The 140,551-nt window shown below is 42.8% G+C and overlaps 7 protein-coding genes across 9 annotated transcripts; 2 read left to right on the forward strand and 5 right to left on the reverse strand.

Annotated features, from left to right (window-relative positions):
- Positions 1–6,138: 6,138 nt before the first annotated feature.
- Positions 6,139–7,446, reverse strand: insm1a (insulinoma-associated 1a; the record flags this gene model as incomplete). Its single annotated transcript, XM_079215560.1, has 1 exon — positions 6,139–7,446. One exon carries the CDS (start codon positions 7,444–7,446, stop codon positions 6,139–6,141), a length of 1,308 nt encoding a protein of 435 aa, XP_079071686.1.
- A 3,286-nt stretch (positions 7,447–10,732) lies between these two features.
- cfap61 (cilia and flagella associated protein 61) lies at positions 10,733–43,031 on the reverse strand (the record flags this gene model as incomplete). The annotated part of the gene is given in 25 exon segments (XM_079215694.1): positions 10,733–10,825; positions 10,872–10,916; positions 10,920–11,034; positions 13,607–13,827; positions 14,359–14,435; positions 17,767–18,094; positions 19,095–19,393; positions 21,586–21,748; positions 22,493–22,661; positions 23,934–24,020; positions 29,833–29,960; positions 32,853–32,981; positions 33,593–33,799; positions 35,631–35,708; positions 36,470–36,596; positions 36,774–36,910; positions 37,559–37,598; positions 38,846–38,931; positions 39,077–39,220; positions 40,210–40,342; positions 41,306–41,426; positions 41,511–41,578; positions 41,915–41,991; positions 42,206–42,356; positions 42,889–43,031. Coding segments are annotated over 25 exon segments (3,366 nt in total).
- A 1,090-nt stretch (positions 43,032–44,121) lies between these two features.
- crnkl1 (crooked neck pre-mRNA splicing factor 1) lies at positions 44,122–52,294 on the forward strand. The gene is made up of 14 exons (XM_079215018.1): positions 44,122–44,213; positions 45,613–45,765; positions 46,237–46,328; positions 46,415–46,573; positions 47,399–47,565; positions 47,833–48,011; positions 48,106–48,276; positions 48,609–48,800; positions 49,227–49,286; positions 49,369–49,449; positions 49,722–49,961; positions 50,384–50,485; positions 50,887–51,135; positions 51,823–52,294. The coding sequence occupies exons 1-14, from the start codon at positions 44,166–44,168 to the stop codon at positions 52,222–52,224; spliced, it is 2,295 nt and encodes a 764-aa protein (XP_079071144.1). The 5' UTR covers positions 44,122–44,165; the 3' UTR covers positions 52,225–52,294.
- Positions 52,295–57,263: 4,969 nt separating this feature from the next.
- Positions 57,264–60,641, reverse strand: naa20 (N-alpha-acetyltransferase 20, NatB catalytic subunit). The gene is made up of 6 exons (XM_079215024.1): positions 60,539–60,641; positions 60,148–60,172; positions 59,943–60,033; positions 58,871–59,006; positions 58,545–58,690; positions 57,264–57,497 (listed from the first exon to the last, which is right to left on the reverse strand). Exons 1-6 carry the CDS (start codon positions 60,589–60,591, stop codon positions 57,412–57,414), a joined length of 537 nt encoding a protein of 178 aa, XP_079071150.1. The 5' UTR covers positions 60,592–60,641; the 3' UTR covers positions 57,264–57,411.
- An 11,994-nt stretch (positions 60,642–72,635) lies between these two features.
- LOC306733731 (connector enhancer of kinase suppressor of ras 3-like) lies at positions 72,636–104,740 on the reverse strand. Of its 2 annotated transcripts, XM_079215020.1 has the most exons (13): positions 104,627–104,740; positions 92,294–92,457; positions 84,619–84,821; positions 83,697–83,784; positions 81,983–82,024; positions 78,630–78,749; positions 78,491–78,550; positions 78,330–78,398; positions 77,905–78,054; positions 76,030–76,154; positions 75,741–75,925; positions 75,404–75,484; positions 72,636–74,622 (listed from the first exon to the last, which is right to left on the reverse strand). In XM_079215020.1, the coding sequence occupies exons 1-13, from the start codon at positions 104,676–104,678 to the stop codon at positions 74,312–74,314; spliced, it is 1,650 nt and encodes a 549-aa protein (XP_079071146.1). In that variant the 5' UTR covers positions 104,679–104,740; the 3' UTR covers positions 72,636–74,311. The 2 variants fall into 2 exon arrangements, with proteins under 2 accessions (XP_079071146.1, XP_079071145.1); XM_079215019.1 differs by lacking the exons at positions 92,294–92,457; positions 104,627–104,740 and adding an exon at positions 85,445–85,565.
- A 943-nt stretch (positions 104,741–105,683) lies between these two features.
- Positions 105,684–111,706, reverse strand: rps7 (ribosomal protein S7). Its single transcript, XM_079215025.1, has 7 exons — positions 111,673–111,706; positions 111,110–111,195; positions 110,275–110,346; positions 109,664–109,807; positions 108,679–108,743; positions 107,031–107,181; positions 105,684–105,793 (listed from the first exon to the last, which is right to left on the reverse strand). The coding sequence occupies exons 2-7, from the start codon at positions 111,182–111,184 to the stop codon at positions 105,716–105,718; spliced, it is 585 nt and encodes a 194-aa protein (XP_079071151.1). The 5' UTR covers positions 111,185–111,195; positions 111,673–111,706; the 3' UTR covers positions 105,684–105,715.
- Positions 111,707–111,952: 246 nt separating this feature from the next.
- Positions 111,953–115,899, forward strand: rnaseh1 (ribonuclease H1). 2 transcript variants are annotated; one of them, XM_079215023.1, is made up of 9 exons: positions 111,953–112,109; positions 112,233–112,337; positions 112,812–112,936; positions 113,158–113,346; positions 113,556–113,655; positions 113,767–113,821; positions 113,924–114,008; positions 114,477–114,601; positions 115,645–115,899. In XM_079215023.1, the coding sequence occupies exons 2-9, from the start codon at positions 112,273–112,275 to the stop codon at positions 115,738–115,740; spliced, it is 840 nt and encodes a 279-aa protein (XP_079071149.1). In that variant the 5' UTR covers positions 111,953–112,109; positions 112,233–112,272; the 3' UTR covers positions 115,741–115,899. The 2 variants fall into 2 exon arrangements, with proteins under 2 accessions (XP_079071149.1, XP_079071148.1); XM_079215022.1 differs by having other exon boundaries at positions 111,969–112,337.
- Positions 115,900–140,551: the final 24,652 nt, after the last annotated feature.

The following is a 140,551-nucleotide window of genomic DNA, read 5'->3' on the forward strand; positions in this document are numbered from 1 at the left end:
ATGATGGGGTCACGGCCATAGACTCCTCTACAGTCCACAAACAAAAAAAAACATGGCGACGGCGAAATCGTGAAACTCAAAGCTTCAAAACATTGGTCCACAAACCAACGGGTGACGTCACCATGAATACGTCCACTTCCTATACAGTCTACACTCCCAACATGGCAACATCAAGCAGCTAGTGACTAGCAGCTAACCACTAGAAACTAACAGTGCTATCAGAGCTAACAGTGTTTACCTGGCGTATTAAAGCCGCGCACTGCGTCAACAAGAAACTCCGACATCAACAAACTCAGAGAGAGAGACTTCATTCTCTGCTCATGTTTGATGTGATATGAATGCTCTGAATGTCATATCTAAGCTTTTTCTCAAGAGTACTAAAATACAAAGATAGAGGCTTCAAAGTTGAACAGATGCTGCTGCAGGTAAACACACACACACACACACACACACACAGAGGGTGTAACATGACTCTCCTGCACTAACAGCATTACAAAGCAGTGATGTCTGATTAAACCGGACAAATTGAATCACATCGTGTGGCTTTCATGTCTGATAACAAGTGAAGAGAAACACACGGCGGCAGAAACAGAGTGAACACTCGTTGTTTCTTCTTCTCATGAGCTCGTCGCCTTGTTTGAAGGACAAGTCCTGGACCTGGACCAGGGCCCTATTTCTCGTACCTGGCTCAACAAAGTCGAGCAAATGTCCTATTATCCAGCTTAAATTAGTGAGATGATCAGGCTAACTCTCCACGGAAGATCCGTGCTGAACCAGACTAACCAGACGTCAGTCATCTGGATAAAACACGTGCCCATTCCTCTTCAGAAGGGATAATAATCGAGCACTGACACTACAATGTTCTAATAAACTCAGAGGAACCTTCTTTTATTTCTCTGCTGAAAAGTAGGAGATAATCATGAATGCATATGAGGAATTCAAGACCTTAATCATTCACAGCAAACGGGTTGCGAATATTCGCAAGGGTTTTGCAACGTTTTTGGTATGAACGCAGTTTAACACCGCCCCCGGTGCGAGACGTAAGCATCTCAAATATATCAGACCAGTTCAGTGCATCAGTGTTGGGAAAATGTATCAGCTAATTTTAAGTGCTTCATCACTCAAATCAATCCGATTAAATATATTTATTTAAATGTGTGTGCTGGCAGTAGTATACTGAATTTCAGTAAGCCTACGCGGAAGCAGGTTTGCATTTTTGGTTGTGTTGCTATGGTGATTTTTCTAAACTTGCTTTGGGGAACCGAAAAGCCTGACCTACGTCATCTTATCCTGAAAATTAGCTATGGAGAATAGGGCCCAGGTCTGACCAGTTCCTCCAGAAGCTGCAGGATGGGGGTAAATGTCAGGACTCTGTGCAGACCAGGTTCTTCCACACAAGTGGACTAACGTTAGCTTATTACTTTACACTTCAAACATCATTAAAGTCCATGAGTGAAGATTCTCTTGATGAACTAAACCTGGAAGAATCATACACGTTTCACACAGCTTATTTTCTGTAATAATCCAAAAGCCAATAGAGGAATCTCATTGGCTGTTTGTGGAGCGATGACTTCCTGTTGGACTATTTGATCATGAATCAAAGTATTGAGCAAAATAAACATTTTTACTTCATGTTGGCACGAGAGAAAAAGTCAGAGGATCATCGAAGTCTTTGAAATTCATCCTCTGGGGATCATGAATGTGTGCACCAAACTTCACGACATTTCATCCACCAGTTGCTGAGATATTTCATAAAAACAATAGAATGCAGACGAAAAGCCAGAGTGACCTGGGTTCATCCTCCGGGGATCATGAATGTCAATGTTTCATTCCAACCCGTATGTAAAAGACAAAAAAGTATAAATATTTATTGTTTTATCTCGGCTGTGCAGCTCCAACAGCTGCTCTTCTGTTCAGACACTTTATTTCAGTGGAGTGTGTGTGTGTGTGTGTGTGTGTGTGTGTGTGTGTGTGTGTGTTATCTGTCGCTCTTATCTGCAGTCTGCTCCCCAGCTGGCTTACACCTGCCAGAGCCACACAGGGAGGCACAGACTGATGGCCGGCCTCTGTTTGTGTGTGTGTGTGTGTGTGTGTGTGTGTGTGTGTGTGTGTGTGTGTGTGTGTGTGTGTGTGTGTGTGCGCGTGTGTGTGTGTGTGTGTGTGTGTGTGCGTGTGTGTGTGTGTGTGTGTGTGTGTGTGTGTAGTGAAAGTGTGTGTGTGGTAAAAGCTAACAGGGAGAAAGTGTGAGAAAGGTGAGACAAAAAGGTTTCTATCCATGTTGTCAAAATTCTCGGAAACGTTCTCTCCATAAATATAAAAATATGAGTTTTCTTCTTTTTTTTTTTATCCTCGTTTACATTATCTTTACATCTGAATCAATTTTTGTCTAAATATGTTCATAAATAGCCTTGGATGGCCCGGCCCACAAAAGGCTCTGATTGGTTGATTGTTATTTCTAAACCCAGCATGGGTCTCAAACTCGCGGCCTGCGGGCCAATTGCGGCCCGCGAGCCGATATTTTGTGGCCCCCTACTTGACATCAAAGTTTAGTGTTAGTGCGGCCCGCGCGTCTTTCTCACACACCTAACCCTCTGAGGTCCCCCCCCCCAAGAAAACATTTACTGGACGATTCTATTAATAGCTCCGTGAAAAAACGGAGTAGAAAAAAGATTCAGATGCTGCTTGATGCACCAAAGTCTGGAGGTTCCGCCCCACTTTTCTGTGTGATCATACTGCCTCTCATAGGAGCACACAGCCAGAGGCGTCTGTGTCGAGCTCCACCTTTCACTGTGATTTGTTGATTCAGGTGTCCGTCGACATTTTGTGTGAAACTACCCAATGAACACTCAGGAAATCACTAAGGACCTACATACCACATACGCTGCAAAGATACACTGATTTTTATTCAGACAGACAACACACTTGCAGTGTACTAACAAAATCAACACTGGCCACAGAGAGATGGCAGCTCTGCTGCGCTCAGCTGTTCAGTTTTGCTCTGCGCTACTCGACACACGACCATGCGCTGGTAAAGAGTACACAGTACACATATAAACACATACAGAGTACATAGTACACACATAGATACAGAGTACATATGTTGTTCTTGTTCTGAAAACTGTTCTTGAAAAAACGAAACTGAAACATGCACATTGTGTAAACATTGTAAATAGTTTGTTTTTCTATAGAACATATTTTGACTCAAATATATAGTACATATTTTGTTTGAAAACACAAACTGTTGTAATATTAATGTTTCATGTGCACACACCCCATGAAGCTTGATCTGTAGTATGAAGTCATTTCTCAGTCCTGAGTATGTTGCAAATGGAACTTATTGACTTGCAGTGCAACAGTGATCTAAAAGCTAAATTCAGAGGCACAAGGAAAACCAGACATGACTGGACCATTTCTGAGAGAATTGCCTCCATCCTTCCCTGAGCAGACAAAAATGATCAGTCGGGTAATGTACCTTTATGGAAGCATATATCTGTGAGAAACCTTTCTCGACGATGAACTTTAATAAATGCAAGTACAGGTCCAGGCTTAGTGATGCCCACCGTGAAGCTGTACTCAGGGTTTCCACTGTGACCTGGATCAGGGCCAATGTGGCTCAGCTGTGTGTGCAAAAGCACTGCCAGGTGTCTGGCAAGAAATAGAATGAAGTACAAATGTATTCAGGGATTGCATTTGTTGGTTTGGTGCAGTTATAATAAGTTATTTAAAAAAATAAAATATATTTGCACTGTTAAAAAATATTATAAAAATGTATAGAAACTGCTGGTTGCCTTTTTTATGACGATTGTATGCGCTTTCTGTGTGGCCCTCCGATGAGATCACAATACCAGCGGTGGCCCCAAGCCAAATTGAGTTTGAGACCCCTGCTTTTACGTTTCCGCTCGGCAGGCGAACGTCATGACGACGACAGATACGTGTCTTGTTTTAGGAAAAGAAGAACTACAGGGTCATGTTCCTCGTACCTGGCTTACTGAGTTAGCAGGATAATTTTCAGGATAAGATGACGCAGGTCAGGTTTTTCAATTCCACGAAGCAAGTTTGGAAAAATCACCATAGCAACACATCCAAATCCTTTAACCTGCTCCAGCGCAGGCTTAGTGAAATTCACTGGATAAGCTAGCCACTCCCACCAGATAAAAATGCCAGCTCCCTTCCTTCAGAGATGAAGGAGCGATATTTGTTATATTAGTTTTAGCATATATTCGCAACGCTTTTGGTGTGAACGCAGCTTTAGACTTTGCCATGATTATACTCTTGACTTCCTCATCTCCTCAGGATCATCTCCTGCTCGTCAGCGGAAAAAAAAGAAGTATCTTGTCCTTTGAGTTTATTTGCCATTGTAGCGTTTGAAGATCATGGATTTGACTCTTTCCCCTTTTGAAGAGGAGTGTGCACGCGCAATTATCCAGATGACTGACGTCTGGTTTGAATTGACGAGACAGTTTGAGCACGTATCAGCTATTGAGAAACCAAATTAGCCTGACGCCAATCATCGGGGTAATTTAAGATGGATAATAGGACATTTGATCGACTTAGTTGAACCATGTACGAGGAACGGGGCCCTGGAATGTCTTTCAGAGGATTTGTGAGTGTTGACCTTTGACCTCTGGTGACCCCACCGCTCACTCTCACAGCGTGGAGGAATCAAGCGCTTCTCTCCACAAACACAACATGATAAAACATATGTATAAATATATACAAAATGTAAAAAAAAATGTAAATATATATATATATATAAATGTATCTCAAATGTGCATTTGAGTACTTGAGTTACATTCCACACTTGTTGGTTTTAAAGTCTTATTCTGATATTTATCTTACATGTTGTATGTTTTTTATTGTATCATCGTGTATGAAAATCTGTTTGAACTATATTTAAGTAAATAAATCCAGCTGCAAAGATACATTCATGTTATAATAAAAGCAACACAAACACACACACACACACACACACACACACACACACACACACACACACACACACACACACACACACACACACACACACAAGACGGATCAGAAACAGTTTCTCAGTTTGGTTTTTATTATTTTTGGACATTTAGCAAAAATACTGCAGAAACACCCAAAGCAGTAGAAGAGCCAAATTGTTACAAAGAAACCAACATAAAACATAAATAAATAAAAATCAATGATTGCATTCAGTTATTGATGTATTTCAGGAGATATAACTCATTGATTGCTTTTAACGTCACTCGAACACACCGTTCCTCCAATTAAATAAAACACGACAGATCACAGAACACACGGAGCAATAACTTACACAAATAATGTAATACATACATAAATAAATACAGGGAGAAATAGGGGAGTTAGATATACTGTATAGTGGTAATACAGAAGGCTTTGTAAAAAACAAAACAATGATCGTATATCGTGATAAATAATTGATCCAGAGACAATTGGATCAGTTTAAGGCAGTTTTACAGCAGTTTCTAATCCAGAAGGCATCAAAGCGGCTATGCTAGTTCCTCTTGTTGCTGATCCAGGATCAGGCACACCGCTACTGATCCAGGATCCACAAAGTAAAGCTACTTTAGTAAAGCCCTCCTCTCTCTTAGGTCTAGAAGCTAAAAGCACATGTGCAGAGATTCTAGAAAAATAAATTAACAGTCTAACGCTAAAGTGTTTGGAAAAGCTTGAGTGCGTGTGTGTGTGTGTGTGTGTGTGTGTGTGTGTGTGTGTGTGTGTGTGTGTGTGTGTGAGTTGGGGGTTACAGGCCGGGGTTCAAACACACACCCAGAACCTGCTGACATGTCATGAGCAAGGCACAGACTCCCTGCAGGTGAGCGGCTGACCTCTGACCTCTACGAGTCGAGTTACGAGTTACACTGAGAACAAAAACAAAATCCTTTAATTTCTTCTTTTCCCTCAATGATTTGGTCAAAAATAATTCTTTAAAAAAGACAAAAAGGGAGACAAATTGTTCTGCAGGTGTTGAAGACATTTAGGAGATAAATCCTTCCAGTAGTGACGTCATAGAGTTTGAGCTTCTCGACAAAGTGCCATGTTTCATTTTTTTTAAATAGTTGTTATTGTTGCAGCGTAACTCTCAGAAACGAGGCTGTTTTGTTTGTCGTGACACCCCCATAAAGTCCCGGATCAGCACGCTGGCCGGAGCGGCACCTGCAGCAGGATTACCTGCCGGTTCTCGGACGGGTGGCACTTGTTGATGTGCCGGGTGAGTCCCGGGGAGCTGTAGAACACGGCGGGGCAGTACTTGCACGGGTACACCTGCGAGGAGTGCAGCAGGCGGATGTGCCGCTCCAGGCCGCCGCGGCCGGAGAAGCTCTCCCCGCAGACCGGGCACAGGTGCAGCGCGCCGCCGCCGCTTAGGTTCAGCGGGGCCGCGCTGCGCTCAGGCGCGTCCTCGTCCTCCGCCAGCTTCGGGGAGCCGTGCTGGGACGCCAAGTGCTTCCGCAGGTACGCCGGGCGTTTAAACTTTTTCCCGCAGTGGTGGCAATCGTACAGCCCCTCCTCAGAGCCGGACTCGGACGGTCCGGGACTGGGCGTGTCCCTGTCGCTTGAGTCCTTGGCTTCGGACCCGGAAGGCTTGTCGCCCTCCGGAGCTGAGCTCTGCGGCTTCGGCTTGTGCCACCGCCGGTGCGAGGCGAGGTTCGCCGGGCAGCTGAACACCTTGTCGCACTCGGGACACCGGTACTCGACCCGGACTATCCGGGAGCATTTGTGCTGCGCGAGCGCGAAGGGGTCCGCGTACGCCTCGCGGCACAGCTGGCACACGAACTCTCCCAGCGGGACGTTGTCCCCGCCGGGCAGCTGCGGCCTGAGAGGCTTCTGGTCCACCGGCGCCTCTTTGATCTTGAGCCCCAGAACCGGAGACGTGGTGACGTCATCCTCAAAGTGCAGTCTCCGGATGGCTTTGGTTCTCTTGGACGGCAGCTTGCCTTTGCGCTCCGCGTCGCCTGCGGGCCGCTTAGTCGCGGCGGCGGGGAGCGCCGTGGCGGACGTGGCGCTGGTCTCGGGGCGGCTGCTGTTGCTGGAGCCAATGTTCAGGTCCACCGGGCCGTAGAGGTGGTCCAGAGCGGGGAGCGCGGCTGGTGCGGGGAAGGACTCGGCGGAGACCGGCGAGCCGAGGTTGAAGCGCCTCTCGAAGGAGGAGCGGCCGTGGTCCCGGCTGACGGGGCGGGTCGGGCTGTAGAGCGCCTGGTACACCAGCTCCGGGTTCCCGAACTGCACCGGTCTGGCGTCCTGCTCCGGAGCCGCCGCCCCGCAGGTGGGCGTCGGCGTCTGTGCGCGCACCGGGAGGGAGGCGGCGAGGGGCGCGCGGGAGAGCGGCGGCCGCGGCGGCGCATCGCCCGCCGGGTGCTCTGCGTCCTCCTCGTCGGGGCGGACCCGGTACGAGACAGGGTTGGTCTTCCGGTTCCTTTTCACCAGAAATCCTCTCGGCATGTTCGCGCTCGGACGGGAGACCCCGAAGGCGCCTCTGCTGCTGCGGGGAGAAGAGATCCACTTTCAGCCGCGCGCGGACACGAGCATCTGACGCGCCTTTTGGTTGTCGCTTCCTGCCGCTACTGATCCTGTGTTCTCCTCCTGATGTGTGTTCACACACAACATTGCTCCACTCTTTTTAAGGCGACATGAGGACATTGTTCCCGTCCCCCCCAACGCGTTGACTCATCCCCGACCAATCAGGAGCAGCCGAAGTCCCCGGTGGATTTGGGGAGTGGGTGTTGGAGGATGGAGAGGCTGAGGAGGAGGAGGGTTTGCAGATTGTAAAGCAGATGTACCTGAGGGGTTTCATTGTATCCCTCCCTCCCTCCCCACACACTCTCGCTCTCTCTCCTCCTCGTCTCGACCCGGGCACACGCCAGCCGCTCCTGCTTTTACGGTCTGATGAGTTTGTATAGAGATCTACACGTGCCTCGGCTTTATCGTTCTTCGTTGGGTGGAAGGTGGAAACATAACGGTTTCAAGAATACGTGTTATAAGGGGTGTGTGTGTGTGTGTGTGTGTGTGTGTGTGTGTGTGTGTGTGTGTGTGTGTGTGTGTGTGTGTGTGTGTGTGTGGTGGTGTGTGTGTGTGTGTGTGGGGGGGGGGGGGGTCATGTAAAAACAAGCAGCTTTAAACCTGAATAATATTATCAATAATAATAATGATAATAAAACAGCTCCTCGGGTTTAGATTTCGGAATTCAAAGACTTTCCAGGACAAATAAAAACCCAAAGAGCAGAAATCAAAACGTGCCTTTTGCGCACTAAACGGCCAAATAAGCATGTGTGTGTATCTAAGTGTGTATATGTGTGTATATGTGTGTGTGTGTGTGTGTGTGTGTGTGTGTGTGTGTGTGTGTGTGTGTGTGTGTGTGTGTGTGTGTGTGTGTGTATACGCACGCCGCTGCTGCTGGCGTGACAGTTAACTCCGGACATATGAACCCGTCACTTTGCGCATACATAATTAATAGCGAGAGGCGGGGCTTCCTGCTTTGCATCACAATGGCGGCGCTTGTGCAAGCTGGAGACCCGCCGTGATTGAAAAGGAAATTGCGCAGTTTGAAAAAAAGAAAAGAAAAGAGAAAAATGAGGAGAAGAAGTGGTGGGGGCCCCCAGAAGAAGCAATCTGGCCCCCAGATACCGTCGGCGCGTGCTGTGCGTAATCAGCGCGCGCGTTTCTGTGTGGGGCAAACCAAATGGGGCAAATAGAGATTATCTGGAGCTATAGAACACAGAAGACACCCCAATTCCTGCAGGTCAGATCGGGCACGGTCAGCCAGCACCGCGGGGCATGCTGGGAGGCCACATGGGACCCGAATGAAGGAAAGACTCATTCCAGTTGCGTTCAGGGTCCGTTTGGGTGGATTTGGTCACTAGTCCAAACATGGAGCTGTAATCAGAGTTAGCACCAAACGCTGCCGTTATCTCATTATAACATATAGTATTCTTATTTTCCTTCTTTTTACACGTGTTTTTAATGTTGTTTTCCTACCAGATAAATCTGTCATGTTGAGTCCTGAAGTCAATAATTAGCCGATGACATCGTTTCAACTTGTTATGAATCATTCCGTTTTCTGGATTCCAGCGTTCTGCTTCGTTCTCTGTTGTTCTTCAAGATCATCGTTTACACAACTCAGTTTATTCTGAGTGGAAACAGGTTGAAATAACCTCAATGTTTTTAAGAAAACAAGACTTTAAGTGGTTAAAAAACAAGATTGTTTTTATTTAGTAAACATTTAGCTGTTTTGAGCTAAATCTATAATAATATTTGATGCTGCTGAACCCGTGATGACTGTTTTTGAACCCAAATATGAGTCAGCTTGAACCGATAAAGAAAATATACTATATCATATATACTGTAAATAAAATGTCATATTACTAATAACTGAAAACTAAATGCCACTAATGATAAAAGTCCCTTATAGTATATTAAATCAACATTAATATCAATAAATACCACTAAATAAACAATATACACTATTTATTACCAGACTCTCTTAGAATAAAAGAACAGTATAGCAACACTAAAGTTATTCTAAAATATTATAGGAGGGAGATTTGTAGCTTGTTATCTGTTACATTGCATTTTAATTTGAGGAGATAATATAAATAAATGAATAACATGAATATGTCCCTCTCCGTGAGGTGTTCACGGGGATCTGGACATTTGCATGATGTAACGTGTGGAACATGTCTGGGTCCTGAAGTATTCGCCACCAGCAGCCGGAGGACATGTGTTGTTGTGCGGTTATGTTGCTGAAGGCTTCAGCTCATTACCATACAGCTGGAAAGGGACCCTCCTCCTCCTCCTCCTCCTCCTCCTCCTCCTCCTCCTCCTCTTCACAGCCTTCATCTCCAGCCGTGTGATTGGTCACGTTGCTTCAGAGTAATATACTCACAGTTACAGTTGGAACAAAACAAAAACACAGAAGTGATCATTTAGTTTGCAGTGAACTGTTTACTGCGCGTCATGTTTCAGGGAGAGGAAAAATACAATTGAGTAAATTTTTTACATGAGAAAAAAAAAGTTTCCTCAAATTAAGGAACACATCAAAAGACCTTCACATGTCAAAGAACCCTTAAACATATATATCTGACGTCGGAGTTAAAATAGGAACCCGTGTTCGTCTGTAGTTTCTCACTATGACGTAAAAGGAAGTCAATTATTGCGAAACCGAAACAGGAAGCGGACATCGCTGTTGTTTTGTTAACGATCAAGTTAATAAAGAGAAACTACAAAAGCAACGATGGAAATTTAAGTTTTCTGTTTCCACCTAAAATATCAGACTAATGATGGACAGAGAAATAATAATAATAATTATAATAATAATCAGAACCGCTGCAGCAGAACCAGAGAGATTTGTTTTTGTATTCCATACTTGTAAGAAAACCTGGTGCCTACATTACCCACAATGCACCAAGCAGGCTAAAGAAGCTCTGCTAACATTTCACACACGCATTTCACACTCATCCAGGTGCTCGTCCACGGAGAAGAAGACGTCTTGGTGTGACGTCATGGTGTGATGTCATGCTGTGATGTCACGGCATGGTGTGATGTCATGGTGTGATGGTATGGTGTGATGTTATGCTGTGATGTCATGGTGTCATTTGTGTTGTGATGACATGGTGTGATATCATGGTGTGATGTAATGCTGTGATGTCATGATGTGATGGCATGGTGGCATTTGTGTTGGGATGGCATGGTGTGATGGTGTGATGTCATGACGTGATGTCATGCTGTGATGTCACAGCTGTCCCGGGGAGGCAAACATGGGCAGCAGGTTCCGGTTGTAGGTCAGATATCTCACAGCACTGCTCCTCAGAGACGAGAGGTCGACCTGCAAGGACACATGTTGTTGTTGTTGTTATTGTTGTTGTACACACTTGTTTACAGGTTGTATTCAGCCCGGTCATCGTTGTATTTTTAAATCAATAAGAATAGAAGTAAAAAGCACTGACTGTGTTTGAGTTGATCTGCTGAAGCTCCTCCTCAAAGTCTGAGAATCTGTCGTGATAGACGGCCAAACACCAACTCTGTCTGAAGAAACTGTAGGAGACACACACACACACGTTTTATTTTCACGTTTTCAAAGCTGATGGAGAACATTTGATACGTTTGCAAAATAAAGAAACTTATTATGAAAATGAGTTGAAACACTTTAGTCCAGCAGTGTAAATATATATATATATATATATATATATATATATATATATATATATATATATATATATATATATATATATATATATATATATATATATCTTTATTTTACAACTAGAGTTACTTTTCACATTACAAACCCTCATAATAATGTAATAAATTAACATTAAACCAGTGATTCCAAAGCTTTGTAGCTTGTGACCCAAAATTAAAACAAACCGATGTTTCAGAACTCTTCTTCTTGTTCTTCTTCATCATCTTCTTCTTCATCTTCTTCTCGTTTTCTTCTTCTTCCTCTTCTTCTTCTCATCCTTCTTCTTCTTCTTCTTCTCTCCCAGTCATCATCTGTCGACCCCTGACCTTTATGTGGTGGCCCTCTGGAGGGCCCCGACCTCTACGTTGTGACCCACTGGACTAAAGTATTTGACTGTACATAAAGAAGGTAAAAGTATTTCCACCTGGAGCAGCTACATGAAAAACAAGTCAGCTGTCTTTTACTTTAAATACTTTAAGTACTTTTACTTTTTGACTTCTTTTATTGTTTTTACATTATACATACAACAGTACTGGCTGAATGAGTCTCCGCCTCCATGCGTCAATCAATGATTTTAACGGCTCTTGATGCTCTGTCAGCCTCACAATGACTTTACGAGTCAGCTGAGTGAGGAGTCGTCCTCTGCAGGGGGAGAAGGGGGGCTTTTGTCTCTCACCACAAAGACAGATTGGGGAGCTGCATAAACAGATTAGGAGGCGGGACAATAGACGTCCATATCTGGGGGTCATTTGTGTTGGAGCCTCAGAAGCAGGTCACCCGCTGTTTGACTATCACACACCACACACACACACACACACATGCGCATGCACGCGCACACACACACACACACACACACACAGCGTTTGTGTTGTTTTGACGTGTGTGTGTGTGTGTGGGGGGGGGGGGGGGGGGGGGGGGGGGGTCATCAGTCGTTGTGAAAACAAAATGAATCTTGAGCAGCGTGTTCTTGTACCGTGAATAAATAACACCGCACCACCAAAAAATAAACAACACAATAAGTGTGCAGGAAATATGAATCTGGTTTGTTGTTTGTTGACAACTAAACGTACCGATCCTTCCTGCAGGCCGGTTCTTGAGGCTGATATCAAAGATGCTTTAAAGTTACAGGTTGTAAACAAACCAGAGGAATGTCAAACACTTTCATTCATATATCCACATTAAAGTGTTTGAGATCATCTGGAAAAAACAGCCGGTTCGTTTTAACGACTATTTTTTGTTATTGCCAGATATTTTACAGGGAAATGTGACAGGGTTCATTCACATTTTGACCAATCAATTTCCATGACATTTTTTTTTTTTTTCAAGGACTTTTCCAGGCCTGGAAATAACCATTTTAAAATTCCATGACTTGTCCAGGTTTTCCATGACCGTAAGAACCCTGTGTGAGTGAAGTGTGTGTCAATATATATAAAATATAAACTGATCAGCTATTTCTACTAACTCCTCAGACGGACAGAGCTTTATGTTTCCTTCTTATATCTCAACACAACCTATTATGACTAGGGATGGGTATCGTTTGGGTTTTTTCCGATACCGGTGCTAAACCGCTACTTTTAAAACGATACCGGTGCCTAAACGGTGCCTGAACCGATACTTTTTTATTGCCAAGGCAATTTTTTTTCTTCAAATTAAACAATATATTAACCTTTTAAAAAATTTTAAAAAAGGAAAGACAGAAGCATCAGGTGGCCTGATTGGGACCGTGTGCAACAGAACTCAGAAACCGTTGGATTCTACAAACTGCTGCTTTACTGGACTACACGTCATCATTCAAATCAACTGGAGAGATTTGTTCCATCAAGCCGAGGACGGACGTTCAAAAGCTCGTGCTCGTGTCTGCAGCGATCTCTGTGTGCGCGCGCTGTGTGTGGTGCCCCGCTCTGCATGCAGACGGACAACAGAGAGTGGAGGAGTGCGCTCTGATCCGCGTTATTTTAATAGTATCATACATCAAAATCTTATCGTTTTTAACATGCGGGTACCGCGCTACCTTTTTACTATCTATATACCGTGCAACATTACAGAGCAGTGTAAACAAAAATATTTAAATCGGCTAAGGCACTGGAAGAAAGCACCGAAATATGCGTTGCTTTTCGGTCCGGTAGGTACCGGACGTGTTGGAACCGGTGCCATATTGGCACCGGTTCTCGGTACCCAACCCTAATTATGAGCCATATTTCCCTCTTTTAAGACGAGTCTAAAATATGACCGCTCAGCGATTACAGTGATATTATGAACAGGTTGAAACCAGAAGAGCATCCTCAGAGGTTCTAGACTCTAGAGGTTCATTAACATCTGGCCGGTAGTTTGGAGGAAGTGAAGGAACCCACATTTTAATAAACCGAGTTCAGTTTCTGAAGTTTAACCAGCTGGATTTTAAAGTTCAGGACCCACCCCGCCTACCTGTGCAGGTCATGGATCTGGCCCTGTTGGTAGCGGCTGCTCAGCTGGCCCAGCAGCTGCTGGTGCCTCCCGAACAGACTCAGGTAATTGTGCACAGGGAGGGGGAGGGGCTTCGGGGACAAGCAGGTGAGCGTCTCCACCAGCTCGCAGCCGTCCAGGCGCAGGAAGAAGTAGTTCCCCGTCTCCGCCCGGCCCGTCACCATGCCGCCGCCATCCTGCACCTTCACACGGACCAAGATTTATCAACGAGGCTGCGGCGGTCCATGAAAAAAACAACAACCAGGGTTCATTCACATTTTTGATTTCCATGACTTGACAATGACTTTAAACCAAATTTCCATGACCAACCATTTTGTGAAATCTCGATGTAAATATGAAAAAGTGAGAACATGTAGTATTTAAACTAACAATTCCAAAGCATACAGTAAACCTTAAATGACACAAATGAATGAGAGACACTAGTTTGATTAAAAGAATAAACATTTATATAGATGCCTGTTTGTATGCCTGCTTATATTTTGAGCGTCTTTCTTTTAAAAGCATATTAATTATTTCAAACTCGGCGGAAATGAATGTCATGAACATATGAATATAACACATTTCCATAACTTTCCCAAAACCTTTGGGGTTTTATTTTTTTCAAGGACTTTTCCAGGCCTGGAAATAACCAGTTTAAAGCTCCAGGACTTTTCAGGTTTTCCATGACCGTAAGAACCCTGAACAATAGTCTATTGATGCCCTGACAGCCTTACCTGCTGAAGGCCTGCCGGGTCGCTGGACGACGGTTTGGTAACGTGCAGGTAGTGAAACCCTCCAGGCAGCGTCCCGCCTGAGGAGACACATTGTGAGGGTCAGAGATCATCCATCAGGTGATCAGGGGATCCATCAATAAGTGAAGGAGGTGTGTAGCATCAGGGCTTATAGATACTAATACTCTTATCAATACTCTTATTGGTTCTGTTTGATTATTATGAGAGAAAAATATACAATTAATGAAGAAAAAGAGCCACATTTCTTTATTATTCTTGTATGTAAACAAAGCAGCAACACAAGAAGTTCCTAACTACATTCTCAGCTCATTGATCATGGAGGACTTGATGCCAACAGGTTTCAGTGTTTCCGCTATCGTTATATGATAACCCCCTGAAAAAACCCGCCGCCCCCCTGTAATTGTTCCTATTGTGCCAGATAACAGAAGTAATGTAAGGTTCTCTTTCCTTTTGAACCTTCCTAGAGATTTTAAATGTTTACCGTATGCCGTTAATAGGCTACGTTTGCGCATGTGCGACTCGCCGATTCTTGGCATTTTGCTAAAAGTCAATTTATGAGATTTTCAACAACACCGACACAAACGCTTAAAACAGTGGTTCTCAAACTTTTTATGTAAATAACATAATTTTGTGACTCCATCTGTGCTGTTTATAAGTAACAGAATAAAGAAAATTGCAATCACTTTCAAGTAAATCAGATTGCTAAATCAGACTTTTTTTTTTTTTTTATTGCAATCACTTAGAACAATGAAAATAAATCAGTATTAGTGGCTACAGTGAGCTGCTTTCCCTCTACACATCTTTTTAAAACAGGGTTGTAGATTTGGTACAATTCATGCTCAACGTTGAGCTGAGATCTGTTTTCTGTTTTGAGACACGCAGCAGCAGATAAGACGATCTCACAGAGACTTCTGGCAAAACGGCAAAAATCAGCGAGTCGCACCTGCGCAAGCGTAAACCTGTTAAAGGCGTACCATAACCATTTACCTGAAAGTACAGGCATTTCTCCATGTATTTATTAATGACTTAGTTTTATGTCCGTGTACCTTGTACTTTTGTAATATGTGAAGCCAGCAGGCTCATTGTTGGTACAAGACACAATCACTTTGGCTCGCTTCACTTGGAGCAGGAGAGCTGCTCTGGCTCTGCTCTGCTCTGCTCTCTAGCTGCTCTTTTCACGCAACATATTTTTCGACGCTCTCTGTCCGAGAAGTGTTAACGCGACCATGTAGAGACAGAAATGACATGCTGTCGTGTGGATAAGATCAATAAAATACGGCCGTTTACTTTGTTTAATAACAGAACAAGGTGTAGACCTGTTCTATAGGAAAGAGAACCTTTAATGACGACTTGTGATCTGGCGCTATAGAGAAAATTGCAGGGGGGCACCCGTCCCCCTGCAATTTTCTGTTATTTTCTGTTATTTTTTCTGTTATTTTTCGGTAGGGGAAACACTGCAGATACAACGTGATGCTCACACATCTGCACTCATTCTGTTTTGTTTGCAAAAAAATAGCTAATTGTCTTCCACAATAAGATATTTAGTAGTAACTCAATACTAGCTATATTTATAACTTAATTTTCATTTTTATAACACAGTGATAGCACTTTTCTTTTTGTCTGATGGAGCAATCTGGTTTACTTTAAAGGAATTTCAATGTTCTTTATTCTATTATTTATAAAAGCACAGATGGAGTCACTAGTACTGTAAGGTATTACTTTGTAGTACTATGATGTAGTATGTCCGTCCATGCATGTGTGTCCCGCCCCCACCCCTCCCTGAAGCTGTAAACCTAGGGGAAACACTGGGTTTAGATACCAACATATATCTCAACGCCGCCCTTTTATAGAAGCTCGTTATAGGAGGAGAACAACACATGTTGTGGCTCCCGATGTTCCGTTTTTTTACATATTTTGACGTGATAAGTGATATTTTCGGGCATCAACCGTAAGGAGAGACGGTGTCGACGTGGGATTCCCTGGGGATGAGGATGAGAGATGAGGTCGTCTGAAGATGCACGGCTGCATGTAAACAGGAATATTAATGTTCATCAACCACGTAAACAGATTATTGAGAATATTGTCTTTCTTTGAATATTTGGTGCATTTAAAAGTGATCATTGTAAATAAATGTCACTGACACTGTGTCCTGTGACATTTTGTAGAGTAAATGTATAAAAAAAATTAAATAAAAACACACATTATACTTTAAAAAAGTGCAATCATGGTGTCAATGTCGAGGGAAAGGTGCTTTTATCAGAAGAAAACCGGGACAACGGCAGAATCGTCATTTCATGGCAATGAACTAATGAACCCCCCCTTTAACCTCCATCCATCCACCCCGAACACGGAGATCTCTCTGAAAAAGTTCACGCATGCTTCATTCCAGAGCGAGGGCGCAGCAGAGTGGCGGCTGTGTGCGAGCGGCCTTGGTGGCTCTGTGAATACATGGCGGCACAATGTGCCATTGTTAGGAGCTGCCGGGGGTTTGAGTGCCCGCCACAATAACACGGCCGCTGGGTGGGCGGGTGAAAGATTGGAAAATGTTCCACAAAAGCCTCATGAAAAAAAAATATATATATTGGCAGTGTGAATTCTGGTAGATTAAAAGCGGGGGGGGGGGGGACAAGGAAGGACGAGCGGCGAGGAGAACTCACAGACCCCAAACACGGAAGTGGACCTGAGATCTGGGTTGTGAAGGAATTTTGTGTTTATGAAGAACCTTCTAAATATCTCAGAAGGATCATCAACGTTCTCTCCAGGTAAAACAGTACAGACCAGTCAGTTGGTATAAATAAGGTAGAGCGTAGATTGAACATTCGTGTCGCTTGTGGGGGGGAAACCACCCACTACCACTGCGCTGTGTATCAAACGTCCAGTACCAGTGGGTTTTGATCTGGCTTCTGGACACACAGTGGCAGTAGTGAGCACATCGTGGATTAAGCTTTGTTTAAACTCGCCGTAGTGAGGTGGAAGTGCCAAAAAATGAGTAATCATGGCGGCAACCTCCAGTTCTGTAAAATTAAGTCTATACTTCATGTGTTAAAGCTGCATTCTCTCTTCTGACTCCCAGGGGGTGACTCCCCTGGATGTATAGAAGTCTATACTTCATGTGTTTAAGCTGCATTCTCTCTCCTGACCACCTTGGGGTGACTCCTCAGGTTGTATAGAAGTGTATGCTTCATGTGTTAAAGCCGCATCATCTCTACTGACCACCAGGGGGAGACTCCTCTGGTTGTATAGAAATATATGCTTTACATGTTTGATAAACAGAAAGGTACAAAACTGTGGAGATAAACCTGAAGTCTGTTGGTTCTGGACATTGCTGCAGAACCCCATCAAACCCTCAACATCTAATCTGCTGCGCACGTTCCACACCTGACCTCTGACCTTGAATCTTGGGCCGTTTGTACAGCGGCACGAGGCGATCCGGCTCGGGCGGCGGCTCCACCGCGACCTCCAGCGTCGGGTCGAAGAGGGGCAGCAACTTGGCCGCCAGGTCCCGGCCCACTTCCTTTGAGTTGAAGTTGGCGTGTGACCACTCATCTGCGTAGTAGCAGCGGGACAGCTTGGTGAGCGGTCCGGCGCCGGAAACGGACGAATCGCTGGTGTGGAACGTGGCGTTGACCACGAGCCGGCCGTCAAAGACCAGGAAGGAGCTGCTGATGCTCTGGAAGGCATCGCAGTCGACTCCTCTGTTGGAGAGATTGATGAACACCTGGAAGGAGGAAACCAAGGACAGATCATTATTATATTTTTAAGGCATACTATGACTTTATCAATTGCATTTTTGTATGATATACTATACTATGACTTTTAAATGATATATTTGATCATATAATGATAATGCTTTTTGTCACATAATTATGACTTTTTTTTTAATTTTCTTGTGATTTCGTGATCTGGTTCAGTCTGATCACATTTCCCACTAACCCACTTCTTCCTGTTGCAAACTTTGTTGCCGAGAGTCAGAGAAGAAGATCAATACAAAAGTGAATACAAATTCACTGATTATCAAGTTACATATTGTTTGTGAAGAGTGAAGAGGCTAAACTGTGGTTATACGGTGGGGAATGTTCTGGAGAATTACAGATTAAACAAAAGATTAGTATTCACTTTGTATTAATCAGCGTCATCTTTAGTTGTAATTGCTGGTGATGGAAGACCAGATCATACCTGAGTTGATCCAATCATGAAAATGCACCTTCTTTCTGCTGATGTCTTCTCTAAAAATGGCGGAAAAAATAACCTTCAGAACTCTCTGTGAGTAAACTGAAACTCTGTGATTAGACAACGGGAGCTGGACTAACGTTGTACATTATTGTACATTAATCTTATTATTGTTTATGGCTTTAAAAAAAGTTTCCATATATATTTCATTGCTCTAGAAAAGTGTTTGAATGCTTTGGACCCTTTGTGGTTCGACAGCACTTAAATGTAGAATAATAAAAGACAATGAGGCCTCTATTTCACCCTAAAATGAGAAAAGAGCCCACAACCAGACAATAAAACAATGAGAATGGGAAACACACCAAAAATACATTTTGAGCTCTACAAACACAGCCGGCTTCCAGGAGGGAAATTAACATCCAGGAACAGCCACGAGCTGCTGAAGTCCAGCCGGCATGGCGTCGATGTTTGGAGAACGTCTTCTTCCTTTTGTAAAAACTAACAGCTGACTGGAAGAGCACTGAAACCCAGTCAAAACGTGGACTCACTCCGCACGGCAGCCGGAGGAGGGGCTCTGCTGCGTCGGAGGTGAAGGTCACGGACGCTAGCGGCTCCGGATGCTCCCCGTCGTTCATCAGGGCCAGCAGGCGGCCGCGGTGGACGCGCACCTCGGCCTCCCCCAGGGCCGCTGCCACGGCTTTCTCCACGACGGGGTCGCCAAGGCCGGACACGCCCGGCTCGGGCGGCGTGAGGACCAGATGGATGCGGCCGCCCCGGACACCGAGGCCCAGCAAAGCCTCCGCGGCCATGAAGACGTCGACGCCGCTTCCGTAGACGACGCCGTTGTCTGGAGACACGAGGAAGGAACCCGTGAAGACTTAGTGCTGGAAAAGCTCATTTTATTTATTAAATTATGACAAAGGCACATTTTAAAGGCGGAGTCAGTCATTTTAAAGTTCAGCAAATATCTCCTGACAGAAGTCCACACTCACTGTACTGTTTGTGTGTTTTTTATTGATTTTATATTTGTGTGTCCAAATTTGAACTTCTCGTATGAAGGCTGAGCCGGGGCTCATTTCCTCAGTTGGAGTCCTGCAGCGAGTGCTCCTTCTGCACCACCGCGGTAAGTCACAGTCATTACAAAAAATAAAAAACTGGGCTTTCTCCTGAGTGAATCCCTCCTTTGATGTTTGCTCTTCAGAGAAGCCTCTTGACATTTCACAGAAGTCTCTCAGTGAGTCGATCACATTGAAAGCACAAAGCCTGCAGAGGGCACAGCGTAAAGACAACAACAACTATCAGATTGAATGTGCGCACACGTTCATACGAACAGAAACATCCGCGATGGAGCTCATTTAACGTTGGATCATTTCATCCTGTTAAAAGTAGTTGAAAAATCTAAATTTCTAGCCACAATATATTCTATTCTAACTACCTAGAGGGGGGGGGGGGCAGACTGAGCGAAAAAAGAAAAAAGAGCCCAAAACTGCTGTATGTGGATGTATTGAACTCCATAAGTAATATACAAGTGAAATACATGGTTTGGTACATGAGAAAATAAAAATGTCACAAATGTGCACAAATGTGCCCCAATGCAAATCTTGGAGTCCTTGCCTGAATGTTCTCTGTACTTTGTTCTGCTTCACTTTATTAAATTCAACCTTTGCAGAGAGAATGTTCACATATTGTGCTATGATTTGGGTTAGAGTTGGACTGTACAGCTGCATCATTTCAAATAAATAATTATCCTGAAAATGCTTTTTTTCTAGTTGGACCTGAAACCTTTTCAGGTCCACATTTTCGAAGAAAGGGCCTAAAAATAGTTTGGTGTTCTATTGGTTAAAAACACATGTTCGCTTACATCAATAACCATCTGGTCCTGAATTAAATTTACCGCAGACGGATATTTACAGAAGAAAGAAAAGATATCTTGCCGGCTCTGACTGGCTGCTCCTCGTCACATGACGGTGAACTATTTTTCATCTCAGGGTTGCGGCCCTGAAAGATGAATGTTGACGGCGTCGCGCTCACATAACATTGATAACTATGGATTTGAGGGCGCGAAAAAATGCAACATTTGAAGGAACCCTTATGCAGCAATTTCTGAAATAAAAATATGAAATTATACAACTGCAGTGTAGTATATTTCCCCTCTAAACTCTGCAGAGTCTTCATTTCATTGAGAACTTTGAATGCAGGACTTTTATGTGTAAAGTAGTTTTGTTTCTTAAATAAAAACCAGCGCGTTTCTTTTCCCGGCTGTGTTTCCGGTGTCTCTGTCCGTGGTGCTGAATCAGTGCTGAACCATCCAGCCTGACAGTTTAGCGAGACCTTTTCTTTATTTTTCAGCATTCACTGCCTTTTTTTTTGTGGACATAAAAAAGCATTAATCTTTTGTCAGGGTCTTGAGCTAGACTGATGAGTGATCAATACAAACGGGTCTGGTTTCTAATCATGTCGCCGCTATATTAAAAGACTTGTACCTCAAGAAAATAGTGACATTTTGGGGGATTTATTCCTCTGATTTATCATGGACTGCCTCCTCAAACCTCTTTAAAGAAGCGCTTCCTCGTGAGGTTCTTTATGATATGATTTGTTTTCCCTTTAAAGAGCTGAGACAGAAGCGATTGAGTCTAATATTTACATTCGCTCTCTGCTATTATTATTAAAATATGGATATAAACATGGTATCTCTCTGCTGGAGTCTGCTGTGATTTGCATGTATTAATGGTTTTCCTTCATGACTGGATAAACTAATTAGTACGTATAAAACCCACTTTGGATCGCTCCACAATTCCTTCAGAGAGCAGATTAATTTTGCTTAATGACACTGTGTTTTCTTCCCGCTCTGAAAAGCCCCGGCTCTTAGAAAGCGATGCGATAATGGAAACTGGATGAAAGAGGCCGACCTGATTGGCGGAGATGAACAATTTCTCTAGCTGCTAATTACACAGGGGCACTTCAGCGCTGACTGTCTGAGTAATGACACACGATCACGCATTCATTTTAGGTTATCTGTGTGTGTGGGTGTTTCATTACCCTCCAGCTCCACAAAGTTGGCACGCAGCCAGCAGCGAGCAGCCGCACAGTCGTGGAGGTCGTTGAGGGTGAAGAGGTTGGAGGGGACGGTCCCAGTGTATCTGGATTTGGGCCGGACGTTTGAGCCGGACGGGTTCAAATCCACACCAGTAGGACAGGGAACCTGCAGCGTCACATTGGGTCCAACGTCCCAGTTAAAAGTGGCAGAAAGTGGCAGTTAAGATAGGATAAGATAAGCCTCATTAGTCCCGCAGCAAGAGACACATAGTAAAATAAAATAAAAAACAATTAATATAATTATAAGTAAACAGTAATAAAAACAGTAAAATAATTCACATAGCAGTATTATATATACAGACAGAATACAAACTATTTCAAATATATTTATATTGCACCAGTTAAAGTGATTAAAGTGACCAAAAGTGATGAAGTGTTTTTGGGGTCTACTGTAAGGTCAGTTGGTTGTGCAGTCTGACAGTAGCAGGAAGGAAGCACTTGTGCTACCTCTCCTTCACACACCGGGGGTGAATCATTAAAACCATTAAAACAAAGATAATTAATCAGAAAAGATAAGAGGCCCGGGAAAGCAGAGATCAACGGGGATCCGTCGTATTTCAGCAATGTCGCTTTGGCAGAAAAATAAAGCGAAAGTCCAAAATATTTTGAACAATACGTGACATTTTGGCGTCATGATAAAGAGCGACGTGTCATATGAATACTGATACAACCAGCTGCTCTTTGCTGTTGTATTATATCTCACACAGAGGTATACGTATATGTGCGTTACTGTATATGATTTACCTCTGAGGTGTCAGGGAGTAGAAGTATAGAGTAGTATAGAGCAGCAAAAAAGTATTAATATTGGCAGTTCGTCTGATCTAAAAGTCGTAGAGTCTCCTCGTCTCACCTGGTACTGGAGGCCCGTGCAGAGGACCAGGTGATCGTAGGGTACCTTCACGCCGCTGGACACCCGGACGCGTTTGGACTTCCTGTCGATGCCCACCATCTTCCCAGTCACCACGGTGACGCAGGAGTGCAGAGGGAGCTGGGCCAGGTCTGTGCTGCTGTACGCGTGACTGCAGGACGCGAAGAAAGCTCTCAAAAGGGACAGTTTGAAGACCTTTTAGGGACACAATGATTAAATCCTTTGGAGTCCCAATACCCAACACCTGGTCTGGTACCCGAGTCCTGATCCGAGAGCAGAGTTTAATCACTAAGCTGTACTGTACATTCTTTTACGTGTCAGGAAACGGCAGGTCGACTTAAACATTGCTTTTAATTGTACTGCATTACAATTTAGTAAATTAATGGTATCCGAAACCATCGTCACCGATATCCGATACCAGTATCAGTGCATCTTGAGTACTTATCCATGGTCAGCGTATCACCCCCCCTAGCTCCTGAGTCCTGAGAGCTTAAATCACTATTTTTGTGAATGGAGTATGGTGTGTGTGTAGAGAGAATAAAGATAACGACTTCATTTCATCGTCAGAAAGGTAAAGAAGTGAAAATATTCTTAATATAACGTTCACTTAAACTGATATTGATTTTAGGAGTCTAAATGCGTCCACAGCGGAACTTTACTTTGCTCCGTCTACTGCAGTAAAACTCAGAATCTGAGAAGAAGCTCTAAACACACCTGAACCTCTTTAATGTCTTACGTTAACGTAGTTGTGAAGACTCAAGTTTAATTACACGTGAAATAAAGGTTCAGCGTTTGTGAAACGTTCTCACGGCGTTTTGGAGCTTCATTCAATGAGTTTAACGTAATGCTGCGTTCACAACAAAAGCGTTGGATTTTTTTTTTAACGCTTTTTCGCCTGAGTTTATTGCTCGAGTTTATGTGGTTAATTCGCTTAATTCGCTTTTTCGTGGAGGAATGGGGGCGTGGCTTTTCCGTGGCTTAACTCTGTGAAAACAGTTACTATTTCCGCCATCCACAATTTAAATAACCACTGGTTCTGCTTTATACTTGTTGTGGAAGTCCCACAAACGTCGAAACATCAAACGCCATCGTGTCTGGGTTCATAATATTATCTGTAGGCACACAGCTCCGACCTGTGTCTGAATGACGGCCGCTTCCAGCGCTAATTCAGGCGGACCTGCAGCCAGATGAATTCAGTAACGGCAAGACGGCAGTGGCGACGGGCGGGGCATCTCAACAATTCGATTGGCATTCGCAACTCAGCATCAGGCGAAATTTAGAATTTTTTTTTTAACTGAAAAAACTGATTTTTCGCAACCATTCACGTCTGTGCATTGACTTTGCATGTAATCTACTCGCGCAAATAATTAGCAACGCTTTTGGTGTGAACGCAGCATAAGACGCTCAAACATATTTCACTCACCTTGTGGACAGGAATCCGAAGTCCTCGTGGTCGCCGGGGAAACCGTGCGTCGAGACGAGCGTCAGGTGGTTGAACCTCAGGTGTGGGCTGCGAGAGAACAGATGCTGAAGAGCTTTTCCCACAGAACACAAGGGGAAAACACAAATGGCACGACTACCTGCTCCATGCCGTGTGACCGCATGCAGACAGCTGGACTAATGCTCAGAGGCAAATTTGTAATTTGTGATTTTGGGCAATACAAAATAAACTGAATTGAAGTCAGCACTTCAAGGAGGGAATGAGAAACAGGAAGATCTGAGTACATGAACACAGAGAGAGACGTCTATGGTTGGCTGATTACATTACATTTCATTTAGCTGACGCTTTTATCCAAAGAGACTTACATTTATACACCAGAGACTCAGCAACGGGGAGCAATTTGGGGTTAAGTGTCTTGCTCAAGGACACATCGACGTGGACTAGCGGAGCCGGGGCTCGAACCGTCGATCCTCTGATTGAAGGACGGACCTGTCGCCCTCATTCTTCTGATTCTGTGACGTCGTTTGAAAGTCAACTAAAGATGTACCTGTTTACACTGGCGTCCAAGGCCTACTTTTAATCAGTTTTAGGGTTTTTATTGTGTATCTTACTATGTGGTGTTATCACTGAACTATTGGTCACAGCCACGGGATCACGAGTCTAACCTAAGCTTCAGCGTTTCTCCAGAAAGCCAAATGTTCGGACCTCCTCCTGAGCTCACTGCCCTCCTCGTCCTCCTCCTCCTCCTCCTCCTCCTCCTCCTCCTCCTCCTCCTGAATTTACTGCCCACGGTACACGACGCGTCCCTTGTGATGCAAATGGATTCTCTGGTGAAGTTACAGGGCAGATAACGGAGACCAGCGAGTCTCTCGGCCTTATCGCGCCTCCTGCTCCCCTCTTATCTCAGCTCAGATTAATAACAACATAGAATGTGTTGCGTAAGTCGTTATAAAGGATTGTATCCATACGTTCTCTCTCGTAGAGAAACAATGTTGCAATAGACTATACCAGGCCTGGACAACCTGTGGCTCCCGAGCCGCATGTGGCTCTTTCCCTGGTTTCATGCGGCTCTTACGTTCATATCGAAGTTTGTGTTTGTTTGTTTTTAAATCTTTTTATTGATTTTGCAAATACTTTAGACCACTGGTGTCAAACTCAAGGCGCGACGGCTTGAAAGCCATGTAATCGCGGAGCCGTTTTCAGTTATTCGCATTGCCGTTTTATTTTGAAGGGATTTTTTAATGCGACAGAGTGCAGTTTATTCAATTTCAGTCATATTGATGTAATGTGTTGTAACTCTGTTACGTTGTTCATTCTGTTCACATGACATCTATTGCTTCTGTCCATCCGGGGAGAGGGATCCTCCTCTGTTGCTCTCCTGAAGGCTTCTTCCTTTTTTCCCTGTGAAATGGTTTTTACTATCTTTATTTGGGGAGTTTTTCCTGATTATATTAACCTGTTGTTTAGAAGTTTTTATTGATGGATTAATTGTATAAAATGTCAGAAAGCCCTTAAACTCGTTTCCTCCGACCAACGGTCTGAAATCTAAAGATGTTCAATTTACAAAGAACATCCTCACGTTTGAGAAGCTTTAACCAGATATGTTTTGCTTGATAAATAACTTAAATGATAAAAATGTAAGGCTCAAGTGAAGGATCCTGGACCGTCAAGTAAGAGCTTTGTGTCGTCAGTTTGACCTTCTGAGCAACAACAACAACAATCAGCCGCCAGACGACCAGCGCGGTCAAACTTTCCTCGCTAATCTTTGCCAGAAGGTGGATTTATTCTGTGGCAGTGAGGCATTAAGGCCCATTATTGGTGGATCTGGACGAGGGGGGGTCCAGAAGCCCTGGATTTGCTCCGTTATCAGGCGGGGCCAGGCGGGGCCACCCCGTAACCCGGCAGCCCGACCGAGGGCCGAGCTCTTTATCTGTCTGACCCCGTCAGGCTCTGTAATGAAGCTGGTGCGCTGCATTCAGCGAGCACACGGAGAGCTGTGTCTGGGCGGGGGAGGGATGGGGGGTGGAGGTTTGGGCAGGGCCGATAAGAAGGGCCCCAGCAGGCCCCCAAACTGACCCATCATTCACCCTCTCATTCACCGTCAGTCCAGCGGACACTAACGGCCTCATTAGTCGACTTGTTAGTGATGGCCAAATCACATCGCTGCCGCAGAGCCCGGCGGTGGCTAATTAAAGGGGTGGGGGGGTTCTGCTGAAGGCCAGGACCTCGCCACAGCTGCATGACCGGCCCCCCGCCAGCCGCTGCTGGCAGCTATCGCCCGGTTCTGAATCGGCAGCCACCGCCGCCTCCGATTAGCTTCCCGAGCAAGTTGATCTCACAAAGCCGGGACGGAGGAGGAGACAGCCGACCTAGAGCCAAGTGACATTTTGTAGAGATTGGATTCCTGGAAATAAAAGACGATAAAGAAATGAGACATCCTGAACCCCAGAACCGAAGGTGGAGCGGCTGCTCCACCTTCGGTTCTGGGGTTCAGGGGTTCTGGGTGTTTTCTCAGGATCTGTGATGACATGAAGTGAATACTTTACCATAGCGGCCGCCTGTCGCCTGTCACCAAGTGCCTGCCGTTTGCTGGCACTTGGACGTGAAAGAGAAGTTTCCTGTGAACGTTTCTTGCTTATTGAAGTTGTGGTTTGGTTCAAGTTTAGGTTTTGGTCCTTTTGTTTTTGTTTCTCCTGCTGGTTGTAGCATACAGCGATTCCTAGAAATGTCATCATGAGCACTTCTTTTCTTAATATTATGAAGATACAGATAAACTGAAGTCAAAACTCCAGTTGTAAGACTTATCTATTATATAATCTACTCGTATGGTGTTTACTACTAAATAAAGATGTCTATTTTCTTATCGTACACATCCAGACCAACGGTGTCTCTCAGTACCTTCTGACTTCCTGTGAGCTCATTGGTTTCGGCTGTAGATCAAAATCTTTAAAAACACTTCACCAATATATAGTTTAATTCATAAAAAACAGCTGGTTACTATGTTTACTAGTTTTTAATCGAACAAACAGGAAGAAATAGAGCATACAGATTAATCCATGTTTGATGCTCAAGTGAATATTTATTTATTTTTTATGGGATTCCTTGACATAAGAAGAAAACACAGAATATTACCAAACTCTTCCTTTGAAGTAGTTACAAAGAAACCAGTCAGAAACCTTTGGGATCAGTTTGCTTCATCCCAGTGAATTAGGCGGTCGGTTCTGGTGGAAATAATGAAGCTGCTGTTCAGACTGCTGTGTGCACAGCTCTTGATGGGAACTGGGAGACGACAGGGTTAATACAGAAGGCACAGATGGTCAGAGGTGTGTGTGTGTGTGTGTGTGTGTGTGTGTGTGTGTGTGTGTGTGTGTGTGTGTGTGTGTGTGTGTGTGTGAGGGGGGTGGGGTGGGGGGGGAGAGCCCTCAGGGCCCCTTGAAAGGTTAATCCGGTGTGGTTAGGGAGGAAGAATTGTGACTGTATTTGTCACTGCTGCTACTAACTCAGAAAAGGTCAGTACATATAGAAAGTTTATTCAATTGTATATATATATATATATTTATAAATATGTATATATATATACATATTTATAATAAATAAATACATTTATATAAGTAAATATATATAAATATATGACACAGTTTAACGTTAACTATCACGCTCTAAATAAAGTTTTCTCCTCCAGTATCCAGTTGATCATGTGATCAGTAGAACATGTGATCAGGGCCGTTTCTCAATAAAAAAGACTCGGAACGGCAGCTTACTTGATGACGTCACCACGTTGGCCGCTCTTTCTTCACGCACGAATATTTAAAGAGCCAGTGGCGGGAAAAGGTATAGAAGAATTCTGTGGATACAACGTTATATTAGATATAATATATATTAATATATTAGATATAATACCGTTATAATAAAGCTGTTTCTGATTATTATTGTATATCATTGCACTGTTGTTGTCGTTGATTGTTGTCTGTCTCGTCTAACGTCTCGTGTCTAATGTATGCACCTTCCGACTAGAAAAATTCCTCGTTTGTGTAAACAGTCCTGGCAAATAAACGGTTTCTGATTCTGATTTCTGATTCTGATATAGATATATCATATATAATAATAATGGATCGGACCCGGAGGATTGCGGTTGCGATCGCAGTCGGCCATCTCTATCAAGAAGCCGAAGAGGAGGCGGCCAAACTCGGGAGGCGAATTCTTAATAGCATATCTTTATTGCTTTGTAAGTCTTTCTTAACATTACACTTTTTGTTAACCAGGCTACCCATTGTTGAAGGACTGCCTGCATGTCAGGGTCAACATGACTACTTGTAGATACTAAACCTCCCCAGATGAAGTTATGTCCACTGAAAGAAAATAGTTAATTAAGTTGTGTATATATGTCTTATGCAATGTTCTTCTTCTTCTTGTTCTGTCTAATTTAAATGTAACTGCCTGACTGTAAATAACTATCTGTAAACAATAGGACTTTGTAATTGTTTGTTGTTGTAAATATACACAATTGCTTTAAAAAATTAATATCCTGGGTTGAAATTCAAACATTACATTTATTTACAGTTTATATACAACCTTCTTATTCTATATGGGCCAGGGTTTCCTCAGATGTCCCTTAATTTAAATTGTAGGTTATAATGCACAATGATAGACAGCATAATCAGTCTGTATAATATGGATAGAGAAGAGCTAAAAAGTCGGTCAAAAGTTAAAAGACAGCGCTCTAGGTCAACGTTAAAGTTAAATTAAAATGTAATTGTAATAATAAAACAGATTTAACGTTACCTGTAAACAAACAATAGACTATTGAGACCAAAAGATTGTTCGTTAGATTGAACCGAATTATAGCTCATGTTTAACCGTACAACAAAGACGTCAATACCACTGGCAAATTTAAAAAAGACTTGCCGAGATCAGGCTGTTCTAGCCGGGCACCGTGAGCGCTGAGCCCTCGGTGCTGGTTTACTGACGGTCCCGCTAGCGACTCCAAAATCGTCGGAGCTAATTTTTAAATCGGTTGAATCTCGACAAACCGAAGACCAATTTGATTCTTAAACAACTAACTTATCGCCTAAAACATCCTAAAATTACTTCCCGTGACTTAACAGAAGCAGTATTTAGAAAGTTTCAACTTACAGTTGTGTTGTCTGTTCTGCCATTTCTTCTGTTTGCTGGAGTGAAATGCATCCTGGGATATTTGGCCATCCAATGTACACACAAGTCACCTTAGATGCATACCCGGTAAAATGGGAGGAGCGAGCCACATCCGGGCATTTGGACCATGCTTGGCTTGATGCGAACTTTTAATTGGAACAGTACGTTTATCCAGTGGCGGGCCGTGGATTTTATCTCTGCGCATTCAGTGGATCTGCTGTTTAACAGCTGGGCACGGCGCATGTAGTGTATTTGTGAAAAACAATTAAATTATAAAATAGATACAACTTTGTGATTCTGTTTAGGCCAGCAAAGAAGGCTTAGCAGGCTCTGACCCACCACTGCGTTTCACAAGCACGTATATTGAGAAACGGCCCAGGACATCATGGCTGTTGCTCTAGTCTCTGATCATGTGACACAACCAATCAGAGTTTAGACCAACAGGAGGAGAGCTAGTAACGTTAGCAGCACCGCTAACGTAGAACCAACAGGAGGAGAGCTAGTAACATTAGCAGCACCGCTAACGGAGAACTAACAGGAAGAGAGCTAGTAACATTAGCAGCACTGCTAACGGAGAACCAACAGGAGAGCTAGTAACGTTAGCAGCACCGCTAACATTTATATATAGATAAGATCTATAAGATATATATATATATATACACATGTATTATTATTATTATAATTATATACAGGCGCATCTGGGAGACAAATGACATTGAGGCGGACTCACCAGAGACAAAGGACCTCGAGGAAAGACAAACCCGTGTCTGACGCACCAACCACCACGATCCTGGCGTTGACGGTGACCTTGGGCTCCAATGTCAACTTCCTGCTGATGAGGCTGAGAGCAAACGGAGCCTGAGAGCAGCAAAGGGGGCGAGACATACGGTCACAATCAAAGGGAAATATTCCACCAAATGCATGTAAGCATAACCACGAACCAGCTGAAAGCATTGCATGATAATGTGCCCAAATAGTTATACATTCATACATTAATTTGGCATTCATAGAGTGCCACAATTTGTGAGGTTTTTCATGAGGTGTAAAGAAGACGATAAACAAGGACAGAGGTGTCCCTTGTCTGCAACAAGTACTGGAGGAGCTGCAGTTGAGGGTCGGCGCTTTAACTCTTCGGCCTCCAGAGCGCCTCTAAAACAGGGTTTCCTCCCCTTATTGTGTCGTTTTGTAGGTCAGAAATTCAACAATAATCTATATATATATATATATGTACTTTTCTTTGGTGTGCAGCTCTGCTTCCGATTAGCCAACAGACTTGTTTGGTAAAGTTTGTTTTTCATCACTTATTTTATTGTGTTGAAGTCACCTTTTGTCCAATGAAATAAACTTGTATTGTTGTCATCTGCAGACTGACTCCACTGGAAAAGATGTGTTGAGCAATGTGCGCCGCGCGCCCCCCAGCTGATATAGCAGGCATAGGTACACATACCACGGCCTGCTTACTGGTGTTGAGGTTCTCTTTTTTTAAATGTGTTTATTCGTACTTTGCACTTGGTTGAAACCAGACGTTTGCGCTTTGTTAAAAAAATACAAAAGAATTTGAAAAATAAGAAAATTGCCGCTTCAGGTGGTAATGAGACGGAACCTCGGGGATCGAACTTGTGACCTGACAGTTAAGGGACACTTCTCCGTAATCACCACAAAAGAGTCCCACAGGAATTAGTCCTAATTCCTCCACCAGCAAGTGTCTCTGGTCCTCACGCTAATGGCTCCTTCATCATCTGTAATTAGGCAGATTGGCCCCACAATGCACCTTGTTGGATGAAAACAGCATCGAGCGAAAAAGAGAAGAGAAAAAAGGGGAGGGGAACCGAGGGTGAAATTAACCTTTGTGTAATATTCAAATAATTTCAGGAGGGCGGGTGTGCTCGACATCTGTCGCACTCCGAGATGTCGTTGGGTTTGATTAGCAGGAAAATCAAAGTGTTGAAATGTTTACGCGACAGACACACAAGGCATATTTTTAATATTTTTAATCGTAGCAATAAAACAAAAGCGGCAACTACTTTAAAAGGTTTACAATCTTTATTTTTTTTAATTATTATTTCTAATACTTTTGATCACTTGTTTTCAGGTCAAAAGGTCGGCGGTCAAAAGTTGCAATGGCAAGTTGTTTTTATTGTGTATTTCAGAAACACTGGAACATGAAACCAGGGTTCACTCTTTTTAAAGATCATTTTTAGTGGTGATTTGTCGCAGTAACACGTGTCTCTGTGTGGAAGTCTGATTTAAAAGGAGAAACCAGCTTTGTTTCCACAGTGCTACCACAACATTTCCACAACGTTTCAACAACCTTTCCACGCTCAAGTGAACCTGAACGAATCGCAGCTCATCCAGGTGACGACGTCGGGACGCATTTTAATTTGTCTTTTCAAAGACTTGTAAATGTGTAATCACTGTCTCACTGTGTCTCACTTCAGGTGAGATTCTCGGTGTCGGACGAATTCAGCAACTGCGGCTGGTTACAAATGAAGGAAAACATTGTGAATTATAATTGCAGCCGTCAGTAAAGAAGCTGCACTGAAACAGATGGAGATATTACTATTATTATTATCATCTGTCATCCAGTAAAACATCATGTAGACGCCGTATTTTGACATTCATTGAGAGTTACTATTACTTCATGAGTAAAAACAACCCTGAATCCATCTGAATACTGCAGGAATGAAGCAGATGAGGTCATCAGGTGAACAAAGCCGCCGCCTCATCTGCATGCGGTGGAGCAGGTGCAGCCGCTCTTACCGCGCCAATGTATGATGTAATATGATCCTGTGTCGGCGGAGAGGGAACTGGTGCTTTAGATTGGATTAATCATCCCGAGGCTCGGAGGCGAGGCTCTTATCTGAGCGGTAGCCTGGAGATCATGATGGAGTGAAACCAACATGTGAGTGTACACGCTGGAGCCTCGGGTCTGAAGAGCGCTGCTGGACAAGTGGTAAACATTTGAAGTGCAGGACATTAAAATAAATCACAGCCGCATTAAGATCAGCCGGAACACAGAAGAAGAGCTGCGATTATCGTTATTCATCTTTTAGAGGCTTGTTTCTTCATGTTTTACGCCTCCTCTCCTTTTAGTGCTGCATGTCCTTTGACGACATCTATTCTATCATATTCATCATTTGTAAAGCTCCAAAGATGCTTAATATTTTAGGAACACAACGTTTTTTCAGCAGAAGTAAGCACTTCTTCTTTCTTTTCTTCTTTTCTACCTCAACGTTCTTTGCTTTGTTCCAACCAACTCAACCTTATTTCAAATTCCAGTTGAGATTCATATATATTAAATATATATGTGAAACTGAACTCTAGGACTTGTGTAAAAAAACACATCTCTGGACAAACACATGCAGCCACATGTAAAGAAATACAGACGTATGTTAAATAAAATGAGCAAACTAAACAATTTCCCAAAGCATAGTTTGCTGTTGAACACAGATGTTGGACATATAATGTCTCTGTTAATATGTGTGTGTGTGTGTGTGTGTGTGTGTGTGTGTGTGTGTGTGTGTGTGTGTGTGTGTGTGTGTGTGTGTGTGTGTGTGTGTGTGTGTGGAAAGGTCATTCCATCATTCTGTGTTTTACACCCTTCTGACCTGGAGTTTCCCCTCCGTGGCTCAAGGTGAATCACTTTGTTGAAACAGCACCCTCTAGTGGTCACACTAACCCCCTGCCGGGCTCCGTGTGGCAGTAGCCTGCAGCTAACCTACGTTCCCAGCCAGCTGCTGCCTTGCCCACCTGCTCCTCCGTGATCTGCCGGGCCGGCGCGTTGATGCCGAGCTCCTCCAGCGGGAAGACGATCTGGCGTCGCGGCCGGACGGGGACGGAGCAGTCGAGGACGAAGTCCAGATGGTGGACGCAGGAACTCTGAGTGCAAGGAGAAGAGAGGGCACCATGTCAGCATCATGTGTGAGTGAGTGAGTGAGTGAGTGAGTGAGTGTGTGTGCGTGTGTGTCTGTGTGTAAAGAGGTAATGAGCTCAGGTGAGAAGGCTGGATGACACCACTGGTATGAGCTGACTGCAAAACGTCTCCCAGTGCTTCACCCCACTGCCCGAGCTGAGCTAATTCCTCTGCCATTATTCTATTTGCTCACCATCACCTTCCTCATCTTCCTCATCATCTCCAGATCTGGTGCTTGTTTGTTGGGAGGTAATTAGCAGGACTCTCTACATGGCAAGCAAATGTCTCATTATGCGTGTGGAGAGGTGGAGCTGGCAGCACCGCCGGCACCTGCTGCCCCGGACCCCCTGGGGGCCCGCCGCTTGCCGAGGGGCCGAGGGGTCGCACACTGCAAGAAGTGAGCCGCCGGAAACTGTTTTCACGTTAAAAAAGATCCAATAACTGTGATCGTCAGATTGCACAGCTGCAGACACATCTGTTTATTTATGTGTGTGTGTGTGTGTGTGTGTCTGTGTGTGTGTGTGTGTGTGTGTGTGTGTGAGTCTGTGTACGATGGGCCCCGCTGTGTGGAACCCACCTCCTGGCCTTGGACAGAGGGGTAGAGCCGGAGGAACATGGAGGACCGGCGGGCCAGCCGGAGCGCCTCCTTGAACAAGTGGCGGCTGAAATGGCGGCAGCGGCGCTGGAGTACGAGGTGGCGGATCTGAGCGTACTCCTCGGCGCTGTGGTGGCTGAAGTAGATGAAGCTCTCGATGTTGTAGCGGGCTCGGATGTACCCGATGTCCTGACGGAGACGGAGGGAATGACAAGGTCACATGACCAATGTGTGGATTTCATATTTTATACCAGTGATTCTCAACCCGTTTTCAGTGGGTCTCAACCCACGCCTTTTGCCCAAAAATAATAATATATATATATATATATATATATATATATATATATATATATATATATATTTTTTTTTTATCCTGTAGTTTTATTTTGAAGGGACTTTTTAATGGAGCTGAGTGTCGTTTTTTTGCCGGCTCTGGTTTCAACTTGTTTTGCACTTTTCCCTCCATGTTTTCAGCAGCGTGTGGTTGGGTCAAACCATACTGATATGGGGGAGACAGCCTACTGAATATAAAATTCACAACTGATGGAGCTGCCTGCATGACAGGAAAAAACTTGGGGGTCGTGAGGAGAATTGAGTGCTGCTTAGTTTTCTGTAAAGCACAATGCTTTTCAGTATTTACTGATGAGGTAATCACAAGAAAAGTTACATTTTGTATATATGAATCCTTTTAAATTGCACTCCTCAAGACAGTGACTTTGTCCATAGTAAAGTGTTTGTCATAGATTCAGTGAGTGTGTATTCTCAGTTAAAGTTAAGTCATTTGAGTCGTTTTGAAACTACTTCTTAGTTGTTGGACTTTTTTGTTTGTGCATGAAAGCTGTTGAGTCTGTTTAAAAATGGCTGAAGATTCTGAATGGTTATGTATGTTATAATACCTCGTGTCCTGAAGATGCCCTTTTTGTTTTTTAATTCAAATGCAGCTAATTGAGTGTAAACGGGCATAGTTCCCTCTCTAGCATCGCCACCAGCTGCTCGTTTTGGTTTATCATTAAACTTCTCTTTATGTTGGCGTACATATTCTGTACTATCTCAGGTTCAAACTGCACCATCTTTTCACTAAAAAAATTGCGAAGTTGAGAATGTCCCTCGATTTGGGTCGGGGCTTGTCATTCAGGGGGGATGGGTCCCGGAGCCAGACCAGTTGAGAACCACTGCTTTATACGTTCCTTTCGTTTGATACAGAATCTGACAGCAGACTTGAACAAACTCCTTTCAGTTATGAGTTTTCTCATCCGCCATTGTTCCCCATTTGCTGGTCCGAAATGCATTCTGGGATATTGGCTCTCTCAAGTACGCTCAAGTCTGCTCTGATGCGTCCCCAGTAAAATGGGAGGATCAAGTCACATCCGGGCATTTTCACCGTGCTTGGTGAGAAGCGGACTTTTGAATTGGAACAGTACTTGGGCCGCGACTGATGACGTTTCACGAGTCCACGAGAACACAAGTACAGAGAAGAACGCTGATTGAGAAACGGCCAATGTGAAGAAATGCAGAGTTTTCTAATGCCGTTCAGGACGTATTGATCCTGACAGACAGATGCACACTGTAAAGGTTCACAGTACTCAAAATGTTTGACAAAACTTATATATAATATTAATATATCTATTGGATTAATATATCTATAATATTTATATATATATATTATATAACATATTATATATTATATAATATATATATATTATATGTATTTAGAATATTTGAGTAATGGTAATTTTTTGGGAGTAAATACGATAATACAAATTATGTATTAACTTAACTTATTTTTACATATACTTTTTTTTCCAAGTTCTCTGAACTTAAATCAAATATTTCTATGTTCTAATATTTGTAATTGCCGCATTTTCAGTTGAATTAAATCATTGATACGTATTAATATTATGTCGCCTCATGAGATCCGTGTGTGCAAAGCTCACAAACAGATGGGAACCAACTCCATAGAACTAATCAACTTGTAAAAATGTACAAATTGCACCTGGAGGACAAAGAACTCTGAACCCACCTGTTCGTCTCTGAGGATCAGGACCCCCACGACCCGCCCGAGCAGCTGGGCCACGAAGGCCTGCAGCGGCACGCCGTCCTGCGAGAGGAGGGAGCGCAACACAGATATGGCATGAAGACACATGGAGGATGCACAAGTCATTATCAGCTTCTTTTGGGGAGCTGTGGCGGTGGCAGCTGGGGTGTCAGTCAGAGAGGAGAATCCGTTCAGCTGAATTCTCACCAATCTGTTCGCTGGCAAGCGCGCCGCCATATTCCCGCTTATTCCAAAAACAATCATTGTGTCATTTTAAAACGTTCAAGGGGAGCCAGCTTAAAACCTGAGTGTTTTTCTCGATTTACTGTTCACGGTTTCCAAACACTGACCATGTCACAGGCCAGCTGGTTTAATATTGGGACAATTATTTTTGCTGAATGAGTTTGAGAGTTTTAACTGTGAATGGCAGACATTTTAAAAACATTTTAATAAAAAGTAAATACGTAGATATATTCAAAGAGAAGTCATGTGGCAACAAGGCAATTTAGGGACATTAATGATGTGCAAATTACAGCTGAAATAACATAAATAATATTGTTTTAATAAACTACCACAAAAAAATACCTCATTTTAGTAGCCGGACAGTGAATGAAACTGTAAAAGTGGAAGAGACAAAAATAGAATTTGGAAATGACTACGTTTAGCAGGGGGAAATAAAAAAGATGGAGGGAACTTTTTTAAGTTGGACACGCGATAAATAAATAAAACTATAAAATGATGTGCTTTCTTATTGATCTCTGTAGGAAACACAAACGGAGCGCCAAGTGGCTGAAGATGAAACCCTTCGTGTGTTTACATCTCACCGGGTCTCTGCGGGTCTCGTAGAAGCGGTCCAGGTCCTGCAGCAGGGACCCGCTGAGTCTCAGACCCGTTACCAGATTGGAGATGGCCGGTCGGTCTGCAGCTGCGGCCGGCCTCACCTCCACACCGCTGTGAGAGCAACCGCACCGCGGGGAACATTAACAGGAGTACATTGTTAGTTTAATAACGACACATAAAGAGGTTCATGCCCAAGATCAAGTCCTTTAATGTTGGTGATCTCGTGATACAGAGGCCGGTCCAATGTCACGTCTTGTCAAGTCATACCTACGTCACGGGTCGACCCACCTGAGTCCGGAGCGGTGGAGGACGTAGAGGTCGCGGGGCGACGAGCTGGAGGCGCGAGACGGCACTCTGATGAAGCTCTGCAGCAGCGGGAACTCAGGGGACGTCGTCGGTACGGAGACGATGCAGAAGTCCAGATCCTGACAGAGGGGCACAAGGACCACTGGTACAGACGACACAAAGGACCACTGGTACAGATGACACAAAGGACCACTGGTACAGACGACACAAAGGACCACTGGTACAGATGACACAAAGGACCACTGGTACAGACGACACAAAGGACCACTGGTACAGATGACACAAAGGACCACTGGTACAGACGACACAAAGGACCACTGGTACAGATGACACAAAGGACCACTGGTACAGACAACACAAAGGACCACTGGTACAGACGACACAAAGGACCACTGGTACAGATGACACAAAGGACCACTGGTACAGATGACACAAAGGACCACTGGTACAGATGACACAAAGGACCACTGGTACAGAAGGACACAAGGACCACTGGTACAGACTCTTCACGGAGCACACATGTTCGGTTTCAACACTAGTTGAATTCTTAAACTTCGTGAACATAAAAACCTTTTAAAACCCTGTATGTGTAAAGGAATTCACTATTCACCTATATCTTACATGATGAGACTTATTGCACACATCATGAGTATTTGTTTTAATTTCACCTCTTGCACAGATGCAGCGATCTTTAACTTATTCTCTGGTGTCTTATCTGTCAAACTCATTAAACGTATTTACTGTCGTGCAAAGAGAGAGATACTCACGGGGAAATAGTTGAATATATATGGAATAAAGTCCACTGATCTAGAAGAAGAGGAGGAGGAGGAGGAGAAGAAGAAGAAGAAGAAGAAGAAGAAGAAGAAGAAGAAGAAGAAGAAGAAGAAGAAGAAGAAGAAGAAGAAGAAGAAGAAGATTTAGTGATTATATGTGTGGATGCCAAACTCGGAAGCCAAAGCTGGCGAGTCACTGCGGAGGAACAACTGGCCGAGCAACCGGCCCGCTGCTCCGGCTCAACTCCTTGACTCTGGCTCTGTGGCGCTGTCACTTGGAGCGCGGTGGTCATTAATAATATGCTCACTCTCGGCAGGAAGCGACTCGCCTCCATATTTAGTAACAGCTGGGAGGTGAGAGGAGCTCAGCGGGAGCCAACTAACAGTCGCTCTCCTCCTGCTGCAAGGCAACACATGACTGATGTAACGCTGGACGGGAGCCATGGAAATCTATTAAAGTGGGAAAATATGCAAGTTTAAAAATATTTAAACTTAGTAGTTTTTCTTTTTTACAGACTTGTAGTATCTGACTTTTGGTGTCTGCGAATCAAAGTAATATAATTCTGTAAAAGTGTTTTATAGAATTGTATTGTCTTTCTTCATATTCTTTCACCTTTATGTTGTATTTCTTTTGTTTTTAAACACGATAAAGTAGCTATTCGTTTCCAACATATAGCAGTATTTTGTTTCACTTCGTACTTTTACTCGGTTTACTCGTTAAAAGATTTTATTCTACCTGAATTTAAATTGAAGGTTTAATTTCCAAAGTGTGTTTCTTGAGCTCAAGACAATATATATACATACACATTATATATATATATATATATATATATATATTAGTATTTTTGCAATTAAAGGATAAATTAGCCATTATTCTTTATTTTTCTTGCAGCCAACAAATCCCCCAAAAAGACCAAAACCATGTTCGTCTCTCAGAGCTTTCTGGCTTCCTGTCTGTGGCTCTCAGCTCCCATTGGTTCCTACTGAAGACGTAAAAAAATCTCACATATGTAGTGTAATGTATAATAAAGTATCTGTAATCTCCTAAAACAGCTGGTCGCTGTAGTTTTTATCAAACAAACAAACCGGAGCATTTGAAATGGAGCATATTTGTTGGGAACTATTTTCAGCGGCTCTATGAGACATCAGGAAATATGTTACTGGATATAAAGTGTCGGTTCGGTCTATTTATTGTTGACAAAACTAAAAACATAGATTATTGCCAACTTTGTCCTTTTTAATTTGAGAAAATATCTAATAAATAAATACTCCTGACTTTACCTCGTTTCATAATTCTTGTCAATAATGAAGGACTGAATGCTGACGGTGTTGTTCTCAGAAAAATGTCCAGTCGCCTGTGTTTCGTCCTGAAGAAACAAACACTGAAGATTACACAATTTAAGACGGATGAACTTGTTTTTAATACTTCTATCACCATCATGTCTCTACCACAACTTGTTGTCTTTATTTAACATAAAAAGCAGCTGCAGGAGGAGTGAGTTGCGTTCCTACCGGTTGTGGGTCGGAGGTTTGGGTCTCCCCCGTGTCGCTCGGAGCAGCGGGTTGATTCAAACCGCTCAACTCAAAGAGCTCGTTCAGCCGCTTCAAATCCACGTTGCATGTGACACTGATGAGGCCGACGGTGACTCCGTCGCTCTGTGAAAGCAAACACGTCTTCACATTTAGTCTCGTCCACGGTTCCCTCTTCCTGGAATATTATTATAGACTTTATTTGATATGGACATCACATTGGCATTAGAATTATAACATACATCTATGCACAATACAAATACAAGCCAACAACACAGCAGCCTTCTGCTAGTTAATGGAGGAGTTTCCTTAATGTTCTCCTGTTTCCTCATGAGATGATTCACAAGAAACAGCAGAAGAAGAAGTCGGTTGTACTGATAAAGAAAAGTGCAATATTGTCAAATTCACGACCTACAAGTTTCTTTTGGTTTAGTTGAGGCAAAACATATTTAAATTCTCAGATTCACCGTTAAAAAAAAGGGTCATTGACAGAACAATCTCTGTTCTAGAGCTTTCAATCATATTTAATGGTCTTCAAAAGCTCCCGATGCCCTATAAAGATCATGTGATCTTATGAAGAGCATCAGAACAGCTGTTACATGGACCTTGAGGTTTTTAATTATTTACAAACATTGTCTTCAAATGTGGTCATTAATTTATATTTTCGGTATTTTAATGCTGGTTTTGCATTTGGACTGAAGTCATGTTGTCCCAGATTAATATTTAAATGACATATTCTGTGGCTTCACAAAAAGGTTGCGGCTTCCAGTCCCCAGTGGCCCTCAGGGACCATGTTTGTTTGTCCACTGACCGCCGAACACATTCAGACAAAAAGCCCCAAAATGCTTCAGATGTCTGGACACAATATGTTCAGTGAGAGCATGTCTTGGCCAAGTATCAGCTCGTATCTGCCATATGCTGCATGAACACATGTCAGCCCGACTGGCGGGGAGGGGAGAGAAGATCTGTCGCCTCCCAGGTCCCTGGGGTGGGGGGTATCCCAGCAGGGGGTTCCTGACAATCAGTCAAAGCATCATCAGCATAACTCACATAATACATCAGACGAGCAGGCGTGTTGAGCCACGGGAAATCTTTTTTTGAAAGTTTGGACAAACCTCACAAACCGCGGCGTGATTCTTTTCGTTCTGAGCCTCGAGGAGTTCTGCCAGGAAGTACGGCTGGTTGAAGGCCGGCAGGAGTTTCGCCTGCTCTTCAAATATGTGCATGATGTCATCGTGATCCTCAACCCTGAAACAAAAGAGAGGAGTGGCCTACGTCTTAAAGCACCACCAATCAATAAAATGTATATCACACTGTATCAAATTACTCTCTGTATCATGACAACCCACTAATATTTAAGATTTTACAGAGTTTCTCAGCTTGTTGGGGAGTTCTTCTGGCCTGAGCGATAAGGGGAGGAGCTAAGGGATCAGCTGATCAGGACGCCTCCCTTTAGGAGTCTAGAGAAAATGACTCTACTTCTCTCTTGACTTATTACCTCAGTAAACATTGTAAACATGAGTTTATGTCTCAATCTCTAGTTTCAAGTCTTACAGGGTTCATACACATTTTGACCAATGGATTTCCATGACTTTTCCATGACTTTAAACCAAATTTCATGAAAAAGTGAAGAAATGTAGTATTTTAAACTACTCGCAGCGCGAATAATTTGCGCCGCGAGTATGAGAGCGTATGACTGCGTATATTTTGAGAGTCTTTCTTTTCAAAGCATATCCATTATTTCAAACTCAGCGTAAATAAACGACCTAAACATATGAATATAACAAATTTCCATGGATTTTCCAAAACTTTGGGGATTTTATTTTAGGACTTTTCCAGCCTGGAAATAAGCATTTTAAAATTCTATGACTTTTCCAGGTTTTCCATGACCGTACAAACCCTGAATCATGATGTTCATTTAGTAAATGATGTTCATTTAGAGTCAAACAGACCATAAAGCAGGGGATGCTTTAGGGCGGGGCTACAAAGTGATTGACAGGTCGACATTAGAGACGTTTACGGCGTTTCTACGTCACTCCTCAGTCCAGATATGGTCACATGCATTCCAAAAAACCAAGATGCCGACGACCAAATTGCCAAACTCAAGCTTCAAATTACTACATTATGCGCCATGTAAAAAGCACGTGGAGGTCAAAGTGCTGGACGTATATGAACATTATAGTGTTAGTGGGAGGAGTCAGCTGACGTCACCTGGCCGGGCGCACGTGGAGCTTCGGGCAGTGCCCATGTCTGTGGCAGATGAGTGCTGAGCAGAGAGGCCCAGCATCCGTCAGGCGCTGCAGCGGCTCGAACACCTCCTCCAGCGCCGGCTCTGCTTCAGCAGCAATCACAAGACCTGGAAGTTAACGTCTGAATAACTGACGAGCACAACAATTAATGTTAAGCAGCTCTTTACCCAAAGCAGCGACGTTCGGGCCGACCAGGCAGACGTGTTCCAGCTCTGCGGTGGCGTTAAAGACGGCCCTGCACAAAGAAGCAGAGCAAAGAGGGGCAGTGCATTGACCTCTATGAATCTGCATTCTGTGATTGCTTATAACCAAAGCACCTTAGAATCACGTTTTTATTAATATGCATGAGATTTGTGAGTTGAACCCTTGACAGTGTCACGTTCATAACTTTACAGTCCTGCTGTCTATATGGCTTTATTTCATTCCTTAGATTACTTATTATGGAATGACACCAGAACAGACACACACACTTTATGGAAGTGGAAAGTAAATATTCTGGAAAAAAATATTTATATTAGAAATTAGAGGAGGGGTTGACGACAAAACTCCACGTATCCTTATTTTTTCATACCTCATTATTTCCTTTGCACTTGCTGCGGCAAAATCTGGCTGTGCCACAAAGAGGTGGAGGAAGAGTGTGTTCAAAGGCTTCAGGGGGAAGAAGAGTTAGACAGTTTACTTTCATTTCACTTAAGCCGAAAAGCTGCCTTCAAACTAAAAGTCTTAGTGCGAGATATCAGATTGGTTCTCATGTGATCCCGCTCAATAAAAACTAAGAGCGCACATAAACAGGATTAATCACAACAACTCTGCTCCAGCAGCTCTCAATGCCGTATCATATGAGTTCACGGATGATACCGACTGTGCATGCTTCAGCGCCGATGTGTCTCTGCAGGAAAGGTTCCCAGCGAGTCTGATCCACCAAGTCTCCAATGGGGTGATCCAAGAAGGAAGCGTGGGCTAGAATCTCCTCCTTCTCATTAGCCAGAGTCACGGCCAGATTGGCTTTCTCTCTGGAGGGTCCAGGAGAGCAAGGTGGAGAGATGAGCGGTGGAGAATTATTATTTTGTTTATTTTATTCTCAATATTATACAATTTATAGAGTAAGGAGATTTCATCAGAGTCCACTTTACATACACTGCAGAGTAATACCACTACAACAAAATGGAGATTGGAATCTAACCAGGAAGTGCAAAGTAGAAACAGGCATATACTGTAAATACATAAATATAATGTGTGAAACTGTGAAATTATGTATATGCAGAATAAATAATAAGCCAATATGAATGGATAATTTAGTATAAATAAATGAATGTAACTATGACATGTACGCCATCAAACAGAGTGAATAATAAGCTAGTACGTCATATTTATAGTGCAAAGTAAATAAATAATCGAATAAAACTAGGTCGTTAGTGATAGTTTCTTTTTCTTTTCATGGACTTGGCAGATTAAATGATCAAAGCCCTAGTGTGACTCTATAGAGAACGCCTGTTTTAGAGCCTCTTTACTTCAGACAATAAATGAAGAAACGATTTGTCTTACAGGAGATGGATGACATTGACCCTTCCGAAAACCGCCAGAACCGAGGGGCCGATGAGGCGGCCGATTCCCTGAGAGTCCGCCGACTCGCTCCTTCTGACGCTCACAGCTTCCTCTTGGCCACGGGCGGAAGTCAATGTCCTCATGTTCACTTCTTCACTTCTTAAGAGAACGACACAGAGGAAGTATACAGATCCTTAGCTGTAGAGAAAGCACTAATACCACACTGTAAAAAATACTCCGTAAAAGTGTGTAAGTATAGTCAGGAAAATGTATGTAAACAGGCTCATTTTGAACTAATGATTATCATCATAATGGATTAATCTGCTGATTTCTTTTCTCAGTTAATCGATTGATTGGTGGTTTGGAAATAATGAGAAATGCTGTCCCAACTAAGCAGAGCCTAAAGTTTGTTTTGTCCAACCAATTACACAAAATACAAAATTATTGAGGACCAGTTGCTTGATGAAACATCTTATTTATGAGCTCCTCCTGTGTTTTGTAATCAGAAATCTTATTTTATAATGTAACCAAAGCTGTCAGATAAATAAAACAGTAGTTAGCATAAACTGGAAATAATAAAGTAAAGTACCTTGCATTTGAGTAAATGTTACATTCCACAACAACAACAACAACAACAATCTGGTCAAATGTTGGTTAAACATTAGATAGCTAGCTTAGCTAAGTTAGTTAAAAGTTCATGTTAGCTAAATTACTCACCTGTCACAAGTAAGTTACTCCTGTAATAGTGCCTTGAGTACATTTTAAAGCGCTAATAAAATGTATTATCAGTATTATTAATTATAACGTCAGTTTTAGTTAATAACTTATTATTGCTCGTTGTTAGAAAAAATAAACCTAGCATAGTTGTTAAATGACACATAAAACCTGTAAATTAACGTTAACTATTCCCCTATAACGCCGTTACACTGTTGTTTGGTTTGCTTCGTTGGTTAAGTTAATTGAATATGATTCTATCCTATTTGTTGCATATATTGTGCATGTCTTATATATTATTGTATTGCTTACCTGTATGTATAGTTAGCTAAATGCTGCTTTCTATTCGGTGTCAACCGTCTCTGAGCTCAAACTAACTCTGTCACCACAGTAACGGAGCGGAATCTCGCAATGCACTCTGGGTACTGTCATGGCGGCTCGTGCTTGAAAAACGTTTCGTCAACTGTTTCTAGCTTGTGTTGTTGTGTTTTTTAAAGTACGTTTATGTGACATACTTTATTTATTTGTATTCATTTCTTCCCGGGTTAAACCTGCCAACAAACATGGCGTCCACCGCAGCGGGTAAACAGCGGATCCCGAAGGTGGCGAAGGTAAGAAAAGAGAGAGTATAAGAAGAAGAAGAGCCATGAGCTAAGCTAAGCTACACGCTAACAGATGGTTTAAAAAGAGCAAAAGCACCATATTGTGATCACGTTCGCATTTCAGATCGATTATATCTATAATGTCGGATACGAATGCGTGTTATATTACTGTTTTTAGAGATGTGACGTTAAGTCTGACGGGGACCACGTGAGGTCGACACCAGCTAGCTGTCGTTAGCTAGCTGTTAGATGCCTGTTAGATGCCTGTGCTACTGTAAGTTAGCTGAGGGGCCAACATGCTGCACTTTGTCATGAGTCTGTTGGTTGGTTTTTCTTCTCTCCGGAGACATGTTGCCAAAGGCTTTCTGAAGCACAACCCAACATATGTCTTATGAGTATGTAAAACAAGGTGGCACCAACTACATAAAACACCAGGAGGAAGAGGAGTGATACTGGTTTGGTTGTGCCAGGAGGAAGATGAATGATACTGGGTGGTTTGTGTTAAGATGAGGAAGAGGAGTGATGTTTGTTTTTGTTAAGAGGAAGATGAGTGATGCTTATTTGTGTTAAGAGGAAGATGAGTGATACTGGTTTGTTTGTGTTAAGAGGAAGATGAGTAATACTGGTTTGTTTGTGCCAGGAGGAAGAGGAGTGATACTGGTTTGGTTGTGCCAGGAGGAAGATGAATGATACTGGGTGGTTTGTGTTAAGATGAGGAAGAGGAGTGATACTGGTTTGTTTGTTAAGAGGAAGAGGAGTGATACTGGTTTGTTTGTGCCAGGAGAAAGAGGAGTGATACTTGTTTGTGTTAAGAGGAAGAGGAGTGATACTGGTTTGTTTGTGCCAGGAGGAAGAGGAGTGATACTGGTTTGGTTGTGCCAGGAGGCAGATGAATTATACTGGTTGATTTGTGTTAAGATGAGGAAGAGGAGTGATGTTTGTTTGTGTTAAGAGGAAGAGGAGTGATACTTGTTTGTGTTAAGAGGAAGAGGAGTGATACTGGTTTGGTTGTGCCAGGAGGAAGAGGAGTTATACTGGTTTTGTTGTGCCAGTAGGAATAGGAGTGATACTGGTTGGTTTTTTCTTCGATACCTCCCATAATTGATTACATAAAATATTGAGTTTCCGTGTATCACTTTTTTTTTTCAACCCCTGCTGTCAGGTGGGTGGATTATTTCTTTATACCTTGGCAGAAGTAAAACAACTTGTGTAAACAGAGATTGTACATTTAACATGAAAATGCAAACAGAAAAGCTATAATAATTCTGCATAGTCATGTTTTGCTCACAGTCACCTCTAAAATAATAATTCCTGTTTAGACTTAAAGTGAGATCATTATGTTCTGGGTCGTCTGCATTAAGACGTTAAAGAACTCCCGGTTGTTAAAGTTCTTCCTCTCGTGTTGCAGGTGAAGAATAAAGCTCCTGCAGAGGTTCAGATCACAGCTGAGCAGCTGCTGAGGGAAGCCAAGGAGCGCGAGCTCGAGCTGCTGCCGCCGCCGCCCAAGCAGAAGATCACAGACGAGGAGGAGCTGAACGATTACAAACTCAAGAAGAGGAAGGTGAGTGCCTGCCAGTGTTTTACATCTATATGTGCAGTATTCAAGTGTGAAACCTGATCCAAAACAGTTGCGACAATGTTCATATTTGACATTTTAACAGCATTACTTGTCAAATGCCACATGTGATTAATTTAATATATAAAGATGTATAGATGGGGCTGAATCATTTAGAAAAAAACATCTAATTGGGATTAGTTTTTGGATGATATTGCAATTGCAAGTATATTTTCATTGAAAAACACAGAAAAAGTATTCTCTGTATTAAACAATTTGTTTTTCTTAAGTCTGTAGGATATGATGTGTAGATCCAGACATCTCTGCATCACCACAATATTTAGTATAAAATGTTATTTGACAAATATTCAAAAATGGCAGTTGCCGATATTGTGAGAGAGACTATATTTATAGTTTTATTTATTTTTGTCAAACCATTTTTCCCACTTTTTCTTCTTTTTTCTTTCTTTCTTTCAGGGGTTTGAAGACAACATCAGAAAGAACCGAACTGTCATCAGCAACTGGATCAAATACGCACAATGGGAGGAAAGCCTGAAGGAGATATTGAGGTATAGACCCAGGAAACGATGCGAAACGGCCCCACGCGGTCCCCGCCACACACCTTTCCCCTCACCGCTGCCTCCTCCGCTTTCAGGGCCCGCTCCATCTACGAGCGAGCGCTGGACGTCGATCACCGCAACATCACGCTGTGGCTGAAGTACGCCGAGATGGAGATGAAGAGCCGGCAGGTGAACCACGCCCGCAACATCTGGGACCGAGCCATCACCATCCTCCCACGGGTCAACCAGTTCTGGTACGAAGGAAGTTTGTGCCTCATTTCACTTTTACAGCAATTAGCTGCTTTCAGTGTTGCATCTGTTTTAGAGAAGCGTGCTACGTTACATTTACTTAACCCATAAGAACCCGGATCTATTTGGGGGATTACGGGGGATATAATACAGACTAAATAGACCACATAGAACACATTTCTGACATTGTTTTCAAAATAGTGTCACATTTTTTTAAATGTTACATCATGTCACATTGGGCGTTAATGGTCAAATAAATTGTATTAATAATTACATACTTTTGCATATTTGTTTTAATATGCTTTGGATTGAACAAAATAAAATATGTTGGCTAAATATCATTGAATCAGCCAAATTAACTGATCAGATCATATTGTGCATATGTCACACCGCTTTATTATTATTATTTATTTTATTTTTAGGTTAAATTCTTGATGTGATGTGTCAACGTTTTTTATCTAATTTGTTTTATATCAGTTTCTTTAAGAAATGGGCTCACAGCAAGTCCAATACATTAAATGACATGTTAATTAAGCATTAGAATTCTTAAACAGGTCAATCTTACCTTTAACAATGAAAAACAAGCGCATTAAATTTAGCATTTCCTTCAGATCTGTCACAACCTGGATCAGCCATCTTGGAAAGGTTGTTATGGCAACACAAAATCACTTGACCAACCAAGATGTTCAGTAGGTGTCAGTTGGGGACTTCATGAGTTATAATCAAGGATAAAGCTGTATATGGAACTTTCCAGAACATTTAAGGACGTGTCACCGTGGGTCCTTATGGGTCAATTAAAAAAAACATGGCCACCTGTGCTCCGGTTAAAGGTACAAGTACACCTACATGGAGGAGATGCTGGGGAACGTGGCCGGCTGCCGGCAGGCGTTCGAGCGCTGGATGGAGTGGGAGCCCGATGAGCAGGCCTGGCACTCGTACATCAATTTTGAGCTGCGCTACAAGGAAGTGGACAAAGGCCGCGCCATTTATGAGCGATATATCCTTTTAGCTGTGTGTTTTACGCGTTGTGTTCTGAGCATCTAAGGAAAGGCTCCTCACTGTTTTCCCAGAACCTAAGCGGCTATCTTTAAACATCTTGTTTTGTCCGACCAATAGTCCAAAACCCAAATGTATTTAATTAACAATGACGTACGTCCTCTGAAGCAGCAAATCACACTACATCACATTAAATAAACTGGAACCAGATAATATGTATTCTGTGATATTAGTTTGTAGTGCAAAAACTCCCTTAACTCTGCCGCACTCGTCATCGTTCACCCCGAAGTGAAGAACTGGATCAAGTACGCTCGCTTCGAAGAGAAGCACGGCTACATCGCTCACAGCAGGAAGGTGTTCGAGAGGTCGGTGGAGTTCTTCGGAGAGGACTACGTGGACGAAAACCTCTTCGTGGCCTTTGCCAAGTTTGAGGAGACGCAGAAAGAGGTTCGCGAAAACAAAAACACTTAATGAATTCAGGTCTTCTCGGCTGTTTATCTTCGTCTTCTACCTGTTGAATATACGCAATGTGTCTTTTCAGTTTGAACGCGTTCGGGTGATCTACAAGTACGCTTTGGACCGGATCCCCAAACAGCAGGCGCAGGAGCTCTTCAAGTTCTACACCATGTTCGAGAAGAAGTTCGGAGACCGGAGGGGGATCGAGGACGTCATCGTCAGCAAGCGACGGTTCCAGTATGAGGAGGAGGTCAAGGTACTTACTGCGGAAGATCAAGCACCTTTTTTACCAAACATATCGGGAGCTTTCAAGTTCTTCATGTTTGATTCACAGGAATATTCAGATTCTTTCCATTATCGAGTCATTTTATTTTCAATTTAAAAATCAGACAAAAAGATGAAACGTCGAGAATCTGGTTTTATTTTCTTGATTGTGCTCACCCTTTTTAAAATATACCAAGTCGGCCTGAATGTGAGATACTTTTCTTTTCAGTCCCTTTTGACCAGCGGGGAAGGAAAATGTTACTTCCTGTTCACGGAAAACGCTACTTCCTGTCCTCCCCACTGACGTTGTCCCGTCCTTCTCAGGCCAACCCTCACAACTATGACGCGTGGTTCGATTACCTCCGTCTGGTGGAGAACGACGCCGACTCCGACACGGTCCGGGAGGTTTACGAACGAGCCATCGCCAACATCCCGCCCATCCAGGAGAAGAGGCACTGGAAGCGGTACATCTACCTGTGGATCAACTACGCTCTGTACGAAGAGCTGGAGGTCAAGGTGGGTTCCCTGGTCGCTCCCTGTCCTCAGAGACAAAGAAATCAGAAAAGTCAAGGAAACAAGGATTTCAATATTATTATTTTTGCACATATACACGTAAATAAAAAGACGGGAAAAACTATTTTCTTAAAGTTTGAACATGGTGCCGGAGGTTAGATGCCAAATTCTCTTTTTCTCTTTTTAGATTTCTCTTTTTAGATGTTTATAGTCGTACTTAAAAAAAAAAATAAATAAATAAAAAGTTAAGGAAACAAAAAAGACTTTGATGTAATCCAAACATTGACAATTTGAAAGTTTGTAAATTAAAGGCCTTTTCATATGTTTGTTTAATAATGATTGTAGGGATGGAAAGAGAATTAAGATGTTATCTCAATGCAAACGTGCAAAAGTGCTGCTATTTTAACTAATAATTATTATTGTCTTCAGGATCCGGAGAGAACGAGGCAGGTGTACCAGGCCTCTCTGGACCTAATCCCACATAAAAAGGTAAGCTCTCTTGATTCTCCATTTGCCTTACAATAAATTAAGTTCTTCACCTGATCGTGATCAACTTGTGTTTTCCTTTCAGTTCACGTTCGCTAAGATTTGGCTGCTCTATGCTCAGTTTGAGATCCGGCAGAAGAACCTGCAGGGAGCCAGAAGGATCATGGTGAGATTTTAACCCCATTTATACGATTAAGCTCAGAGGTGTGGTCATGAAATCCAAACATCTAAATCATCCGGACGTCCAACAGACTAAACTCTGACAAGTGCGTGACTAGGCGCTCGTTGTCTGAGGAATTCCAAAACAAGTATTTCTTGCGATCTGCATGTGTGAAAGGAAACTCAGACCCTGAGTCTCTAAAGATAGTCCAGAGTTCAAGTGAGAAAATGGCTTTAAAAACGACATAAATGAAACCGCTTGCTGTTTGTCCTCTTCAGGGCACGGCCATCGGTAAATGCCCGAAGAACAAGCTGCTGAAGGGATACATCGAGCTGGAGCTGCAGCTGCGGGAGTTCGACCGCTGCAGGAAGCTGTACGAGAAATACCTGGAGTTCAGCCCGGAGAACTGCACCACCTGGATCAAATTCTCTGAGCTGGAGACCATCCTGGGAGACGTGGAGCGGGCCCGTGCCATCTTCGAACTCGCCATCGGACAGCCGCGGCTGGACATGCCGGAGGTATCATCTCACCTTTTTTTATTTTACGGGATTCAGACCAAATGAATCTCAAATATTCCCTTTTTTAGCATTCAACTTGTAATTTATTGCATTTGAGTTTTTGTCATTATCGCATCCCTTTTTTCTTTCGTTGAAGGAAGTTCGTAAACTTCAAGGCGTCAACTGCAACAATTAAATGTATTATTATTTAACGTTTTGCATCGTCTCGCACACATTTTAGTCACCATGCAGAAGTCAACACTCAAATCAAACAGATTCATCTCAAAGTCATATATATATATGTATGTATGTATGTATGTATATGTGTGTGTGTGTGTGTGTGTGTGTGTGTGTGTGTGTACGTATGACTTTGAGATTAATCTGTTTGATTATAGTGTTAGACCGCAAGGCCAAACACCAATAAAGTGTGTGTGTGTGTTCAGGTGCTGTGGAAGTCCTACATTGACTTTGAGATCGAGCAGGAGGACTTTGAAAACACCAGGACTCTTTACAAAAGGCTGCTGCAGCGCACCCAACATGTCAAGGTGAGAACTGCACTTTGGCTTTGACACACAAAAATAGTCACGACGTCTCTCGTTGGTTTGTGGACGTTTTGAAGCCTCGGGTTGTGCGATTTGACCGTCGCCATCTTGGATTTTTATAACGTAAGGGACCGTATCTGGACTGATGAGGGACGGACGTAGAGACGCCGTGTACGTCTCTGGTGTCCTGTCAATCACCTTGTAGCTCTAAATGACCATAATTTACTAAATGAACATCATGCTGTATTGAAGAAGACTTGAAACTAGAGATTGAGACAAACTCATGTTTACAATGTTTACTGAGGGAATAAATCAAGAGAGAAGTAGAGTCATTTTCGCGTAGACTTCATGAATGAACTCTGACTTCTTATCATCATCATCATCATCATCATCATCCTCCTCAGGTCTGGATCAGCTACGCAAAGTACGAGCTGTCCATCGACTGCCCCGACCGGCTGCAGAAGTGCCGGCAGATCTTCGAGGAGGCCAACAAGGGCATGAGGAACTGCGAGGAGAAGGAGGAGCGGCTGATGCTGCTGGAGTCCTGGAGGGACTTCGAGAGGGAGTTTGGCTCCGAGAGCTCGATGGAGCGAGTGAGGAAGCTGCTGCCGGACAAGGTGAAGAAGAGGAGGAAGCTGACGGCCGAGGACGGGGTAAGAACTGCTTCATATGTTATTATAACTGTGTTTTTTATGCTGCTGCCTGACTTGGCCAGGTCTCTCTCGAAAGAGATTTTTAATCTCAATGGGACTTCCTGGTTAAATAAAGGTAAAATAAAATATATTCTATATTGGTGACGGAAACTCTGCAAACCTCTTGATACATTTGACCTGCTCACAAAAGACGATCTGCTTTTGTTTTAAACTAAAATGTAATTTTTGTGATGTTGAAACTCTTTGATTCATTGATGATTTGGTGGATTTATTTTATTCTTACGCATCCCAGTTTGTTTTATAATATTAATTAAAAAATATATATTGTTGCCAATTGATTGAAATATGGGAATTTACATATTCATCTCAAATGTACATGTACTTGCTTTACTATACAGAGTTGAATCTGCAAATATTTAGAAATCCTTTTTTTCTGCATCACTCAGGACCTCTAAAGATAAATAAAATAATGTTTGTATAAAGTCTTCGTCTTCCTTTGATCTGATGGGGAACAAAGAGATTTTAGAGTTTCATCCACATCAATAAAGAAAACTAAAATAAACAAAAGTACTTTATTGGGTTAAACTATCAAACTGAGCACAAGCTCAATGAAAATCAATGAATATTTTCAGTTATGGATTAACATCGCTTGGTAATAACCTCGGTGTCTTGTCCCGCTTCTTTCAGTCGGACGCCGGCTGGGAGGAGTACTACGACTACATCTTCCCCGAGGACGCCGCCAACCAGCCCAACCTCAAACTGCTGGCCATGGCGAAGATGTGGAAGAGGCAGCAGATGGTGGAGGAGGACAACGAGGAGGGCGACGGAAACGAGGAGGGCGACGGAAACGAGGAGGGCGAGACAAGTCCAGAAAAAAGTCCAGAGGCGGCCAAAGAGACGCCGACGCCGTCGCCGTCCTCAGACGAACCCGCCGCTCCTGAGAACCAGCCGGAGAAAACCGCTGAGACTGAAATAGAAAAGACGACGACGACAGGCGCTGATCGAGACGATGAAGGCAGCAGCAGTGACAGTGATGATGGAAGAAAGGAGGAGAAAGAGAGCAAGAGCGGAGAGGAAGATAAAGAGTAGCTCTCCGCTCTGGATCCATTTTTCTACCAATCTGTTCCTTTTGTTTCTTTTTTTTTTTTACAATAGCAACAAAAGCAGCTGATGCGTCTTTATTGTTCGACTGTTTTCTGCATTATAAAAACATAAATTCAAACTCTCTGGTGGTTTTCTTTTTTCTTGAAACGTCAGAATTTACAGGAAATGAAACCGAATGATTGAGCCTCTTTTGGGAAATAGTTTGTACAGCGTGGCTCTCTGACTAATAATTGGTGTGTCACAGTTTGACTATGTACAAAGTAAAAACAGCCTGTCATATTTTACTTAACAATACGAGGATGCAGGGAGCCACTGCTGCTGTTATTAGATGGCGGGACGATAGACTTCTTCTTCGTGTCTCGGGACAAAGCTTTCCTCATGCCTGCAACCAATTCAATTCAGTTTATTTTATATAGCCCAACATCACAAATACAAGTTTGCCTCGGAGGGCTTTACAATCTGTACACATGACATCCCTGTCCTGGGACCTCACATCGGATCAGGAAAAACTCCCCTAATTAAAATAGTAAAAACCCTTTCAAGGGAAAAAAGAGGAAGAAACCTGAGTGAGAGCAACAGAGCAGGATCCCTCTCCCCGGATGGACAGAAGCAATAGATGTCATGTGGCCAGAATGAATAATGTAACGGAGTTACAGCACATTCAATGAATATGACAGAAATGATTCATATAATGAGTAGTAGGCATGGTCCATGATCCAGATAGCCACGACCCATTAAGCAGAAGAAGGTAGAGAGGAGGGGCATCAGCAGGGCCATGGCAGCAGGCAGGACCGGTTCCAGGCAGCCACGAATCCATCGAAAAAGAAAGTAGAGTTAGTAATGTGCATTGAAGAGACAATCATTTATCCAGAAGGAGAGAAAGAAGAGGTGAAGAGGAGCGAAAGAGGAAGAGAAGGAGAGAAGGAGCTCAGTGTATCCTAAGATGTCCCCCCAGTAGTCTAGGCCTATAGCAGCATATATAGGGGCTGGACCAGGGCAAACCTGAGCCAGCCCTAACTATAAGCGCTATCAAAGAGGAAAGTCTTACGTCTACTCTTAAATGAGGTGACCGTGCCTGCACCCGGACTGAAAGTGGAAGCTGATTCCACAGGAGAGGAGCCCGAAAATTTAAAGCTCTAGCCCCCAACCTACTTGTTAACACTCTGGGAACCACAGGTAACCCTGCATTCAGTGAGCGTAATGCTCCTCGTGGGGTAATATGGCACTATAAGGTCCTTAAAATATGATGTTGCATCACCAGTTAAGGCTTTGTAGGTTAGGAGAAGGATTTTAAATATGATTCTCGATCTTACAGGCAGCCAGTGGAGAGCAGCTAGCACAGGACAGAAGGACAGGTCCTGGTCAAAAATAACTCTGAGATTCCTTACGGTGGTGGTAGATGCCAGAGCGATGCCATCCAGAGAAACCATATCATCAGATATTTGATTTCTGAGGTGTTCTGGGCCGAGTAAAATAACTTCAGTCTCGTCCGAGTTCAGCAGCAGGAAGTTGCAGGTCATCCAGGTTTTGACGTCTTTAAGACACGCTTGAAGTTTGGCGACCTGGTGGATTTCATCTGGCTTGATCGACAGATATAGTTGAGTATCATCGGCATAACAGTGAAAGTTTATGGAGTGTTTTCTGATAATATTGCCTAAAGGAAGCATATATAAGGTGAATAAAATTGGTCCAAGCACAGAACCCTGTGGAACCCAATGGCGAACGGCAGTGGTCATCGAGGCCTCATCGTTTACAAATACAAACTGAGATCGATCTGATAAATACGACTAAAACCAGCTTAGTGCTGTACCTTTAATACCAATCGACTGGTCTAGTCTCTGTAATAAGATGTCATGGTCAATGGTGTTGAATGCAGTACTACGGTCTAACAAGACCAGTACAGAGACAAGTCCCCTATCTGATGCAACTAGAAAGTCATTAGTAATTGTCACTAGTGCTGTCTCTGTGCTATGATGCTTTCTAAATCCTGACTGAAACTTCTCAAATAAACTATTGTTATGTAAAAAGTCACACAACTGATTTGCGACTACCTTCTCCAGTATCTTAGAGAGGAAGGGAAGGTTAGAGATAGGTCTGTAGTTTGTAACACCTCTGGATTCAGAGTGGGCTTCTTAAGAAGAGGTTTAATTACAGCTACTTTAAAAGACTGTGGTACATGGCCCATTAGTAAAGACCCATTGATAATATCTAGTAGAGAGGCACTAACTAAAGGTAAAACTTCCTTAAACAGCTTAGTCGGAACAGGGTCCAGGAGACAGGCAGACGATTTAGAAGTAGAAACCATTGAAGACAGTTGGTCGAGGTTGATGGTAAAAAATCCATCCAGACACACAGCAGGGCCCACAGCCTCCTCCATGGCCATCCCACCTGAGGATGGACCGGCAGTAGTCGAGGGCAGGAGATCACCGATCCTGTCTCTAATAGCCAGAATCTTACCATTGAAGAAGTTCATGAAGTCATTACTACTGAGGTCTGTAGGAATACACGGATCCACCGAGCTATGACTCTCAGCCAGCCTGGCCACAGTGCTAAAGAGAAACCTAAGGTTGCTCTTGTTTTTCTCTATTAGTGATGAGTAGTAGGCTCCTCTGGCATTACGGAGGGCCTTCTTATATGTTCTCAGACTATGCCGCCAAACCAACCGGGACTCCTCCAGACCGTTGGAACACCATATGCCCTCAAGCTTCCGTGATGCTTGCTTCAATATACGGGTCTGAGGGTTGTACCATGGAGCGAGCCTCCTTTGCTTAATGATCCTCTTTTTTAGAAAAGAAGAAAGAAAATATCTATTAGTTTAAAGTAATTTTTAAAAAAACATGTGAGATCACGAGAATACGCGAGACGTTGCAGAGTGCGTTACCAGAGAGATTTTTTCCTTTGAGTTTTTGCAAATTGATCAGCAGAAGAAAAAACAACATAATCCACCATAATATTAATAATTATAACATTAGTATTTCACCATGACATCTCAGACGGAGGAGATCCCAGCATTAAGAGTTTGCTCTCTGATCAGATCCTTTTTCGGGATCTTGACCGCTAATCAGTGGCTACACCTAGTAAGAGGTAAACCGGATCAGACCACCAAAGCTCTGCTGGTGGATCTCATTGTCAACATAATACAGAATTGTTCCACAGCTCTCCAGACTTATGTTAAGAAGACAAACGCCGAGGTGACGAAAGAACTGGTCAAGTCCAGTCTGGCCAACACCGTCACAGACAGTTTCAAAGCTGCTCTGGACATGACGGCCCAGGGTCAGAGTCGCAGCGCAAAAGCCTTGAGAGACATAATCTCTGAAGAGGTCATGGTCAGTGTCCAGTGCTCCATGTCCGACGCCCTGAAGGAGCACATCCCTGCCCCAGAAGACCTGACAAGATGCTGAAACTCGTCTCCAAGATGATCAAGACGATCAAAAAGCAAGTGTTCACGTCACGTACGAAGGGGGGCGATTTAGAATCAGATGAACCAACAACATCTAGTTCTGCTAAAACTGTTTTATTATGTTCTCGTTTTATAGATTTTTAATAGATTTATTCCTTATTTTTTAATTGTTATTATTCTGTTTATTGACTTGCTTTTAGTACTTGTCTTTTCACCCCACGCTTCCTGAAGCACCTCCCACAAGTTGGATTGGCTTGATGGGCACTTCTTGCCTACCATACGGTCAAGCTGCTCCCACAACGGCTCAATGGGGTTGAGATCTGGTGACTGTGTTGGCCACTCCATTGCAGACAGCATGCCAGCTGCCTGCTTCTTCCCGAAATAGTTCTTGCATAATTTGGACGTGTGCTTTGGGTCATTGTCCTGTTGTAGGAGGAAATTGGCTCCAATCAAGCGCTGTCCACAGGGTATGGCATGGCGTTGCAAAATGGAGTGATAGCCTTCCTTATTTAAAATCCCTTTTGTCTTGTACAAATCTCCCACTTTACCAGCACCAAAGGAGCCCCCAGACCATCACAGTACCTCCACCATGCTTGACAGATGGCATCAGGCACTCTTCCAGCATCTTTTCACCTGTTCTGCGTCTCACAAATGTTCTTCTGTGTGATCCAAACACCTCAAACTTAGATTTGTCTGTCCATAACACTTTGTTCCAATCTTCCTCTGTCCAATGTCTGTGTTCTTCTGCCCATATCAATATCCAAAAAAATATTTTTATTGGCCAGTCTCTGGCTTTTCTTTGCCACTCTGCCTAGAAGGCCAGCATCCTGGAGTCGCCTTGTCACTGTAGACGTGATACTGGTGTTTTGCGGGTACCATTACAAAGAAGCTGCCAGTTAAGGACCTGTGAGGAGTCTATTTCTCAAACTAGAGACTCTAATATACTTGTCTTCTTGCCGAGTTGTGCACCCGGGCCTCCCACTTCTCTTTCTAATCTGGTTAGAGCCCGTTTGTGCTGTTCTCTGAAGGGAATAGAACACACCGTTGTAGGACATTTTCAATTTAATCGCAATTTCTCGCATGGAATAGCTTTCATTTGTAAGATGAAGAACAGACTGGCGAGTTTCACATGAAAGTTCTCTTTTTCTGGCCACTTTGGGAGTGTAATCGGACCCACAAATGTGATGCTCCAGATACTCAACTAGCTCAAAGGAAGGCCAGTTTTATAGCTTCTCTCACCAGTATAACTGTTTTCAGCTGTGCTAACGTAATTGCACAAGGGTTTAAGGGTTTTCTAATCATCCATTAGTCTTCTATGCGATTAGCAAACACAATGTACCATTAGAACACTGGAGTGATAGTTGCTGGAAATGGGCCTCTATACACCTATGTAGATACTTCATTAAAGACCAGACGTTTCCACCTAGAATAGTCATTAATCACATTAACAATGTATAGTGTATTTCTGATTAATTTAATATTATCTTCATTGAAAAAAAAAAAAACTGTGCTTTTCTTTGAAAAATAAGGAAATTTGTGACCCCAAACTTTTGAACGGTATATATATATATATAAAATTATTAAAAACAGTATATAATAAAAACAGTCCAAGCATAAGTTGTTGTTCTTGATCATTTTATTGACTGAAATTGCACCACTAAAGCATTAGAATAGAATGAATAGAAATATAGTGTACAGCGTGGCTCTGACGAAAAACTGGTGTGTCACAGTTTGACAATGTACAAAGTGAAAAGTGGGAGCCACTGCTATTGTTATTCAATGTCCTCCGGTCTGACGGGATGCGGCAGCGGGACAATGGACTTCTTCTCCGTGTCTCGAGACAAAGCTTTCCTCATGTCTGCAACCAGGAGACACAACACACACAATCAGGTTTCTCAACAGGATCTCCTCCATCTGGAGCAACAGCACCCCCTTCTGGTGGCCGTCATGAACCACAAGAGGCTTTTTAATTAAGTAATTTAATGTGGGTCAGTTCATCAGAATACAAAAAAAGATAAGGAATTTGTTCGTTTAATTTGTCCACGTTTTGAGAATTTTCTTCTGAAACTTTAAATTCAAAGTTTTGAAAATAAAAAACGGTCTTTTGCGGAACGATGTTTCTTTAGTCGCAGTTCAAATTAAAATGTTCGTTTTATTGATTATCCAGAGAAACAAACCTGGACCAACATGCTGGTTTCGAGTCGCTTTGAGCACAAACTTAACTCCATTCACCTCCATTGTATCAGGGCCCTATTTCTCGTACCTGGCTCAACGAAGTCGAGCAAATGTCCTATTATCCAGATTAAATTAGTCGGTGATCAATGTCCGCGGCTCGAGAAGCTCTCGTAAATAAATGATTCTCGTCAGCAGAATCTATAGCGCCGCGTACAGGAAGTCCTCATGATCGGAGAAGGGATCTTGGCGATCTTGAAGAACTCTCTCCCTATAAAACTAATATAACTAATATCGCTCCTTCATCAATGAGGAAGGGAGTTGCTTTTTTTGTCCGTGGGAGTGGCCAGCTTATCCAGTGAATTTCAGTAAGCCTGTCCGGGAGCAGGTTTACATTTTTGGATGTGTTGCTATGGTGATTTATCTAAACTTGCTTCGAGAAACCGAAAAGCCAGACCTACGTCATCTTATCCTGAAAATTAGCCCGCTAACTCAGTAAGCCTGGGACGAGAAACAGGGCCCAGGTAAAACATCAAACCACCTGAAGGGACTGATGCCACTAAACGTTGAGTGAGCTGGCCCTTTAAACACTTTTGGTTGTTTTTAAAGCACCTGAACGCACCACAGTGGTCGACTTTTTAATCAAAAATATTTGTACCTTCAACTGAAACCAGGAAGGAAATTAATCTAAACATATGTTGCTACTTTTAAATGTCCGGTCCGGCCGACTCACCGTAGGCGTCTTCGTCGGGCTCTCCGTTGCTGGCAGAGTAATACTCGATCACTGTCCGGTAGACGCTGTAGCCCAGACGCTTGTACATGTTCACCGCCACCTGGTTGGAGACGCGCACAAAGAGATCCACGAAGAATCCGCCCTTCCTACAAGACAGCAGGGGGGATTTTCAGAGTAAAAGCATCAAAACACAGGGTAGCTACACATTGAGCCCCATTATGTGTTCATAAGTCATGAGCAATACGTATTAATAGTTATGTGAGGTATATAGAGGACCAGGGCTAAACTGAGGTCTAGAGGACCAGGACCAAACTGCGTGCACAAACCTCTCTGAGATCTCCTCCAGCATCTCCATGAGCTTGGCCGCGAGGCCGAGCCTCCTGAACTCCGGGGCCACCGACAGCGCGGTGACGTGACCGTGCCACTCCTCCCGCGCCACAGATCCCTCCGCCTTCCCCATGACTGCAAGACAAGCACCGAGTCCAACGAGCTCCACTTGAGACTTGTTTTACTGAAACCTGTTGCTGCTCTGTGATATTATTATATATATATATATATATATATATATATATATATATATATATATATATATATATATATATATATATATATATATATATATATAAATAATTGTCACTATACATGTAGACTGACAGTTTCTTATCTTTGGCCTGATTTTGTGTAACAAGAATGAACGAGATTCATGTTTTCTTTAAAACCTTACGACAAGTCAAATGATGGTATTATTTAAAATAATAAATATAAATACATATTACATATAAATAATGTTAATATTTAACATAATATAAAATAAAAATATATTAAGTATAAATATTATATTAAGTATAAATGAATTATGGTATTATTTTAAATAATAAATCTATATAAATACATATATTTATATAAATAAAAAATAAATATTACATATAAACAAATAAATTATGGTATTATTTTAAATAAATATATAAATAAATACATGCATTTACATAAATAAATCTATATAAATACATATTACATATAAATAAATAAATATGAATAAATATTACATATAAATAAATACATGTAATATATTTATATCTATACATGTAATAGTTCATTATATATAATTGTTAGTTTATTAAAATTAATTATATATATTGTTCTTATAAGAGCTGGAAGAGATAAGGCTTTTATGATCTGTTATTGTGATGAAATAAAATAGAAAGGGCGCTAATAAGCAGCACGTGTACAGACAAAGACGTCCCACCAACAGGTAACGTTTCACATTAATGTGCAGCAAAATTAAATGATGTATTAACGCAGCAGCTTCCCCGTGATGAAAACATTTCTTTTTTTTTAAAAACAAACTTGTAAAAATCTATCCAAACAATAAAATATAGATATTTTTAATAAACTTACTGTAGCCCATCAGTTCCCCACCAGGAGCCTCAGCAACGATGAAGTACTCCGGCCAGTGAGCCAGGTACTGGAGGTAAAACGGGATCCCATACTGGAGGTCAAAGGTCAACGGAAACTACGAACGACTGATACATATTAATAAGTGTGTAATTTATATTAAAGACAACCATGAGCTGACGTATTCATCTGTAAAAAGGAAGGATACAGTTTCTGTCAGAGGGTCCAGGTTGCTGTTGAACCAAACACAGACGAACAAACAGTTAATTTAACCCTTAAGAGTGAACTGTTATTTATTTGTTCGATGTTTAGAGGCAATAACGAGAACCTTATTATTTACTGAAAGGAGAGTTGGTTGACGGATTAAATGTGAGCCGATTAGTCCAGAGGACACTAAGGAGTTTTACGGTTTGTAAAGTTGTGCATTGACAAGTATCGTTTGGCTGATAACAACGGGACAACTAAATTATCGCTTTTTTTAAAGGGAGTTTGGCACAGAAATGTTGTGTGCACCAAACACATGGTGCGCAAACACAAACACGAGACGGCTGCACAGCAAACACAATCGGTGTGGTAAAACCGGACGAAAGCGCACTCACATATTGTTGAATTTAAATAAATCATCGCAGGTAAACGGCCTTAATGTTGTCATGTCGGCTTGCTGCTCCGCGTCCTTTCACCTCGCAGAGGAAGAGGCACATAGGCTCATTTTAAAAGGTAATTTAGAAAGGTGTAGCGCCCCCTGGCGGAGGGGAGGTACTACTACAGTAGTAAAATAACACGAGGCACATAGTTACAATCAACAGAGTCTGATAAAACAGTGAATGTTTCGTTTTTTTATGTTTTAAAACAGTTTCAGAGCAGCTTCATTCAAATGTATGGTAGTTTTTGTGGTGCTGTTGGATTGTATTGCAGACTACTAGCATGTTTTGCCATTGTTTTGCCCACCCCGTTTATATCAATGAAGGTTGGCAAAATAAAAGCAACACATTACATTTCATTTAGCTGATGCTTTTATCCAAAGCGACTTACAATAAGTGCAATTCAACCATGAGTACAAACTCAGAACAACAAGAATCAAGAAAGTAGAATTTCTTCAATTAAGTTAAACTACAAAGTGCTATAACTAAGTACCATTTAAGTGCTACTAAAGTGCTACTATGGTGCTACCTTCCTTAATCAAGGTGTAGTCGAAAAATATGTGTTTTTAGTTTGCGACGAAAGATGTAGAGACTTGCTGCTGTCCTTATGTCAATTGGGAGCTCATTCCACCATTGAGGAGCCGGGACAGCAAACAGTCGTGACTGCGTTGAGTGTTTAGCTCGCAGTGACGGAGCTACAAGGCGATTGGCAGAAGCCGAGCGGAGCGAACAAACTGGGGTGTGAGGTTTTACCGTGTCCTGGATCAGTGGCGGTTCTACATGTACACCTGCCGGGGCCGGATGGAGCTGCTGGAGAGTGGCCTGCCTTGAATCCAGACTGATGAGGGTCCAGAAGGTTGTTCTGGTGGAGAAAGGAGGACACTTGGTTAAAGATAGCTCGCTCCAGAGTTTAGGAAAGAAAGGGAAGGGAGGAGGAAAAGAAACCCACTCTCTAGAGAGTGGGTTTCTTGAGGAGAGGGTTAACTCTTGCCTCCTTCAGAGAGTGGGTGGAGTCTGTGAGGCGCATTTCATGTCTCTGAAAGCTTTTGAGGCTGCAGCAAGCCACTGATTTTTGTCGTGAACGGGGAGATTTTTAGCATGTGTTAATGCGAACAGAGGTTGTTCAAGCTGAGAGTTATTTGGAACAAATGACCGACGGTAAGAATACATGCCTAAAAATGACATTTGTTTCTTTGTTTAAGGTACCTGTATATTACAGCATTATTGTGTGTGTATGATCAGTGTGAAACATAATATTAAAGAACATTGGATATTTACATGATATCTACTTAAATAAATTGAAATTAATCTGTGAGATACTGGTAAATCTTTCCCTCAAACTGCCGACTCATTTATTCCAGAGTAATTCATCTGTCACACAATAGGCAATCTTTGCCTGGGCCCGGGATTTCATAAAATAGCTCTGTGGCGCCATCTGCTGGCCAAAATACTTCATTACCCAAAGTGCAGCGGGGTTCATTTGAACTACATTACCTGCTGGGGAAGTGTAGTCTTAATCTATGCTGATACATCATAATGTATTAGATTATATTTTGGATTATTAATCTGATAAATACATGTATTGGAGTGCAAGTATAATGTAGAAAACGGAAATTCTCAAGTAAAGTACAAATACCTCAAAGCTGTACTTGAGAGTACAATACTTTTCACCACTGAATTTTGAATTTTACAAAAGTATATTATGTGTCATTTTTTTACTTAGTATAGTGCTTTAATACACTGTCAAATAACTGTGTACTGCAACCAAAGACACAAACACAGTAGAGTCGACTTATAGTGCCATTAAAACAAAATACTCACGTACAACTACCTCAAAGTACAAACGCTGAGTAAATGTACTTTGAATTTGACTTTAAATAAATATACAAACAAACCATGTGGCTCTCAAAACATCTTCAGAATAAGAACGAGTTTTTAGTGTGTGGTTTTATTTTATTATTCATTTATTCTATTTTAATTATATTATTATAAAGAAAGTTGTCAAACATTGAAGTATTTATTTAATTTAAAGGAGGACCACGTTTCTCTGCAGATCAGCTGCTGTGGATTTTAATAATTGTATTTACTGCTGGGTCATAATTTAATATTTTATTTATATTTTGTATTAATAATCTGAATCTGGAAAGTAACTACATTTGTCAGATAATTCAATTAAATTAATTTACAATATATATTATTTATAATGTATTATAATTTTAGTGGAAGTATAAAGTAGCATGAAATGTTAAATACAGGAAGGTCAACATTGTACTGAATTAATGTACTTAGTTACTCTCCACCACTTTCATCTGGAAAGAAATCAAACTTGATTCTCAAACAAGAATAACTTTATTAATAGAACTTCTCAAAAACAAGTTACAAATTCCTTAACAAAGACAGAAACATAATAAATAAAAGTAGAATTGATATAATGACAAAGAATCCGTGTATCGTTCCTTCTTTGGTTTTTATGTTTCAACATCGAATCTCGAACGTTTTCCCATTTTTACATTTTGTTTTTAAAATAAAAAAACAACGTTTTGGGTTTTAAACTGAAAAACTGAACGAACCAGACAGATTACAAAGCAATATATGAATACAAAAATTAAGAATTCCCAATTGAAGATAAATAAATTCTTAAAAAGTGTGTTTTTTTTAAGTCGTTCCAGATTCGTGAGTCCAGCGAACTAGTTTTGTTGCTTATAGTTAAACCAAATTGTTTCCTCTAAAGCTTAAAAACAAAAAACTGGAAATCGACACGAGCTGCTGGACTTTATTGGGAAAACGCTTTGGTGAGATGTCAAACGAACCGCAACGTTGAGGCGCTTGTCACGTGGGCTCGTGTGTTGGATTCTGCGAGTGGTCACGTGTCATCTCCACCTCGCTGCCTGCTGGCGCTGAGCGACCTCCTGCAGCAGGACGAAGTTGGAGAGTCTCCACTGCCTGTAGGCCGGCGCCACGAGACCCGGGTCGGTCAGGACCTGATCGAGCACCAGCAGCTCCGACTCTTTGGCCTGCAGGACAAACTATTATTGATCCTCCCCTCAGTTCTAAACTACTATTTCCATTTCCTGTTACTTTCTACTTCTACTCTACATCTCAAAAGGTCAATGTTTTACTTTTTACTGCACTTTTAGTGCGTTATAGTTACTTTCTACATTAAAAGAAACGTTAATAAGATATGAGGAAGTACTGTCCTGCTAATCTACTCCTGGTGGGATACAAGCGTCTTTGAGTATTCAGAAAAGCGCTATATAAAAATAAAGTATTATACAAAGTATACACAATTGGCATTACAACAGTAAAATGTTCTTATATGCATTTATTATAAAAACGGAATATAATACAATCTAATAATAGAACACTTTCTGCGTAAAGAGTACTTTTACCTTTGATACATTAAGTACATTTTGCTGATAATACTTTGGTACTTTTACTGAAGTACCCTTTCGAATTCTGGACTTTTATGTACTTCTAATTTACTTGTTATGTAGTATTTTTAGACGTTCCTCACTATGTTAAGGATCTAAATATTTTCTTCCACCACTATCATTACTTACTTGTTTCTATTTTTATTATTTAATTGATACCTTTGGGGGAATCAATTAAATAATAACACCAGTGGTAATATGATATATTATTATGCATAGTAACTAACTTTTAGTACTGCAAGTATATTTTGATGCCGATACTTTTTGTACTTTCACTTGGAGAACATTTTGCATGAGTTTGACTTGAAACAGTATTAAGTATTTCTACACTGTGTACTACTTTAGTACTTCAATAAAAGTGCTTTACTTTCAGTGTGCTGCTGAGGATGCGCAGCAGGTGAAGCTTGTCGTTGACTTTGTCGTTCTGACATCGTTTGATGAACGACGCTCTGAAGTCCCGCCTACTGGACCGTCCAATCAGAGACAAGCTGGCTGCCCTCAGGTGGTTGTAGAGGAACTCCATCTCATCATGTGGCTTCTCTGCAACGAGAGGAGGAGGTCCGTAACGTAAAGGAGAACTCCATCAACGTGATGATGTCACTCTGTTGGACTCACGATGAACAATAATAATAAAAAAGAAGAATAATAATCAAAATCAATGCAGCAGAACCGGAGCTATTGTCGGTTCATATCCACACATTTTTCTTCCTTGTGAAAACCCTGTGACTACATTACCCACAGTGCATCTCAACCAGCAGCAGTTCAGTCAGGAGATCCAGGTGTGTTAAGCTAGAAGCAGTCAAAGAATAGAAGAGAAGCAGAACAGACACTGCCGTTCTAATGAATTTAGCAGTACGGTCAGAGAGGCAGACATTTGTATTTGTACTGTTGCCAATGCGACCGCATTGGAGGGATAACTTCGGGTTTTGCGGTAAAGTGGGAACGTTACGAGGAAATTTAACAAACCAATTCCTCATCCACACACTAGTCACAGCGTAGGGAAGCAACTTTGTTCGGCTCATTTTCTGTAACCAGTGTAGCATTAAAGCATGGTGGAATTAACAAGGAAGCTAGTAAAATAGCGGAGAGCTGGCTAGTTGGCAAGCACCATTTCCGGAGAAGGGCAAGCTAACTAGCCAGCTAACTAGCCAGCTATCCGTCTCCAGAGAGGGACAAGCTAACTAGCCAGCTATCCGTCTCCGGAGAAGGACAAGCTAACTAGCCAGCTAACTAGCCAGCTATCCGTCTCCGTTCAGAGGTCTCACTTCTTTCCAACTCCACACCTCCAGATTGTTTTATCACTTTCAAGCTTGTCGTTTTGCGACTCAAGTGACATCACTCGAGGACGGTCGCCAGACTTCACACCTCTGGAGAACTGCGGTCAAGTGAGCCCACATCCGCCGAGTGAGCCGCAGTTGCAATTCTAAATGCACCTCTATTCAAGGTGTTACGGTACGGGGGCCAGCTCAATGTCACAATATTCAAACAGCTATAAAAACAGTTCCATAGACTTCTACATAGATATTCCACTGCAGTCTTGTTCAGGGGGACCTCTGCTATGCCCATGTGCATGGCCTCCAAATATTACTGTGCAGTTTTTGAGAAAAGTGAATTCAAAGTCTGCCTAAATTTCATAATGATATTCATAATTTCACAATATTCAAACAGCTATAAAAACAGATCTTAAGGTTTGTATATCGATATTCCACTACAGTCTTGTTCAGAGGGACCTCTGCTATGTCCATGTGCATGACCTCCAAATATTACTGTACAGTTTTGGAGAAAATTTAATTCAAAGACAGCTTAAATTTCATAATGATATTCATAATTTCACAATATTCAAACAGCTATAAAAACAGTTCCATAGACTTGTACATAGATATTCCACTGCAGTCTTGTTCAGGGGGACCTCTGCTATGCCCATTAAGACGTCATATAATATTACGTAGACATTATCGAATTGATCGTCGAAATTGAGAGTCGACACTTAATGGAAGAGTTTGTCTTTTTAGACATTTTGTATAAAGATACATTAATATTAATAGTTATATTGTTAGGGTTCGGCTTTGGCTGGGCCCAAGCGCAGACACAGGGACGTCAAGGTAGGGTGACGGAATGGACTTTATTTACTAAACACAGGTGATTTGGGTATAGCAGGAGTTGAATGCATGTTGAGCGGTGAAGTGACGGGGCGGCTGGGCAGGAATGCAGGCACGGAATCCTGGGCACAGGGAACAGGAGTTAGTAACAGTCAAAAACAATGTAAAGCATAAGAGTAGTCTAAATCGTTGAGGACTAAAAGAGGCCCAGAGTCAACATACTCATTGAAATGGTGAAATAATCTGGCAACTGGAGAGATGGAAGCCAGGGGTATTTAACAGGAAGGACTTGATGAGATGACAGGTGCTGAAGATGATGTGCAGGTGTGGAGATGAGCCCAGGTGCTGTAAGCCACGCCCACGGCACGCACAAACACACACGTAACAGAGACCAACAGGAGACACGGGACACATGGAAAACCCAAAAGGACCGGATTATATCTAAAAAGAGCCCCAAAACCACAAGAAACAATGTTTGTTGATTTATTTGCACAAAATGCATTTCCAAAAACATTTGTTGATCAGTTCAGTTTTGCTTTGTTTATCTGCAGGCATCCATCCATCCATCCATTATGAGCCGCTTATCCGGGGTCGGGTCGCGGTGGCAGCAGGTTCAGCAGGCCGACCCAGGCTTCCCTCTCACCCGCAACACTTTCCAGTTCATTCTGGGGGATCCCGAGGCGTTCCAAGGCCAGCCGGGAGATATAATCCCTCCAGCGTGTCCTCGGTCTTCCCCGGGGTCTCCTACCAGTTGGACGTGCCTGGAAAACCTCTAATGGGAGGCGTCCAGGAGGCATCCTGACTAGATGCCCGAACCACCTCAGCTGACTCCTTTCAACACGAAGGAGCAGCGACTTGACTCCAAGCTCCCTCCTGATGTCCAAGCTCCTTAACCTATCTCTAAGGGTGAGCCCGGCCACCCTGCGGAGGAAGCTCATTTCGGCCGCTTGTATTCGAGATCTCGTTCTTTCGGTCACGACCCAAAGTTCGTGACCATAGGTGAGGATTGGAACATAGACCGACCAGTAAATGGAGAGCTTCGCCTTCCGGCTCAGCTCCCTCTTCACCAGGACGGACCGGTACAGCGCCTGTTTTATTGCTGCAGCCGCACCGATCCGTCTGTCGATCTCCCGCTCCACCTTACCCTCACTCGTGAACAAGACCCCGAGATACTTGAACTCCTTCGCTTGGGGTAGGCAGTTTGTCCCCACCTGGAGGGAGCAATCCACCGGTTTCCGGCAGAGCACCATGGCCTCAGATTTGGAGGCGCTAACTCTCATCCCTGCCGCTTCACACTCGGCTGCAAAACGCCCCAGTGAATGCTGGAGGTCACAGTCCGAGGAGGCAAACAGGACCACATCATCCGCGAACAGCAGAGAGGCGATCCCGAGACTCCCGAACCGGATCATCTTCGTCCCCTGGCTGCGCCTAGATATCCTGTCCATGAAGGTCACGAACAGGATCGGTGATAAAGGGGCAGCCCTGGCGGAGGCCAACACCCACTGGGAACGTGTCTGACTTATTACCGAGGATACGAACACAGCTCCTACTGCAGGCGTACAAAGACCGGATAGCCCGTGCCAACGGGTCCGGCACCCCATACTCCCGCAGCACCCCCCACAAAAACCCCCGAGGGACCCGGTCGAAAGCCTTCTCCAAGTCCACAAAGCACATGTAGACTGGTTGGGCAAACTCCCAGGACCCCTCTAGTAGTCTTGCAAGGGTAAAGAGCTGGTCCACTGTTCCACGACCGGGACGGAATCCGCACTGCTCGTCTTGAATCTGAGGTTCGACAAGCGGTCGGAGCCTCCTTTCCAGCACCCTGGCATAAGCTTTTCCCGGGAGGCTGAGCAGGAACTTTAGGAGTTCCTCAAAGTGCTCTTTCCACCGCCCGACGATGTCCCCAGTCCGGGTCAGCAGTCCCCCCCCCCCTGCTGAGAACAGCCTGGGGTAGGCCCTGCTTTCCCTTCCTGAGCCGTCGGATGGTTTGCCAGCAGAACTTCCTTGAGGCCAACCGAAAGTCCTTCTCCATGGCCTCCCCGAACTCCTCCCATGCCCGAGTTTTAGCATCCGCGACCATCGCAGCTGCAGCCCTTCTGGCCTGCCGGTACCCGTCAGCTGCTTCAGGAGACCCCTGGGCCAGCCAGGCCCGAAAGGCCTCCTTCTTCAGTTTGACGGCTTCCCTCACCCCCGGTGTCCACCACCGGGTTCTCGGGTTGCCGCCACGACAGGCACCGATGACCTTCCGGCCACAGCTCCGAGCAGCCGCGTCCACAATAGAGGCTTTGAACATGGTCCACTCGGGTTCCATGTCCCCAGCCTCCCTCTGGATTTGTGAGAAGTTCTTCCGGAGGTGGGAGTTGAAGACCTCCCGGACAGGATCCTCCGCCAGACGTTCCCAGTTCACCCTCACTACACGTTTGGGCTTGCCAGGTCTTTCTAGCCGACTCCCCCGCCATCTGATCCAACTCACCACTAGGTGGTGATCAGTTGACAGCTCTGCTCCTCTCTTCACCCGAGTGTCCAAGACATACGGCCGCAGATCAGATGATACGACTACAAAGTCGATCATTGATCTCCGGCCTAAGGTGTTCTGGTACCAGGTACACTTATGAGCCACCTTATGCTCGAACATGGTGTTCGTTATGGACAAACTGTGGCTAGCACAGAAGTCCAACAACAAAACACCATTCGGGTTCAGATCGGGCAAGCCGTTCCTCCCAATCACGCCCCGCCAGGTTTCTCTGTCATTGCCCACGTGAGCGTTGAAGTCTTTCAGGAGAACTATGGAGTCGGCAGGCGGCGCCCTTTCCAGGACCCCTCCCACCGACTCCAAGAAGGCCGGATACTCCGAACTGCTGTTCGGTGCATAAGCACAAACAACAGTCAGAGCTTTACTCCCTGCAACCCGTAGGCGCAGGGAGGCAACCCTCTCGTTCTCCGGGGAAAACTCCAACATAGCGGCGCTCAGCCGGGGGCTCGTGAGTATCCCCACTCCCGCCCGTGCCTCTCACCCTGGGCAACTCCAGAAAAGGACAAAGTCCAACCCTTCTTCAGGAGCTTGGTTCCAGAGCCCATGCTGTGCGTGGAGGTGAGCCCAACTATATCTAGCTGGTACCGCTCCACCTCCTCCACCAGCTCCGGCTCTTTCCCCGCTAGCGAGGTGACGTTCCACGTCCCTAGAGCTAGTCTATGCTGCCGGCGATTGGCTCGCCTAGGTCTCCCACTCTTTGTAGAGCACAGTTCCACATGTCTTCTTCTATGTCAGCCCCTAGTTCACCTTCCCAGTCCGCCTTTATCTTCGCTAAGGTCACGTTTTTAAGAGATGATATACGGTCACGTATTCTTCAAATTAGCCGCTTTGAGTCGGATGGAAGTTCGAGCATATCATCTAAGCCTGCCACTGAAGAGATATTTGGAAAGTTGGGGTCTTGACACTTCAGGAAGTGGTGGACTTGGAAATATCTAAATAAACTGGACCAAGGAAGATTAAATGTGTGTGATAAATCCTCAAAGCTGGCAAATACCCCGTTTATGTACATATCCTTAAATCTGGCGATGCCTTTTCTTCGCCAGAGAGAGAATGCAGCATCCAATCTAGCTGGGTGGAAGAGGTGGTTATTGCATATAGGGCTTATGTTAAGAAGATATTTAAAACCAAAGTTCCGTCTAAATTGAAACCATATGTTGAGGGTGTTAATGACGATTGGGTTATTTGTAAAATGTGATATAGAAACTGGAAGACTGGAGGTGACCAGAGATGTAAGAGATGTTCAACTGCAGGATCTAGCTTCATAGTGACACCAGTTCGTATCTGGAGCATGAAGCCAATAGGTAATTTTTTGGACATTTGTTGCCCAATAGTAGTAGCAAAGATTAGGAAGAGCAAGCCCTTCCTGTAGTTTAGGCTTTTGTAGGAGCTCCATACGTATTCTAGGGTTCTTGCCATTCCATATAAATGAGGTGAAAGCTTTGTCAATACATTTAAAATAAGACTTAGGAAGGTAGAGTGGAAGGCATTGAAACAGGTAAAGACATTTGGGGAGCACATTCAACTTTATGCAATTTACTTTCCCTGCTAAGGATAAGTGAATTGTTTTCCATTTTTTAAGATCCAATTTAACTTTCTCAAGTAGAGAAGAAAAGTTTTCTTTGTAAAGGTTTTGCATATCTCTTGTGATGTTAATGCTCAGGCATGAGCACTTTATTTCAATTTAGAAATTCGGATAGGGTTTCTTAGTTTCTTATTTTTAGCACAATGTAGAAGATAACACACAAAAAAAATTATAAAAAAGGTGATAAAAACATTAAATACAGTTTTAAGTGCCGGAATCCAGTCCTGTCGTATTCGTACACATATAAAATCTCAGGTTACTTCATGTTCCAGAGTCAGAAGTGTGTGGACTCCATGGGCATTAATTACCTGCCATATGCCCTCCAGTGCTGCTGGGACTCACCATCTTGTTGGTGTGCCAGTACAGAGAGCTCTTCTTCAGGACAAACCAGTATCTCATCCATTTGCCTCCCAGGAAGCTGCGGCCCTCCTTCCTGCGGTGGAGCCAGCACTGACAGTCGGCCACGCCCAGATCCCGGACCAAGACCCCCCCGTCGACTCATGGGCTGCCGTCGGGCCCCCGGGGGAACAGAGAGGAAGAGACTTAGGCCTCAACGTTTTTTAAGTTTCCTTCAGTTTAAAAGTAATCTACTGAGTGCATCAAATAGAAACTAATAGATAATTCAGCAGATCTTTAATGGTGCCAGTCAGACATTCATAATGTTGCACAGATCAAACACTATAAATGCAGAGCTCGCCTGAGAATTTCCACGTTTTTAGGATTTTATCAGGATCAAAGTGTTCCAGTGATGGTCGCCTTTACGTTCTCGAGTACCTCGCAAACAGGAAGTGCTACAAGCTAATTTGGCATTCTTTTAAACGGTGCAAGTTTGCCAAAATGTAAACAAATATAGGATATATACACTCCACAGTACCACATCGAATCCATGACTACGTTATACTTCCTGTTCACAGCCCCCAAAGGATCATGGGAACTGTGGTTCGGGAATGTAGAGCACAGTAAATATAGTAGAGCACTATAAATATTATTTACATATATTTATGCCTCTTAAATGGAGAATTATAGACCACAGATTGAGAACAAAATGATGTACATATAAATACATTCTAAAAGTCAACATTTCTTTGCAGAAGCAATACTCTGGATGACCACACTCTACTACTGTCCAGTGACCTTTGACATCTGCTCTGAAGACCCTGAGAGGAGGACTCACCCGCCGCAGCTGGACGTCCGGCCGTGTGGCGTCTTTGAAGCCGACAGCTCAGCTGAGGAAGAGGGAGCTGCCGTGAGAACATATACACAAACAGACCACAGAGTTGACGTCACACTCATGCATCATGTGACCGCACGGCCTTCCTGTTTGACACCTTTTTCACAAACTTCTCTCAGACTCCCTGCACACAAGTGTCCACTTTGATGTTGAGGAAATACAAATGTTTCTGCCGCCGCTGTTTGTTTGGATAGTTCTTTGTTCAGTATCTTTGTACCAGACTTCCTTTTTTCAAATATTCCGCAGGGATGGCGGTAAAGTGCACTTCATGATGGATATTTTACCTTGAGTTCAATGATTGAGGTCATTGGTAAGTTCACATTCCAGTGCAGGTCTGCAGGAGAATAATTCATGTTAGTCTGATCAATAAAATACACAAGTTATTGACAGAAGTGATTTGTAGTCGACATTGTCCACTAGGTGGCACCATCAGCCTAAAACAGTTCATTAAAAGATCTACATCATGGTGGTGAGGTACTTATTAGAAGGACTTGAAATCCAAAAAAGTAGCAAAAAAACCCACAACAGTTGACTTACTGTGGCACATTTCAAAATAATGGTCTAGCACATTTCAAAATAAAGGTTTATTTTAATTTCCACCTGTAACACAAAAACAAGACAAATGGATCAAACGTGTCATTTTTAATGCGTGAATGAGTCTCGTCTACATTTCTGTACGATAGATGAACTCTTTCAAAATAAATTGCACTTTTTCATTGTATTTGACACAAAAATACCCAGAGGCGAAGAATGAAGAATGTAGTTAAACTCAGACTCCTTGTGTGTGAGTGAGTGTGTGTGTGAGTGAGTGTGTGTGTGTGTGTCGTTTTTGTAGTTTGTAGTTTTGTAGTTTGACAAAATGACTCAATCGGGATTGTCCACAAATGTCGAAATGCAGAAGGACAAAAAACATTACGTGATGTGTTTTCACCTAAAGTGAGACGACAGACGGAGGCACACGTGGTAACTACAGGATGACGGCATGTTGACGTTTCCTACATTTCCCATGATTCACTTCTGCCATCATGAGACCCAACTGAAAGCAAGTGAACGGGACCCCGTGCAGTCAGGAAACCGACATGGTGACATATATATATATATATATATATATATATATATATATATATATATATATATATATATATATATAAAATAATAATAATAATAACAGGGTTTAGTGTTTGTAAATCAAACTATTTATTTATAAAAAACATGTGATAATATTTTAACTACCGTACACTCTGATAATCTTTTGTACAGGCTTTTCATATCTCTATAATGTGTTGTCATATCACATGAAGCAGAAACCCTCTTTACAAAAGGAAAAGATGGAAAATTAATAAGGAGCTCCTCTGGTTGTAAAACTGCAGATGATCACTCTCAAACCAAAAAGAATAAAAGATATTTTCTCTTGAGCTGCTGCCGAGAGATGAAAACACTTTAACACAGTTTTTACATGACGGTTTCATAGCAGCCATGTTGACCCTGCAAGGTAAACACAGATGTAATTAATAAAGAATATAATTATTATAGTTTTGCTGAGTGTGTAAAGGCCTTAAGTAGTAAAACAAACCCTGCTGGTAAATTTTCATTAATCCTTCCTTTGACTGTTGAAGCATTTTGTTGCTTTAATCACGTTATCACTGCTAGAACAAGACTTTTGTGAAGTTTCAGAAATAGTTAGTAACAATGCAGAGCTCTTGTATTTATACACAAAATAAAACAATCTGTGAAACGTATTTACAGACAAAGAGACGAAAGGAACAGACTCGATGTTGAGAAATGCTTCAGCCATTTTTAAACTAGAAACACGCTGACGTGTGATTACTCCACCTGTACCCGTCAGACCGGAGAACCTCGTAATATCTATTCTAATTCTGCTTATTCATTCTTTTCTGAAAGGCGATAAAAAAAAGAAGCTGTTGAAAACTGTTGAAAACCAAAAACCAGCTTCATCTTCAGCAGATTCCGGTCGCCACGAAGAGAAGCGATGAGGTATGTTTTTTGGAGGGGTGAAAAGGCCCAAAACAAAAGGAACTATAAGTATTTTCTGTTTCCACACACGAGCTGAATTTTGTGTTTGACATCCTGTATGGAAGCTCAGCAGGGCCACACTTTGTAACTGAAAGGCAGATTCCAGCATTAAAAAAAGGCAAAATTAAAATGGTGTTTTCGTTAACTGAATCCCAGTTTTCACGTCCACTACAAACCGGTTCAAATCAAGATCTGGTGTAGATATCTGAACATGTCTCTCAGGCCACGGTGAATTAAGAGATATCATACTTCAGCTGAAGGCTGATGGAAGTCGCTTCTTCTCGAGTGACTTTAAGGCTTGAAATGGAGTTTTGTATCAGATCGTTCGTCTTGAGAAACGTCTCAGTGCTTCACACTCAGGCGGTCGCTTCAGTCCTCTTTGAATTGGTAGGAATTTCCAGCTCTGATTAACTGTCCCCTCAACTAGATCCCAATTCATAAACTGGAGTCAGCGGCTCCAGCTGATCAATGTAATCGTCCATTCATCTTCTAAACTCACCAGTCAGCAGTGTTCATTCTGAGGAGGCCAGGAACATATAACGTACTGATCAGCATCGCTGGTGGGTGTGGCTGGGCCGTGACCTCACCAGACGGTGACGTCACGGGGTCCTGAAGGACACCTGGACCTCACTGAGACACGTTGCAGATGTTAAACCACTGGAGGCCAGCAAAAAGACTAGATTTACAAAACTGAACCTGAACACGCAAACGTCATAAAACCTGTTTTCCTGAAGACCTCCTGAGGACACAAGGCCTCCTGCAGGAGCCAGAGGAGCCAGAGGGGCCACCAGGTCTCACCCACCAGGACCTTTGAGACCTCGTCAGTGGCTGAGCAGCCTGAGACGAGCCAGCCAGCCGCCCAGCAGCGACGTCGACGGTTTGGTCGCGGCCATCGGAGGAGAAATGGCGACGGAGGAAGAGGAGGAGGAAGTGGAGGACTTCTTGGACACCGCCGCTTCCTGGTACGGGATGGTGGCGCTGCTGTGCAGGTTGGCGCTGATGAAGCACTGGCTGCCCCGGATGTGGTCGACGCCGCGAACAGACGGGTGTCCTCGGTACGGCAGAGGGAAGCAAGGCTCCTCCTCCGTGATGGTGCTGATCCCCTCGTTGCTCAGGTATCTGTGCAGGAGGTCTGGAGCAGGAAGTCAACAACGAGGTCATAAGAGTTCAAACCGTTCTATCCGTCTCACTTTAGTTAAGGGGGTCGTTCAGGGGTTTAGAAGTGAGCTTGTATGAGGTTCTTCTCCAGTCTGTGTTTTACTTTTACCTTCCAGAGCACGAGAAGTACTTCATACAACCTCACGAATAAAACATCACAACTGTAAAGTCCCACAACTGTCCACAATTGAGTTTAAAAAGGAAAGTCATGAATTCAATGATGCTTTTGGGCTCCTTTCGCTATAACACAAAACTATAACACCTTTAGATTTGACTCAGAAACAAGGAACCAGAGTCAGGTGAAAAGTTGTAAAGTCGGGTGAGATTCTTTTCATTTCTTTTGTTTAAAAAGGATTTTCTTGATTCCAGTAACACTGTATCCATTTGTTTGAAGATCATGTGACTAAGATCATGTACTGAATAAAGAAATGCATGAGAAGAGGACCGACATTGAGAAGTGTTTTAAAGCTGAAGTCATGTGTAAATGACTCAGTGTGACACGGTGGAAAAGCTGCTAATGCGTCTCTCTTTAACTGACTTCCATTAGGCGCCTGATATCTTAGTCAAACGGACAAACACACACTCAGATCCGCGCGGTCGGTTCCTGAAGGTGAAGTGCTGCCGAGTCGCGTTAATAATCGACCGGGGAGAAATTCAAAGCACGCGGCCCGTCCCGTTTGTCCTAGGCCGTTAACGAGGCAGACAGGTGGCGCGTTACCGATAGCGGTGAGATTACGGAGGCGGGCGGAGCTCACCTTTCCTTCCCTGAGCGCCGGGCCTGGAGGACGGGTCACCTGAGAACGACTCCACCGGCATTGAGACAGGTCGAGGTTTACCTGCCAACACAACAACAACTAGTGTGAATATGTATGCAAAATGAAAAAATATTTCATCTTCTGTTGGTGGGATTTTTTCTTCCCATGATGTATCTTTACTGCTCCTATTAATCAGACATCGTATTGTCTCCTTCTAACCATTTCAAGGTTAAAGGCGTCAAACGTGTCATTGTCTGAGAATGTTATGTTAATGAGGGTCTGTGTGTGTGTGTGTGTGTGTGTGTGTGTGTGTGTGTGTGTGTGTGTGTGTGCTCACAGCGTGTAGACGAGCGCTGTCTGAGGCACACAGGGATTGGCTGGTTGAGTTCAGGCGGGGCGGGGCTGGCGTGCGTCCTGTTGTCGTCAATGAAAGTGAAGCGTCGGCGCACGTCCGCGTCCAGACACGAGTTCGGAGACTTGGGCCTCCGCTTCATAGCCGGAGACGCGTTCTTGTTTCCGTCTCTTCAGAGAAGGACAGCAGGAAGGAAGAGGAAGACGAGGTTTGTAAACTACACTCCTCGAGTTAATGGTTTTAACAAGACTGAATAATCGAGAGCGGTACTCACAGTGGTGTGTAAGGAGCTGCAGGGGGAGGAGGGACGTACAAATCCAATATGGCCGTCTTCCCTCTCCTCCCAGGAGCGTCTGAGGCTTCTGGCTGTCGGTAGAGACCCGCAGCTCCCTGAGAGGTCTAGACACAACGAGAGAGAGAGAGAGAGAGAGAGAGAGAGAGAGAGAGAGAGAGAGAGAGAGAGTATATATATATATATATATATATATATATATATATATATATATATATATATATATATATATATATATATATATATATATATACATACATACATACATACACACACACACATATATATAAATATATATAAATCACCAGGGTAACGGAACGCATGACAGTATTTTTATTTTATGCGTATTTGTTATTCCTCTGTAACTTTTGATCAAAGTCTGGTTGAAGAATTTCCTTCGGGATTAATAAAGTAAAGTTATAATCTATCATGATCATTTATGAAGACTGGGCCAAGCACAAGTCGTGGTGACGCAAGCGCTGATTGAAGATGACCTTTGACCTGAATAGTAGGAGAGCCGGTGAGGTACAGCGAGACTGACTTCAGATCTGTTTTGATAGCAGAGATAAGAGCCTGAGTTGGGCTGTGGAGGGCGTGGAAGACGCCTATCTGCCCGAACACACACTTCCTGGACGTCCACGCAAAACCGCCAGAGGCTGTTTGGTGAATTCAGAGCCGCCACATTGTGAAGTAACGGATGAGTCACCGTCCAAAGATGTCCGACTTCAACGCTGCTATTTTCTCTCTCCAGGAGACGGGAAGAAGGGACCCATTGTTCCCACACACCTCAGCGGAGCAGCAGACTGGGTGGCGGCCGTGTTTACTGGTTGCTCACAAACAGAAACTAAAGCGGCGTGATGACAGAAGGAGAACGAACCAGAGGGGCGTTTGATTTACCCGGAAGTGTTTCATACAGGGAACCACACTGCTGCAGGCTCAATGGCAGTGTGAGGAGTCAAAATGGCTGCTGTCCTCTCCATCGTTGTTGCATCGCTCCTCCTCCTTCTTCTACACCGCATGAGCATCTGACAGACCCGTTCACATGTTGGTATCTTAGCACACAGTTGGCTATTAGCACAGTTCAAATATTTACTTTTCACTCCTGCGATTTATATTTCAATGACTTCCAACACCGTATTTTCTTCATTATGTTTTCTGATCTTGTGCCGCTTTTATGTTTTCGTGAACCGTTTCTTTCTTTTACTGCATTTACACGAGTTCTCCTCTCTGGTGGAGCTCAGAGGCTTCACACTGGGAGTCGGATGAAGGTCAAGAGTAACAGTCTAAGTACCCGTGATCATGATGGAGAGAATGAGAGAGGGACAGACGGACGGACGAAAAGGTGGGAAGGGAAGGAGGGAAGAAAAAGAGAGAACGAGAGACAGAAAGAGAGAGAGAGAACAGGAGACTCAGAAAATAAGACAGACAAGAGAGAACGAGAGACAGAAACAAAGACAGAAACAAAGACAGAAACAAAGACGGAAAGACAGAAACAAAGAAACAAAGACAGATTTCAGGTCGCTTGCGTCTGTGTGATGCATTCAAATGCTGCTGTGAAGCTCCAGACATTAGAAACTTGTAGTGTTTGCTGACAAGCAGAACTACATTTAGCTGTTGGAAGATAAAACCCAGAAAAAGAAAAAAATATTAAAATAAATGTGAACCTTGTAGCTCCTTTAAATAGAAACACTCCTGTTGCTCTTTGAAGCATGAGGTTTCCTGCAGCATTTAACAGCACCACGACCACAGAACAACCTCCTGCTGCTCGTGGACAAGAAAAGAAACCGCACCTCTGGTTGGATGTCAGCGTCTTGCTCAAAGGCACTTGGGCAGGGTGGAGGTGTCGGGGCAGCTCACCTGTATGAGCGGCGGCCTCCAGCGCAGGTTCTTCAGCGGGGCGGGTGCGAAGCTGGCGGATGTTCCAGACGGCCTCTTCTTCACCAGCAGGACGACGCCTCCAGACTCCGTCCTCAGCTTCTCCACCAGGTGCTTCAGCTGCCAGCCCACCTGGACCAATCACAGACCAGAGCTCTTGAGCAGCACTGAACACTGCTGCCTGCAGGGGGCGCTGGCAGGACTTTAGCCCTCACCACACATCTTTACTAATACATGCTTCAGAGCACCAGAGCTTTAACCTCACATTAAACACATTTTGTAACCTTTTGACAGAGTGAGGCAAGCTGTTTCGCCCCGCTTCCAGTGTTTATGCTAAGCTAAGCTTAGCGTCTGTTGCTTCATCGATGTTGGAAAGCTAACGAGCGTAAGGATTCCCTTTGACTCACCACTGTCTGTTTGTTGACCTGCACGACTTCATCTCCAGCATGAATCCTCTGGGTTTGATCTGCAGGCGACTGAAGGACAGAGGCACAACATTTACATCTTGTTAGACAGAAACTGAAGAGACTCTTCGACCCCGGTCCAGAAAACAAGGCGGCACACCCACGTTCTCTGTGGTTCCCGTGATGACGTGAAGCCCGTCGTAGGTGGACTTGATGTAAATACCCTAAAAGATGGAAACACGTTTAAAGAACGATGTGTTGCTGTTAGGGTTATTCTTTGGTGAAAATGCTCTTTGAGCTCACCAGTCCCTCCCCAGGCTTGATGTTGGTGATGTGCACCTCCTCCAGGCAGGACAGGTCATTCCTTGAGGGGTCAGAGGTCGTCTGGACCGTCTTCTCGCAGACGGCAGTCAGAGCTCGGGACTGAAACACAAATAAAGACAACAGTTTGAATCCCTCAAATAAGATAAATTTACTACTATTATATTTTTGTATTACTTAAATTATGATTTATTTGTTATATGTATGTATGCATGTATATAATGTGTATGAATATAATGTATAGGTATATCATGTCTATGTATATAATGCAGTGGCGTATGATTAAATACGACTGCAGATGTAAAAAAAAGTAACACAACCAGCATTTCACTCACCACATGCCCGTAATCCTCTGTGCGAAAGGCGTCATCAGTAAATACACCAGCAAGTAATCAGTAAATACACCAGAAAGGTAGCTTTTTGGTTCTAGGTAGCAGCTAGAAGTTTCTAGTAGCTTCGTGCCCCACTCACCAATCACAGCGCATGTTAATGGTCACGCTGGGCCACTGACCAATCATATACATCCACGCCATTTCGCAGGCCCTGCACGTCAAAGAATTCGCCCAGCTTGTCAAACTAAAGATTGATTTGTTGAAGACCATGACAATCAACCACAACGTCCACTCTGTGTACTTTAATTTGCAAAGGCCTGCTTAAACTGCTTTGCTGACATAGAGACACCAGAGGAAAACATCCGTTTGGATGAAAGCTTCTCCTTAAAACAAGCTGCAGTGCTGCAGGCAGAGTAACAGAGGAAGACAGGAGCTGTGCAATGAGAAAATAAGCCAATAGGGAAAAATAATTATAATACATGTAGTGTATTTGTGAAAAACAATTAAATTATAAAATAGCTATAACTTTGTAATTCTGTTTAGGCCAGCAGAGAAGGCTTAGAAGGCCCTGACGGCCCACCACTGATATAATATATATATATATATATATAAATAATGTGTATGTATATAATATATGTGTTTATATTGTGTATGTATATCATGTATATATGATATACATATACATTATATACATATAATGTGTATATATATATAATGTGTATATATATATTCTAATGATACTTTTTTGACGTCTTGAAAACATAATTAAAATAATTTTTGCTAACTTTCTCCAGCAAAAAAGCCCAAACTGATGGTTCCAGATTCTGAAATTCATAATTAATAAAAGAGAGGATTTGCTTCTTTTCTTTGTCTCCTGTAAACAAACAATTTGGTAAACAAAACTGGTATTTTGAAGACTGATGGGCCTTTTTCACACCTCATTCTTATGTTTTTAGACTAATCGATGAATAAAATAAATATTCAGCATGAAGATTATTGTCATGTAAACAACATTTGTGACATTACCTGAATAAAACTCATCAAACAGATGATTCAAAATGAAGATTCTCACGATGAGGTCTGTCAATTTTTCAGGATGAAATCACATTATTGTGTCGAGTCGCTGGTTTCACAGCATTAATTTAAATCTGCATGAATTGATTTATTAAAGCGAGGAAGTTATCGGCAGCACGATGGCCACAAAGCGAACGTGGTGAGTCACTAAAACTAAAATCCCTGACCTCCCTGGGGAAAGAAAATAAATAGACGGATGAACCCAGAAGAGATCAGGGCCCTATTTCTCGTATGTGGTTCAACAAAGTCGAGCAAATGTCCTATTATCCAGCTTAAATTAGCGAGATGATTGACATCAGGCTAACTCGGTTTCTCCACGGAAGATCCCTGCTGAAACGGTCTCGTTAATTCTAACGAGACGTCATTCATCTGGATAAATGCGCGAGCCCGCTCCTCTTCAGAAGGGATAATAATTGAGCACTGACACCACGATGTTCTAACAGTACAATGGCAAATAAACTCAGAGGAACCTCTTTTTATTTCTCTGCTGAGAAGCAGGAGATGATCATGAAGGCAGTCATATGTGGAATTCGAGACCTTAATCATTCACAGCAAACGTTTGCAACGTGTTTGCTGTGAACACAGCTTAACACCGCCCCCGCTGCGAGACATAAACATTGCAAATATATCAGACAAGTTAAATGCGTCAATGTTGGGAAAATGTATCGGCTAAAAAAGTGCTTCATCACCCAAATCAATCAGATTATATTTATTTAAATGTATCTGCTGGCATTAGTATAGAAATTAATATATACTTATGAGGCTATATGTACTGTATGTGCGTATGTATCATGCACTATATATGTGTATATACATGTATGTGTAGATTACCATATAACTAGGAGTTTGAATGTGTATAGGTGGATCAGTATGTATGTATTATTCATAATCAGAAATTCAATCAATTGAAGCAGTGAAAATAAATTGTGTGTGATTCTCTGTATTCTCATCATGAGTCCACCTTAATCTTGTTCTACAATATTAATATGTATGGTGTCCTTCATCAATGAGGAAGGGAGCTGGCTTTTTTGTCCGGTGGGAGTGGCCAGCTTATCCAGTGAATTTCAGTAAGCTTGCCGGGGAGCAGGTTTACATTTTTGGCTGTGTTTCTATGGTGATTTATCTAAACTTGCTTCGAGAAACCGAAAAGCCAGACCTACGTCATCTTATTCTGAAAATTAGCCAGCTAACTCAGTAAGCCAGGTACGAGAAATAGGGCCCAGAGGAGTACATGTTGCAGGTTTTGTTGACAAAGACGAAAAGGATCTTGAGGCCTGAGTCACGGGAAGCAGGAAATTAAAATAACCACAAAAAAACTCTTCAGGAGAGTTCATTCACTTGATTTCAATCGATTTGTAAATGTTGATCTTTAGAGTTTGCTTATAAATGACATTCTTGTCTCATAATTCCCGAACAATTTGAAACTGCAGTCGATCGGTGAACTTCTAAAAATAACAGTTTTAACCCACTGAAACCCAAAACATGTCTTTTCAATAATAGCTGCAATGCCATAAATCAGAAGAAAAAAACGCGGGTTCAGGGGGTTGAAGGAGACTTTGTGACTCGTCGGCCCAGCTCACTGCCGCAGCAGAAAACTCACGAGGAACCAGGATGTAGTTTTAGTGGCACAAGGTTTTGATGTAAAATAAAACTTTCGAATCGTTTAGGAGTCAGAAGGTCATGAGGTCACAAGTGATTTAGCATCAGCTGATTCAGTATTCTGGCGGCAACAGGACGACCAACAGGAAGTGTTATCTAGGACAGGAAGTGGATGGTTCTGAGCTGAATAAACAAGCCTGCAGATTTACACACAGAAAAAGTGTGATCACTGTGTGTGTGTGTGTGTGTGTGTGTGTGTGTGTGTGTGTGTGTGTGTGTGTGTGTGTGTGTGTGTAGGCGCGCAGAGGAAAGAAGAGGCGCATTACTCACCACTTCCAGAATCTTCTCCTCGATCTCATAAACAGTGCAGTCCTGTAATCAAAGAGACGTCAACTCTCACTGTGATCTTGGGAAACAATTCTTCTTTCATTTGAGACAAGTGAGCAACGAACCCAGGATTGAGGTTCAGTTCGTCTTTATAGGGAAATTAATAAGTAATAGTAATGTGATTTTGTGCTTTTATTTTGCTCAGCAAATAATTGGAGAAAGTCACATGACTCAGCTCTTTGAACCCGCAGACTCTTTACTGGTTTTAAACGAGAAGCTTTAAAATTAGATCAGAAACATAAAGTCAGAATAAAAAACCTCAGTTACATAAACCTGGCAGAAGTCAACACTTAGACAATAATGTAGGGAGATAAAATAAAAAGCAGTATTTCTTAAATCCTTTCTAATCCTGATTAAATGTGCTCTTATTCACAGAAGTGCACGTGAACATGTGATGTGACCAAGGTCTTCTCTCAAAGACCCAATATGGATCAAATAAAACATTCACCTGCTGCATGAAATTAAAGTATATCCTGTCTTTTGAAGAATAAACCTTTGAAAACTCCTCCACATGGGAGACTATATACTGTGGTCACAAACATCAGAATGTGACAGAAGATGCCACATTTGGGCTTTTGGGGGTTTTCCCCAACTGACTCCTTGAGGTAATTCAAATTGCAATTTTGGCTTCCAGTGAAAATCATTCAGTTCCGTGTTCTTTTGCCTCGTCAGCACCACTTATATCTATAAATGTTCCATCTATCGATCTACCCTCTTTATTTTAGTGATGCATTTAACTCAACCTTTCATCATAGATGCATGCTATCTCCAAAGTTGATGAGTCATCACGTTTAATAAATCATGATATCAAGAGAGAGCCCCGGTTGCAGTGCAAAAATGTACGACATCATATTCAACACACACACACACACACACACACACACACACACACACACACACACACACACACACACACACACACACACACACACACACACACACACACACACACACACCAGAAGCAGAAGCTTTACCCGTCTGTGTGAAGAACTGTGTGTGTTTAAGAGGAACAGGGGGAAGAAAAAAAAAAGAGAGAAGGGAATCAGCGGGAAAGCAAATATTTGAGAAATGACAGCCTGAGGAGAGGGAAGCCAGAGGGCGGGGCATTGAACGCCTCCCAGAGACGAAGAGAGGATTCCTCCCGCGGTCGGAGGAATAACAGCTCCCTGCTATCGGCTGATTACATGACGGTCACTGCACAGAACGCTGCAAGGAATATCCAACTTCAACTGTCAAGCCAAAACATACTTTCCATAGTTTCACCTGTGCTTTTCTTTTGTTTGTTAACGATCCGTTGTCTTTCATGTGCTAAAGCAGCAAGTAGCTGTTGATCTCTTCGCATTATTCAGAGAAAAATGGATCATTTAATTCATCAATAAATGGAAAAGTTGCGTAGTACTCCTTTAAATACTGAACGGATGAAATGAGTATCAAAAGATTAGGAAGTTAAAATGTCCGAACTCTGCCTGCTTGTTTTGGTGACTCTGGTATCTGAAAGAGAATCTTCTTCAAAAAGGACTTTGTACTCGTAAACACGAGTTATCTGGTTAATCATCCTCATCAAATAAAAACAGCCCCAGGGGTCGTGACTTCACAGACAACACAGGAGACTTTTCATCAGAGTCGGAGACGTCTGGGCGGTTTGAGCCTCGCTGACCTTCTGCACGGTGGAGGTGAGCTCCAGGCACAGCTGGATGATTCTGCTTTTGGTGGTGGTGAAGTCGCTGGTGCTCGTCAGAGGAGTCCTGGAGGAGAGGGGGGGTTACAGCGAAGTGTACCTGGGCTCATGGTAGTTGTTTTTAAATGACTGGAAAGACAACTGGTCAAACCAACTTACACATGCTACATTATTATGTTCACATTATTGTAACGCAGTGCATTTAAGTTCCACCAAGCTGAAGCTTCTGCAGGAGGGTTCTGTTCAAAAGGTTTTTATAAGACAGCGACCAGAGAGGGATTTGAACTGGTGACGTTGCCGTCTCCTCCCCCAGCCCTCTCTCTTTTCTGGCTTTCACCCGGTGCTGCTGACCACCACGAGTTAAACGACAAACAGCAGATTACATCCGCTGGAGCTAATTAATGTCGACGCCATTAACGGCTGGAATGAAACGTTGTCCTCTGATTAAAGTTCAATATGAAAAGAACCCCTCAGAGAAATAAAACCGTTCTCCTGATGCGGTCTGTTTGTACCAAAGTTTCCCTTCAGAACTTTAACGCGTCTGATTCAGGGCCTCAAACCTTTTTGAGCAAGAAGTTTGAGAAAAACAAGCGCTGCAAAATAAAGACGTATTTAAATCAATATTGAGTTTTAATATCTTTCAATTCTCACGTTGCAGCTTCATTCATTAGAAGGTGATCACACGTCTCATCGTGTGTGTGTGTGTGTGTGTGTGTGTGTGTGTTTAGAGAACAGCTGCAGTGAGCAGGAATGTTCTTCAAGCTACGACAAGCGGAGTTAACGAGGCCCGGCACACTGACAGCTCTGTGTGTGTGTGTGTGTGTGTGTGTGTGTGTGTGTGTGTGTGTGTGTGTGTGTGTGTGTGTGTGTGTGTGTGTGTGTGTGTGTGTGTCTCTCTCACCCGTCCAGCCAGCCCAGCAGGCTCTTGGCGGCTCCAATCAGCTCCACCACGGCGGTCAGGAACTCGTTGGAGGGCTGGTGGGAGATCTTGTGGTGGTAGGCCGGGTTCTTGCGGCGCTGCGACACCGAGCCGGTCAGGTTGTGGTGCGCCGCTCTCATCCGGCCCATCAGCGTCTTCAGGTTGGCCTTCTCCACGCCGTAGTTCTGTCCACAGTATTAAAATAAAAAAAAAAAAAAATAAAAAAAAAAAAAAATATATATATATATATATATATATATATATATGTTTTAAACACCAACTCATTATTAATAGACAGGAAGTTAAAGTTATTACAGATAGGAGGGACGGTTCACGGGTCTCTTCAGAAGTCATTTTAAAGCTTTATAATGCTAATTATTGATCATCTTGTTTCACATGACTCCATCTCAAAGGAAAATTCGAAAACAGCTGTTGCTAAATATAATAACAAGCTATTAACATTATGTTTTTATAAATTGCTTTTTGTCCTTGGCCTTCTTTTTGTTTTTAGTGTGAAGCTCTTTGAGCTGCATTCATCACATGACGAGTGAGCTACAGGAGAATTATTGTTAAAATTAGTGACATAATTGATTGATTTTAGAATGTTTAAAAAGGTGTTAGTTAGGTTCAAAGAATCAACAATCCTAATATTCAAGAACTCTTAGTTTACAAGGAGACTAATTAATCTCCTGTGGCCCTGAATGCAGTACAAGGCCATCTTAAAACTGTGCTGCATTCAGGGCCCCAATGTTAATTTAGCACTGAACATGACGGTGTTCTTTAAAAAAGTCTCAGGTGGAAAACTGACCATCTGACATCCAACGGAAACTGCTGCTGGAACAAAACTGCAACGCCTCTTCCTCCGTTTGTGTGTGTGTGTGTGTGTGTGTGTGTGTGTGTGTGTGTGTGTGTGTGTGTGTGTGTGTGTGTGTGTCTCAGGGGAAGGGTCTTTCTGACAGATGGGAGTGGTCACATCTGTTTCCTGCTGCACAAGTTTTCCGCAGTAAACTCAGCTCTGTGCTGCAAAAAATATCCACTTGACCTTTAATTTTGGGGGCGACAGGAAAACTCTCCTGATGAATGACCTTCAAGCTCAGCCTGATGTCACGTCCTACTTCTGGACTCGGGAGGAGGTCCATTCGCAGAGGACGGTCACCCGTAGACGTCACCCGCTGGCAATTACAGCCGTCACCATCTTGGATTTTTTTGCAACCAGAGAACAGGAAGTGACATATCTGGACTGAGTAGTAAGGTATAGAAGCCCAATACGTCTCTGGTAGAGCTGTCAATCACCTTGTAGCCCCGCCCTAAAGCCTACCCTGCTTTATGGTCTGTTTGACTCTAAATGGACCACAGTCATATCTAGGGCTGAACGATTAATTGCATTTGCGATAATATCGCGATATGATAAAACGAGATTTTCTAACCGCAACGTGCGCGATTACAAAGTCATCACGTGACGCGAGCGAAAGAGCGGAGAACTCGGCTGCATCAATTTTTCATGCGGCCCGTTAACCTGTTGCGCAATGGCCTCTGGCTCCACGGAACAGTCAGAAACTGACACAGTTGAGACTTTAGTCTCGAAGAGGAACAGCACGCTGTTCTGGTTTCAAACAAGAAGATGCTGTGCAGCGTCAGGTGATGTGCAGAGCATGCCGCGCTCCTATTGCTACTTCAAAGGGTAACACTACAAACTTGTTCCAGCACTTAAAACAACGTATGACAGTTGTATGGCCAAAATGCCGCGCACCAGTGCGCCAGACAAGCCCAATACCTCAAGACAGGGATCACTGACCGAAATGTTTGAAAGCGTCACTCCATATGAACGTAATTCAAAACGACACGGGGAAATCACTCGGGCAATAACCGAGTTCATAGCCAAAGATATGATGCCTCTCAGCCCGGTGACCAAGCCTGGGTCCATGGCATTGATAAAAACGCTTGATAAACGGTACAGGATACCCCCCGTACATATTTCAGTCAGACTGCCATACCGGAGCTGTACAAAAAGTGAAAAGAGAAAGTCGCCACGGAGCTTAAAACGGTGGACTGTTTTGCTACCACTACCGATCTGTGGTACTGCAGTCAAGTGAGCTCACATCCGCCGAGTGAGCCGCAGTTGCAATTCTAAATGCACCTCTATTCAAGGTGTTACGGTACGGGGGCCAGCTCAATGTCACAATATTCAAACAGCTATAAAAACAGTTCCATAGACTTCTACATAGATATTCCACTGTAGTCTTGTTCAGGGGGACCTCTGCTATGTCCATGTACATGGCCTCCAAATATTACTGTGCAGTTTTTGAGAAAAGTGAATTCAAAGTCTGCCTAAATTTCATAATGATATTCATAATTTCACAATATTCAAACAGCTATAAAAACAGATCTTAAGGTTTGTATATCGATATTCCACTACAGTCTTGTTCAGAGGGACCTCTGCTATGTCCATGTGCATGGCCTCCAAATATTATTGTACAGTTTTGGAGAAAAGTGAATTCAAAGTCTGCTTAAATCTCATAATGATATTCACAATTTCACAATATTCAAACAGCTATAGAAACTGATCCTTAGATTGTATATTGAAATTCCACTGCAGTACTGTTCAGGGGGACCTCTGCTATGCCCATTAAGACGTCATATAATATTACGTAGACATTATCGAATTGATCGTCGAAATTGAGAATCGACACTTAATGGAAGAGTTTGTCTTTTTAGTAATTTTGTATGAAGATACATTAATATTAGTAGTTATATTGATAGGGTTCGGCTTTGGCTCGGCCCAAGCGCAGACACAGGGACGTCAAGGTAGGGTGACGGAATGGACTTTATTTACTAAACACAGGTGATTTGGGTATAGCAGGAGTTGAATGCATGTTGAGCGGTGAAGTGACGGGGCGGCTGGGCAGGAATGCAGGCACGGAATCCTGGGCACAGGGAACAGGAGTTAGTAACAGTCAAAAACAATGTAAAGCATAAGAGTAGTCTAAATCGTTGAGGACTAAAAGAGGCCCAGAGTCAACATACTCATTGAAATGGTGAAATAATCTGGCAACTGGAGAGATGGAAGCCAGGGGTATTTAACAGGAAGGACTTGATGAGATGACAGGTGCTGAAGATGATGTGCAGGTGTGGAGATGAGCCCAGGTGCTGTAAGCCACGCCCACGGCACGCACAAACACACACGTAACAGAGACCAACAGGAGACACGGGACACATGGAAAACCCAAAAGGACCGGATTATATCTAAAAAGAGCCCCAAAACCACAAGAAACAATGTTTGTTGATTTATTTGCACAAAATGCATTTCCAATAAAAAATTTTGATCAGTTCTAGTTTTGTTTTGTTTATCTGCAGGCACTCGGCATGAAACCACCTGTTACATGCATCACACTGAATCTGAAAAAGAAAAAATGAAACAATTGAATTTGAGAATTTCATTAAAACATGAATTCACCCCAAACGCAAATAGCATCTATTTGCAATTTTTCATTTTCTAAACAAATATTTAATTTTATTGTCATGTTCATCGCTTGTAAAATGTTATTTTGATTGACTGACAATCAACTAAAGCACAGGTACTATTTTAATTTTACAGCTGCCATGGTAGAAATGCAAATAAAATAGCAAGGCAGAGTACATGGACATATCCGAGTGGCTCGGATGTACAATAAAGTCTTTTTGTCCAATGTTTTTTTAATACACACATTCCTCGAATTTTTTAACGAAATAAACCATTTTGTTTGCATTTCCAAGATTAAAACAAGGGGTGTCCCAATGGCGGAGGGGTGAACCGCGATTATTTATATGGCTCTGGATGGTGACTTTTGTTACATAATGTTCCAATTCTCTCTCTACCCCCTCATTTCCGGTCCACTGTCAATTAAATCTTCAAAATGCCAAAACTAAAACATAGGTCCACAAATCAAATGAATTAAAACAACACATTACCCATTCAGTGACTGGAGGCCTCGGAGTGGGTGGCTTTTTTGCCGAACACATGGCACACTGTGTTTCGATGTCAAAAACTAATGAAAAGAATTATAGAAATGTTACATCTTTTGTAGTACAATATCACAATTTAAATTAATATGAAAAAAAGCTGTCACACACCTGATGCGCGGAGTAATTCAAGTGCCATGTTTTTTCGTTCCTCAACAATGTTGTCCAATTGTGTCCCAAAGGCCATGCACACGGACATAGCAGAGGTCCCTCTGAACAAGACTGCAGTAGAATTTCAATATATAAATCTAAGGATCTGTTTCTCTAGCTGTTTGAATATTGTGAAATTTCGAATATCATTATGGAAATCAAGCAGACTTTGAATTCACCTTTCTCCAAAACTGTACAGTAATATCTAAAGGCCATGCACATGGACATAGCAGAGGTCCCTCTGAACAAGACTGTAGTGGAATATCGATATACAAACCTTAGGATCTGTTTTTATAGCTGTTTGAATATTGTGAAATTATGAATATCGTTATGAAATTTAGGCAGACTTTGAATTCACTTTTCTCAAAGACTGCACAGTAATATTTTGAGGCCATGCACATGGGCATAGCAGAGGTCCCCCTGAACAAGACTGCAGTGGAATATTTATGTACAAGTTTATGGAACTGTTTGAATATTGTGACATTGAGCTGGCCCCCGTACCGTAACACCTTGAATAGAGGTGCATTTAGAATTGCAACTGCGGCTCACTCGGCGGATGTGGGCTCACTTGACTGCAGTATCTGTGGTCAAGCCGCACAGCTGAGCCTTACCAGAGTCTTACAGTTCATTTTATTGACGGAGATTTCAACCTCGGAGCTCGGGATCTCAACGAGGAGAAACACGTCTGCATCACGACAGACAACGCGTCAAATATGGTGCTGGCTGCACGGCGCAATGAAGGGACGAGGCTCCAGTGTTTTGGGCACAGATTACATCTTGTCATTGGTAAATTATCGTGTGTAAAAATATATAAATTATGTTGAGTTGTGGAAAGTGGATGGGATTAAATGAATTCATATTTCCTCCCACTCCTCTTTTTATTTAATTCTAACAAATAGGCCCAGCCAATGGGAAAGAACATTTTACACTAAATGTATCTAATATTGTGTTGGTCATATTTAAAATCATTCATTATGTTTTGTTGGGGAAAAGAGAGGATACAATTTAAAAAATTAAAAATCGTATATTAAATCGCAATTGCAATATTGGCGGAAAAAAAAAATCGCAATTAGATTATTTTCCGAAATCTTCAGCCCTAGTCATATCAGACAGAATGTGTCTCCTCCTCATTAGCACATTTTTCACTAACTGATTTAATAAACTAACTTTGGCAAATCTTATCCATCGTTCATTCTTCACAACTAAAATGTAGATTTTACCCTGAATTGTTAAAGTGACAATTCCAGTTTTAGAGATTTTAGGATCCTGACCCGCAGTGATCTCCACCTGCTCATCATGTCCAGATTCCTTTTGAAATAGTTTATATAATAAACTTGTTTTGTAAATATCAAGAAATAAACATTATGGGCCTTGAACTGGGCTGCAGTGGAGTTGTTCGAGTGACCCAGGTTGACCAGTAGGAGTGTATGATGAGAGTCCCAGTGTGCGTCTCAGGCTCCATTTAAAGCGGCTGCTGGTTCTCATTCAGTGCGGCTGCACCAATAAAGCTCAGCAGCGACTGTAAATCCTCCTTTTCACGGGACACAGACAGTCCGGGCTCATAAACAGCTGACGAGGTGCTCGGTCTGCAGCGCGACACTTTCACTGTTCCAACGGGTCAAACAAATATAAAGTTAGCAAAATGCCTAATTTACTTTTTAATATGCAACTTAACATAACACAACATAAACATAAACTCTGTAATTTCCCAGCAGATCGGCCTGTTTGTGTCTGAAATGTGGTAATTCATGGTTTCACTTCATCTTGTGCTGAAAGACTTGCAGTATGTTTGGGGTAATTAGTTTCTTTGAGGGATATTTAGCTTGAACAGTTTGTTTTATGTGAATTAAAAACACATACGAGTTTGGACGTCCAATGATATTAAACATTTTAAATGTTTCTTCAGCGAGTTTCTCCAACAAAGAAACCATCGCCATCTCTTGTAATTTTTTACAATGTAGAAGTATTAAACCCGGCCATGTGGGCATGTTGCCACATCTGATAAAGATTGAACGGAGTGCATTTTATTTACATCAGCACATTCTCTGGCACGAGAGCTGGGAGTGAACAGTGCTATCGGACCGTGTGAGAGACATGGAGCTGCTTCATGGAGCCGGAAGCTCAGATTTAACACGTTCACACGTTCAGGGCAAGGGGAAGAAGTACTCACATCCGTTACTGCAGTAAAAGTACCGACCACAAATACTCCACTACAAGAAAAAGTCCTGCATTCAAAAAAAGTTAATGTATTGATAGTGGCGTAAAATGCTCCCCAACATTGGTTTACTATAATATCTGATAGTGGAGTAAAAAGTACAATATTTACCTCTGAGATGTAGTCCAGTAAAAAGTACAATATGTAGCTCTGAGATGTAGTACAGTAAAAAGTAAAATGTTTACCTCTGAGATGTAGTCAGTACAATATTTATAGGAGAAGTAAAAAGTATCAAAACATGTAAATACTCAAGTAAAGTACCTAAACTTATCAGGCTCTTTCATGAGACCTCAAACAAAAGAGCCGGCATTCCCAGTGAAAACCTTTGTTGTGTAGTTTGCTGCGTCCACACGGAAAACGTTCCTCTGAGGACGGAGGCTGCAAGTGACGATGTTACTGGACTTCTGAAGTTGAAAAAATAAAATCACATAATCTGTTGTAACTTGAGGTCACGAGAGTGAGAAGCTGCTTTGTGATGCCTCACATATTCATGTGGGCTGTAACAGAACGCAAATGTTTAGGAGTTTGGTAGTTTAGATGGTTAGGTGTTTGGGTGGTTGGGAGTTTGGGAGTTTAGGTGGTTGGGTGGTTTGGTGTTTGGGTGGTTAGGTGTTTGAGGGTTTAGGTGGTTAGATGTTTGGGTGGTCAGGTGTTTGGATGGTTGGGCGTTTGGGTGGTTAGGTGTTTGGGAGTTTAGGTGGTTGGGGGTTAGGTGGTTGGGTGGTTGGGATGTTTGGGTGGTTGGGATGTTTGCTCAACTCTTATTTCATTTGTATGGTCGACACCAACTACGTTGACATGCACAAAAATATTCCACTATTATTGAGGATATGACAATATTCTGAATTTAACATGTGATTAAAATCATATTCCCTGTGGATCTTTAGAGAAGCTGGTTGAAGGAATGAAAGACGGAGGCTGAGATAAGCATCAAAATATGAGCTTAAAGTATTGTTTTATCTATTTGTGTATTAAATAGTTTGCTACTCCAAAAATTATGACCATGAGACATGGGGTCGTTTTACATTCATCAGCATCTGCACGGCTGCATGTAAACAGGAATATTAGTGGAATATCAATTTTAATTCGCCATGTAAACAGCTTATTAGGAATATTGTCTATTTTTTTTTTTAAATATTGGCATAACCGGGAATATTTGGTGCGTTTATTCATGTTGAAGCAAAGCCACGTGACTACATCCTCATATTAACTGATTACACAGAGTCTGTGAAGGTGAGTCAGAATCAAACAAAGACTAAACTGAACCCCTGCAGGAGGGTTTGCGTTACTGACCAGTGCGCAGAGCAGATCCACGGCCTCCAGCACCAGCTCCTGGTGTCCGACCCGCGACAAGCCCAGAGACAGCAGCTCCTGGTGGGATATCCGGAGCAGCTTCTCCCCATCCACCTGCTGCCGCTGGAAGGACGGCAGGTACTGCTGCAGGCCGTCGTCCAGACCTGAGGGGACGGACAGAGAGGCTCTGAGACGGGGCTCCACGGTCCAGACCTTCACAAAGCATTTCTGGTTTCATTCACAGCGATTAACAGGCTTTTTAAAAACACATTTACGGGACACGGGGAGTAGGGTAAACGATGCCGCGCCGTTCTAGTTCGACAGCAAACAGCTGCTGAGTCAACACAGACGTATTGACTCTTCCAGCTGATCCATCGCAGCGAACAACGTCCTGCCACCTCGACCGCACCTCTCCTCAGGGTCAGGTCACATGTGCGATCCCAGGTGTTTCATCGTGAATAGTTCAGCTCCAGCCAAGAATTACAGCTAAACTTCCACTTTAAAAAGGGCACATTGAGGAGGATTAGTCGATTGTAGTTCATAAACACAGCATTGGCCGTCCTGCCCAGCTCAGCGAGGCAGGGCTCCACAACAAGGAGGCACGTAAAGTGCCACGTCGGGCTCATAAATCCAGCAGTAAAGTTTTTACGGAGCTGATGACGGAAGTAGTGAGCTGTCTCGCTGAGTCGGGAGTTGCACAATACCGATTGGGCCCTCGGGAGAAAAGGACAGTGACAAAGTGAGAAGTTCAATTATCCAGGAAACAGGAGTTTAGTTACAGGATGTGGGAGAAACTCAAGAAACACACCATGACGCTCACAAAAGCGTAGTATTTGTGTTCAGATAATACTCAGAAGCTCTGATATCTATATTGAATTTTAAGTAATATTTAAAAAGACCTAAAACAAAAATCCCCATGACCTCATGTGACTTTGAGCGAGACGCCGCCAGCTCCAGCGGCGCCACTCAGTGGCCGAACCTGACCTCTGACCCCTCTGTGTGAGGCAGCAGCAAGAGGAGACGAGATGAAAGAGCTCTCACCGCTAGAGCATCAACCCGACGTCCACCACAGGATTCTACTGACTCGGGCTCTGGAAACTTGGAATCTGCCAATCAACAATTGGCAGATTACTCAACAATGAAAATAATCACGAGTTGTTCTAAATCATCTATATGATATTCGGAGCATTAATACGGCGTTGAACAACTATTCAGAGCTTCTCTGGGCTTTGCTAACATCATTGGACTTCGTCTTACATGTTGTTCCGCTCCGAAACTAAAAGAACACTCTTTGGTGTGAGGAAGCTTTTGCTCCAAAGCGTCCCCACAAATGGCCCTCAGCTCGGGGCCCAATAAACTGGCCAACCAAACGACTGAGGCGGCGTGAATGGAGGAGAAGAACAACAAGCAGCCCTGCATGAGATCGCTGAAGATGGCCGACAGCTGGCCGACACCAACAGGAGGAAACATTCCTCTTTAACTCAGAGGTGACGCCTCTTTGTGGTCAAAGCTCGCACCTCCGAGAACCACGAGAAGCTCTTCAGGTTATAACTCTGGCCTAGTTTAGCAGACTGAGAGTGAAGGGATCTGCATTAGTCAATTATTATTATTGTTAGTATTATCGGAGAGAGATCATTTTGGACATTTATCAAAGCAAAAACGTCCAAACATTCTGTTTCTGGCTACTCAAAAATAAAAATCTTGCATCTTTTCTGCGTCTCATATGTGAGCAGAATAAATATTTGTGACTCTTGGACTGTTTCCCACAGGGGTTTGTGACACTATGGGGGGTGACCCTCCAACCCTCTAGAGGGTGTGGGGGTCAGGGGTCATGCTCACCCTGAAGACTGTGTTGCTGCTGCTGCAATTTTCTTTTTAAATGCATCAATCTGGTGCTCGCCGTTTTGGCATCGTACAGGTTGACTGTTATGAATTTGAAGAATAAAAAAAACTGTTCAAACTTTCCAATGACAAAATTCCAAAGTGGTACTTTTTAAATTACTCACAATGTCCAATTAGCAATGTGCCATTTAAAATGACAATATAATGATGACAATGACAAGTTTGACTAACTCTAACCAACAAAAGTTTCTTCTGAAGGATAATGTTGACTACGAGACATAAGTTTTCATTTCAACTTCAGCAGCATACATTTTTATGTAAATTAAATTGTTATTTCCCTTTTGTGTCAAGTTAGAAGAAAGAAAGTCACGACAACTTGCCAACGAGAGGTATAAAATATTCAAAGCGGCCCTGAGCGTCCACACAACTGATCTCCTTCTCGTTTGTTGTGGTTTCTGCTCACCAAACCTACGAGTCACAGAAACCTGCTCCGCTTCTACGCGTGCCTGAACGCAACCCTTCCTATGAGATTCCCAAATTTCCTCGGAGGAATATTCACTGGAACACACCCCTCAAAAGCCTCCACGACAGAAGGCGTGATGGTGTAAACACAACGTGATTCTAACTAACCCCTGTCCCCGGCTGGGCGGTGGCGGGCTGCTGGTCACCAGGAATGTGTCGGCGTCGGCGACAGCACAGATTACATTACTGACACCCGAGGAGGCCGCTGATCCCTCAGCTGCACGGCTCCAAATCACCTGCTAATGAATGCGCGTTTACACGATTGTTCCTTCAACACGAGCAGAAACGTCCAAGTCACGTGAGATCAGGGTAGGAAATTTACATATTTTTTAGGGGGCAATTTTTGCCCCCATTGTCTGAAATCCAGGGGCATGTAAAAAAAAAATGGGGGCATTTTTGAAACTTGTGAAATAACATTTAACCTTTGTTCAAAATAATAAATATACTTATTTAGGCTCACAGTGCTTCCCCTACCATTATATTAGGGAGCGGGGGGCACCCCCCTTGGGCCTACGGCTACGGTTGAATAGTCCATTTTGGTGAAGAACCTTCTTAACTGAGTGAAATGACCCAGAAGTACCCAAGTGGCCGCCATGATAAGTGCCGGTCGAATTGTCCAAACGCAAAGGAAAGGAGCGTCAATGCTTCCTAACTTAGCTTCTTTAGCAGAGGAACCGCTGGACCTGCCTTTGCGAAAGGAAAGGAGATAATGCCGACCCACAATTCCTTGCGGCGGCAACATTTAAAGTGACGTATCATTCGGCCGTTCACGAGCACAAACGATCATGACCGAGAAACGCAGATCATGTAAATAACCGTTGCTATAACCTTGAAATATTTTCAATAATATTGTAACACGATCCTGCTACTTCCTCGTGTCCCCCCCAGCACCAATGAGACAGCACACGTGGGATTGCGTCGGTAACTGTTTTATTGTCACATGCCTCTCCTGCAGACTGTGCCTCTCATGGCTTATGTAGGCAAGACACACAACCTGCTCCAGCTGAGGCCACTTAGGTCTCATCCCGACACCTGTTCCCTGAGTCGCTTCTCCCCTCACCCCTCTCCAGCTACGCTAACCACGCCCCTGCTACCACAAATATGTTAAACCGGCTGGCAAACTACAAACGTTACGTTGCTGAAAACTGCTGTAAAGTGATCAAACTTCTGTAAAGTGATCAAACTGACGTATTTGATATTCTCTCTGTGTTGGTGTTGAACTGCAGCTTCAGCCCTCATTCTTTTATTTTATTTGACTTCAGTTACAGAAGCTTTGTTTGTGAGTCATGTTTCTGATTATCATCTTTTTAATCAACTATTTTGTCACATTACAATAAAACACTATCAAGTCAACACAAGTTGTGTGGTGTTTCATAAACTGTTGTCTGAATATTTTTATGATCAGATTATAATCTGCATATAAACCATAACTGAATACTTGTGGTTCCCAGAGTCTTAAAAAGTAGGTTGGGGGCTAGAGCTTCACCCAGGATAGGACATTTACATATTACTGAAATCCAGGTGCATTTCAATAAAAATTGGGGGCACTTTTTGAAACTTGTGAAATAACATTTAACCTTTGTTCAAAATACCGCGGTTGTCTTCTCCTAACTCCTTATGAATTCTCCTTCCCATCTTTCCTTAACCCCGTGACATTTTCCACAGAGGTTAAGGAAAAATGCTTAGGGTTAGATGTTAGGAGGTAATTATTTGACTATTCGACCGCAGCCTACATATAAAACACCAAAGTCCGTCCCTCAATACGGTCTGACTTCCTGTCTGTGGCTCTTAGCTCCCAACACATTGGTTTCTACTGAATACAGAAATGTAGAGTTTAATTTTAAAGGCTCAGTCGTTTCCTGCTGGTGCTCTGTTTCAATCAAACAAACAAACAGGAGGAAACGGCACATGTTTTGGTGCTCTCGTGAGTATTTGTGGCTCGTTGAATGGCTTTAATGGAGCTCCGTGGCTTACATGTTCAGATTATAATCTTTACAGCAGCTCTTTGTGAGATTTCAAGAATTACTAAAACGTGTGAATAAACCACCTGTAATTCAAAGCTTTCTGTAATTTAAATAAACCTAAATGTAACATTATGTTAAGCAGCAGAACCTTTTCTGATTTATCAGGAATCTGAATCTAATCAGCAGCACAGTCCACATGGGAAAAGAGCCAGTTTTTAATCTTTGCTCTTTGTGAAGCACTTTGAAACCGACCCGTTTGTTGACAGAATACGTTGGACTCCACATGAAAGCAACTAAAACTCTTCAACAGTAGTCAGGAACTGTGGAATCTCCAAACTACGCTACTGCTTTTCTTGATTATGTTGACAATAAAATACTTCAGAATAAGAAATTACGTGTCTCATGACAGGACAAAACAAGTGCATTTCCAGAAGCATCAGTTTCCAAAGTTTACTAGAAGTGTGTTTCTGCGTCCGTGGGCTCATATTTGCAGACGACTGGACCTCTGGCCTCCTTCAGTCAGCTGGCGGTGGGAAGCCCTCTGTGTACCAACAGCTCAGAGGGGGAAGCTTTGACTTCTGTCTTACTGCCAAAACCAAACCGCAGGTTCACCATGAGAACCTGCAGCCTTTACCCAGCATGCTCAGAGACGGAGAGATGAGTGGTTTACCAGTGTTTACTAACACGATCGCAGGAAACCAGATACAAGCATGTGTAGACATGGAAGTCTCTAATGAACGTGTCTTTCAACAGGTCATGGACCGTCTGTTAAATTCCTGGCCTGGCAGTAACTTTGAAGTATTTAGAAGGCATGCCGATGGGAGAGTGGGTTAGCCGTTAGTCTGGCTGCAGTCGAACACGTGAGCCAGTCAGTACAACAAGAGCTGCAGGTGAAACTCCAGCTGCTCATAAACAGTCCCGTTAATCATTGGTCAGAAAGATCAAAACAAACAAGACGTTCGGCCTCAGAACACTTTGTCTGTGTCAGTGAAGGGCAGTCCCCATATTAAGGTTATTTTATTATTATTAATCGGACAAACAAATTGAGGATAATTAATATGCATTACTTTGATCTAAATATGAAACTATTTAAAACAGCTGCTCTAATCGTTTTAACTATGAGATATTCTAGTGAAACAACAATCACCCTTTCTTCACCCAGTTCTTTTAAGTCCCCGGACATTTCTCTACATTGTGAAACTGTCCTGTTGAACCCTAAATCGCCTTTTCATTGCAACAAACGGCACGCGTCGTGTTCGGGAGTTCAAACCAGACATTCCTCGGCCGAGGGCAACAAAAGGAACATATTTACCCCCCTCCATCACAACAGGACGAGGGTGGAGAGGAATGGGAGCAAAAGAGCAGCGGGGCTATTCATAGCTTCACTGGGCCTCTGTCAACCCGTACACTGTAGCACACACACACACACACACACACACACACACACACACACACACACACAGAGAGGAAAAAGGATTTCCTTGAGCAGATTTGTGCTCAGAAGTCTTGTGAAATCAAACAAAACAGGAATTGTGGGAGTTCACTGTGTGCTAAGCTGAGCTGAGGCTGGAACGGATGGTCCACGCTGCCTAAATGGAAATGTGTGCCTCACTGGTAAGCCGAGGAAGAGGAGGATGGACGGCTCATTGATTGTTCATAATTGCATATGAATCATGGGTTTATGGCCGTTCTTCCACTGGCCTGTTGGTGGCGCTAGCGTGCACAGATGTGTCGCAACACGGCAACAAAAGGCAGGAAACTAGAAGGCGGGCTGAGAAACATTATAAAAATCTATTTCGTGAAAGTGTTGGCTACATACAAAGTTCAAAGTCCAGGTCCATTAAGATGCTGCTGGTGAAAACATAACATTTACTGATTTTGCGGCTTCAAAATAAAGGTCTTCAATAACTAAATAACAGGGCACTTTTAGAGTAACCAGTCTACTAATACTGTGGGGAGGAAGAGTAACCAGTCTACTAATACTGCAGGGAGGAAGAGTAACCAGTCTACTAATACTGCGGGGAGGAAGAGCAGAAATAACAGGGGGGACTTTTATTGTGAATTTATAGAAATTTGACCATGAATGATATATCCAATCCCGTTTATTGAAGTGTTAAAGTGTGGACGCAGCTGAGTTCTGGTGCATCCAATTCACTAAAGTCTGATTGGAAGGTTCAAGAGCAGGACCCTAAACATTCATCCTCTGGGGATCATGAACGTCTGGACTTCCTGATGGGAACACGTCCCCGCTGGCTTTGGTCACATGACCGGGGACCAGTCCAGCAGGTGTTATGTATTCATGGTGTTCAGGTGGGTGACGCAGGTTGAACCAATCTCCCAGTTGGGACATGAATCCTGGAGATATTACTGGCCTCAGAGTTGTGTTTCATGTTCATCATTACAATTTAATACATTAGGGAGCGGTTTATTTTTTACTGTTTAAAAAAAATAAAAAGTAGTAAAGTGTGTTTGAAGATTTCTCTGGCACAAGAAAAAAATGGGGTCAATACAATAAAGATTGTTGAAATATTGACAAAAAGGGCAACAATATTTTTCATTTTAGTAAATTCGTATGGCATTAAAACTGTTATCCATCACTTCGGCATTGCAAACAATGCCGGCGCCATCTACTTTAAGTATTGTATTATTCACCTCCGTTGCTTCAGTTGAAGTACTAATACCTCAGTGGACAAAATACTCCACTACTATTGAAAGTACTGCAGTGAGTATTACCTTGTAGCTTTCAAAGAACAAAGTTTTAAAGTTCTTGGTTCTGTAGTTTTAAAATTGAAGTTTAATTCTCAGTAGCATTTCAAATTTCTCGTGTTTTAGTGAGAGGAATGTTTTCAATAAATATATTAAAAATATATTGGAATATCGCAGAGGTTTCAGCTTTTATAATTTAGGGATTTGGGTAAGGCTGCAACAACGAATCAATAAAATCAATAAAAATCGATTATCAAAAGAGTTGGCAACGAATTTCATCATCGATTCGTTGTGTCGCGCTATTATTACGCCACTCAATAAGTCGCGGAGAAAAAAAAGAAGAGAGGAGCAGAGCATCTGAGAGAGAGAGAGATTGGAGTGAGACACGGAAAAAAACTGAGGTTGTGATCTTAGCAATAGAAGATCTTTGATGTGACGTGTCGAGTCTTGGCCAATCAGCGTTAAGATGTCTACAGCGTCTTCATGTTCCTCAAACTTGTTTTTAATATAAGCTAGTCAGCTTGCTATGACGTTAGCTAACGTGTTTGGGTTGTGTATTGTCGTTAAAGTTACTTTATGTTCCGTTACAGTTCAGTCTTGCTTGGAAAAAAACATAACGTGATGAAACATGCCGTAAGCCCCTGGTCTGGTTCAGTTCACCAGTCACTCGTTAACGTTAAACCGGCGGATCTGTCTGCAGGTTTTTTTTTACTCAAAGTAGAATGAATCAAATCACGTCGTGGTCATAAGAGGCCCAGATATTGATAAGATGATGTGAATGAAAGAGTTTAAAGAAGGTGGAGGTCAAAACAGACGTGAGAGGAGCAGTACAGCTTCCCACTGTCCCAGTATTTCATACATATTGATAAAGCAGGGTATGCTAAATGCAGCCTCTGCTCCAAAGAGATCAATTACACTAAAAGGGCTCGCATTTGGCAGATGTAAAGCATACATGTGTATAGGGCTACAACTAACGATTATTTTAATAATCGATTAATCGGTTGATTATTTTTTCGATTAATCGATGAATCGGATAAAAAAAATGTTTTTATCAAAAAAGCGTTCATTTCCAACCCTTTATTTAAAAACAGAAGTGACAGTGCAAAACATCTTCAGAAAGTGCACAAACAGGTTGCTCCTTCAACATCCCTGAGCTGTTAATTAAAACAACAAAATGGACTAACACTAAAAACATACACATCTATGCTTTACATCTGCCAAATGTGAGCCCTTTTTACTGTAATTGATCCCTCCAGAGGCTGCATTTACATACCCTGCTTTATCAATATGTATGAAATACTGGGACAGTGGGAAGCTGTACTGCTCCATATAGAGCGTCCTCTTCCTTAAACTCTTTCATTCTGGGTCTCTTATGACCACGACGTCACGTTGTTGGCTAAGCCCAACTACGTGATTTGCTTCATTCTACTTTGAGTAAAAAAAAAAAAAAAACTTGCAGCCAGATCCGCCGGTGAGCCGGTTTAACGTTAACGAGTGACAGCGTGAACTGAACCAGACCGGGGGTGACGGCATGTTTCATCACGTTACGTTTTTTTACAAGCAAGACTGAACTGTAACGGAACATAACGTAACTTTAACGACAATACACAACCTAAACACGTTAGCTAACGTGATAGCAAGCTGACTAGCTTCCATTAAAAACAAGTTTGAGGAACATGAAGACGCTGATTGGCCAAGACTCGACTCGTCAAAGATGTTCTATTTTTGAGATGATCACGACCTCAGCTTTTCTCGTGTCTCACTCCAATCTCAGAAACGCTGGCCGGCCAGTTGCTCTGCTACGCTCTTTTTTTTCTTCTCCGCGACTTATTGCCCGGCGTAATAATCGCGCGACACAACGAATCGATAATGAAATTCGTTGCCAACCCTTTTGATAATCGATTTTTATCGATTTCATCGATTCGTTGTTGCAGCCCTACATGTGTATGTTTTTTGTGTTAGTCCATTTTTATTTTTTTAATTAACAGCTCAGGGATGTTCAAGGAGCAACCTGTTTGTGCACTTTCGGAAGATTTTTTGCACTGTCAGTTCTGTTTTTTAATAAAGGGTTGGAAATGAATGCCTTTTTGTTTTTTTTATCCGATTCATCGATTAATCGAAACAACAATCAACCGATTAATCGATTATTATAATAATCGTCAGTTGCAGCCCTAGATTTGGGACTGGTGGGAGAACCTTGGAAAGACCCAGGACACGCTGGAGGGATTATATCTCCCGGCTGGCCTTGGAACACCCCTGGGTCCCCCAGAATGAGCTGGAAAGTGTTGCGGATGAGAGGGAAGCCTGGGTCGGTCTGCTGAACCTGCTGCCACCGAAACCCAACCCCGGATAAGCGGCTGATAATGGATGGCTGGAAGGATGGATTTGATGCTTTTCCTTGTTTCTCTTAATATTTTTACAGATTGTATTTTGGGCTCTGATTTGAGTCATTATTTTCGCAAAATTAATTAATTGCAAGGGAAAAAAAATGGACCAAAGAATTAGATTTATTTTTTTGCGGTGTTAAAATCTTGGTGGTGACACTTTACAAATCAAACGTATCTTTGGTGTTTCTGTGCTGCGAATATCGACCAATAACAACATTCCTACTGTCTGAACTCACTGAACATCACAACGATCGGCCATCTTGTTTGTTTGTTCCTACACTCCAACAAACAGTTTTATTAATTCAGTCTCCGACTCGACAGCCCGTCCTCGTTCGTGTCGTGATGTGCAATTGCACCTGCCAGCCAGCAGACAACAAGTATGTGGGTTTGTCTGAACACGCTGAGTGTGTGTGTGTGAGAGAGCGTGTGAGTGTGTGTGTGTGTGTGTACCTCTGAGCTACAGCTGTCCGACAGCTACGCTCCAGTAAAAGAACACACCCGATTAAAAACTGCCACTCAAGAGACTCTGGCTGATCTGAGATCTGCACAGAGGCTCTTTGTCTTCACACGTTGTCAAACTGCTTTTGTTCGCTGCATCAGGACACAAGTTCATTTGATTTTGTTTATGTTTGTTATCCTCTCATTTAAAACGGGCACCAGCCCTTTTCAAATTATACCTTAACCCTTGTGTTGTCTTGGGGTCAAAATGACCCATCAACACACATACATATACACTCGTACACGGGTCATTTTGACCCCAAGACAACACAAGGGTTAATCATGAATGAAGTCCGTGCGAGCTGAATTTAGGACATTTTAATGCTAATTTTAATAAAATGTTGAGTAACTGAGGAATGAAAGACTTCAAATGAACCACACCAAGAAACAAAAGACTTTTCCAGGATGTCCTGAGTATAAACAACTATTTGTATACATCCACAACTTTCCATATTAAGGATACTCTCAACAACTAAGCTTGGACTTCGTAAACCAAACGTGGATATTTCTTATCCTGCAGAATAAGGGAAGTTGACCCGACTTCCCTCGAAAGAATCCATGAAATCCCCATTAACTCATTATACTGCCCTTATTATCAAAGTTATTCTATCTTAGCATCCAGTAAACAACAACAACTTCAACTTCCTCAGCCACAACAGCAGAGTACACATCTGTAGTTTTTGTCGTAATTTTACACAGAGCGTGAATATTACACAAAAAGCAATGTTCAAAGATAAGTCTGGTGTTGTTGCATGTTTTCAATGGTTTTGAGAGAATGAGCTTAATTGAGCCCTCCTGGTCATGTGACCCCAGATGTGGTTAAATGGTGGTGCGGTGGCAGGAGCTCGTCACCGCGACCTTTTGACCCTGAACACGACAGGAGGCCGACCTTCATGGAGAGCTGGTATTGTCTGTGTGTTGGTGTGTGTGTTGGTATGTGTGCCAGTGTGTGTGTTGGTATGTGTGTGTTGGTGTGTGTGTGTAGATGCTGTACGGACGCTCATCAGTAAACGACGGGGTGAAGTCACAAAGACGAGATATTTAGATTTAACGCATTTGGTCTTCTAAAATAAAAAACGTAATTCTCGTATCATTTGCAAACGTTTCCATGGTGCCCAAGTTACTGTAACGACATTATTCCATATCTTTAAATATCTTACTTTGAGTAGATATATTTTCTCCTCAGTTTAAAAGCCAAACATGTAAGCGTCTGACATCTCCGTCAGCCTCAAAAAACACATATAGAAAGTTATTTAATTCCACTATTTCCTGCAAGTCTTTTTAAAAAACATTGTGGTTTTTATTTCTCAAATATTAAACTGTAGAGATAATCACATAAGAGACACAAGCTGTGGCTTCAGAAGCAGTTCTCCTCCTGCAGCCGCTTGTTCAAAACCTCCTCGTAATTAAAACCGGTCCCAATAAAACCAGAACCACGAGGCCTCGTTGACGTTTCTATGGACCGGTCGGGCCGGTTTACTGCTTAATGACATGCTGTCATGAACAAAAAGTAAACAAGGTAACAGCCAGCAGCCGCTGCTGAACCAACACACAGCAAACGCTTATGCACCTGGACCGTCACCACATGCAGTATACTCTCATTTAATCGCATTTAATTCAAACAAAGTTCTTGTGCTGCTTTTAGACACCAACAGTTGGAAACATTGGCTTCTTTAAAAAAAAAAAAAGAGTTTAATGTCTTGGTAAAAAAAATACTTGTTAATGCTTTGATGTGTACAAGCGTTACAAAACAACAGAAAAATACCATATCAAATATTATATTACAGTGGTGGAATGTAGCAATGTACATTTACCATTTGGACATACTTGTGCTTGTACACTGCCAGAGTGTTTTTGGTTTTCTTTTACTTAAACTTACATTGTACTTTTTACTCCATTACATTAGTTTGAGAACTATAGTTACTAGTTTCTTCACAGATTCAGATTACGAAATACACATCAACAAATAAATATAATATGAGCGTTAAATCAATAATCAAGTAGACTTCATCCCCAGGGGAATTTGAAGTTCATAAAGTATGGTGTATATCTATATAGATATAGAGCCCTACAGTAAATACAGTTCCATGATTCTGAAATGGAAATGCTGCATTAACAATACATTAACAGTACATTAAGTGTATTTTAATGCTATGATTTTGTACTTTGTCACATTTTGAACAAGGGACTTTTAAAACCGTGTACCAGAGTATGTGTACCCTGTGGCATCACTATACTTTGAGTACAAGATCGGAATCCCACCTCCTTCACATACTTATATATAAATATTTGTTCTTCTACTACAGCAATATTAATATACTTCTTCTTCTACGGTTAAAATAAAGCCCGCGAACCTAATGGCCAACAACCGGACCGTTAGTTTCATCAAATGTCAGGTCTCGACTTCGCCTCACCTCTCATCCAGTCCGTCACTTGGTGCGGGCTCCACTTACTCACTGCCTCCATGTCTCCGGTATTTAATTCACCTCCCGCGTCTCCAAAACTACCGGGTTTAAACCCCGTTAACCGGACATAATACGGAGGAAGTATCCGCTCCAGAGACGTCAGAGCGGTCCGCCGCTCTCACCGATTGACTGAGCTCGCGGAGAAAGTTTACAGTTAGTCACACGCGCGTGGGGCGGGTGTCGGATTACCGATGTTTTTAGCCACGCCCCTCTCTCGCCTCGCCTCCAATCCCGTAAAAGCATGTCGATGCTGCGTTCAGGTACTGTGGGAGCGATGGGTAACCAGCGCTCCATGAGATCTGCAGCCCAGATAAAAAAATATATATATACACACACTTTTTTATATATATAAAAAGTATTTTAGCATCATTTAATAGCTTACACTATTTATGTAGGGGAACAATAAAGATGCATTTTATTCTCCCTGAATTAAAAAACTTAAAATGTGGAACTGTTAAGAAAATAAATATACAATCTTGGCTCAATTCCATCTTCAGAAGAATACATTTCTACAAGGTTAAACGATTTGTCTGACAACACGTGAATGCATCATTGAGAAAAGTTGGAGTGGGGCTTCCTGCTGATTCCTGGTACTTTGACAATAGTGTAGGCTCCTTTAAATCTATATTTCACTTGGATGAGGAATTAATGTTTTTGGAGAGATTCAGTTATGTATTATAATTGTATTATTAGTGAAGATAACACTGTCAATTTTCCAAAATCCTAATCAACATGACACTTTTTAGTCACGTTAAAGCTACATATAACTTTACAAAGAAAATAAATTTCTGTATTTAAACTTAGTTCTAACAAATAAATCCTGATGTAACGCTCAATAGATGCCATAAAAACAGCCGCTAAATTTAAATGTTCAACTTGGTCTCTATTAAAGTGGTGAGAAAGTCTCAGGTTTGGCCTTAAGGTGGCACCAGAGGGACAGAAATAAATGCACTAATAGAAGTAATGTTCAGTACAGGTAATCTTTGCAGTAAAAAAACACAAACAGTGACCGTAAACAAATTTATTTTGTCATCGCATTTAGAGCTGGAATTCAGGGAATTCAAACACGACGTCTTTGCCGGTGAGTTTCTTGTAGACGCCGGAGAAAGTCTCCACCTGGAGGACGACAACAAAACATCATCAGTTTGAGTACAATGAATGTAAACGAGCGCTGAGGATTTGACCCAACAACTGAATAATTAAAAAACATTTATTTATAAAAAACTGAATTTTAAGATTTTTTTTATTTATGATTCATTTATGATTAAAAACAAAAATGTTTCACATTTAAGAAGCTGAAATCAGCAAATGTTCTCATAAAAAGACAGTTTTATTAGATTGTTGGATGAGTCAACAAAACAAATTCAGACCGTTAAAAGATAAAAACACATTTACACACATTTTAAATTCTCACATTAAAGTTGAGATCTGAGGCGGACGTTGTGCACTGCATGGTTTAGCCCCCCAATCACGGCCCCAAAGGACTCTGGGAAGATGTAGGAATATGCAGGACGCCTCGCCCTCACCGACCGGCGGTCAGGGGACGGAACTTAGTCTCCGACGTCGTGGAACGGGAATGTACGTCATAGCTGGAAAGCTATGCTCCCATACGCCACAAGGACAGAGCCAGGAGAGCAACCTCGCTGGATGACCACGTCGGGAAAAACACACCAGTACCAGCCAATCATGGCACAGGTGTGGGGAAATACCCTCTTCTGTTTGGACGGCGACTGCTTTAAAAACAATAAAGAACGTGTCTATTTTAGTTCAAAATGTGATTTGCACTTCAACCAAACCCAGATGTTTGGAGTAGCAACATGTACATTGAGGGAAATAAATATTGATAATTAAATCTTCAGGAAAAATCCCAAATGTTTGATGTTTCAGGTATTAAACTGACATCAAGCAGCTTTTCTTGCATGATAATAAATTCTATATTTGGGGTCGGGTCAATTTTTGGTTTCCACAAGTTTGACCAATGTTTGATGAAAGAGGCTCTATATTTAACAGATCACATTTGTACAGCCTCTGTTCAGTCAAAGTTTCACAGATTTGTGGTCACATGATTTTAAGTCTCAAATAAATCATATCTTCATAGTTGAACAGGGATTTTTTTATACAGAATCTGGTGAAAGCAAACCGTTTAATTTGTGCAAAACGTTAAATGAGACATGTAGAATGAAAATGTTTGAAATATCACAATTTTAGGCTTCGTCTTGGCTGCTTTTTTGTTGTTTACAGCTTCTGGTTGATAAACGGTGGAATTTTGGCGATTATTTAAAGAAAACATGCCCTTTAATCAAGCAGACGAGTTTTCAGGGTTGAGAGGGTTAAAGTCGACCAAACGACTCACTTTGTGTTCCACGTTGTTCTGCTGCGCCTTGTCCAGGTGGACCTTGATGAGCCGGCTGCAGTCCATCTTGACTCTGATCCTCTTACCAACGATCTCGCTGGGGAACACCAGGTCCTCCAAGATGGCGTCGTGGACCGCTGTCAGGGTGCGGCTGAGGGAGGAACCCAGAACTACATTAATACTCAACACGCAAATACGAAACTCAAGAGTTATGTGCTTAGAAACAATTAGTCGATTAATAGTAAATATTCTGAACGAGTCATTTATCAAATAAAAAAAAATACATCCTCTATAAATATGGGTAGAAGCTGCTTTTCTCAGTTTCATATCATTGTGAATTAAATATCTTTACAGAACAAACACATTCAAAGATGTCACTTCAAGCAAATGTGATTCAATTAAACATAATAGTGGAAACCCTAAAATCAGTTTAACTAAAATGTTTAATTTAGTATTTAAAAAACAATCGCAATAAACACCTGCCTAGAATTAAACCAAAAAGACTAAATGTCTTTTTTAAAAACACGTTTTCCCATTAATTTGTTCTGGTAAAAGTAAACAAAAATGTGCTTATTTCTGTATCCAGTTAATGATGAATTGCATAAAACAAAGAATGTGCACTGCATGGTTTAGCCCCCCAGTAACGGCCCCAAAGGACTCTGGGAAGATGTAGGAATATGCAGGACGCCCCGTCCTCACCGGCCGGCGGTCAGGGGACGGAGCTTCGTCTCCGACGTCGTGGAACGGGAATGTACATCATAGCTGGAAAGCTACGCTCCCATACGCCACAAGGACAGAGCCAGGAGAGCAACCTCGCTGGATGACCACGTCGAGACACACACTGGTCATACCTCTGGGTTTATTAGTCAATTACACAAAAATCTTTAAGCTGAAGACAGTATTCCTAATATTAGGTTTTCTAGTCTGAACAGATAATTAAAATTGATATGCAGATGAATTGACTGAAATAGTCATCAGCTGAAGTTCAAACTATAGCTTTGAGGCAAATTGACGATTTTACACGTTTAGTTTTGAAGAATCTACAAACATGGAGATTGAGTTGCTCTTCATTAGTGGGCGGAAACTTTAATAACTGTTTTAATAACTTTGTACCGTGGCGTATTTAACGATCTCGGAAAGCAAATTAAAAATCGACAAATCGAGGTAAGAAACCGTTAAATTAAAAGCTTCGACTAACTTTCACCATTAATCAATCTGGTCCAAAAATGTTTTTGCTAAATGTCTTTCAGAGTTTCTCAGAGCTTCAGCTGACATTACAAGTCGAGACAATTTAATTCATAAAAGTCAAAATCCCGAATCTGCCACTGAAAGCTTAATTTAAACGACTCGTTTGAAACAATGCTTATTTACCGTCAGACGACGAAGACATACGGCAAACATTCAAAGTTCAGAAGCTGCAACCAGCGAATTATTTTGGGCATAAAAATGACTCAACTGATCATTTATTCTAATAAATACAGCATGTTTCTATTAAGAACATTGTCATACGACAGTGTTTGCTTCGGATGGGTTTCTGAAATATAGATCACTTAAGTGTAATATATTAAAATCAATACTATTATCTTGATCTCGAACACACTCGTAGTTATTCTTCAAATGTTCGAGGTGAACCGGAGCTGCTGCTCACCTCCTGGGACGCTTTTGTTTATTTTTTGTCCGGGTATTCCTGGTGGGTTTGGGCAGAATTCTCCTCTGTAAAAACAAAACAGAATAGTTAATCTCTAAATCGGATTCAACACCATTTAAACAGAAATAATTCAAGAACAGAAATAGTTTGTTAACCGAAAAGCAGCAGTTGGACTGATATACTGGAAATAAGGTGCCAATATTCAGGATCCTCTTAGTTTTACGCGACTGCTTCAAAGTGAAAAACTTGCTTCTTTCTGCATTAAATACATTTCAACAGATGATTGAGAAACGTTTGAGACGCAACACTGATGGTTTTCTTTCACATTTATCCATTACGAATTTCTTCAAACCATCAACACCCGACTTTAAACTCCCGAAATATTTAAGCCCCGACAGGTAAAATAATGTGCACTGCATGGTTTAGCCCCCCAGTCACAGCCCCAAAGGACTCTGGGAAGATGTAGGAATATGCAGAGCGCCCCACCCTCACTGACCGGCGGTCAGGGGACGGAGCTTCGTCTCCGACGTCGTGGAACGGGAATGTACGTCATAGCTGGAAAGCTACGCTCCCATACGCCACAAGGACAGAGCCAGGAGAGCAACCTCGCTGGATGACCACGTCGGGACACACGAAACACTAATTTCATATCACCCCCATTCATCTTGTAAGAAAGTCAGTTTAGGCGACGATGCATTCAAGATCGTTGCCGACGTGTAACAAGTGCAAACTTTTCTCAAAAGAAAAAAAAGGTGCACAAGCCGCCATGACAGCGTCGATGACGACCACAGATGGTTCTGATGCCGTGAATGAAGCTGATGCAACGTGTAAAAAGAAGACTACTATGGAGGCGAGTAGTGAACTCCAGGACGGACACAGCACATCCTCAGAAAGGTCACCACAGGTGGACTTGATAAGACCCCCAACACCCCTGAACAACCCTGTAGTATCTACCCAAGTCAGACTTCATCATCTTCATCCTCACCTGTGCAATGAAGACTACGTGCTTTCCGCTGAACTTCTTCTCCAGCTCCCTCACCAGACGCACCTGAATCTTCTGGAAGGACTTCAGCTGAGGAACGGGAACGAAGATGATGATGGCTTTCCTGCTGCCACCGACTTCAATTTCCTTTAAGAGAAACAAAAAACAAAGAAACGGCTTGATGCAAGTTCAACGTCTATGTGAGAACACAACCACGATCTTAAGTTTCATGCGTGAATATTTAGATGGATTACAGGATTTACGAGCTACTGGGGCGATTTGGTTTAGATTACAGCAGAAAAGTGTAAACATGCATTTTTAACACCCATGTGATATGAAATAATGTGCACTGCATGGTTTAGCCCCCCAGTCACAGCCCCAAAGGACTCTGGGAAGATGTAGGAATATGCAGGACGCCCCGTCCTCACCGACCGGCGGTCAGGGGGCAGTGCTTCGTCTCCGACGTCGTGGAACGGGAATGTACGTCATAGCTGGAAAGCTACGCTCCCATACGCCACAAGGACAGAGCCAGGAGAGCAACCTCGCTGGATGACCACGTCGAGTAGTTTCAAATATACATATAAATATATAAAGTAGATGAGACGTCGCCATACCTTTGCTGCAGTGATGTTCAGCTCCCTCAGCTGAGCCTTTAGGTCGGAGTTCATCTCCAGCTCGAGTAGAGCCTGCATGGAGACAGTCAAGTCAGCTTTCTACATACGCCTCACATGCCATTACAAATTATTATTACATATTACTGTAATTAGTCAAACTGATTTTGCCTAACTCAGTATCTCTAAAACTGACATTCGGCCAACAAGTGTGTACAGACATTTCAGTTAAGAATCCAGCTTTAAACCCCACAAATCTACAGACACCTTGAAAACTCCCACTTTTATGTTTATATCCTTTGTAGAAGATCGTTAATTTGAAATTAGGAAAACCCTGTTAAATGAAGGCTAAATAAAGTGTAACAAATTCATTACGTAATCTAAATTACATACTAGACTTCGAAGCAGAAGTACCAGCTATGTGGACTTTAGTATTTTTGGGTGACTGGACTGGTCTGTATGTGTAATATACCTACAAATGTCTGGATTCTTAGCAGACATTGATGATGATTAAAGTACAAATCTACAGACACAATACATCCTAAGTCTATTCTTGGCTAAATATCCTTCGTAAAATAATTTGAGGGGAAAACCCCGTTAAAAAGGTTACATTTATATAAATACCAGCCATGTGGCTTTTAGTAGTTCTGGGTGACATTAGAAAAGTCTCTGGACAAAAACATGTCAATGTGATTCAAACTTTTGGGTAATTTAGCTAAACTCTCTGGATTCGTATTATATAATGAAGGATCATTAAGGTGCAAGTAGTACAAATATACACAGACATGCAGAATACAGAAAGCACGTGATTAAACCACCGGAAAACTGGTCTTCTTACCTGGGAGATCCCAGACTCAAACTCGTCTGGCTTTTCGCCATTCGGCTTTACTATTTTGGCGCTTGTACTGAACATGGCCGTTGTGTCTGAGGAGAGAAACGAACACATGTAGGGTTAGTTATACGAACGCATCCTGCAGGAGCTGCTGCAAAACCAGCATGTAGCCCAGCGAGGCTAACAGCAGTTCAAATATGGCCGCAAATGGAGCCGATTTTAGCAACTGTTTGGGGCAAAAGTATATCACCACGAGACGAGAAGCCACAAAACAGCCTCTACTTTGAGGAAATGAAGACCAAGTAGAGGTTTTCTAGACGGAGTTACGGAACACATGCAGGGCCGTTAGCTCGGCCTAAGCGTCACTCCGATACAAAAAGGCCATTCACCGGAGCGTCTCTACTACGTTGCATTTCGTCATATAAAACTGCCATCCGCCGCCACAAAGAGCGTAATCTAACGTATCCGAGCCTTGAGAAACGTTGCAGCGGGTCCACGCGAAGATTAAACGACATTAAAGCAAATTTAAAGGTGGAAACGCGAGTCCCGTGAAAAGTAGCACGACTAACCTCTGTCAACGACGGCCAAGGAAGAGACCGGACCATCGCGAGAGTTGGTTTAATCCAATACGCGGGTCCCACTTTGCTATCGCGAGAGTTGTTTGAGTCCACGTTCTGAGAGGATAAGAACATCGCGAGAGTTGGTTTTATCCAATACGCGCGTTCCATTTTACCATCGCGAGAGTTGTTTGAGTCCACGTTCTGAGGGGATAAGTACATCGCGAGAGTTGCTATCGGTCGTCTTGTCAACATTACTTTTCACTTTTCATGGTCTTTTCGCTGTCGCGGCAATTTAATTACTACTTCGAAGACTACAGCAGATGTTGCACAGTTGTTTTATGTGTTAGGAATACTTTTATTAGGTTTGTGTGTGTTTTCTTTGCTGATTCAGAGCAATTTTGGCATATTGTTCTGGCTGTTCTCTTGAATTTACACCACATTTTTAGGTAGTTTTTTTTTCAAATGTCAAAACACACATCAGATTTAAAGATATTCAATTGCGTTTTGAGTTGACGTCGCCATGTCGGACGCATGTGTTTGGTGATGTGGAGACTGACACCTCTTTTCAGAGCAGCACGCAGGACCTTCTGCGGCGGCGGCGCCGACGACATGGCGAAGGGCAAGTTCTTCTACGCGGTGCAGAAGGGATTCAAACCCGGAGTCTACGTTTCATGGTGAGCCTGTTCACATCCTACCGGCCGGGACACGGGGTCGTGAGAAGACAGCCGAAGTTATTGGTCCCCTTTTAAAGTGCGTTTCATTCAGCGAGTGGAGGCACACGCCAGATTCCATTCGGATATCGGGTGTTTTAATGTCTCCTTGCCTATTGGCAAAACAAAACACCAGCTAAAAGATCATTTTCAATTCGGCTGGGAAGGCAACACACGGGCAACAGCTTGTATTTAACTAATATTTAGTTTCCTCCATCAAAACACACACACACACACACACCCTGCGATGGGCGTTGCTAAATTGCTGCACTTGAAATAGGCACATTTCTATTTGAGGTTTGGTCCACCAAATGTGGAGAAAAGCATTAGGAAAATGGAACCGTAATCCCATCACAACATCAGTATCTCTCTGAGTCCTGTTCAGATTTCTTGAATTGTTGATCATGTGTTCTTTTCCCCCATCCAATTGTTATTTAGGGATGAATGTAAGAACCAGGTGGACAAATTTCCAGCCGCCTCTTTTAAGAAGTTTGCATCAGAGAAAGACGCCTGGGCGTTCTTCAGAGGGGTCAAACCGTCTCCAGTTCCAGAGGTGAAGAAAGGTAAACTACTCCAGACAAACAGGACCACACACATAAACATTCTAGTGGCTGTAATTGAATTAAATAAAAACCCTTTTCCCACAATCTGGCGAGGTTGGGCTTTCACCAATCCTCCCGTAGCAGATTTGTGACTGAAATTCTGGATTAGGGCTAAATAACTTTACACATTCGCTAAAATGTCACTTCACGAGCCATTTCTTTAAGCTGTTTACCGCTTTCAGTCGCTCATTGTGTGGAGTCGGCCGTCGCTCTGCTCCCTAAAAGAGGCCCGGAGCCCCTGGAGTACATCCCCCTCGGTAGGAAGAGGGCCCACTCGGCCGAGGACGTGGAGTCCCCTTCCAAACGGGTCAAACAGCCGGATAGCTCGGAGAGCTCATCTTCAGAAAGCACCGACGGATTCACCTACATGGGTAAGATGGTTAGAAATGAGATTCATTTGGCTTTTTACTGAGCTTTCAGTATTTTGTCCAACTTGAGGATGAATCTGCATTTTTAGGACCGGTGTAAATGTAAACAGATTATTTTAGCTGCTAGTGAGCCCACTGTGTTCTCTGTAAAAGTTAAACTGGAGGAAAACAGAGTGAATAAATGAAACATGAACTCACTCCCCTCTGCCCAGGCGACGCCGTGGTCGTCTACACTGACGGCTGCTGTTCGAGAAACGGACAGAAGGGCGCGCGAGCCGGCATCGGAGTGTACTGGGGCCGCAACCACCCACTGTGAGCGCACACACACACACACGCGCACACACACACACTGACACACTGTTAGGAGTTTTAGGCTGAGTTTATATCCGTTAACTTGTCGCGTTCATCGCTGCTTTCCTACAGAAACGCTGCAGAGCCGCTGCAGGGAAGACAAACCAACCAGCGAGCAGAAATACAGGTACAGCGGCGCGTGCAGAACCTTCTGAAAAGTTTAGTGTTTAACGTTTAGTGTGTTTAACTGGCTGGTTTTATGTGTGTGTGCTTGTGTGGGGGGAACCAGGCGGCCTGCAAAGCGCTGGAACAAGCCAAAGAGAATGGCATCAAGAAGCTGGTCCTCTACAGCGACAGCAAGTTCACCATCAACGGTGAGTCGCAGGAAGGGAACCCTGACCGCTGAGGCCCGGGGCCACGGAGCAGGTTCTGTTAGAGGTAAACCGGTATAAAAGTACTGCTTACTGACCCATCGAGGCTCGGCTCATGGACCGTCGGATAATGTTACACAAATACAAAGAAGTTAAAGTCACGATCCAGATTTAAAGCAAGATGTCCTTCCTGCATTTTGCAGTTTTTAACTGTTGTTACTTTCAGCCTGAATGATGTGTTTTAACCTCTGTGTTTGTGATTGGTCAGATGCTGCAAACCCCGCCCCTTTGTGTGAACGCACTCACAGCTAGATTGAGAAACCCAGAATCGATTTACCGAGTCGATAACCCGCTTAGCGGGATCCGGGTCGTTGGGTTTAGATAAGCCAGACCACTAAAGAGTTCCGGGTTATGTTGAACCAGGCCTCCAGGAGGTCCAGTGACTTGACGTCCGGGGTGCATTTGCTGCAGGTGTGACCAGCTGGGTGAAGAACTGGAAGCTGAACGGCTGGCGGCTGAAGTCCGGAGGCCCGATCACCAACAAAGACGACTTTGTGACGCTGGACCGGCTGAACGCGGAGGTGGAGGTGGTCTGGGTCAGTTTTACATTCCTTTAATTGCAGAGTCGAGAGCTCCGGGTTGTCACCACAATACTCACTTTCACTTTCTTTAAAATCAATACGTTTAGAAGGTTAATCGCTCCTCAAGAAAAGCAGTGAGTTGAAGGACCTGCTTCTCTACCTTTTTCATTTACTGAATAAATGAGTAATTTCTCAGCCTTAAACTCGCAATATTATAGATTTTTAAATGGAGAGACAAAAAATAGTCCTTCAGCAGCTTTTAACTATGTTCTTTTTTTTTTTTGTTGATCCTGTTTCTTATATTTTACAATCATTAAAATTTTTTTAATCAATAACGCGGCAATAAAGAAGCCAGAAACAAGCATCCCTGTGAGATCAATACCGTCGTCTTTTAAGAGTAATATTTTATGTATTTAGCAGAAAAAGCTATGTTTTTCTTTTTTTTAGGCTTGTTTGGTTATTGGTGGTTCAAAAGGCTCAGCTGTCTCTCAACACGCAGGCCACAAGGGGGTGCTAGAGGCACATGGCTTTTTTATTTATATATATATATATATATATATATATATATATATATATATCAACACTGTGCGTTCACACCACGCGCCTCTTCAAAGGGGGTGTGTCTTATCTCCATGAAAAAAGCTATCATTTCCGCTATCGACCATGGAATAAATAACCATTATTTCTGCGTTATTCTTGTGGAAGTCCAAAAAACGTCGGAACATCAAACGCCCTCGTGTCTGGGTTCATAACACCATCCGTAGCCGCACAGAGCTCGGTGAATTTCACCGACTTCTCCAGGAACTGCGTCTGGCTTATCTCCGTAGAAAACGTTACCGTTTCCGTATACTTTCAATAGTGGGCCGGGAAGATGGATAAAGATACTCATCAGACATTTATTTCAATGAAAATCTTTGAGGTTGGTCATAAATCTGACCAGCCATGAAGCTGTGACGCTGTGACCAAGGGGTCAAAGGTCATGTGATTAGGGAAAAGTCAGAACAATAAATGGCAGATGAACTAAGTTTGACACTTGATGACTCGTGGTTTTCCTCCAGTTGTACATTCCGGGTCACGCCGGCTACCAAGGCAACGAGGAGGCCGACAGGCTGTCTAGGGAAGGAGCAGCGAAGACCTTACAGAGCAGCTCTTGAGAGGAAGAGGACGGCTGCAGGACGGCTCTTATTTCTGGTTCTTCTCTTCTGGACCGAACCAAAACCCGGAGAGAAAGTCTGACTTTATTTTCTCTTAATGTCGATGTTTGTTTGTGTTTTTTGCTTTGAATAAAGTTTTCTGCTTCAGGCGCCTGGTTAGTTTGTTTGGACCTTGTGATGAAGAGGAGGGGAGGGGAGGGATGGAGATATTGGATAAAGAGGAAAGAGAAGGGATGAGGAGGAAAGGGAAAGAGAGAAGGATAAGAGAGTTGAGGAGGAGAGGAGAGGTAGGTAGAAAGAAAGAGGAGATGAGGGAAGGCGAGAAGTGATGAAAGAGGAGATGAAGATGTAAGGGAGAGAAGGGTAGAAAGAAAGAGAGGCGATGAGAGAAGGGATGAGAGAGAGGGGAAGGAGAGAAGGAATGAGAGAGAAGGAGACGCAGACGAGGAGGAATAAAGGAGAATAAGAATATCCTGAGCGGAGTCGGATTCCTCAGAAATGGTCCAGCTGTAATGCACTAACCAGCCAGCAGGAGGAGCTCCAGGTCGCCCATCGTCTGCAGACAAAGATGATTTCTGATTTTATTTTAGGATCCGTTTGAAAGCCGGTTGACACATTTGATGAATATTAAAGTAATGAAAATTAAAGTAAAGTTGATGACAGTGAAACCCAGTTGGGCGTGAATGAGTATCACACCAGCGTCACTAAATACATCTGCTCCCAGTTTGACAAGCAGATCCTGTTTAATTCAACAGGATCCCCTTTTAGCATCATCAAACAGAGGCGGAATGAAGAAGGGATGAAGACGAGGAGGAAAGGGAAAGAGAGAAGGGATAAAAGAGAGAGAAGGAGACCAAGGCAAGGAGGGAAGGAGATACAGAGATAATGACAAGGAGGAAAGGGAAGGGGAGAAAGGACAAAAGCGAGAGAGAAGAAGATGAGGAGGAAAGGAGAGGAGTATGAGAAGGGAAGGAGAGAAGGGATAAAATAGAGAGGAGGGGATACAATAGAGGAGACAAAGACAAGGAGGAAAGGTAAGGAGAGAAGGGATGAAAGAGAAGAATATGAAGATGCGGAGGAAAGGGAAGGAGAGAAGGGATAAAAGAGAGAAAGAGAAGGAGACGAAGGCAATGAGGAAAGGGAAGGGGAGAAGGGATGAAAGAGAAAGAGGAGATGAAGACAAGGAGGAAAGGGAAGGCGAGAATGGATGAAAGAGAGAGGAGACTAAGACAAGGAGGAAAGGGAAGTAGAGACTGGATGAAAGAGTGAAGTTCTGAGAAGTTGGAGGAGGACGAAGAGGACGAGTGAGACCTGAAGAAGAACTAAAGTATGTTCAAGTTGCTTAAATAGATTTATTTGTACTGACATTTCAACCTTTTAAAGTTTCTTTTCTTGGTCAACTTGTGAGAGAACAGCTGCCAGCAGACGTGGAGCAACACAAACATTATTTTTTCTTCTTCTGCTCCGGTTTAGGTCTCTAATTTGTAAAACGTCTGAATTCAGGCTTTGTTAGTTTCCTCCGCAAGACGACAAGCAAACATCTTTTAAAACGTTTGTTTTCCGAATGCAGTAGTTTACTAGCTAACACTGTAGCCGCTCCATCAACGGTCAAAATAACGTCGTATGGGCGTAAAATACGTTACTTAAGTAAAGTATCTCAGTACTTCTTCCACCACTCGTCTCCTCCCCTCCGGCGGGCCAACTGTAAATGTTCGTGAAACATTCTTTGAGAACCGAGAGGAGACGTTCCAGACTCCCCTCCTCCCTCCATCCCTCGCTCCCTTTCCTCTCCGTCCTCCTCCGTCCTCCTGCGGCCGGTGGATCGGTCGGCATCGATGCTGGAGAACGGCAGGACGGAGGGCTCGGGGTTCCTCGCTCTGACCCCGACCGCTGCCTCGCGGCGAGCGTGGGGGCGCCGCGACCCCGCCAGAGGCAGAACCAGTCTGAGAGAGAGAGAGAGAGAGAGAGAGAGAGAGAGAGAGAGAGAGAGAGAGAGAGAGAGAGAGAGCGCCTCCCGGAGGTCAAAGGTCGCCCTGCAGCAGCTTCACCTCCTCGCTGGCTGAGCCTCGTTAGCGCGCCTCCTCGGCAGACTGAGCTCTGGCATTGGTCCACCGCTGCCCCGCTGGAGGGGCAAGGCTGAGCATACTGTAAAGAAACTTAACAAACTAAACATTAGAAGCATCCTGCGCGCATTTTCACTTAGAGCTTTCGTCAATTTTTAGACCGACGGCGTCTCAAATGAACCGAAATGTTCTGCCGGGGTTGAGGAACTCACTCACACCAACAACAACAACAACAAAAACACGTCTGACACGGAGCGGAGGATGTTCGCTAAAAGTGCTCGCAGAGGAAAGATTAACTTCATGCAGCAGCTTGACAGAACAAAAAAAAGAAAAAACAGACTATGTCTGAAGTCACAAGTCCAGTCCCACGAAAGTTAGAGGGACGGCCATGTCGCGTCTTAGCCGCCGTTCAGTACGGCGAGCTCGTGTCTCGGCCCCTGAGGTCACATGACCTCGTTCTCCATGAGTTCTACTTGGCCCTTTTTTATTTTCTGGCTGGCTTCATCCCAGAATGTTTTACCCTGAATATCACGGCTCTCCCCGTCGTTGTTTAAAATGTGCTTGATAAATAAAGTTGACTTGGCAAACATTCAATTTACAACGGTGGAAAAATAACACAGAAAGGAGAGAAGTTCGGCTCTGCAAGCTCCCGACACAGCATTTGATTTGATGGGAAATTAGCTTATTTTGTGTTTTTGTGTTTCTGACTCAAAGAACTTCTCAAAGAAGTAAGGATCTGATTCTTCACAAACCGCCACATTTATCTTTGAAACTAAATCTCTTACGTCTACTTCATTACTTTGATTAATCAAACTATTCAAAAACCAAAATATGTCGGTACAAAAAAGCTTTTGCACAGATTATTTATTATATTTTTTTTATAGAATTGTCTGAATGCAGCAATTACATGTTCCTGAATGTTTCTTTTACTTGTTTATATTGTGTGTTTTGTTGTTTTTTTTTACCTTTTTTTATGTGCAAAACGAGGTGTAGGAGCCTTTGGATTTAGTGAAATGACCCTTTAAACCCAAAGCATTGTGCTTATGGACAACATCATCCCTGTGTCTGCTGGTCTTCAACATGTAAAGACTACATTTCACTGTGTTTCGGGATTTGAAGCTCGTTGAGCCTGATCAATTCCTTCATCGTGCGAAGCCGATCGGTGTATCAGCTATTGCAGCTTGGCAGGTTCCCGTCATCGGGGGCTTCATTATCTCGTCTCCCCGCTGATTTGCATCGTGGACAGAAAGCGTACAAATCAATTTGTGCCCTCGTCTGATAGTCTGCTTGCATCCCTGCAGCCATCCAAAGTTTTATTGAGATTTCCAGCATTTGGAGATTATGACGCCTACTCTTGATTAAATAAATAAAAAAAATGAAATGCAGGCCTGAAAGTAAAACGCATTCTGGACAAACATTGAACTTATTGACAATTTATGGGATTTGGCTTCAAACGAGCCGACGGTGTAACAGAAAGGTGACATTTTTTTATTTACTCAATCAGTAATTATTTGTTTGATTACAGAGTGAAACATGTAACTTCTTTTTCAACTAACAATCAGTTATTCAAGTATAAAAAGTGTGTATTAAAGCTGTATCCTCTCTACTGACCACCAGGGGGAGACTCCTCATGGTTGTATAGAAGTCTATAGAAAGCATGATGTTGACTTAGTAAATGATGGTCATTTAGAGTCAAACAGACCATAAAGCAGGGGATGCTTTAGGGCAGGGCTACAAGGTGATTGACAGGTCAACACCAGAGATGTTTACAGGTCACGTCACTTTTTTGGGGGAAATTTTGTATATTTTTCAGTAATTTTTTTACTCATTTGAAATATGAAAGATTGTTTTTTATATTCCAGGCCATTCCAGATGGCTTCCTAGTATATTTCCCCTAGTAGGCCGGCTCCAAACTAACCAACCTTTTCTCACAGGTGTATCTGAGAACATGAATAATGGCTGCATTCCATTCAGGTGAGCAGGGTCCAGGAGTGAGTCTCTGCTGACTCACTGGTGCGGCTCAGTGGGTTAGTTCAAATAAAAATGCAATATAAAAAAAGCAAACGTTGTGCGTTAATTTCTATTTTTCTTTTCTTTCAGGGGCGTCTCTAAACCAAAGATCCTCCTTGGGTTGAATCATCTTTTGGGACCCGCTCAGACCTCGGGCCCGAGGCGAGGCCAAGGTCGGCGGGTTGGAGGTGCTGCAGTGCCATCCGTCAGCTGCCAGGCCTCTAATTATGCAGCCGGGTCCCAACCAAGCGTGAGATGTCATTACACAGATGGAGCTCAAGAGGAGAGGGAGTCTGTTTGTCTGTGTGTGTGTGTGTGTGTGTGTGTGTGTGTGTGTGTGTGTGTGTTTGTCTGTGTGTGTGTGTGTGTGTGTGTGTTGTCTCTCTGTGTGCGTGTGTGTTTTTGAACCCAAAGCTGTAAATGGTTCCACGTCAGATTCAGTGTTGATGTGTTTTATTTTGATCAACAGAACGAGAGTCCAGTGAACATCTGACCAGCCGCCGCAGAAACAGAATAAAAGTCATAATTATCATATAAAAAAGAGAGACTGACATCAGAGATAAACACTCAACTGACTGCGGCATCAAACACTCGCCACTTTTCACCTCTTCCACCAAAACTGACTCCTAAACTTCTTTTTAATTGCTGCGCTCGGTGTTTGAACTCTGCACCGCGAGCGCCCGCCGTCCTCATTACGAGGGAGAGGTGAATTGTGGGTAGAATCTGTGGGTGGGTTGGACGGCCCGCTGTGAGCGCTGATGTTTCAGGAGGCAGGGTGCAGGAGACAAAGAGGAGGGACGGGCGTGATAGGAGTGAGAAAAAAGAAAAGAAAAGAAAAAGGAGGAGAAGGAGACGAAAGACGAGAAGGAGACGAAAGAGGAGGGACGGGCAGGATGGGAGTGAGGGAAAGAAAAGAAAAAGGAGAAGGAGACGAAAGAGGAGGGATGGGTGTGATGGAGGGAGAAAAAAGAAAAGAAAAAGGAGGAGAGAAGGAGCTATGAGGAGGGAGGAATGAGGAGGGAGGAATGAGTAGTGAGGAATGAGGAGAGGAGGAATGAGGAGAGGATGAATAAGGAGAGAGGAATGAGGAATGGGGAGAGGAGGAATGAGGAGAGGATGAATAAGGAGAGAGGAATGAGGAGAGGTGTGATGAGGAGAGGAGAAATGAAGAGAGAGGAATGAAGAGAGGAGGTATGAGGAGAGGAGGAATAAGGAGAGGAGGAATAAGGAGAGGAGATATGAGGAGAGAGGAACGAAGAGAGGAGGAATGAGGAGATGAGGAATGAGGAGAGGAGGTATGAGGAGAGAGGAATGAGGAGAGGAGGTAAGAGGAGAGAACAATGAGGAGAGGAGGTATGAGGAGAAAGAAGACAAAAGGCTGGTGCTGAATGAATATGTGAGATGTTTTTACAGTTATATTTTATTTATTAATTGGTCATACAGCTTTATCTGAATGACATGTGTCTCTTCACATTATACAACATATTATAGCTTTTATTAAAAAATATAATAATTATTATTAATAATAATGAATAGAACATAATCTATTTTAAATTAGTCTCTTATTAAATCAGGCATGTGTTACATAATACATTACATTTAAAACAAAATAAAATAGACCTTGAAAACAGTTTGATAGCTTATTAAAAGTTACGCCTCATTTTTCGTGTGTTTTACAAAACTATGATTTACAATTATGTTTAAAACGTTTTGGTTTAAAATAACTGAAGGAACAAGACAAAGAAACCACATGAGGAACAAACTGTTCTGAAAGACCTGTTTGTTGGACCTCTCCTCCTCCTGTACTGTGTGTAGTACTGCGTGCAGTGCTGTGTGTAGTATGCGTGTAGCACTGTGTGTAGTACTGTGTGTAGTACTGTGTGCAGTACTGTGTGTAGCACTGTGTGCAGTACTGTGTGTAGTACTGTGTGTAGCACTGTGTGTAGTACTGTGTGCAGTGCTGTGTGTAGTATGTGTGTAGCACTGTGTGCAGTACTGTGTGTTGCACTGTCTGCAGTACTGTGTGTAGCACTGTGTGCAGTACTGTGTGTAGCACTGTGTGCAGTACTGTGTGTGGCACTGTGTGCAGTACTGTGTGTAGTAGTGTGTGTAGCACTGTGTGTAGTACTGTGTGCAGTGCAGTGCTGTGTGTAGTATGCGTGTAGCACTGTGTGCAGTACTGTGTGTAGTACTGTGTGTAGCACTGTGTGTAGTACTGTGTGTAGTACTGTGTGTAGCACTGTGTGTAGCACTGTGTGCAGTACTGTGTGTAGTACTGTGTGTAGCACTGTGTGTAGTACTGTGTGCAGTGCTGTGTGTAGTATGTGTGTAGCACTGTGTGTAGTACTGTGTGTAGCACTGTGTGCAGTACTGTGTGTAGCACTGTGTGCAGTACTGTGTGTAGTATGTGTGTAGCACTGTATGCAGTACTGTGTGTAGTATGTGTGTAGCACTGTGTGTAGTACTGTGTGCAGCACTGTGTGCAGTACTGTGTGTAGCACTGTGTGTAGTACTGTGTGCAGCACTGTGTGTACCTGTACGTGCTCAGCTCTCAGCCCTGCGATGTGTGCGGTATAGAAATGGGACAGCGAGGCGCTTGGAGCTGCCTGCTGGCTTTAAACATGCTGCTCAGGTCTGCAGCCGGCCGACAGTCTGAATCCCAAACACACACACAGACACACACGCACCCACGCACGCACGCAAGTGCGCGCACACACACACACACACACACACACACACACACACACACACACACCTTCATGCACACACTCACTCTCGGAGGCGTTGCAGGTTGTGTTTTCTCACACAACAATAACACAACAGTAACACAATGTATAAAGGCAGAATTCTGAATCGTTATAGAGGAAAACACAATCTGCTGTTTCATCCTCATCATCATCAACATCATCATCATCGGGGGGCTGATGGGAACGCGGGCTTCACTTGTGATGAAACAAACGATGACGGGCAGCTTATCGTCTGATGCTGCTGCATCACTTGATTACAGGGAGCCAAAGTGAAGCCCTCTGAGATCTGCCACAGGCCAACGAGCATCTGCATATTTCTACATAAATTATCTCTCTCTTTTTTTTTAATGTTTTGGCTCATTTCTTCACTCAGTATCAAGTGTTTCACATTGCTTGCTTCAGGGGGGCAACCGGAGCTTCCTCTGTGATTCAGTCCGCAGTTAATAGGACTGTGTGTGTGTGTGTGTGTGGGAGGGGGGTGGAGGGGAGTTGGGGGGTATTATTATGTAGGCGTGTCGTAATTGACTTAAGAAACAAGAAATATCTCCAGTAATCTCCCTTTAATGAAAGAGGGAGATATTTTTCGGTGACCTTTTGCAGGACGATTGTTTATTTTATTTTACAGATCCCGCTGTCGTGCTGCAGCATCTTAGTACAGCAGTGATCTACTCTACTGCGCTGTGTGTATTGATGAGTGGAATATTTACTTAATTTATAGATTCTCGCAGTGCTGTGGTTCTGTAATTGTTTTTGTTTCGATTTAATCCGTGTTGTGGCTGCAGAAACACTGACAGGCGAGGGTGTGGGTTTGTCTTCAGCAACTCAAAGATGTAAATGACTGGTTGTCACGACAGATCGGGCGTGCTGAGGGTGGCAAGCGAGGGCATCCTGAGAGGCAAAACTCAGGGCAAAATAAGTAACTGCCAAATGACTCATTGCCTCATGAGTAACTGAGAGTATTATGCCCACGGTGCCGACTGCAGGCTGATGCGTGATCGATATCTTGAGACTTTTTTTTTTACAGCTTATCTCTTTCTCTCATCCACAAGTAAGTAAGTGGTACCCCGATCTCCATGTCACTCCTACACAGGCCAAATATGGTCACTTCCTGTTCTCTGGTTGCAAAAGAACAAGATGGCGACGAACTCAAGGCTTCAAAACGGGAGTCCACAAACAAACAGATGAAGGGCGGCGGGGATGAAAATTAACGTTTTGTTTCCCGAAGCAAAAGAATAATTGTGTTGTTTATGGCAAAGGTGAAACATTTATAATTTTTGCCAGCTTTCCCGAAACACAAGACGGTATTAAACACACCGCTTTGGACATTCTTGTTCCTGGAAGTCGATCCTTCCCGATGACATTGTGGAGATCGTGAGAGACGTTGAGCTGTGATTGGTTGACGAGTAACAGCGAGAATTTGTAATCGGACACAGTGGCATTAATTGGCATTCATTACATTACAAAGTTAGGTTTTTGCTTCGTTGAAAAAGTTGAAAAGCTCACAAGATTAAATGAAAAATGAAGAGGAATCGTGACTTTTATCCATGATCAACCTGCCAAATTACAATTTCCATGAATGCAACACAATGGTGTCTTTAATTAGATCCATGTTGACATCATCAGTGTTTTTTCTTCAAACTTTAGAAACCCACAGAAGATGATGCAACAGTTTTGGCTGTGATGAGTAAACTGAACTTTAAGTGTAGAATGACGGTGGACAGGCAGTTTAACCTCATGATGCGTTCAGGCTCTGCTCAGTGAACATAAGAACTGGCTGAAGGTACATTTTTACGTTCTCGTGATGCGTTCATATATAATCTAAAATGTAGCGTTGGTGATAAACTAGAATAGATCAGATCACAACAACATAAATTGATATTAGAGATGAAATATGAGCCGTTTGCTGTAGTTTTAATAATACATAAGTAAAGCTACTAATGACAAGATTTGTTTTAATCCATAAAAATACAATATTTTACTTGCTCATCATTTGAATTATAAGTGTAACATTTTGTATTTTTGATTGTTTTACTTGTTTTATAGTTGCTGTAATCAAACAAGAAATAGATCTGTATCTGTTAATATTGATAATTCATGATCGGTTATTAGAGTAAATAAAGCGTGATCAGAGATCTTAAAGATATTTGCTGCCTTTGTTCCTGTGCTCTGATCCGAACCGTGAGTTTTATGGCCCTTTGCACAGCCAGAAATGACCATTTAATTATGGAGAAATACTTCCAGGGGCTTTGAATTAAATCTTTATTTGAGAAGACAGGAGACTGGAAATCGTAATCAGACGTCTGAGTGTTGTGATATTGTTTCTCTTCATTTACAGCAGTACGGATACGAGTTCCTGCAGCATCGCTGACAGACAGCAGTGTCTCCGTCTATCTGTCTCTCAGCTGTATTAAATGTTAATCAGCCTCCTGCAGACTCAGCTGCTCTCTCCGGCTCCGTGTTCCTTAATTCAGCTCAAAATCTTCTCCTCATTCTTTATGCAGAAATCAGCCTGAAAAATTATATTTAAAAAAACTTTTTCAAAGCCAAAACCCTGCAGAGAGACACGACACATTACCTAAATACAAGCTAAATAGACAGATAGCTATTTTTAGGGTGCCACCGAAGGGAGGGGCATGATTGTTGTTCATCCTCTGGGGAGCTTAATCGCTGCAAATACATTTTATGGTAGTTTGCCCCACTATTGCTGTCGATGTTACTCGGATTGTGATTGAAACTTTGCCCTCGATTTGTGTCGCCAGAGGAGAGTTTAAAAGGGTCAAGTTTGTGACTGTGGTTCATCCTCTGGGGAGCTTAATCGCTGCACATCCATTTTATGGTAGTTTGCCCCATTATTGCTGTCGATGTTCTGTGTGGATTTTTTTGCTGACTTTCCACTTCCTGGTTCATGATTACGTGGATTACATACGACTTGATTTCCTGGAACAGCTACAAAATTACAGCGAGTTAATTTAAAGCTGCGAAAGCCGTATGGAAAAAAACTGAACTGTTTTATCAGTGCTTGTTTGCTTAAAAACAAATCTCCCCCTCCAGCAGGGAACCCCAGTTACTCTTGTTATAGCTTTGAGTTCGCTATATTTCAGTTTTTTTGTGGTATTTTTGTCGCTTCCTCTTGGATGCTCTCTTACATTCTGCCACCTGATCGCTAAGTTACATAGATATATATTTATGGAAACGACCCGAACATAACAAGATTATTTTATACACATTATTATTATTTTATACACAAGGTATTGCGCCTTTTTACATATAATAATGTATTATAATTTTCTACTATACTATATAAATCTGCAAAGTAACTAATAACGAATGTTATGAAATGAATGTCGTGTAAAAAGTATAATATTTCCATCGAATAGAAGTAGAAAATAACAAGATGGAAACACTGTGTGTGTGTGTGTGTGTGTGTGTGTGTGTGTGTGTGTGTGTGTGTGTGTGTGTGTGTGTGTGTGTGTTTGAGCTCAGATCAAACGTCGCCATCACCACGGGAAACCACACTTTGATTGATGGCAGCCATATTTGTGCCATCAGCTTCCCTGTGAGAATCCAAAATGGCTGACTGTTTCCACGGAGACAACAGACGTCCCCCCCATCGCCATGGAGAGAGCGGGAGCACAGATTTTCTTTGTTTTTGTTTTATGCGATGGTAAACTGGAAGTTCCTTCATTATTAGAGAGAATTGTGTTACCTTTAGTTTCTGTCGGAAAACACAGTTATAAGAAGTTTGTTTGTTTGGGTTGAGGCTTGACTCTTCCTGTCGCCTCCTCTCCCCGTCGCCTCCTCTCCCCGTCGCCTCCTCTCCCCGCTCCTCCTCTCCCCGCTCCTCTTCCCGCTCCTCTTCCTGTCGCCTCCTCTTCCCATCGCTTCCTCTTCCTGTCGCCTCCTCTCCCCGCTCCTCTTCCTGTCGCCTCCTCTCCCCGTCGCCTCCTCTCCCCGTCGCCTCCTCTCCCCGCTCCTCTTCCTGTCGCCTCCTCTCCCCGCTCCTCTTCCCGCTCCTCTTCCTGTCGCCTCCTCTTCCCATCGCTTCCTCTTCCTGTCGCCTCCTCTTCCTGCTCCTCTTCCCGTCGCCTTCTCTTCCCATCGACTCCTCTTCCTGTCACCTCCTCTTCCCACACCTCTTCCTGTCGCCTCCTCTTCCAGGAGAGAGGAAGTGACCTACATAGCTCCATCGCCTCGGCTGTCGTTTGCATTTCAAGGGGCGATGAATAATTTACACAGGACTCCAAACCCCATCAGAGCATTGAACGCACGGCCCACCGCAACATGACAGGCCTCAATAACGTTAGATAACTGGATTCTTTGAGGAGGTGCGAGGAGGAGATCTTCGGGCCTGAGGCGCCAACGCTGAGAAACCACATGGTGAAACTTTCTGGAGGAAGAGGAAGAGGAGGAGAAGAAGAAGAAAAAGAAGAAAGGGGGTAAAAGAAGAAGAGAAGAGGAAGGTGATAGGAGAAATTAAGACACAAGAGCAGAGGAGATGGAGAGGAGGAGGAAAGTAGAGCTTATGAGGAGGAGACAGGAAAAGATGGCAAAGAGGAGAGGAGGAACAAAAGGAGAGGAAGCAAGAGAAGAAAACGAGAAAAGAGGAGCGGAGAAAACAAGAGAGGAGCGGAAGCAAGAGAAGAGAAGAGGAGGAAACAAAAGATGAGAGGACAGGGGGAACCAAGAGGAGAGGATGTGAGGAAACCACAGGAGAGGAGGACTCAATATGAGAGGAGAGAAGGAAATAAAAGAGGAGAGGAAGCAAGAGAAGGACACGAGAATAGAGGAGAAGAGAGGAGAGGAAGCAAGATAAGAGAAGAGGAGAATGCGAGAAAGGAGGAGACGAGGAAACAAGAGGAGAGGAGTAATTAAACAAAAGAGGAGGAGAGAAAGCAATAGAATAGAATGAAATGAGAAAAGAGGAGAGGAGGAAATGAGAAGAGACAAGGAAGAAACAAAAGATTAGAGGAGAGGAGAAAACCAGAGGAGAGGGGAGGAGAGGAAGCAATATGGAAGTCAAGGAAAAATAGGAAGAGATGAAGAGAAGAAGAGCAGAGCAGAGCAGCACCGGAAGGAGAAACAGAGGAAGAGGACAACGAGGTGGATGAGGAGTCAGTTTGTGTGCGCACGCACACGCACACATACACGCACACACGCATGCACACACAGACACGCACACACAGCTGTAAACTGACGCACACGTTTGAAAGCAGAGCGGACGACTTGTTGTATTATCAAAGTTTGAAAAGCGCAGAAAGGAAATTGTTAAAAAAAGAATCAGCCGTTGCAGCTCCCGTGTCGCTTCACTGTCTCTTCTATCGGTGGTCCGTATATGTGACAATATGAGACCTTATAACTCCATATTTTAAATATATGGTTTGTTAAGCAATAAATGGATGTTCATAAGAGTGATGGAGGAAAGTGTGAGCCGTTGATTAGTAGAGGTCAAAGGTAAGACAGCTTATGGATGGTGTGCTCTTACATGGAGGGGTATGAATATATATAAATTGGGTAAAAAAAGTTGTTTTCAGAGTAACAATGAAGAATCAAAAATATGAATTTTAACAAAACAACCAAAAGGTGAAAAGTGTGACTTGTGTGTTGCCATGTCAACAGAAGGTTTTCATGATTTTACTTCACGTGTAGCACAATTAGTTATGAAATGGCCTTGTGGCGCCATGGCAACATCACACATCTGGTATTATCTGCCTGAGAAAAATAGGTTGTTTAAAAGGAGGAGAATGTATATATTGTTTTTTTATTATTATTGTCAAACAAAACCTGCAGAGGAAGAAGCTCTATAGCTCAGAGAAAGAAGTTCTATTACTCAGAGGAAGAAGCTCTATAGCTCAGAAGAAGAAGTTCTATTACTCAGAGGAAGAAGCTCTATAGTTTGGAGGAAGAAGCTCTATAGGTCAGAAGAAGAAGCTCTATAACTCAGAGGAAGAAGCTCTATAGTTTAGAGGAAGAAGCTCTATAGCTCAGAGGAAGAAGCTCGATAGGTCAGAGGAAGAAGATCTGTAGCTCAGAGGAAGAAGATACACACAATACTTATAAGTACGTTCATTGATTTATATTTGCAAGTGCTGGAAGTGTTTGTGGGAATACATGTAAGGAGACGTACAGGTATAATGGGATACTTTAAATTGCAAAGCTAACCCTCGTGAGACAAGCTGTCCGGTAATCGTGCATCGGGGTGCACAGTGCGGCATATTGAGGTGTGGAAGTTCAGTATATTGCAGTTTATTGGGGAGGATATTGGTGTATTGGGAGGTGAACGGGGGTATATGAGGTTTAACGCTGTAATCAGCTCTCTGCAGGAGGGAAACCAGTGGAGCTTATTAGCTTCTGCAGAGAGAGAGAGAGAGAGAGAGAGAGAGAGAGAGAGAGAGAGAGAGAGAGAGTGAGAGAATGAGGCTGACATTCGCTCTGTGTTTGAAACGCAAGACTGCTAATCCTGTGCAGCCAGGAGCTTTCGGCTTTCAGAAACACACACACACACACACACACACACACACACACACACACACACACACACACTATCGTATTTCTGTCCTTGTGAGGACGTAATGCATTGTCTAGTCCCTAATAATGTTAAATAAAATCTAACAATAACTTTAACCCTCAAACGGCCCTTTGACGGGACGAGGACCCCACTTTTAAAAGCAGACGTCATTTATTTTCTTAAAGCGACACGACGTGACAACGAGAACGGTGTTCCCTCATAGGGAGCCTGAATCTGCAGGTCCATTCGGTTTATCGTGAGTTTCTGCTCTTTGTTCCTCCGGACCAGATCCCCTGATTCTTTTCTCACCTTTCACAATAAAAGCCTTAGACATACACACAGTGCGTAACTGTTTACCAGAGAGAACTCAAACTCACTCATTAGCATTTTGCTTAAAGGAAACTCAATAAAATATCTTATAGCTTTCAGCTAAACAACGTTGACTTCAGACTGCCTGACAGACGCTGCTCGGGGTCTATAGGATCCTGGTGGTTGTTCCTTTGTCTGCGAGAATTTATTTAAATCTCTTATTGAAAAAAAGTGCTACAATTGTCAGACATTTGCATAATGGAGTATTTAGCATTCTTCTGTGGTTTATTTGTTACTTTAGGAACTTAAAGTGGGTGAAAACGTCTTGCTGCTAAAGGCAGGCATGAGGTGGAGATAGAGGTGGTGGGTAGGTTAAACAAACACAGGAATTTCACCAAGGGGGTCCAGCATCCGTGTCCTTTACATATTAAAGCTTAAGTTACTAAACAGACAGAATCTTTTTTCTAACCCGAACCAATATTTGTGTTTTGGACTCAAACCCACGACCGTTTCACAACATTAACCGCACAGGAGCTTCCAGCCAAGCAGCGAAATATGCTGAGTCGGGATGAGAATAATGTGACGCATTTAGCAGCTAAAGAGGCCAAAAACAGACCAAAAACAGATTGACAAGAGAGAGAATATTGGATTTATATTCATCCATGACACAACCAGACTTCTAATGAATCATCGAGGTGTTCGGTTACCTGGAAACAAGCAGTTGTGTGCTTCATCAAGTCATCGTCAAGTTCATTGTTTCAACTTCAAACGCGTTGCTATGTTAATGCTACGTCAACTTGTTGCCCAAAAACCATCAGTTATTGCAGGTTTAAGGTCTGAACCTCAAATCAGTCCTCACAAATATAGAAGTACAATATCACCCACAGACACACACACAAACACACACACACATGCACATACAGACAAACACACACACACATTCACAGATGAGCCTGGCTAAAGTCGTTTTCACTGCTTTCTGTGCCGCTATGAAAAAAAAGAGACCACACAAACACACCGGATGAAAGCCGGTCCAATCTCTACGTGTGTTGGGATTTGTGTGTGTGTGTGTGTGTGTGTGTCGACAATAACAACAACAAAGCCTCCGGTTTTCTGTCGCCTGGTTGCCATCTGAGCCAAGGATTTACAACACACACACACACACACACACACACACACACACACACACACACACACACACACACACACACACGCACGGGCATACGCACACACACAGCGCAGCTTCCTGTTTCTTGTCAATCTGTTGTTCTACTTCCTGTCACTCGTTGACATCAAACAGCAATGATTCGGGTCCCCATTGAAGTCCCCTCCAACAAATGTTTTAATGTTTGGGAATTTTCATTATTTAGTTTTTCAGTTGGCTGTAAATCAACTAAGTACCACAACACTAAGACAATGCAGATTTAACACATGAACATGTTGAAGACTTCAACCAGAGGAGTCGCCCCCTGGTGGCCAGTAGCAATGTTCCCAGCTGTGATCGCTACAATGACATCGTGACGGATATAAACAATTGACAAAGATACATTTTACAGAATTGTCTTTAACCGTGAGCTCTTGAAAAATCTGAAAAAGTTACTGGCTGAGCGTTAAACTGAAGTAAAAAAGAGAAATGAATCGATAACAAAGTTGTATCTTAGAATAAACTACATGTCACATTATCGCCTGTGCTTCAGTTTCTCCGCTGCAGCTTTCCTGGCTCTGCGTCTGGAGGGATACAGGAGGGCAAAGTGCAGCCGCTCCCCGCCCATGCATGCAGCCGAGGGGGAGCACTCGGCGGCGGCCATCTTTACGCGTCTTATCTCCCTCCCATACGCCCCCCTGCAGGCCAAGCTCAGACCCGCTGTAATTGACTTTCTCCCACTGAGCCCGGTGGAGGCTCCAGGCTGCAGAGCTGTACTGAAAAACCTATTACACACTGCTGCACACCTACACACTGCAGACCTATAGAGAGAGACAGAGAGAGAAGGGAGAGGGGAGAGAGAGAGAGTGAGAGAGAGGGAGGGAGAGGGAGAGTGTCTCTGAATTCATCCAGAGAAGTCGACGGCGTGCGTCTGTTGGTTCAGATCCAAACAGGTAGGAACCACAGAAATCTGACTAACCAGCTTAGATCAGTGTGAGGATGACGGATTTGTGTGTGTGTGTGTGTGTGTGTGTGTGTGTGTGTGTGTGTGTGTGTGTGTGTGTGTGTATGTGTGTGTGTGTGTGTGTGTGTGTGTGTGTGTGTGTGTGTGTGTGTGTGAGTGTGTGTGAAGGTGTGAATGGGATCAGACAAAAAGCAACCTGCAGAGGCTTGAAACTTGCTCTGGTTTCTGTGGTCTATCACAGCAAAGGTCACCTTCGTAAATTCTCATGGAAAAGTTTGCCTTCAAATAATAGTCGTCCGATAGAAAAGTGAATACAAAAAAACATTAACGGGGGTTGAAGTTACTTGTATATAGTTTTAATATGATGTACATTTCCACAGAGTAAATTCCACAACAGCAGGCTCGTTATACTCCGCTGTTGTCATATTTCTTCTAATTCATTTAACAACATTTGATTCATACCACCCAATAGAGAGGCGAAGCTCCGCCCCTTCCGCCCCTTCCGGTCGAACCCCATGGAGCCCTTTTTCAGAAAGAATATGTTTTCAGTAGTCAATGGCGAGAGAGAAATAACTATTTGATCCCATTTAAATTGTGCCGAAATTACATAAATTTAAGTTTGAAAATACTTAAATAATCTCTCGCTGTCGACGACTGTACACGCCCTTAATTATCCCTTACTTACCCTTAATATAATTCAAAGAGAGTGAGTTATCTTCGTTTTCATTATTGATATAAGTTATAGAGACAAAAAAAACACAGCTTTTGTAGCAGGATGTAAACATGTTTATTTCTGCTGTAAATTTTGACGTACCATTGAAGTCTATGGGCATTGACTTGCCAATGGCGCTCAAGTGGACATTTTAGGAGTTGCATCTTATTGCACTTCGACATTCAGGTTGCCGCCTGAGCCTTTACCCATAAAACCTGCAAGACTTTTAATGTGAAGATTCTGCAGGAAGTTCCGTGTCACTCAACCTTTTTTGGTCTTAAAAAAAAGCAACCGATGGAATTAGTGATGTGAAAACGTAAACAATGTTGAATCTATCGAGAGAAAAAGCAAACATGGTGGAAAATTTGAGTTAGCATTAACTCGGGGGAATTAAAAATACGAGTTCTCTTTGTCTCTGTCACACAAAAAGGCCATTATTTGAAAATGTACGGTAATTAAATATGGTTTCCATCAAAAGTTGATGTACATTTTAAGCAAATTTCTAGCGCATTATACGGTTGATGTGAATGCAATCTATTTTGAGGGACGTGAGGAACCAGACTCTCTGGTTCATTACTGCATTTCTCTGCCGTTGCATTGTCTTTGGTTCATTGAATGTGTCTACATAGGTTCTCAGTGAGGAGACGTGCTTTTAAAGATCCTTTTCACGTCTTTTTGTAATGTTTTTCTTTTCCGCGAGGCCTCGTTGAAAAGCTGCTCCGCAGATAAACCCGCCTTGGCGCTCTCAACAAAAAACACTAGTTGAACTGCGCACAGGGCAAGGCTGTTATTTTATATTTTATTTTCACTGCGGAGGGAAGACAAAGTTCTGCTAAATTTTCCAGAATGTGACTCAGTGAAGAGAGGCAGGGTTTTACTGTCGAGGAAAACGATGGGAAAGTTTATTTTGATTTCTCAAAATCTGGTAACTTTCGGTAGCTCAAAGCACACACCCAGTATGCCGCCTTGGCAACTGAGAGAGATTCAAGCTCACCAGTTTGTACTCGGGACAAATACGATCAGTTCTAACTTTTAAATCGGTACTTTTCTTCCTCACAACTGTGCATCTTTAGTCCATCTTTCACATAGATTTTTTGTTTTTCTTGGCTCAGATTTCTGTTGCCTGTATGGAAATGTTCACTATCACCACCAGGGGGCACCAAAGTCAGAAGTCTTCAAACCCAGATGCAATCTTTTTTTTGTACAATAAAACTAAGAGGATAAAAGAAAATAGAAATGAAATGTTTCTGATCAGAAAATGTGAAGACGTTTGCTCATTTTATATCCACGACTTTTATATTCGATATCGAGTCAAACTAATTATCTTTTTGCTTGTTGCTCAAACTGACTGAGATGAAAATGGATTTGAGAGAGACAGAGAGAGAGAGAGAGAGAGAGAGAGAGAGAGAGAGAGAGAGAGAGAGAGAGAGAGAGAGAGAGAGAGACAGAGAGAGAGAGACCTATGTTTCTTTTCTCAGTCTCTATGTTTAATTGAAGGGTGAGTCTATCTAGGTCAGCCCGTTCAAAACCAAGCTCGCTCTACCTCTCTCTCTCTCTCGCTCTCTCGCTGTCTCCGTGTCCTCAGTTCACTCCGGTCGGCCGTTAGCGAGACGGAGGGAAGAAGAAGAAGAAGAAGAAGAAGAAGAAGAAGAAGAAGAAGAAGAAGAAGAAGAAGAAGAAGAAGAAGAAGAGAGGTGTGGAAGAAGAAGGGTGAGGACAAGGTGAAGGGCAAGAGAAGGGTGGAGGACAGGACTTGAGGATGAAGAAGGGAAATGAATAAAGAAAAGATCAAAGGGGAAGGAGGACGGAGTGGACGAGGGAGGAGGATGATGAAGGATGGAAGAAAAAGGTTCCCGCTATGGATCTTCATAATAAACTTGTCAATCACTCAAACCACCAGCTGAGAAAACTTAATGTGTTAAAAAAAGTGTTCAGGAAACCTCCCTGTTTATTATATTTTTACATGCAGAGATCTGGGTTTTAATAAGAAGGCGCCTACTTTTAAACATAAATTGAATGTGTGTTGCCAATTTTAATTTGAAACAAATAGTTGTAATCAGTGAAAATAGCAAATTAAATAATCCCGTAGCATCTTTATTACACTGCCATCTAGAACGAATGCTTGTGGAGAACAGATATTATATGAATGATCTGACATCATTATGGTTCCGGTTACATCAGGTTGAGGCACACAAAAAATGTCTTCGTAAGGTTTATTATGTGGGTTATAATTACCTTTGTTGTCATAGTTACAATGATAACCAAGTGGTTGAAGGTGAAGGAGCAGTTGGTGGTGCTTCACAGAAACCGACGTTTTGTAACCGATGAACAGGAAGTGACCATATTAGGACTGAGGAGTGACGTCTCTGGTGTCAACCTGTTAATCACCTCGTAGCCCCGCCCTAAAGCATCCCCTGCTTTATGGTCTGTTTGACTCTAAATGACCATCATTTACTAAATGAACATCATGCTGTATTGAAGAAGACTTGAAACTAGAGATTGAGACATAAACTAATTTTTACAATGTTTACTGAGAGAATAAATCAAGAGAAGTAGAGTCATTTATATAGACTTCTATACAACCAGAGGAGTCGCCCCCTGGTGATCAGTAGAGAGAATGCAGATGTAACAAATGAAGCATAGACTTCTATACAACCAGAGGAGTCGCCCCCTGGTGGTCAGGAGAGAGAATGCTTTTGGCTTCACTCCTTTCCTGGTCGGAAACAGGAAAGAAAAACTCTGTGACAACATCACCTGACTTCTTCTTTGGATTCTGACAAGTCAGAGCCTAATTCCTCCCTAGTTTCTCTACTGTTCTGCATGCTGCTCTGCTTCACAGACTGAAACAGAACCTAAACTGTAATGTGTTCTTCCATCTGTGAGTAAAGTGACCACCGCACAGTATTGTAGAGAGAGATTGTAAAAAAAAACACTGCCCCAAAATTGTCATTTCTTAAATCTAAGATTTTCTTAATGGAGTTTGGTGCAGTCATCGGAGGAGTTTTTAATAAAGAAAAGAGCTAAACAAACAAACAAACAAACAAACAGATAAAGCAAAGTGACAATCCCACAAACTATACACTTCTTTAATTCATAGCATTATTAATGATCTATTAAGCTTTAGAAAATGAAAATGTAGTAATGGGCCTCCTAACACGAGTAATGATAATAATAAAGTTACAGTCTAAATTAGAGTCTGACTGCTTCTGAGCTGAACAAAAGAAATTACACACTGATGCATTTCAACGCCTATAGAGACTTTTGTCTGTGTGTGTGTCTGTGTGCGTGTGTGTGAGAGATCTGGTCGGCGGGGTGGAAAATCAACACCCAGAGACTGACTGCAGGGCCGCCACACACACACGCACACATACACACACACACACACACACACACACACACACACACACACACACACACACACGCACACACACACACACACACACGCACGCACGCACACGCACGCACATGCACGCACACAAACACACGCACCAACACCCACACACACTACACGCTTGGAATTAATTCAGAGATAGTGAGTATGAGAGAGAGAGAGAGAGAGAGAGAGAGAGATAGAGAGATAGAAAGAGAGAGAGAGATAGAGAGAGAGAGAGAGAGAGAGAGAGAGAGAGAGAGAGAGAGAGAGAGAGAGGGGCAGGGAATGCATTGCCATCCTCGGAGAGTCTGCATGTGCGCGCCCCGCCGCTGTCTCTCCATCGGGCGCGTTGCCGGGATTTGCGTGCGCGTCCCTGAGAAATAAAAAATAAAAATAAAAAAAAGAGGAAAAAGGAAGAGGAGGAAGGAACGAGAGAGAGAGAGAGAGAGAGAGAGAGAGGTACACCCGCCGTGTTCTACCTCTTCTGCTGCTGCAGTGTCTGATTCTCCCTCCACCATCTTCATCATCGCCACCATCATCATCGTCTTCTCCCGCCTGTCTGTCTGTCTGGGTCTCCCCCTCCTCCTCCTCCTCCTCCTCCTCCTCCTCCTCCTCCTTCTCCTCCATACAGTGAAGGCACGGCGACAAAAGAGAGAGAGAGAGAGCGAGAGAGAGAGAGAGAGAGAGAGAGAGAGAGAGAGAGAGAGAGAGAGACGGAGGCTGCAGACTTTCCGACCAGAGAGGAAGAGGAGAGGAGGAAGAAGAGACAGAGATAGAGGAGTCTCCATCTTCGCCATTCCAGTACGTTTTTTCCTTTTTCTTTCTTTCTTTAACGTCCCACGTAATATTTATAATAATAATAATAATAATAATAATAATAACAACAATAATGCTCTTCTGCGTCCGACGCTATATTTTGCGCCTTTTTAATGCGCATTCGCGGCTCCGGTCACCTCTGTCACGTTATTATAATATTCATACAACGTGTCAGTCATGCTTCTGTTGTTTCTGAGCTCAGATGTGTTGACAGCCTGCTATAATATTATAATATACATATCATAGTGTGTCTGCACGCGCCATACGGGGACACGGGCTGCGTTATGATAACTATATCACGCGGCAGTCATGCTTCTGCTGTTTCCCTTATTACATTCCGATCATATTTACAGACATATTTTAATATATATTGTCTCTTGATGCAGTGTTTGTTGTGAAGCTGTCTTTGTGTCATGTTCATGTTTAATATTCATAATCCGACATTCCTCCAGTGAGCTGAGCTGCTCGCTCTGTCGTGACCTTATGGCACCTTTTGATTATGTTTATGCTCATGTTTCGTGATCAAAGTCACGTCGAACATTGTCTGGTGTTATTGCTCTGAGGCTCCATAATATCTGGTAATATGTCCGTAATGGTCCACTGGGTGCCGTATGGTTCTGTATGGTTCTATAGGAGGAACATGTTGTCTTCCTGCTGGGTGCTGTGCTCTATGATGCCGCTGCAAAGCTTCACTGTGGCTGTGGTGCTAATTAGTGAGTCTGCAGCGGCACCTTTTTATTAAGTTTATGTCCTCTGCTGGAACATTTATTATATGCATGGAGCATTTATGCTCAGTGTCTGGGGGATATACATGATAATCATAAAAACCCTTCAAGTATTTAATTAATTTGCTTAGATCTTTTACAAGAGAAGGTTGACTTGTGCTGCAGGTGAATTAACACTATAGTTTATTAACACTATAGTTTATGGTGTACGTAAACTGAAATAAATGAGCAAGGTGCTTTATTTAGATTACGACTTTTTAACTTTATTGTCTCCAAGGAAACGAGCAAACATAAAACATGAGAAAATACATGTATTTATTTACCCAGCCTCATTAGTTAGGGAAACTACTTTCCCCCGGGTCCATACACAAAACAAATACAAATATTTGATTAAAATACAAGGCAAAAAGTGAAACAAAATATTTAAAAAAAACATGTGAATGACTATAATAACAACAAATGACAAAATAAACTACAATATTTCATGAAACAATAATTACCACACGTGTTTAAAAAAGCAGAATAAATCCATTCATCGTCATCAGCAGTACACAGTATAAAGTACTGCTTTGTGCACTGGGGGAAGTATCCGTCACGGTCCTGTGGGTTATACTACTCAGGTGTACTGACTTTAACACATCCACCTGGAATATACTATTCATGCCGGTTCAGTTTCAAACCTCAGTTACATAATTAAAAAAAAGGCGTTAAGGTAATATCTGCAGGGAGGAGGAGACTCCCACGAAACCGAAGAAGAAGAAGAAGAAGAAGAAGAAGAAGAAGAAGAAGAAGAAGAAGAAGGAGGTTCCTTCGTTCACGTCCTGATGTGTTTCACCTTGAACGATTGAAACTTTATATTTGTCTCTCTGACTTGCAGTGATTGAAAGTGTTTCACGACACTGTCACTGTTTTTGTTCAGAGGCTCATGTTAGAGTTTGAGATTAAAAAAAAGGCAGGGTGTCATTTCCTGGGTTGGGAATTTATTTAAAAAAAAAAAAAAGTTTTCGTGCCACAGCGTTGCTGCCAAGAGTACCGTAACATCAGTGTGGAGTTAACCTTACAGGACGATGGTGTGTAGCTGCTCCGGCTGTTCTCATGCACCGTTATAGCTGTGTTTATGAAAAGTAATGCACTATAAATCATATACAACCCAAACAACAGTTTGTATGTAATGCACATTTGTGTAAAGAGCTACAAACTCTGTAAGGAGAAGGTGGGATGGTGCAAAGAAGCAGGACTTTAACTCAGCAGACCGCTGTTTGGGTTTGGAGAAGTAATGCCACTTCCGTACTTATCCAGACTTACTTATCACGTAACTTCAGCCGGGAACCCTCTCAATAACTATGAGAAAGCAGAACAAATTGCACATAAAATAATTATCTTTGTTAAGTGAACAGGTAGCCGTAACAGTCATGTGATGTTATTTGTGTACGACGTGTTAACTCACACTAATTGTTTGAATCTGTTTTTCTTTTGCGGCGCCTTGTGGCCAGTTTTACCCATTTACAATCCCACTACAGTTTATTCAAACAAGACCACAATGCTGACAAAAACAGGGAAAGGCTGTTAAAATAAGTAAACCATAGATGTCGGGAAGATGCAAATGCTGGAAGTTTGGTTTTATCGCATTAAACAAGCCAAATGAAATTAATTCAGAATTAATCACGGAAATATTAGTTGTCCAGTTGTTATATTATTATGTTGCGTTGTCACGTAACATTGTTGAGCTGCGTTGTTGAGTAGTGTTGCTGTGCTGCATTACATTGTTGCGTAACATGTTGTGTAACATTGTTGTGTTGCGTTGCTGCGCTGTTACGTTGCATTGTTATGTTGTGTTCTTGCGCTGCGTTAGGTTATTGTGTAACACTGTTGCGTTGTTGTGCTGTGTTGTTACGGTATCATTTTAACACAAACTTTGATCTTTAAGAAAGAGTTGTTGCGTGTCACATGGTAACCTCGTGCTACAATGCCAAGAGTTTGTTCTGGCGACCTGGTTGTCTGTCTGTCTTTGGTTTATTAAATCGGAGCTGCTGCCAAGGCACCCATCAATCTGATTAACACACACACACACACACACACACACACACACACACACACACACACACACACACACACACACACACACACACACACACACACACACACACAATAGAAGGCATCATCCTCTTTCTATTCTGGAGGTCTGAATGACTCATACTGTAAAAACCACACACACACACACACACACATTTTTTGTGATTCATCGTGGGTAGATCCTGCTCTTCATGAAGTGTCTGTGTGTAAAATCCATGTGAATGGCGGTTTAGAGCTGTGATTAATAATACAACTTTTAGAATTTGCTCCTTCTGACCTTTGACCTCGGCACGCTCAGTAACTGACCTCTGAACGGACCGAAGTGTTTTTGTCTGCACACAAAAAGAACCCCCCCCCACACACACACACACACACACACACACACACACACACACACACACACACACACACACACACACTAATCCGTCAGTGGAAATCTCTGTTTCCACTGACGACCTGCCTCATCTGCTTGTTACAGATCATTAAAACTTCACACATCCACCTCTCGACTTGTCAATTACACAGAGCCCCGCCCCCCCCTTTGTTCTGCTCTAATTGGTCAACAGAGGTGACTGATGGAGGGAGGGGCCAATCAGTAGCACCATGAATGTTAACCACACTTTAACACAACACATCATTTAAACATCTTTCCCTCGCTGCAGTGCAGTCAGCCTTTTACGGTTTGACTCCCGATCAGACCGAGCATTTTCTTTTTAAGTTTGAAATATTGTTGCTAGGCAACTAACGAATGAGTGCTAATGTTAGCTTACTTTATAGTTAAAAGTACAGTTTAAGTTAAGGTAAACTAATCACCTCAAGAAGCCTATCACACTTACAGTTCCAGGTTTCTAGCAAAAGTCCCCACGAAGAAAGACAACCAGCTTTTCTGCTATAAATTCAGTTTAATTAATAGCTCCTGCAAATGCCTCATTCTCATCGAAAAACAATACAAAAGAAAAGGCTGCTAAAGTGTGCTCTGTCTGATCAGAGCCTTTGCAAAGCAGCCTCATAACAAACACATGCGATGACAGGAAGTACTTATTCTGAGACCTTCTACCAGGTAGCTTTACCCACATTCGGACAAACATCTGTTTTTGTTTGAAAAAAAAACTGTGCCTGCTCAGAACGATTGGGCATATGTGGAAATGTGGAAATCTAAAAATGAAACTAGCAATAAGAGCAAATAATAGTTATTTCTTTTTTATTAGATGAAAAACTGAAAAAGCATGATAATTTCAATCCCCCCCAAACATTTTACAAAAATAATTTCAATTTTTCCTTTTTTTTTACATTTGCCTGCGAGCGTTTGAATGTGTGTCGCCGGCTCTGCAGCCTGAATTGGGGACATTTTTACGGACTTGTGACATGTG

The sequence above is a fragment of the Taurulus bubalis genome, assembly GCF_910589615.1.
Source record: "Taurulus bubalis genome assembly, chromosome: 3".
Lineage (NCBI taxonomy): Eukaryota > Metazoa > Chordata > Actinopteri > Perciformes > Cottidae > Taurulus > Taurulus bubalis.

Excerpts from the sequence above, each read along its gene's own strand:
- crnkl1 (XM_079215018.1), top strand. The coding sequence starts at position 44,166 with ATGGCGTCCACCGCAGCGGGTAAACAGCGGATCCCGAAGGTGGCGAAG. Across the intron at positions 46,329-46,414 it reads AGCCTGAAGGAGATATTGAG|GGCCCGCTCCATCTACGAGC; the intron begins GTATAGACCCAG and ends CTCCGCTTTCAG. Across the intron at positions 51,136-51,822 it reads AGCTGACGGCCGAGGACGGG|TCGGACGCCGGCTGGGAGGA; the intron begins GTAAGAACTGCT and ends CGCTTCTTTCAG.
- naa20 (XM_079215024.1), bottom strand. The coding sequence starts at position 60,591 with ATGACAACATTAAGGCCGTTTACCTGCGATGATTTATTTAAATTCAAC. Across the intron at positions 58,691-58,870 it reads CTGGAGGAGATCTCAGAGAG|GAAGGGCGGATTCTTCGTGG; the intron begins GTTTGTGCACGC and ends GCTGTCTTGTAG. Across the intron at positions 57,498-58,544 it reads GCCCGACGAAGACGCCTACG|ACATGAGGAAAGCTTTGTCT; the intron begins GTGAGTCGGCCG and ends TCCTGGTTGCAG.
- LOC306733731 (XM_079215020.1), bottom strand. The coding sequence starts at position 104,678 with ATGGAGGCAGTGAGTAAGTGGAGCCCGCACCAAGTGACGGACTGGATG. Across the intron at positions 78,551-78,629 it reads TCAAGCCTGGGGAGGGACTG|GGTATTTACATCAAGTCCAC; the intron begins GTGAGCTCAAAG and ends TCCATCTTTTAG. Across the intron at positions 76,155-77,904 it reads GGAGGCCGCCGCTCATACAG|ACCTCTCAGGGAGCTGCGGG; the intron begins GTGAGCTGCCCC and ends CGTTGTGTCTAG.
- rps7 (XM_079215025.1), bottom strand. The coding sequence starts at position 111,184 with ATGTTCAGTACAAGCGCCAAAATAGTAAAGCCGAATGGCGAAAAGCCA. Across the intron at positions 109,808-110,274 it reads TGAACATCACTGCAGCAAAG|GAAATTGAAGTCGGTGGCAG; the intron begins GTATGGCGACGT and ends TTTCTCTTAAAG. Across the intron at positions 108,744-109,663 it reads ACGTAGTCTTCATTGCACAG|AGGAGAATTCTGCCCAAACC; the intron begins GTGAGGATGAAG and ends TTGTTTTTACAG.
- rnaseh1 (XM_079215022.1), top strand. The coding sequence starts at position 112,195 with ATGTGTTTGGTGATGTGGAGACTGACACCTCTTTTCAGAGCAGCACGC. Across the intron at positions 112,937-113,157 it reads AGTTCCAGAGGTGAAGAAAG|TCGCTCATTGTGTGGAGTCG; the intron begins GTAAACTACTCC and ends TACCGCTTTCAG. Across the intron at positions 113,347-113,555 it reads CGACGGATTCACCTACATGG|GCGACGCCGTGGTCGTCTAC; the intron begins GTAAGATGGTTA and ends CCCTCTGCCCAG.